Source organism: Vulpes lagopus, chromosome 7 (genome assembly GCF_018345385.1).
Source record: "Vulpes lagopus strain Blue_001 chromosome 7, ASM1834538v1, whole genome shotgun sequence".
NCBI lineage: Eukaryota > Metazoa > Chordata > Mammalia > Carnivora > Canidae > Vulpes > Vulpes lagopus.
In genome coordinates this window covers 4,388,574-4,522,017 of record NC_054830.1, presented here as the reverse complement: position 1 = coordinate 4,522,017, position 133,444 = coordinate 4,388,574, and the positions used below count along the sequence as shown (strand labels likewise).

General features: G+C 54.6%; 11 protein-coding genes and 1 long non-coding RNA gene across 20 annotated transcripts; 7 read left to right on the top strand and 5 right to left on the bottom strand.

Moving 5' to 3' along the window:
- Positions 1-11,782: 11,782 nt before the first annotated feature.
- On the top strand, positions 11,783-16,862 carry TUBB4A (tubulin beta 4A class IVa). The gene is made up of 4 exons (XM_041763560.1): positions 11,783-11,965; positions 12,454-12,562; positions 12,675-12,785; positions 15,339-16,862. The coding sequence occupies exons 1-4, from the start codon at positions 11,909-11,911 to the stop codon at positions 16,394-16,396; spliced, it is 1,335 nt and encodes a 444-aa protein (XP_041619494.1). The 5' UTR covers positions 11,783-11,908; the 3' UTR covers positions 16,397-16,862.
- A 5,738-nt stretch (positions 16,863-22,600) lies between these two features.
- On the top strand, positions 22,601-31,458 carry DENND1C (DENN domain containing 1C). 2 transcript variants are annotated; one of them, XM_041760733.1, is made up of 23 exons: positions 22,601-22,720; positions 23,993-24,057; positions 24,138-24,181; positions 24,305-24,354; positions 24,562-24,681; positions 24,766-24,835; positions 25,012-25,086; positions 25,177-25,242; positions 25,351-25,404; positions 25,518-25,628; positions 26,302-26,402; positions 26,491-26,536; positions 26,649-26,750; positions 26,845-26,970; positions 27,832-27,936; positions 28,708-28,798; positions 28,897-28,937; positions 29,162-29,233; positions 29,904-29,948; positions 30,017-30,124; positions 30,332-30,399; positions 30,543-30,750; positions 30,841-31,458. In XM_041760733.1, the coding sequence occupies exons 1-23, from the start codon at positions 22,704-22,706 to the stop codon at positions 31,456-31,458; spliced, it is 2,403 nt and encodes an 800-aa protein (XP_041616667.1). In that variant the 5' UTR covers positions 22,601-22,703. The 2 variants fall into 2 exon arrangements, with proteins under 2 accessions (XP_041616667.1, XP_041616668.1); XM_041760734.1 differs by lacking the exons at positions 30,332-30,399; positions 30,543-30,750; positions 30,841-31,458 and having other exon boundaries at positions 29,166-29,233.
- CRB3 (crumbs cell polarity complex component 3) lies at positions 29,377-35,894 on the bottom strand. 3 transcript variants are annotated; one of them, XM_041760741.1, is made up of 6 exons: positions 35,507-35,894; positions 34,155-34,243; positions 33,614-33,789; positions 32,827-32,900; positions 32,388-32,531; positions 29,377-32,039 (listed from the first exon to the last, which is right to left on the bottom strand). In XM_041760741.1, exons 3-6 carry the CDS (start codon positions 33,693-33,695, stop codon positions 31,968-31,970), a joined length of 372 nt encoding a protein of 123 aa, XP_041616675.1. In that variant the 5' UTR covers positions 33,696-33,789; positions 34,155-34,243; positions 35,507-35,894; the 3' UTR covers positions 29,377-31,967. The 3 variants fall into 3 exon arrangements, with proteins under 3 accessions (XP_041616675.1, XP_041616676.1, XP_041616677.1); XM_041760742.1 differs by lacking the exon at positions 35,507-35,894 and having other exon boundaries at positions 34,022-34,160; XM_041760743.1 differs by lacking the exons at positions 34,155-34,243; positions 35,507-35,894 and adding an exon at positions 34,014-34,143.
- A 558-nt stretch (positions 35,895-36,452) lies between these two features.
- Positions 36,453-48,182, top strand: SLC25A23 (solute carrier family 25 member 23). Its single transcript, XM_041760740.1, has 11 exons — positions 36,453-36,802; positions 37,908-38,034; positions 38,618-38,705; positions 39,019-39,130; positions 40,192-40,350; positions 40,436-40,588; positions 40,764-40,871; positions 41,930-42,097; positions 45,110-45,260; positions 46,290-46,470; positions 46,855-48,182. Exons 1-11 carry the CDS (start codon positions 36,647-36,649, stop codon positions 46,991-46,993), a joined length of 1,542 nt encoding a protein of 513 aa, XP_041616674.1. The 5' UTR covers positions 36,453-36,646; the 3' UTR covers positions 46,994-48,182.
- A 2,125-nt stretch (positions 48,183-50,307) lies between these two features.
- On the top strand, positions 50,308-57,760 carry SLC25A41 (solute carrier family 25 member 41). The gene is made up of 9 exons (XM_041760744.1): positions 50,308-51,063; positions 51,598-51,662; positions 51,911-52,116; positions 52,343-52,498; positions 53,014-53,166; positions 53,360-53,467; positions 56,122-56,289; positions 56,372-56,519; positions 57,312-57,760. The coding sequence occupies exons 1-9, from the start codon at positions 50,858-50,860 to the stop codon at positions 57,482-57,484; spliced, it is 1,383 nt and encodes a 460-aa protein (XP_041616678.1). The 5' UTR covers positions 50,308-50,857; the 3' UTR covers positions 57,485-57,760.
- On the bottom strand, positions 56,324-58,961 carry LOC121494380. Its single transcript, XR_005988799.1, has 3 exons — positions 58,753-58,961; positions 57,409-57,732; positions 56,324-56,460 (listed from the first exon to the last, which is right to left on the bottom strand). It is a non-coding gene; the product is annotated as an uncharacterized LOC121494380 (long non-coding RNA).
- A 154-nt stretch (positions 58,962-59,115) lies between these two features.
- LOC121494376 (KH-type splicing regulatory protein) lies at positions 59,116-70,456 on the top strand. 4 transcript variants are annotated; one of them, XM_041760736.1, is made up of 20 exons: positions 59,116-59,271; positions 59,413-59,513; positions 61,068-61,164; positions 61,800-61,838; positions 62,173-62,212; positions 63,038-63,087; positions 63,332-63,403; positions 64,132-64,189; positions 64,503-64,677; positions 64,875-64,973; positions 65,315-65,413; positions 65,544-65,646; positions 66,325-66,425; positions 66,554-66,698; positions 66,779-66,939; positions 67,030-67,139; positions 67,539-67,627; positions 67,734-67,931; positions 68,236-68,313; positions 68,398-70,456. In XM_041760736.1, exons 1-20 carry the CDS (start codon positions 59,256-59,258, stop codon positions 68,673-68,675), a joined length of 2,109 nt encoding a protein of 702 aa, XP_041616670.1. In that variant the 5' UTR covers positions 59,116-59,255; the 3' UTR covers positions 68,676-70,456. The 4 variants fall into 4 exon arrangements, with proteins under 4 accessions (XP_041616670.1, XP_041616673.1, XP_041616672.1 ...); XM_041760739.1 differs by having other exon boundaries at positions 59,116-59,272; positions 59,420-59,513; XM_041760738.1 differs by having other exon boundaries at positions 59,241-59,268; positions 59,410-59,513.
- A 1,093-nt stretch (positions 70,457-71,549) lies between these two features.
- On the bottom strand, positions 71,550-84,437 carry LOC121494330 (adenylate kinase isoenzyme 1). The gene is made up of 3 exons (XM_041760617.1): positions 82,748-84,437; positions 72,453-72,647; positions 71,550-71,674 (listed from the first exon to the last, which is right to left on the bottom strand). The coding sequence occupies exons 1-3, from the start codon at positions 82,913-82,915 to the stop codon at positions 71,606-71,608; spliced, it is 432 nt and encodes a 143-aa protein (XP_041616551.1). The 5' UTR covers positions 82,916-84,437; the 3' UTR covers positions 71,550-71,605.
- A 124-nt stretch (positions 84,438-84,561) lies between these two features.
- GTF2F1 (general transcription factor IIF subunit 1) lies at positions 84,562-94,128 on the top strand. Of its 3 annotated transcripts, none has more exons than XM_041764316.1 (12): positions 84,562-84,907; positions 84,996-85,042; positions 85,554-85,626; positions 89,105-89,298; positions 90,520-90,690; positions 91,971-92,155; positions 92,673-92,826; positions 92,910-93,088; positions 93,200-93,276; positions 93,355-93,493; positions 93,665-93,782; positions 93,876-94,128. In XM_041764316.1, exons 1-12 carry the CDS (start codon positions 84,896-84,898, stop codon positions 94,078-94,080), a joined length of 1,554 nt encoding a protein of 517 aa, XP_041620250.1. In that variant the 5' UTR covers positions 84,562-84,895; the 3' UTR covers positions 94,081-94,128. The 3 variants fall into 3 exon arrangements, with proteins under 3 accessions (XP_041620250.1, XP_041620248.1, XP_041620249.1); XM_041764314.1 differs by having other exon boundaries at positions 84,563-84,907; positions 92,907-93,088; XM_041764315.1 differs by having other exon boundaries at positions 84,565-84,907; positions 92,907-93,088; positions 93,203-93,276.
- A 1,141-nt stretch (positions 94,129-95,269) lies between these two features.
- Positions 95,270-97,330, top strand: PSPN (persephin). The gene is made up of 2 exons (XM_041764319.1): positions 95,270-96,802; positions 96,891-97,330. Exons 1-2 carry the CDS (start codon positions 96,670-96,672, stop codon positions 97,193-97,195), a joined length of 438 nt encoding a protein of 145 aa, XP_041620253.1. The 5' UTR covers positions 95,270-96,669; the 3' UTR covers positions 97,196-97,330.
- A 119-nt stretch (positions 97,331-97,449) lies between these two features.
- On the bottom strand, positions 97,450-99,073 carry ALKBH7 (alkB homolog 7). Its single transcript, XM_041764318.1, has 4 exons — positions 98,832-99,073; positions 98,085-98,258; positions 97,861-97,985; positions 97,450-97,679 (listed from the first exon to the last, which is right to left on the bottom strand). The coding sequence occupies exons 1-4, from the start codon at positions 99,033-99,035 to the stop codon at positions 97,517-97,519; spliced, it is 666 nt and encodes a 221-aa protein (XP_041620252.1). The 5' UTR covers positions 99,036-99,073; the 3' UTR covers positions 97,450-97,516.
- Positions 99,074-101,614: 2,541 nt separating this feature from the next.
- LOC121496297 (caseinolytic mitochondrial matrix peptidase proteolytic subunit) lies at positions 101,615-107,933 on the bottom strand. The gene is made up of 6 exons (XM_041764736.1): positions 107,703-107,933; positions 107,547-107,618; positions 106,943-107,039; positions 105,866-106,053; positions 104,769-104,874; positions 101,615-101,978 (listed from the first exon to the last, which is right to left on the bottom strand). Exons 1-6 carry the CDS (start codon positions 107,886-107,888, stop codon positions 101,806-101,808), a joined length of 822 nt encoding a protein of 273 aa, XP_041620670.1. The 5' UTR covers positions 107,889-107,933; the 3' UTR covers positions 101,615-101,805.
- Positions 107,934-133,444: the final 25,511 nt, after the last annotated feature.

Here is a 133,444-nt window from a genome sequence, read left to right as displayed (position 1 = left end):
CAAACTCTTTACACCAAGGAGCTTGGCAGACTTCTCTAAACTCCCCCTCAGGGACGGGAAACAAGGCCTGGCAGCTCGGGGAAGGCTCAGGCCACAGCCAGGGAGTGCCATGACGTGCTGCTGTGGTCGGGACATCTGAGCCAGGCAGCCCTGTGCATCACGAGGCTCTCAGCATCACCCTGCTAGCACCCCGCGTTCAGTGGAGTTGCACCTCTATGTTCAGCCGTCTCCCCAGAGGTGGGCGTGGGCCGCTTTCCTCACCTCTAGGGGTAGGACCCGAATCCTCACCCTTACCAGCTGTAGGGACTGGGCAGGAAGTAGTTAGAGGGAGGGGCACCTTCTCTTCCCCCTTGTGAGGCCCAGTGAAGGTACCTCCTTCCAGGAGGTGTGCTTTGATTTTTCCTAGCAAAATCCATCTCCTTTTCCCTGGGTCCCACATTGCTCCGGAGCCCTGGCCTCCCCCCCAGGGTGAACTTCTGGCTGGCCTCCATCCTCTATCTTCCCCAGGGCAGAGGCAAAGCCTAACAGAAAACCTTAGTGATGTTTGCTGAGTAAGTACACAAGCGAGAGAACAAGCAAGTGAGCGAGGGACCCAACGGGGGTGTATAAATGAGAAAAGAAGAAAAAAAAAGGAAGGAAAGACGGAAATCGAATAGAGGTGGTCTTGAGCCACAACAATGTTAACATGTGTCGAAGGGGGAAAGAGACACAGAAGGGGGAACCGTATTGTACAAGTTAGCCAAGTCTCTGGAAAAGCTGGGTTCCAGTCTCCTCAGCCCTGGGTGAGCCAGGAAAACATAGGGCCCGGCACGTTGTGTGGACCTGTGGTGTTGTGTAAGCACTGCGGGGCCTGGTCGTCCAAAACAATTAAGCTTTGTGGAGTTGGGGTACACAACCAGCTAGTCTGGAATTGTGTGTTTCCAATGCAATGTCACATGTTCAGGAATGAGGAAGGGTGTGTGTGTTGGGGGAGTCCCATGTCATTGAGAAACAGCACTAGCACAAGATCCTAACTGTCCAGCTTCAAACCCCAGCTCTGCCTCTTGCTAGCTGTAGGATCTTGAGCAAATTCTCTCCCTTATCTGTGCCTTGGTTTTCCCAACTAAGAAGTGTGGTTAGCAGCAGTGACCACCTCGGAGGATTATTGTCCAGGATAGGGAGCCAGAACAGCACCTGGCATGCAGTAGGTGCTCTATAGCGTTAGCCATCATTGCCGACAGTCTGGTTCTCCTTGGGAGTCTATGCAGGAGTTGACCGTGTGAACACGCCACCAGGATCCAAAAACTCCGGCAGAGATCTGGACGGAAAGACAGACAGGCAGGAATGTCTGTTGCAAAAGTGTGCAGAATGCAAATAGCCAAAGCAGTCATTGAAAAAGAAATGGCCAGAATAAGTCTGGTAACCAAACTGTGAAGGTTGAGTCATCTCCTTGGGACTCGATAAAGATCTCTAAGGGTTAAGTAAGCTGCAGGATGCTATGTACTGAATACGTGTTTTGTTTTACAGCAGAGATGTATGTGCACAGCAAATTTCTAGAAGGTATATATAAAAAAAAAAACAACAGAGGATTCAGAGGTGAGCAATGTGGCTCTCTCACTGTACATGCTTTTGCCCACTTGCATTTTCCATGTGCTACTGTTTTGCTTTGTTTTGGTTTTTTTATGTTAAGTACGGAATTGTGGTCAGGTGTGCACACACATAGAAAGAAACCAGCAGCCTGAGCTGAAGAAGGGAAAATTTAGTACTAATGACATCAAAGGCAGGAAATGGTGTTTCCCTGCAAAGGGCAGTAGAAGGACACAGGGATGGGGAAGACCCGGGCAGACCAGGGCCAACCCCTAGGACCCCTCAGAGGCGCCTGGCAGAAGAAGCCAGATCATTCTGCTGGGAAGCAAGGCCTCCTGCCCCAGGAAGGAAGTCCCAGCAGGGCCACCACCTGGAGGGACTCTCCAGCTCGCCCAGGAAGGCAGCCTGCCACAAGGCGGATAGACATTCGGGGACAAGAGACACCTCCATTCAAGCCATACACAATCATACAAACCAAGACACACAAATCGAGACACGCCATATGGACATACACACACATACCCACACTGAGACACAATACCTGGACACGTAATCACAGACACCCAAGAGCAGCCACCAAAGTGAGACCACAGGCACACACAAGGACACACCCGTGGCTGTGGTCACACCTACCCACTAACACATAAACAGCCTCAAAGACACTCAAACTCTCTGCGATATGCCAGAGAAGGGAACATAACCAAAGGAACCCACGTCCCATCCTTCAAACCGCCCCAATCCCCCCTCTAGCGGGGACGTGTCCTTCACTTCCTCTAGGTCCCGGCTCTTGGCAGCGGCACCCAGTGCAGGGAGCGGGCGACCCCTGGTGGACCAGGAGCATCAACCCGGGCTGCAAGGAGGGGGCGTGGGCTGGGGTCTAGACTCGAGAAGAACCCGCTTCTAGGTCTTTGGCCTCAAATGCAAAGGCCGGTGAGGAAAGAGCGTGGCGACGACCGAGCGGGGAGACGGGCGGCCGGGGGCGCGGCAGGCAGGCCTTGAACGCGGGCCCGGAGCCGGGAAGCCGGAGCGGGACGGAGGACCCACCCCCCGCCCCCTCCACGCGGCCTGCTCCGCGGTACCGAGGGACACCCGGAGGGGCGCCCGCCCGCCCCGCGGGGCTCTCAGCCCGAAAGCCACCGCGTTCCGGGATGCCCAGGGCGGAGACCGCGGGCGCACGAGGATTGCCAACCAACTCGGACGGGACTCTGACCCTAAGGGCCGTGAGCCCGCCCCTTCCAGGTCCGAGCCCTCCCCCAAGCCCCGTCCCACCTACTGTCCGTCATCTCCCAGGCCCCGCCCACTTCCCAGCCTTCAGCCCTCCAGGCCTTGCCCCCCCAGTCCCACCTACTGTCCGTCATCTCCCCAGGCCCCGCCCACTTCCCAGCTGTCAGCCTTCCAGGCATCACCCACTCAGCAAGTCCCGCCCACTTCCTCGGCCGGCTTTGCCCCCTCCCCAAGCCCCGCCTACTATTCCTGTCATTTCCCTAGGCCCCGCCCACTTCGCTGTCATTCTCAGGCCCCGCCCACTTCCCTAACTCTCAGGCTCCCGGGTCCCGCCCACCTCCCTGTCACTTTCCCAGGATGGGCCGCCTTCCCGCCACCGGCCTCCCCGGCCCTGCCCACTGTCCTGCCTCCCCTATTTACCTCTCTCAGTCCAGCACCACCCTCTTCCTAGGCCCCGCCCTTCTATTTCCTATCTAAAATCCTCTCCCATTTCCTGAGAACCCTGCGCCCCCTTCCCAGGCTAAGCCTTCGAACCATCCCCATCCCTAGTCTAACTTCCCTGGGGACCCGGCGGCCTGCGGGGTCTCTGACCATTTTGTCAAATTCCATCCTGCCTGAGATCTTGCGGGCCCCACACACACTATCAAGACCCCACCCTAAAGCTGCCTAGTGTGGGATGGGCGGTGCTCCTCCCTACCGGAGCAAGAAGGCTCTCAGTTTCCCCAGCCCTGCCCTTGCTCTGGAAGGCCCTACCCCCCTGGCCATCTAAGTACCTCCCTGCAGTGGGACCCCACCCCTGCCCACAGTGCTGTTCACTGTCCAGGCCCAGTCCAGCTCAAGAACTCTAATTCCAGTCCCCATGGGTGCGCCCAACTTGTCACTCCACAGTCGATCAGTTTACCGCATCCGATCTTGGCCTTGCCCCAGACATCCGTGTGTTCACTGGTGTATTTCTGGAATGTCTGGGGAGAATCAGGCTCCCTGCTCCAATGGGGGACTCAATCCCAGGCCCCTGGGACCACGACCTGAGCCAAAGGCAGACACTTAGCCACTGAGGCACCCAGGCGCCCCTGTGTGTGTGTTGTAGGTGAGTCTCTGGGGCTGTTTCTCTAAGATTGGTCTGTGTTGTGCTTATATCCATGTGAGTGTATGATCCCATGTATGTGTGCTCAGACGTGCAGATCTCTCGCACATGTACATCTGCTCCATTTCTACATCTGGCTCTGACTGCACTGAGGTCTGGGTGTAGAGCTTATCTGTGTGTACCTGCCTCTGTGCTATGTATGTGTGTGCCTTTGGGTCCCCGTGTTGTGTGTTATGTTATTGTGTGGTTGTGCTTTGTGTTGTATTAGCTTAGAGAGGCGTGTTGAATGTGGGTGACTCCTATGACTGCACTTGGTTTATGGGAGCCAGTGACTTATGCAACTGGGCTGGGGGGGATCTGATGGCATTTGTATAGCCTGGTGTGTGTCTGGGTCTATATGGGCCTATGCGTATTGTGGATATATTGTTGCATTGTGTGTCTGCGTGTGTATATCTGAATCTGTGTGTCTGGGTCAGACTGTGTGGTTGTGTAATTCTGCATGTCAGACTCTGTGTGTGGATGTATGTCTATGGCCTGGGCTTGCCTGGGGTCTAGGTGTATGGCTGGCATATGCTAGCCCTCCTCCCCCAACTCCCCAGTGGGTAGAGCTGGTGACCAAAGCCCCCTCACCAGAAAGGAGAAGGCAGCTGGGACACTAGCTTTGTGTCCTCTCAGCCCAGGAAGGGAGCTGGGGCTGTGGGAGGCCGCGTTCCAACTACCTAGTCCCACCAGACTTCGGGGGGCATCAGGAGAGCAGGGTGGCAGGCCTGGGGGTAGGCCACCACCTGGGGGTAAGTGGATGGGCCTGACAGAGAGTCAGAGACAGGACCCCCAGCCCTGCCAGACTTCAGGATGTGGTGTCAGGTGAGGGACCCCAGACCCCGCTCACATACAACATTCACACCAGTATCTCCCAGCTCAGCTACAGAGCCGTAGATATAGGCTCGACCATACACACACACTTCCATGAACACACACAGATCACAGACAAGAGCGTGCACACACCCAGACATACCCATGTGCACCACAAACACCTAATTCACACAACACATATGCACGGTGCATGATATGTGCACACACCAAGATCCATAGATCCACATTCATCGACATCCCCAAGCACACAGGCGCACACACCAAAACACACCGCATCCACACAAACACACCTCCAAAACACAGGGCCCCGTACAGGCCAAGACAGAGAATCGCATGCACCAAGAAAGACACACAAGAGGATTCACAGCCAGACCAACAGCTACACAGAAATACACATACACCAGGAAACATACATCCGCAGAGACGTAGTCATGTAGCAGGTGACACAGATGTCCATGAGCGCACACGCATCTTCACAGATGCAAAGACACACAATACACATACGCACGTAGATCCGTACGTCAGGATGCAAACGCATACAGCAAGTGAGCCCTCCCAGCCTCGTGCCCTCATTATTCAAAACCCTAACCCACGTCCCGCACAGGACCCCACCCACGCATGGGTCCCTGGGGCTCTGTCCTCCTCCGGCCTAGTGTCCAGACCGTCTTCTGTACACAGCCGTCCCCGTCCTCCCACCACATCCAGGCTGTGGAGAAGCAGGGAGGACAGACCAGCCAGAAGGCCTCAGGAGAGTAGGCCTCAGGCCACCTGTCCATAAGTGGGGTCTTCTCCACCCCTGGGAGTCAGCGTCCCCAGTGGGCTGAGCGAGAGTGGTTTGTGAGTACCCAACATCCAGGGCTTCTCTTGCAGTGACACCCCTGTCAGATCCCCCCCGGGGTGGCCCACTGCGTCCTCGAGGACTCAGCATTCATCATCATGGGCTTCCTAATCTCCCTCTTCACGGTGAGGGGCTGGCCACTGTCCCCCCGTGCAGTGGTGACATGCCATGGGCGAACTGCACCCCTTTTTCTGGCAAAGCATCAGTCGAAGGCAGGAAGAGCTACCAACTCTTTTCCTAATGACATGGAAAGTCTCGCTGCTCCGTGGCATAGAACTTTCCTCGAGAAAGAGGCAAGGCTCCCCCTCTGTCGACACAGCAGGGACGCCTGCCTCTCTGCCTTACGCAGAGAAGGAAAGGAAGCACGGGGAGGCCCACCATGCTCAGGCATTCGGGAGAGAGTCTGTGCATTTCTCCTGATGCAGCAGCAGGTTCCGCTCCGTCTTGGATGCGGGACTCCTGCCCCTCTGACATAACGTAGAGGGGTGTCCCGCCGCTTGCCTTGGTGAAATAGGAAATCCTACCTGTTTCAGGCCCAGGGGTGGGTAAGGTGGCCCATTTTTGTGTGTGTGACGAAGTGAGAAGCCCTGCCCTTCTGCCTGAGTTCGTGGGAAACCAGCCCCTCCTTCCCACGTGAAGTGGGGAGACACAGGGTTGGGGAGTTCCCACTCCTGTTGCACCCCTGCCCTCCAGCCCCGGCGGTGAGCCTTCCCCCCCCCTCTAGTGTGGCTCACCGATCAGCCTGGGACAGATGCTCTGGGTCCAGGACCTGCAACTGAGCTCGCCAGCCTTCCTGAGCAGCACCCCTGTGGCCATGGTCTCCAGGCATCTGGGCACCTTCCTATTCGTTGGCATGGCCTGCGGATCTGACCACCATCCCCTAGATGACCCACTTAAGGGTCACTTAAGGCCCCACTTCCTGCCCAACACGGCTTCCTTCAGCTACAAGAGCAGCTACATCACCAACAACACCTGCATCAGGCACCCCGAAGATGTCCTCGGTGCCAGATAAGTGGGCGGGCAACAAGGGGAAGCCAGGAAGCACCCCCACTGCACCCCAGCCTCATCTGATGTCAACCCGTGTGTCTCCCTCCCCCGCCCACCTCCCAGAAAATCCTTGTATCCTGAGCAGGCCTCTGTCGGGATGGACTCCACGGTGTATCTGGTGGCGAGTGTTAGAGGGAGGCAGGCCACACACCGGGCGAGGCCAGAGAATGCTCTGTTGTCTCCCCACCCCCTCCCGCACGCTGGGTGCCAGCGGTGCCAGGCACAGAGCTTGTGTGGGCCCCTGGCGTTGGGAGGGCAAGAATGGGGGGAGGGCCTATCTCCTCTTAAGGCTCATTCAGCATCCCTGCTCTGGAACAGCAACTTCCAGAACTCTCTCTCTCTCCCACTCTGCAGCTGGAGAGGGCCCGTGCCAGGCTGGGTTCCTGCGGGCAGCTGGACTCTGCCAAGGGCAGGGGGAAGGGAAATCAGACCCAGCGGAGGTGGAGCTCTCAGGTCTGGGGGGTTGACGTGACAGGAGGGGCAGGGGAGGAGGGAGCTTCTGGAAAGGAGTCAAAGACCTACGGGCCCAGGGGACCAAGCAAGCCCTTGGGTGGTGGCATCAGATGGCACACATGGGTATCAGCCCAGAGCACTCGGGCAACATGGTAGGCAGACATAATGACACAAACAGAGGCCAGGCCAAGGAGCACGTCACAGTCACACGGCTCACACCGCAACATCTCGCTCCTGAAAGACAGCCATTCAACTGCCAGCCCTTATTTTTTTTTAATTTTTTTTTTTAAAGATCAAGTAGCAAACTAACTACCGCCTCCTGTAGCAATAAAAGATCAGGGGCTTTGGAACTGGATTCCCGGCCTCAACTGTGTGTGAGATACTGAACCTCCTGGGGCCTCTGTTTCCTCCCCTGTAAAATAGGCAGGCAAACCGCACCTGCCCCCCTAGGGTTACGTTTTCATGAGCTCATCAAACATAAAGGAGCTGACACGCTCGAAGCGCTTTGAACGGGGTCTGGGTTAAACTGCTCTCATTCATAGTAGGCAAGACAGACTCCACCCCCCCCCCCCCCCCCCGGGTGGACTGGGGGTTGGGGTGCATGTCGGCAATGCCTCGAGGATCACAGGTGGGGTGGCAGGGTGGGCCCCACACGGCACACAGGTCAACATGACTAGAAGGCAGGCCTTTCCCTGGTTTTGCAGACCTCAGAAAGGGTGGTCAGTTTAGTGCGCAGAATGTTCTGGGTCTCCACCAATTCTCCACCTCGCCCGAGTGCTGATGCCCAACGTCTCCCTGAAATCCCCACCAGCCACTTCCCTGTTGTTCCTGCTCCTTCCAAGGAAGTAAATTAACCTGGCGGCGTGGGTTTTTTCAAAATATTTTATTTATTTATTCGTGAGAGACACACAGAGAGAGGCAGAGACATAGACAGAAGGAGAAGCAGGGAGCCCGATATGGGACTCGATCCCAGGACCCGGGGGGATCACACCCTGAGCCAAAGGCAGATGCTCAACCACTGAGCCACCCCGGCGTCCCTAACCTGACATTTTAAAATAGGATTGTTAAAAAATAAATAAAATAAAATAAAATAAAATAAAATAAAATAAAATAAAATAAAATAAAATAAAATAAAATAAAATAAAAATAAAAATGGGATTGTTTTTGTTTTGTTTTCTGTTTTCCATTTCAAAACCAAGAGGCCTGTCTCTGCTCTTTGAGGGCTCCCTGACCAGGCCAACCTGGTTCAGTTGGTGATGTGATGTGAACAAGAGGGTGGGAGGACTGGGCCACAGCAGCAGGCTCCCCACAGGGTCACACCCGACTGTATGGGAAACCCTCTCTCCAGCGTCCTACATTTCTCCCAACACTAGCGTGCAGTTAATAGCAGAGCTCTCCTAGAGTGATGGTTTCGGGGGGCCAGAGGCGATCGCCTCTTTAGATGCAGAAATCCATGTCCGTACAAAACTGGCAAGATAGCCATGGTGTGAGGCTCCCAGGGGCAGACAGGCAGGTGGATGCAAAAATGCAGCCCCGGAGTGGAGTCCCTCTGCAGACCCACTCCTGGGGCTTCAAGATGCTGCCCAGCTCTGTGGGCAGGCTGGCACCTGGAGCCTGAAAACCTGGTTCTTAAAGGCCCACCATCCAGCCCCTTTTCTTGTCCCAGGCTCTATTCACTGGCTCTCTCCAGATCCTGGGACTCTTGGCATCACCCGGGTTGATCTGGCCTCCAGATGCCCACAGGGAGCCTTGAGGGCTTTCTGGGTGGTAGGTGATGCCATGCCACCTGCTTGGGAGGGTCTGCTGGCCTTGAAACCATGGTACACCAGGCACTTTTTACCTCCCGGGAAGGAAGCCTGAGAGACCAGAGTGGGGAGGGGCAGCCTTGGGGTACAGATGACATCAGCCCACCCTAGCTCCCTCATCCCTTCACCCTTGCAGGCTTTCTATATCTCTGCCCTCTTTACCTCTCTGGCATTGCCAGGTCCAGCAGTTCCGGGTGCTAAGAGGCCACCCCTGCTCTCCATACTCTCCCCACCTGCCCTCCTTCTGCTCTCCTGAAGACCTCTGGGAAACCCAAGGGATGCCCTGATGCAGAGGGAGGCAGAGGGCACAATAGGGCCTGTAGTCTCTAGAGATTGTCCCTTCCCAGGTGAGCTAATCCAGGAAGGCCTGCTCTCTGGGGCTCAGTCCATAACCTAGATCTTCCCTCCCCTGGTGGGGCGACATAGGAAACTGCATCTTTCTGGGGCTGAGCCCCACATCAGTCCCTCCCAACAAGGCCACTTCCATTTGTGTATATATTTATGACACTTGATATGTTAAGAAAAAATTAAGAAATGCCGACATGGAGTTTATGAATTTTGACACATATTAAAATGGGCCAGTGAACCTGCATGTCTCAGGGATCGTTTTGTTAACAACACATTGGATCATAACCTCAAAAGTCTAAAATAGGGTTTCTCTACTTTGGCCTTATTGACATTTGGGGTTTAGAGAAGTCTTTGTGTTGTATGGTGTTGAGCTGGGCTCCACCCACTAGGTGCCAGTGGCACCCCCAGGTTGTAACAAACAGAAATGTCTCCAGACATTGTGAAGCATCCCCTGGAGGGCACGTCACCCCCCTCCCAGCTGAGACCCCTGGGTTACAGGATCCCACTGACTCCCCAAGACACACTGTCCTCGTAACCATCTGACCTACTACAGTCCAAGGATGGTGCACATGTTTAAATACACATCTGGGGGGATCCCTGGGTGGCTCAGCGGTTTAGCGCCTGCCTTTGGCCCAGGGTGCAATCCTGGAGTCCCAGGATCGAGTCCCACTTCGGGCTCCCGGCATGGAGCTTGCTTCTCCCTCCTCCTGTGTCTCTGCCTCTCTCGCTCTCTATCATGAATAAATAAATTAATTAATTTAAAAAAAAGAAGAAAAATTATAAAAATAAATAAATAAATAAATAAATAAATAAATAAATAAATACACATCTGAGTGGGACAGATAAGAGGAAGTGACTCACAGACACTGGGGGCCACCCTGGTTTATACCATATAACAGCTGTCTAGGGCAACCTGGGTGGCTCAGCGGTTTAGCGCTGCTGTTGGCTCAGGGCGTGATCCTGGAGACCCGGGATCAAGTCCCACATCGGGCTCCCTGCATGGAGCCTGCTTCTCCCTCTGCCTGTGTCTCTGCCTCTCTCTCTCTCTCTCTCTCTCTGTCTCATGAATAAATAAATAAAATCTAAAAAAAAAAAAAATTCCCAACAAATAAATAACAGCTGTCTAACCCATCAGAAATCTATTAGTGTGGGCTAGAGAGTCTAATTATCTTTTTTTTCCCAATTCACAAGGTTTCCCAGACCTCAGCACTACTGCCATTTGGTGCCGTATCATTCTTGGGGCCGCGGAGGGATTGTCCTGTGGCCTGTAGAATGTTTGGCAACATTCACCCACTAGATGCCAGCAGCACACACACACCCTATCCGGGCATGACATTGCCAAGTGTCCCCTGGGAGGCCAGAATCACTCCCCGTTGAGAACCACCGGGTCAAAACCAGAAGCCAGGGGCCAGCCTGAGGTCCCAACCACACAGCCAACATGACTAAGCCCGCCCCCACCCTCCCAATAGCTGGAAACCACAGGAATGTGGAGGAGGCAGAGGAGGAGGCTTTCTGGGAGGGCCCCAGGAGGTCTGGCCTTCACTTGAGGGTCAGCAGGGAAGTCTCTCGTCCAGCCCCTGATAATGACTGTAATACCAATAGCTACAATTTACTGTTTACTCTGTGCAGAGAAATCTGGGGCCGGCTTGTTAACTGAGCCATCTCATCGGACCCTCCCAGTGGCCCTAGAGGGCGAGCATTCTTGACTGCTTCATCTTGCTGATAAGGAAATTCAGCCAAACACAAAGTGGCCTGGGCAAGGTCACAGAGCTAACAAGAAATGCAAAGGTAGGGCGAGGGCTTGAAATGGGTGACAATAGGGGAGCAGAGAGGCGCCTGTGGGTGGCGGGGAGGCAAGGCAGCCCCCAGGGGCTCACTGTCCACCCCAAGAGTAACCGAGCTAGGAAGGAGTCTTACTCCTTGATGTTCAACCGCAGGCAAGGCTGGAGCTGACCCCACCTGCCACGGAGGACCCAAGGCCCAAGGCAGGTGTCCAGGGCCAGCGCACCGTTGCTTACAACCCCCATCAGCTCCCACAAGCATCCGCAGCCAAACGTGCAAGAAAAATCTTGGCGTTATTTAAAATGCAGCTTCAAGACCAATCCTCCAGGGAGCGACCCCCGCCCTCCCCTGCAGACGGACCCAGCAGCTCGGGAGCTCCCCCGCCCCCAGCTCGCCCCGGGAGTCCTCTCGGTAGACGCAAGGGTTCTGGCAAACAAGACCTAAGCGGAACGGGCCGGCCGGCGACGGATGAGAAACTGAGGCAGGGCCGGCCGGGGCGGGAGGAGGGTGGGGGGGAGGCCGCTCTCCGCGCGGGGGGAGACGAGGTGCGGCGGGGCTTGGGGCCGCGGTGGGGGCGCACGGGGCCGGCGCGCCCCAGCCGGTGCCCGCGGAGGCCTGGGGGCCGCGGGGGAGGGACATCCCTGCGTCCCGGGGCGGGACCAGGGGGCGGAGCGGCCCGGTGACCGGCCGTGACGCGGCCCCGCCCGCTCATATAGAGGCGCCCCGGGGGCGCAGGGCCCGAGCTCCGCCGCCGCCGCCGCCGCCGCAGCAGCAGCATCGCCCGCCGGGCGCCCCGCAGCTCCCAGCTCCCAGCTCCCAGCTCCCAGCTCCCAGCTCCCAGCTCCCATCCGCGCCGCCGCCGCCGCGTCCGCCCCCAGCGCCACCGCCATGCGGGAGATCGTGCACCTGCAGGCCGGCCAGTGCGGCAACCAGATCGGAGCCAAGGTGCGCGGGGGCCGGGCCACGAGCCCCGCAGAGCCCCCCACCGGGGGCCTCCCGCAGGGCTGGGGTCCCCGGGGCCGGCACCCCCGGGGCCGGGGGGGGGGCGGGGGCAGGGCCAGGCTGGGAACAAAGAGGGCGGTGGGGGTGGGGCCCAGCCTTCTGTGCGCTGGCCACAGCTGGCTTCACAGCTGGCCCGCTGTCCGCCCCACGCGCACAAAGAGACCCTGCCCCTCCCCGCGGCCGCAGCCTGGGCGAGCTGACACCAGCAGGCTGGGCTGAGGTGGTGACTCTGCTCCTCCCCGCCCCCACCTCTCCCTTCTTGCTGCCTCATCCCTGCCTCCCCACCAGGCCTCTGGGTCCCCTCTTCACCTTGCCAGGGGGGACAGGTGGCAGCTAGGGAGGTGGTTGGAGGTTCGTGGGCCCAGAGAGGCAGGGACAGGCCCGGCCGCCTGCTTCCCCTCGCTCTGTCCTCACCACCACCATCCCTCTAGTTTTGGGAGGTGATCAGTGATGAACATGGCATCGACCCCACGGGCACATACCACGGGGACAGTGATCTGCAGCTGGAGAGAATCAACGTGTACTACAACGAGGCCACAGGTAGGGCTCAGGGGGCACCTGCGGGGGTGGCGGGTGGGGAGGCTGGGAGGGGACAGGATGCTGGTGCCCGGCGCTCCGCCACCCCAGCTGCCCTCCATCTGCTTCCCTGCAGGAGGAAATTATGTTCCCAGAGCCGTGCTGGTGGACCTGGAGCCTGGCACCATGGACTCTGTTCGCTCCGGGCCCTTCGGCCAGATCTTCCGGCCTGACAACTTTGTGTTTGGTGAGTTCTAGGCATGGGAAGCCCCCCTGTTCCTTTCACTTCCAAATGCTTAGTGGAAATTCTTCACATAGCATGGGAGACGTCGGTGCTAATCGCAGGGCCCCACGGCCCAGTGGGGCAGGCCGACAGGGCAGTCAGGGCTGTGACGCGTGACACACAGGTCACTGCGGGAGCCCAGGACAGGCATCTGATATGGGGGAGGGTGTAGAGAAGGCTTCCTGGAGGAGGTGGCATTTTAATTTAACAGTATGGACTGGAGCCAGGCTGCCTGGGTGAAAATGCCAGCTCTGCCATTTCATGCATCCAACAAATAACTTATTGAGCACCTACAGCATACCAGGTCCTGCGGTGATCCCCAGATGAACAAAGCAGACAAAACTCTCTACCCTACCGGAGCCAACTTCCCAGTGGAGGGAGATGGGCAAGAGAGGAGATAAATAAATAAAATTCAGCCACCGATTGAGCCAGCTGGGTGACTTAAGAGGGGCTCTTGAATCTCTCTGTGCCCCAGTCTCCACATCTTTAAAACAAAAAGACCTACCTGTCAGGATGGGAGGCTGAAAGCCGTTAATATGCACAGAGCACTTAGAACAATGCTGAGTGGAGAGCAAAAGGTAAATAAGCATTTGAGGTTTTCACTGCCATCATTAATACCTCCAGCCTAAAATAAGAGCGGGACACAGGCTGACCCAGACACTGAAGGGAGGAAAGATGTGCAAGAGAGAGGGAACAGCACATGAAGAAGACCACAGACACATTTGTGGCCCTCAGATTCGAGGCGCACGCACACTCTGTGAAGATCCTTCTCTGAAACCTTCCCTGGTGCCTCCCAGGTCAGGCTGGCTGCACACCCCGACTTGGCCTCAGGTCCCAGGCCCCACCCTCTCCCCCAGCACCCCCGGCACCTCTCTTCCTCAGAGCAGGGTGGTTTGTCGAGGCTGAAGTCTAGACATTGACAAGACAAGCTGTGTGACCTTGGACAAGCGACTCCCCCTCTCTGGTCTGTGGGATGATTCAGCAAGATAATGATCCTCCTGTGTGGATCCGGCTGTGGTGGGACTAAATAATGTTGGCCACAGGGTGCGAGGGGTTCCCATGGAGGGCTGCATCGGGACCACGGGATTCTATGGGTTCCAGGAGAGAGGGGAGGGGAGGCAGTAGTAAAAGTGTGGAGTCGGGAGCCAGATTGCCTGGCCATCCTGTTTTCTCTGAGGCTGTGACCTGGCACAGAGACCTGAAGGAAGAGTCAACCATGTGACTATCTGGGGGAAAGGGCATCCCAGGCAGAATGAAGAGCAGGTGTAAAGATCCTGGGGCGGCATCAGGCCTGGTGTGCTGGAGGAACAACAAGGAGGCCTGTGTGGCTAGAGCAGGGTGAGCAAGCTGGAGAGAGGGAGGAGGCAAGTGCAGGTAGGTGACAGGCTGGGAGCAGGTCGCTCAGGGCCCTGTGGGCTGCGGGGGGGGACTTGGGCTTGTACCTTGAGGGAGGTGGGAGCCCCGGAGCGTTGCCGGTAGACACGGGCAGGGCCTGACTCATGGGCGCCCTCTGGTGGCTTGGAGAACAGACTTTGGGGGTGTAGGGTGGAGATGAAGGTGGGAACCAGTCCAGCGCAGGCTTGATGAGGTCAGACCAGGGTGGAGTCAGAGGAGGGGATGAGAAGAAATGTTACCTTTTCATGAAAATACCAGCCCATACCACTAATCCTTGTCCTCCCGGAGCTCACACTTCCCTGTGACATTACAGGCAATAAACATGATTAATAGGACAGCACAGGTTTGTCAGTACTTTGAGGGAAAAAAAAATAAAACAGGGAAGAGGACTAAAAAATGGGAGGGGTTGCAGTTGTATATAGGGTGGTAAGGGAGACCCTCACTGAGGGTGACAGAGCGCTGGAGGAGGAGAGAGAGCGGCGTGGGTATCTGCAGGGAAGAGCATTTCAGCCAGAGGGAATGTGTGTGCAAAGGCCCTGGGGCAGGACTGTGGGTGGTGTGTTGGAGGAACGGCAAGGAGGACCCTGTGGCTGGAGCAGAGTGAGCAAGAAGGGAGAGAGAGAGAGAGAGAGAGGAGGCGACGACGGCAGGGAGGGGAAGTGGCAGGTCCTGCAGGGCCTTGCCGGCTGAGGGACGGACGTGGGCTCTTGTTATAGACAGAGCTGGGTTTTGAGCCAACGTGGGATGGTTTTGAGCCAAAGTGGGGCAGGAATCCATTCGGGTTCTAACAGAATCCCCCTGGCTACTGGCTGAAGAGAGGCAGGCGTGGAAGCAGAGGGAAGGATTAACCATGAGACTAATAAACACAGGGGCAGCCCCGGTGGTGCAGCGGTTTAGCACCGCCTGCAGCCTGGGGTGTGATCCTGGAGTCCCACGTCGGGCTCCCTGCATGGGGCCTGCTTCTCCCTCTGCCTGCGTCTCTGCCTCTCTCTCGCTCTCTCTGAATGAATAAATAAATAAATCTTTAAAAACAAAAAAAAATGTCCTTATTCAAGTGCTAGGAAGGCCTGGGTGGCGTTGAGGTCGAGCTCTCCTCCCCTCTCCCCTCTCCCCCCTCCGCAGGCCAGTCGGGAGCCGGCAACAACTGGGCCAAGGGCCACTACACGGAGGGCGCCGAGCTGGTGGACGCGGTCCTGGACGTGGTGCGGAAGGAGGCCGAGAGCTGTGACTGCCTGCAGGGCTTCCAGCTGACGCACTCGCTGGGCGGCGGCACGGGCTCGGGCATGGGCACGCTGCTCATCAGCAAGATCCGCGAGGAGTTCCCGGACAGGATCATGAACACCTTCAGCGTGGTGCCGTCGCCCAAGGTGTCGGACACGGTGGTGGAGCCCTACAACGCCACCCTGTCGGTGCACCAGCTGGTGGAGAACACGGACGAGACCTACTGCATCGACAACGAGGCCCTGTACGACATCTGCTTCCGCACCCTGAAGCTGACCACCCCCACCTACGGCGACCTCAACCACCTGGTGTCGGCCACCATGAGCGGGGTCACCACCTGCCTGCGCTTCCCGGGCCAGCTCAACGCCGACCTGCGCAAGCTGGCCGTGAACATGGTGCCCTTCCCGCGCCTGCACTTCTTCATGCCCGGCTTCGCCCCGCTCACCAGCCGCGGCAGCCAGCAGTACCGGGCGCTCACGGTGCCCGAGCTCACCCAGCAGATGTTCGACGCCAAGAACATGATGGCCGCGTGCGACCCGCGCCACGGCCGCTACCTGACGGTGGCCGCCGTCTTCCGCGGCCGCATGTCCATGAAGGAGGTGGACGAGCAGATGCTGAGCGTGCAGAGCAAGAACAGCAGCTACTTCGTCGAGTGGATCCCCAACAACGTCAAGACGGCCGTGTGCGACATCCCGCCGCGCGGCCTGAAGATGGCCGCCACCTTCATCGGCAACAGCACGGCCATCCAGGAGCTGTTCAAGCGCATCTCGGAGCAGTTCACGGCCATGTTCCGGCGCAAGGCCTTCCTGCACTGGTACACGGGCGAGGGCATGGACGAGATGGAGTTCACCGAGGCCGAGAGCAACATGAACGACCTGGTGTCCGAGTACCAGCAGTACCAGGACGCCACGGCCGAGGAGGGCGAGTTCGAGGAGGAGGCCGAGGAGGAGGTGGCCTAGGGCTGTGAGCCCAGGAGCCTGGCTTCCCACTCACGCTGGGGGTGGCGGTCGGGGAGCTAGCTGACCTTTGACCCGTGAGCCCCGCTTCACCAGGGACCCGGCAAGCCCCACCTGTAACTCACTCCGACCTCTCCTCCACCGTTGGCCTCCCCCACGAGCCCCACTGCGCCCCCAGACCTCGGGTCCCAGCTTGCCGCCGAGCCTCCACCTCCTGGCCTCACCCTTGACACTGGCAGCCCCACCTCCCCTCCCCTGAGCGCCCTCCCCGCCTTCCTCTTTCCTCCCACCCCCCCCAACTCCCTCCCCTCTGCTCTCCCAACCTCGGTTCCCGCCCACTCCCCCCCCCAGTGGTGGAGGGCTGCGAGCTGCCACGGAGAGAGCAGGCCCTGAGCATGTGAGCCAAAGGCCTCCCCACCCCCTCCCCTCTGCTTCACCTGCAATAAATAAACTATTGTCCTGCCCTGTTTCTGCCCGGAGCCTTTTTCATCTCCCTGTGGGAGGGTCAGGAAGTGAGTCTTATGGGATGCAACAGGGTGGGGAAGAAGGAGCCTCTGATCTGGGGGCGGTGGGGAGCCAGGCAGAGATTTCGGAGTCCCACAGAGCGGGCTAGACCACTAAGGATCTGTGTGGGGTTAAGTAAGCCACTTGCCATCTCTGAGCCTGGATTTGTTCAGAAGGGGCAGGAAGTAGGAGGGCATCGGTTCTCCCCCAAGGTCTGCTGGGGCATCCTCGCAGCAGGGTGCCCGGTTCCCCGTGAGCCACCATCCCAGGAAAGCGAGGCCTTTTTCTGCCCTAGCTTCAGAAGTGACGGCGTGAGTGTCCTCTGGACTCCTAGTCGGCAGGGTCACAAAGGTCTACTACCCAGGTTCAAGGGGATGGGATGTACACCCCACCTCTTAAGGGTACAGGTGAGATTCCAGAAGGGCATGTGGGATGGGAGCTATCGCCGGGACCGGCTTTGGAAATCGCAGCCTGCCACACGGAGGCTGTTGCCCAAAGTCCACTGGCTATTACGTGGTGAGCTGGGGCTCAAGCCCTGACATGATAAGTCTAGAACACTGACTCCCCTTTATCAGCCAGAGCTCAGCGTAAGGGCCGTGGTAGGCATATTCAGCAGAGAAGGATTTAATAGGAGGATTTAGGGGCTTATAGCATTGTTGGAGGGACTGACGAGTGGGCTTATTTCTTAAACTTTAGCATGCAAAAGGCTCACCAAGAAGCGGCACCTGGCTGGCTCAGGGTTGTCAGGGTCGTCACCTCGAGCCCCAGGTTAAATGTAGGGCTTACATTAAAAAAAAATAATAAGTAAAAAAAAAAAAATCTCCAGGAAAACTTGGCTACAGCACAGCTTCCTGGGTTCTACCATAGAGTTCCTGGTTTAGTAGGTTTGGGCGGGGGGTGAGGCCCAAGTCTTCACATTTTTAAAAATATTTTATTTGGGGGGCACCTGGGTGGCTCAGTGGTTGAGCGTCTTGCCTTTGGGTCAGGTCATGACCCCAGGGTCCTGGGATCGAGTCCCACATCGGGCTCCCCACAGGCAGCCTGCTTCTCCCTCTGCCTGTGTCTCTCCCCCTCTCTCGGGGTCTCTCATGAATAAATAAATAAAATCTAAAGAAAGAAGAAGGAGAAGAAGGAGAAGGAGGAGGAGGAGGAGAAGAAGAAGAAGAAGAAGAAGAAGAAGAAGAAGAAGAAGAAGAATTATTATTTTTAAGTTTTTAAGTTATCTCTATACCCAACTCAGGGCTCACACCCACCACCCCAGGATCAAGAGTTGTGTGCTCCCCCCACTCAGCCACCCGAGCACCCCCAGACTTTGCATTTTTAACAAGCTCCCAGGTGATGGTGGTGATGCTGCCTATGAGACCACATTCTGAGCAGCCCTCGAACAGGCCGGAACATCACAGAGCTGAGCCACCAGGGAACTGCTTCCTCTGCTCCGTGAGAAAGGTGGAGAATCGAGAGGCTGCCACCAGATTTACAGAATCCAAGCACACCTCCCGACACCCACAAAACCTGGAAATAGGTACAGGCACACACGCACACACACTCACTCTGCCTTCCAAATCTTGCGAGCTTTTCTAAGTTGGTAGAACCTCATCTGCATCCAGAACCAGAGCTGGAAAGAAGTCTGGGAAATTTTTTTTTTTTTTCATATTTTTCACTTCTGCAATCCCACAGGAAGGCGAACCAGCAGGAGGAGAAGGCAGGAGGAGAGAGGTTGAGAGCCACTCAGCTATCTCCACCACACTCTGCTGGGCCACCAGACCCAGGCCGGCCTTGTGGACCCCTGACTGGGTCCCCTCTCCACAGCCAGGAGGAAGAAGTATAGGGAAGACAGCGTGGATCCCCAGACCCCAGCACCCCCCGGCTGGGCAGGCACAGCACAGTGCTGAGTGGTGGGGCAGAAAGTTGGGATGACCGGGCAGTGAACTCGGCTCCTTTATCATCACAAACCTTAGGTGGCAGCAAAAGAACTCCTACTCCCCAAACATCCCCTTCTCCAGTAATGGGCACCATCCAGTTGCTCAGACCCCAAAGCGAGGAGTCAGCCTTGATTCTTTGTTTCCCATGCCCAGCACCCTACCCTCTTCCTATCTTTTGCTGAGTCTAGTTGTCTCTGTGCCCCAAATTTGACCCCTTCTCCCCACTTGTCTATACCCTGGCCTAAGCCACCACTGTTCCACATCCCGAAACCTCCTCCCACCCATCGCTGCCCTGGCCCCCCCTGCCACCACCCCAGCCACCCTGAAGTCAGTCCCCCTTCCACATCAGCCAGAGAGGAGCCTGTATATGCAAATAAGAGCCTGTCCCTCCCCGGCTCAAACCTGCCCACAGCTCTCCCTACACTCAGACTGAAACCCCAACTCTCACCTTGGTCTCCACCCACTACTGACTACATCCCTATCACCCTCCCCCGTCGCTCATTAAGCTGAGACTGCAGTGACCTTTTTGGTGCTCAATCAAATCAAGCTTGAGCCAACACTGTACCTGCCATTCCGCTCCTTTTTTTTCCCAGAGGTGCTCACTCACGACCGGCCACTTCTGGTCTGCGGGCTTCAGTTCCTTCAAATGTCACTTCCTCGGAGCAACCCGCCCTGGCAAATACGAATTAGCACCCAGCCCCTCCCCGTCCACTCTCTTGTTTCATTTCTCTGATGGCACCTCTTGCTAACTCCAATGATCTTGTCTATCTGTACAAGTGTTTCTTTTGTCTGTCCTCTTGCGTCCCCACTGGCGCGTACGCTTCGCGAGGACAGGAATCTTGTCTACCTGGGCCACCACGTGCCCCGGAACAGCCGATTCAACACAGGCCTTCCGTAATTCTTTGTTGCACAAATGAGCACGTGCACCATAGATGTTCTGATTTCCTCATTTTACAGTGAGAAAAATGAAAGCCCAGAAAGTACAGAAGGCGGCTTTTCAGATGGCCTCCCGAGAGGCCCATCTCCCCTTCCCATGCCCTTGTGTGATCCCCTCTCACTGACTGGGGGCTGGACCTGGTGATGGCTTCTGACCCACGGGGTAGGTCAGAGGTGTTGACAAAACACCTCTGTCATTGGAAGTGACAAAAGACCATCACTTCCAACGCGATGGGCTCTCTGGCCTTCTTAGCCCTCTTGCTGTGGTGAAGCAAGCACATGACAGTAAGGTCCACGTGGCAAAGAACGGAGCCCAGCCAGCAGCCAGCAGGGACCTGAGAGCCTCGGTTCAACAATCCCCAACGAACCCAGTCCTGCCAACAGCCATATGGTGAGCTTCAGAGCAGACCCCTCCTCCGGTTGGTCCTACAGATGAGACCACAGCCTGATGGACACCTCACTACAGCTAAGCGACCTTGCCGTCGAGGACCCCAATAAGCTGTGCCCGGAGTCCTGGCCCCCACAGAAACTGTCAGATGACAAATGTGTGTTCTCTTATGCCACTAACTCTAGGGCCATTTGTTACACAGCGATAGATAATTAATACTGAGAGGTCAGATGACTTGCCTGAGGCCACACAGATGTTAAAGAAGGAAGTCAGTAACTTCATCAGAAGAGAGAGTTCTAGGCTTAGGCCAGGGTATAGACAAGTGGGGAGAAGGGGTCAACTTGCCTGAGGCCACACAGATGTTAAGAACGAAGTCCGAAGTCCGTAACCAGATACCAGTATTTGGTACTTGCTTCCACAATACCAGATAGAACATATCACAAGTTCGATTCAGGCCTCATACTAAACATTTTACATGAACTCTCTCGTGGAGGTCACGGGATCTGCGAGACAGGCACCGTATCCACCTACGGTACAGATGCAGAAACCAGGCAGTACAGAGAATCGTGCCCTGAGATCACACATCAGAGACATCGATTCTTTTTTTTCTTAGCCCCACCTCCTCGGTATGCCATTGGGTATTTGTTCTGAATTGGAGTGGATTTCAGAAACGAAGAAGGACTCAGGACATCTCTGCGGACTCCAGGCCTCAGTCCGTCAGGGCCGCTACACCAGAACGCCACAGGCTGGGTGGCTTACAAACAACACACGTTTACTTCTCACAGTTCTCAAGACCGCAAGACCAAGATCAAGGCACCAACAGATCCCATGTCTGGTGAGGACCCACTCCCTGGTTCACAGAGACAGCCGTCTTCTCACTGTGTCCTCATGTGCCAGAAGGGGCGGGGAGCTTTCTGGGGTCTTATAAGGGCACTCATCCCATGGGTGAGGGCTCTACCCTCATGGCCTAGTGAATTGGCCCCACCTCCTAATACCATCACCTTGGGAGGTGGGACTCAATCTGTGAATTTGGGGAAGGACACAAATTCATTCAGTGTCTAGCAAGGTCTAAGAGTGTGAGAAGAGAGAGGGGGAAGGCCAATGTGCCATCATCCCCAGGCCTGGCTGTGGTCCAGCCTCCCTGGAGAAAAAAAAGGGACACCGGGCTCTCTCAGCCTCATCCACCTGTGTCTTGGCTGGAGGCTTTAGAGGGATGTGTGTGTGTGTCTGTTCACATGTTTGTGCACCTGCTCACCGCCCTCCCCCCCCCCACTCCTTGGCGTGGAAATACCTTGCACCCATGGTCACAACAGACACGTGCAGAATGAGAATCCCCAGTCACCTGCATCTCTACATGATCCGATGGACTAGACACAAATCCCACAGCCACACAGACACACCCACATTCACCTCCAGATACCCTGGGACAAGCCAGACATGAGGATTCTGGCACATGCACATCTACATCCACACAGACGCTCTCAGCATCTTTCAGGAGGCCAAGAAGCCTTGCAGACTCTGTCAAATTTTGACTCCTAAGCGCGTCTGTGGGATTTTGTGTGTAGGTGCGTGACCATGGGGACCTGTACTGTGCTCTGCCTCTGTGCCTGCACGTGCGTCCCTGTGCTTCACAGGGACAGTGTGCCCCTCTGTCCACTTGCATTCTGTCTCTTCCTGAGACTGCAACTCTGCTCTGGTGTGTCTGGACAAGTCCCTCTCCATGTGTGCAATGGCGTTCTGACTCTGGCCTGTGGCCGGGTCCTGACCATGTCCGCCTCTTTGTCACTGCTCTACCTACATCCGTGCCCTAGGCGCTCCTGTCTCTCGCCCAGATCTGATCTCTGTGGTGCACAGCTGTGGTCTGTTGTCTCTGTCTGGAGCTGCCCGCTGGCTGCACCGGCGTGTGACCTCTGTGTCTATCACACAGAGGCTGGGCGACGACCGCTCCCTCCGCATGTGTGCTGTCCCTCTGCATTCATCGCGTCGGGTCCAGACAGACTCTGCTCTGTGTGCTGTGACTATGCAGGCCTGTTTGTCTGTGTCAGTCACTTCCTGGCTCTGTATGTGTCTGTCTGTCTGTCTGTTCCTGTGTACGGACTGCTATCTGCCCACCTCCCTGGCTCCCCCGTGTCCACTGTCCAGCCTGGCTCCCTCTGGTGGCCCTACAGGGAATGGCCCCTACAGAGGGACCAAAGGAAGGACGAGTCGTGCAGAGGAGGCATTTTAGGCAAATTCTGAATCTTTGGCTGCCCCAGAGACAAGGGGGCTTGGGTGTGATGACAGGGCCCCAGAGGTGCCCTGGCCTGGCAGGACGGTGCCGGGGGTCTAGCCTCTGAGCCCGCCGCCCATCCCACCCATCCTCAGAAGGCTAGGAGGCAGGACGCCTGGGTCTCTCACAGGGGTGGGGGCGGGGGCCTCCCTCCTGGGACGTCACCCGTCAAACTTCCTCTCTCGGCCACACAGGAAGCCGAGCGGGCTCGGGGCCCAGCCCTGCGCAAGCACAGGCCCCGGGGACCCCTGGGGCAAGGGCCCCACCGCCAGCGGCGGCCCTGCAGGGACCATGGGATCCAAAGCCGAGTAAGAGCTGCGCCCTCCCCCGCTCTCTGGACCAGGATTCCCAGGGCAGGCCTGGGCTGGGGCCGAGGGGTGCTGGGCTGGGGCAGGCCCCGGGGGGGACAGGTGGCCGGGACTGGGGCCGGCCTCTCAGCAGGCCCGCGGTGTGAACTGGACTCTCAGGCACACTCTGGCCACTCGCAGCTCCTCTTCCCTCTTTCTCTTTCTCCTTCCGGCTCTGTGTGACTAAGTTTGTAACTCTGAGTGGGCACCCCTTGGTGTGCCAGAGAGATGGGGAACATGGCTTGGGGGGGATCAGCGGGGGACGGGGTGGTGAGACAGGTTGTGTGGGTCCGTGTGCCCGGTACTCGTGTGGGACCATGTGAGCATGAGGGTGAAGTGCCGGGGGTTCCCGCATCGGGGACTGTAAATGTCTGCAGCCAGTCCCCATCCTGCCCTGTGTCTCTCTTCAGGTCTCATTGTCCCTCTCCCTGAGTCCACGTCCCAGCATCCTCTGGCGGGGGGGGGTGGGGGGTGGGGGGTGGGCGGGGACAAGGGAGGATGGCTGAGAATCCAGGGGTCCCAGAAGTACCAGGGCATGCCGCCCTCCTTCCTCTGATGAGAAATCTGGGGTCAGCCCCTGGGGCACCATGAAGTCCCACACACAGACACACAGGCAGGGGCTCTTGCTCTCACGACCACAGGAATCCACACACATTTACCCAGCCACGCTCACGGCCACGCAGGAGACTGTGGATGTCGTTCATCCTCACACAGGCTTGGTCGCACACAGTCACACTCCCCCCCTGACACCTACAGTGGACAGTCAGGCAGACTCAGGGTAGAGTCACACACACACACACACACACACACACCTCTGCATGGTCACATAAGTCCTGCTCACACATACACATCTGCATGCTCACACAAGTCATGCACACATGCACACACACACATGCTGCACATTCACCTAAGTCCTGCTCACACAAGTCATGCAACACATAAATACAAGTCACACGCTCGTAATCAGGTACACATGCATATCTGTGTGTACACACAAGTCACCCGCATACACACGGTCGCATTCTCACTCTGCTCCATACCTCTGTCATGCACATACAGTCAACACTAGTGTTCGCACAGCATCACACGACCTATGCACTGCTACAAATCATTGAGGTCACACACACACAGTTGCACCTGTCACACACACATACAGAGCAGCAGACACGACCACATACACAGAAGCAAGCCCCTGGACCCACTAAGCCATGTCCCACATGTCCTGTCCCACAGAGGGGGTCCACCTGCCATGTTTGATTGGTTCTTTGAAGCAGCCTGCCCTGCCTCCCTGCAGGAAGGTGAGTTGGGGGTATCAGGTGGGAACGGGGACACGAGGATGGATCTGGGACCCTGGACTTAGAAGCCTGCTCTCCCGCAGATCCCCCCATCCTGCGGCAGTTCCCCCCAGACTTCAGGGACCAGGTATGCAGGCTGGCTCTTTGCTCCCCTGGAGCCAGGGTCAGTCCCCCCAGGGGAAGAGACAGTCGGCCAGGGTTGTGGCCCAGCCTGGGTGGTCAAGCAGCGTGTGCTTCTCTCCATCTCCAGGAAGCTATGCAGATGGTGCCTAAATTCTGCTTCCCTTTTGATGTGGAAAGGTACGGAGGGAAACAGACACTCAAGGCCCCAAGGACTCAGACCTCTCAGGAACCCCCAGGATTCAAACACCCAGGGACCCTGACAACTGAGAACCTAAACACCCAGAACCACAGACTGGTGGACACAATACTAGGAGTGCTGGGGGGGGGGGGCATGGATCAGAAAGCTGGGACCCTCAGGTCTCTAAGAGCCTTTCCCAACTGCAGGGAGCCTCCCAGCCCGGCTGTCCAGCATTTCACCTTCGCCCTCACTGACCTGAGCGGCACCCGCAGATTTGGTTTCTGCCACCTACGGGCTGGTGCCCACAGTTGCCTCTGCATCCTCAGGTGTGGGGTATGGGGCTCTGGGGTGGGGCTGGGAAGGGCCTCGGCCTAGGGGTACTTTGTAGAACCTATGTCTTCTCTCCACAGCCACCTGCCTTGGTTTGAGGTGTTCTACAAGCTGCTGAACACAGTGGGCGACCTCCTGGCCCAGGATCAAGTGAGACCAGCCCCCCTTCCTATTCCTGTGGGAGCCCCAGCCTTACCCTCCCAAGCCCCCAGCCAGGCTCAGAACCTAAGACCCTCAGCTCCTCCCAGACCACTCAGCACCACCACCTCCCCCGGCCCCAAGGCCCCCAGAATCCCTTCTGGCTCAGACACCCCACTCCTACCCAGGTCTCTGAGGTGGAGGAACTTCTTCTAAACCTGCTGCAGCAGCCCCTGCCTGGGACTCAGGCCTCCATAGAGCTGGTGAGTAGCCCTCAACCCCTGGGTGTCCCCCCTTGGGTGGACAGAGAGGCTGCACCCCAGCCCTGACCACACAGCTACACTCTCTCCCAGGGCAGCAGAGTGACACTCTCCAGCGCACAAAGCATCCCGCCCCCTGCCCCTGGGAACAGCAGGCCGGTGAGCAGAACTGGGGACCCGGTTAGATTGGGCACCCAGGGGAGGCCGACCCCCCGCCCCCCCCGGCTGATCGATGTCCCCACCCATCGCTCCCCCCCACCCCTCCAGCTTTCCTGCTTCGTAGCTCCCGACTCGGGCCGCCTGCCATCCATTCCTGAGAACGTGAGTGGACGCGTGGGAGGGGGTCCTGGGGGGCGGGGAGAGATTTCCAAACCCAGAGGGGGGCTGTCGAATCCTGCGGTCCCTCGCGCCCAGCGCTTCTCTCCGGTGCTCAGAGGAACCTGACGGAGCTGGTGGTGGCGGTGACCGACGAGAACATCGTGGGGCTGTTCGCCGCGCTCCTGGCGGAGAGAAGGGTCCTCCTCGTCTCCAGCAAGCTGAGCACCGTGAGGCGGGGGCCAGCCGTCCCGGGGCGGGGCGACGGGGCGGATCCCGAGCTCTAATTCCCCTGGGCGGGACTTGGGGCAAAGTCCTGGCTGGGTCCCTAACCCTGGCTGGGCCCTTCTGGGGGGGCTCAGAGTGGGCGGGGCTGTAGGCCCCTCTCCTGCAGGGCTCCGTCCAGACCCCGCCCACTAGGGGCCGAAACGAGACTGGCTCCGCCCCTCTGGGGGCTGCGAGCCTGGGGAGCAAATCCTAGTTGCATCGCTAGGAGGAGGCCTGGGGTCTGGGGGGTCGGGAGTGCGGGACCTACGCCGGCTCCATCCCCAGGGGCGGGACCCAGGGCGCCGAGTCCTGGCCCCGCCTCCTGGGGAGCGCTCTGGGGGCTGCATATTAGCTCCGCCCCCTAAGGGCCTCTGCCCTGCGGAGTACTGGCTCCACCAGCTCCAAACACTGTCATTTGCCGAATTCTTGGTGTCCACAGGATTCCTAACGGGATTTGGATTTTCGCCTCTTACCCAGCAGTGCGTGGGGAAGGGGCGAGGAGGGGGAAATGGGGACAGGAGATTGGGGACGTGGGAAATGGAGCCGGGAGAGCCACCATCCGAAAGAGGGTCCTTGAAACTGGAGATGGGGGGAGGGTCCAGGCCTTGACCCCACGGCCCCCCCGCGTATCCGCAGCTGACATCGTGCGTCCACGCGTCCTGCGCCCTCCTGTACCCTATGCACTGGGAGCACGTGCTGATCCCCACGCTGCCGCCGCACCTGCTGGACTACTGCTGGTGAGGGACGGGGACTGGGGAAGGGACCTGGGATTCTGGGGACGCTGGGGTGGTGCCTGCATGACCCTGTGCCCTCGGTCGTCCGCAGTGCGCCCATGCCCTACCTCATCGGAGTGCACTCCAGTCTCGCCGAGGTGAGTGGTTGCAGCGCCGGCCGGGATCCCCCTCCTGCACCCCTAAATAAGCGCCCCCGCCAGAGATCCTCGGGCTCTGAGCGGCCGCCCCCACCCCCGCTCCCCAACGCAGAGAGTGCGAGAGAAAGCCCTGGAGGAAGTCGTGGTGATGAACGTGGACTCCAATATCCTGGAGACGCCCTTCGACGACGTGCAAGCGTTGCCCCCAGACGTGGTCAGTGTCACCCCTTCTGGGTTCCCGCCGCGTCGCGGCCGCTGAGGCCCCACACCCCCTGGCTCAGGGCTCACAGCCTCCGCTGGTTCCCCAGGTGTCCCTGCTCAGACTGCGACTACGGAAGGTTGCGCTGGCGCCGGGGGAAGGGGTGTCCCGTCTCTTCCTCAAAGCCCAGGCCCTGCTCTTCGGGGGGTACCGCGATGCGCTCGTCTGCAGCCCGGTGAGCAGCGGGGAGGCCAGGGGAGAGGCCTCGTGGGCCACTGAAGGATTCATAATAGTAACAATAAATGATGATGATGACGGTGATGGTGACCATACCTAGCCTTTATGGAGCGCTTACTCCGTGCCTCTGTTTGCTCATCTGTAAAATGGGATCCCCCTAGTACTCGCACAAAAGGGTCACATGCAAAATGTTTGGGGAGTGCCTAGCACATCGTGAGCGCTTGACAAATACTAGGTTTTACTGTCACTATTATGTCACGTAATGCTCACAACACTATTATGAAATAGATACCATTATGGTCTCATTTTACATATGAGGAACCAAGGCTTGGAGAAGTCCCACAGCGGGGTGAGTGTTGAAGCCAGAACGTCAGGATCTGCCCATTCTCAAGCCTTCCCACCACCGTTTTCACAACTATTTTATAAAAACTTGGGAGCAGGGGTCTACAATTCGAGCATTGGACATTTCTGTTGGCTCTGCCTTTACAACACATTCCGAATCTGCCAATATCTCCCCTTTCCCGTCTCCTCCCGGGGCTGGGCCCCATTACTGCTTGCCTGGATTAGCGCCTTCATCTCCTTCAGTCGTCTCTCAAGCACTCCCACTCTCGCCCACTACAATCTGTCCTCCCCACAGCGGCCAGAAGTCACCTGTGAGCACCAGAATCAGGTCCCGCCCTCCTCCTCCTCAAAGGGTTAAAAGCCAAGACCTCTCTGTGGCCCCCCGAGACCCTGCACAAGATCAGACACACAGTAGGCACTCAGTCAACGTCTGCTACATAGACATATGGGTAAAATGATGGAGACAGGTGGGCTCCAGGAGAGCCACGTAAGATCAGATCGCGAGTCTTTCTTCTAGGGCCAGCCTGTGACCTTCAGTGAAGAAGCCTTCTTGGCCCAGAAGCCCGGAGCGCCCCTCCAGGCCTTCCACAGGCGGGCTGTGCACCTGCAGCTTTTTAAACAGGTGCGCCAGAGCCCTGGGGGCGGAGCCGGGGCTGGGAGGCGCGGCTAGGGCGGAAAATTCTGGGTCCTTGGAGGCGAGCCAGAGCTAGACAGGCAGCCGCCTGGGTCCCATTGGGCGAGACTAGAGTGGGCCCCTCGGGGTCCCACCCTTCAAGGTCCCGGGTGGAGGCAGCATGACTGAACGCCTGTGTCCCTAAAGATGAGAGCCCCTGACTCCTGGGGGGGATGAGATCTACCCCCCCCCCAGGTCCCTGGGGAGATTGGGGTGGGATCAAATCTCTGGGTCCCTAAGGGTGGCGCGTCGGGGCGGGGGTGGGGGCGCGTTCCGAGCGCTCACTCCTCTTGCTGGGGAGGGGGGCGGGGGCTCTTGGGTCACAGGGACGCGTGGGGAGAGGTGCAGCCGGACTCCTGGGTTCTCGGGAGGTGGGCTGGACTCTAGGGCCCATCTGTGCGGGGATGGGTTCTCGGGTCCCTGAAGGTGAGGTCGACTCCTTCCAGGATCACTGAAACGAGAGGGGCCGGTCCAGGAGTGTCAGTCCGACTTCCGGGTCCTTCTGAGGGGCGGAGTCTGGTCCTCGCCAGGTCCTGACCGGGGAGGCGGGGAGAGGGTTGGACTTCTGGCTGCCTCAGGTGGCTCCAGACTCCTGGGTCCCAGGGGTGAGCCCCCGGAGGGGCCAGGGATGGCTTCTGAGTCTGTAGGGCCAGCAGAACCCTGAGTCCTCAATTCAGATGTGTAGGTGGCAGCCCTTTCTGACCCTTACCGCGCCCCCAGTTCATCGAAGGGCGACTGGAGAAGCTGAACACAGGAGAGGGCTTCACAGATCTCTTTGAGCAGGAGATCACCTGCAGTGAGGCGTCCTCAGGTGAGCTCTGTGCCTAGCCCGGAGCCCCCCCCCCCCCCCCCGCCCCACCAGCACCGCAGCCTGAGCCCACCAGCCATGACCACCTCTCCTCCTTGCAGGTGCTCTTCGCTCCTACCAGCTCTGGGCAGACAACCTAAAGGTAGGAACACCGAACACTTGCTTAGTGTTTATTATTGGATTAACTTAGCCTCCTAACGGTCCCCAGGAAGCGTCATCATTATGCTCACTTAGAGACAGAAGTCAAGAAATCGAGACCTGGCGAGGGAGGGGGCCTTGTCCTGCACCACACAGCTGAGGGGGGGAGATGGAGTCTGGGGGAACCCCAAGGGACCAAGTCTCTCTCCTCCCATTCTCTCTCCCCAGAAAGGCGGCGGTGCCCTCCTGCATTCAGTCAAGGCCAAGACCCAACCAGCCGTCAAAAACATGTACCGCTCGGTGAGGCTACACTAGACAGGCCACTTACTGGGGTGACAAAGACAAGGGGACAAGGCACCTTTCAACCCCTCATGGGGACATGACATGTTAACCCCACATTTAAAGTGCACTTTTTTTTTTTTTAATCAGAACTGGACCAGCAGTTAAACTGTTAACAAGTCTTCCTGCTTTTATTCTCCCGCGTACCTACTCATTTTTGTCAGGATCATTGGTTCCCTATTTAAAATTGACAACCTAGATTCATTGGTGAACATCCTTTGTCCTCAGACACGACGACAGTCCCAGCCTCTGCCCTTGTTTCTCTTCTCTCAAGCCCAGAAGTTTCCTGTGGCCAACTTCTGCAGCTTCGAGGTGTCCCTTAGGATTTACTCGAGTTGTCCCTTAGGATTTATTCCTTGCTTGGCTTTTGAATGCTGATACATTTTTACAACATTCCATTTTTGCCCCTCCCCATTTCATTCAGCGGTTACGTCCCCTAGGAATACTCCCTCTGTATTAGGCAAGCGGTGAGTTTGCATGGACTTCTCAGGTGGCAAGTGGAGAATTGTGACTTTCTGTGAGGCCCAAACGTGAACAGATGGCAAGACAGTTGTCCTATGATGGAGAGCTGAGCTCTCAAATGCTCAGGGTCAAGTCACTGTGGAGTCTAATTCTTTTGGCTCCTCCGCAGGCCAAGAGCAGCTTGAAGGGTATGCAGAGCCTTCTGATGTACAAGGTAAGGCCAGTGGCCAGTGGCCGGGGCAGTGGAAGAAGGGGCTCCTGGCTCACTCACCCTCCTCCTAGGATGGGGACTCTGGCCTGCAAAGGGGGGGTTCCTTGAGAGCCCCGTCCTTCACCAGCCGCTCAGATCGCCTGCAGCAGCGCCTGCCTATCACCCAGCACTTTGGAAAGGTAGGTCTGCCTGCCTGCCCGACCACCACCACAAATGCTCTCACCTGGAATTACCACCTAGGCCTCCTCCCATTCTGTCTTCATTCAGACACCTCACTCACAGTTCACCTACCCCAATATCCGGTGCCCACTTAACACTCACCCTCCCCCAGAAACCCGATTGGGTATTTCCTGAGGCCCTGCCCTCCGAGAATCTGTCTTTTGCAGAACCGGCCCATTCGCCCCAGCAGGAGGCTGCGGCTGGAGGAGAGACCTCTCCAATCCCTGGGGGAGAGGTAAGGCTCAATGGCTGGGGAGGGAGCCTTATTGGGAGTGGGAGGCCAAGACTGATGGGGAGGGTGGTCTCTAAACTCAAGAACCGTCCAGTCAAAACTGGGGAGTCTTGAGCAGACATGTGAGGCGGCCCATCCTTACCCAGGGCACCTGCTCTGAGCCCTGAGGATGCCCAGGACCCATGGGCAGAGGAGGCTCTGGACAGCAGTTTCCTGGGGTCTGGAGAAGAACTGGATTTGCTGAGCGAGATTCTGGACAGTCTGAGCACGGGAGCCAGCAGGACGAGCAGCCTACGGCCCAGTCAGAGCTTGGACTGCTGCCACAGAGGGGACTCGGACAGCTGCTTCAGCCTGGTGAGAGCCTCCTAGTCCTCCCCCACTAGCCCATCCAGCCCCTCCAGCATCGAAGGCCAGCAACTTGCCCATCTCCCTACCCCTACCCAGCCTGACATACCAGGAGGACCAAGATGGCAACCAGAGGATGAGAAACCACCAGAGCCTCAGCCCCTGTCCCTGTCTGCTGACCTGCCATCTCTGCACACCCTCCAGCCTTTAGATGCCATGATCTCCTCAGAGGACCCTACTTCCCAGCCACCCTTGGAGGCCAGCCAAGAAATCATACTTCCATCCCAGTCCTCATCAGGTCCTGTGGACACATGCAGCCAAGGAGACCCTGAGTCCCATCTCCTAATCCTACATCTCTCCCCTTCCCCCAAGGAAGTCGAAGATCCCAGAGCCCAGGACAGCCCCTGCTCCCAGCTCTCCACAGAACCCACCGAGTCCAGCCCTCCAGAAAGCCCCCAACTTCTGGTCCCCACAAAGCCCAACGTGGATATTACCCGGACCTTCCAACCCCTTGATTCTTCCTCAGATACCGGTTCCCCAGAGAATCCCAGATCCCAGCCTTCTGAGGTCCTGCTGGCAGAACCCGTTCACCCCCAGCTCCCGGAGGGGGCGCCGGGAGCCCTCAGATCCCCTGCTGCACCTGCCAACGACTGGCAGGGGCCCCAGGCTAGGAGCGGGCCCAGAGTTGCTGAGCTTAAAAAGTGTTTTGAAGGTTAAGAATCAGGGTCCTGGAGGAGACCCCCGTCCTTCCTTCAATAAAGCCACAAGAACCCAAAACTGGTTTTCCTGGTGAGTTTATCCGGGGGCCCTCTCTCTGCTCAGAAACACAGCCCATCCACTACCTTCCTCCTGGAGCAGCCTCCAGTTGGCTCAAAGGTGCAGCTGAAAGCCCCTCCCTTCCAGGAAGCCCTCCCAGCCCTCGGATCCTTGCAACCTTACAATTCATAACTCAACAGCCTATGAGTCCTGAGTGTGTTCCTCCCATCTAGACTAATTCCTGCCCCCATCAGCTCAAAAAACAACAACAACAAGTTTTAATATCTCTCACTACTGAATATATGTAAATATATAAAATATGAGCAGCACACTCTCCCTAGCCCTCAGGGACTGTCTTTAAAGCACCTTCTTCCCTTCTACTCTTAAGCACTGGGTAAGTTTGGTTGCCCAGAGAGGGCTCAGCCTTCCCCTAAGGTCACACAGCAAGGGAGATGGATAGAAAAGGGGACCTAGATGGGCAGGCAGCCCCGCACTGTCTCCTTGGAGTCCTGGGGAGCCCGGGCCTCGGCTGCATGGTTGAACTGAAAGGAAAGGAGAGGATTTGTCGGGCCTGTGCGGCAGCAGGACAAACAGCCGAGCGAAGACGGTGCAGCAAGCGCGGAGGCGGGCCCCCAGCCCCGGCACCCCTAACTGCAGGCAGAGTCAAGCAGAGGTGGCATGCTTCACCGAGCCCGCCAGGCAGGTGCCCCATGGCCCCCCAAGTCCTCCTGAACCATCAGAGGCTGTTGTCTCGGTGGCGGCTGCTGTGTGTGAGCGAGCACCGGGCGGTCCTGGGCAGTGGTGGCGGCTACAGCAGGCCCCAGCATTCAGATGAGCCGCTCCTCGGGCGGCAGCTTGAGGTTGGGGGGCGGCGGCACACGGGCACCCACCTGCTCCTCGCTGCTGGGCCGGTAGGTGCCCTGTGTCTGCCGCTTCTCACGCAGTTTTCGCAGCAGCAGCACCAGCCCCACGGCCAGAAGCACGGCGGCCAGGAGGGAGAAGACCACAATGATGGCAGTGATGGCCTCCTGAGACTGCAGGAGAGGGGACAGGTTGTCCACCCTCACCTGAGAAGCATCCAGGGCTCCTAATCTCTCCACCCACCCACCCCCCTGCCAAAGCCCCCCACTTTTGGTGATGTGGATCCTCCACCCAGGACCCCCGATTCCCATCAATCACATCTGGGGCTCCCAGGCTCCCCCCTGCCATGCCTGGGATCTCCCTCCCAAGCACCTGCCACCTCTGGGAGTCTGGGCCCTTTCACCTGCTACATGTGGGACACCTGAATAAATCCCTGTGACCCTCCTCCTACATATAACCCCAACTCACCAGGGCCCCATTGGAGCCAGAGCCGGGGGCAGAGGGTGTAATGGTGCTGTTCTCATTTACCTGGGGGTCCAGCGCTGTGGGGAAGGGGTGGGTAGGGAGGATAAGTTAATCCTTATCTAGCCTTCCCATCTTGGCACGACTGCACCTCCCTTGGGCATCCCTCAGTTAGGACCCTGCCTTTCTCTGTCTTCGGTTCTGGTAGAGACTGTGGGTACCCTGCATGCAGGGGCCGGCCTGGTTGTTTCTGCTCCTCTAGCCACCCCCAAACTCGGCAAAGCCTAGCAGTGAGTAATCAGCCACCAGTAGTTTGCAGTTTGTGCTGAGTTGGGGTCTGCTGTAATGGACGGTGTCTGACCGTCAGACCCTGCCCTCCCCCCCACCCCACCCCTCCAGCCCTCCCTCGGCCCTTAAGGATCTGGGTGGATCCTGCGTTTCCCTGGAGTGTCTGACTCACATCTCCCCCCCGGCTCCCGAAACTGAAATAGGACTGAAAGGCTGGGTCCACACCTATGGCCAGTCTGGTCAACCCAGGCAGGCCTCCTCCTGGCTCCCAGTCCGCCAAAAACACCTCCAGCACAGGGAGACTCGGGTACACGGGCTCCTGTCCCCGGCTCACAATTCCACCTTCCCCGGGAACTCAGGAATTCTACACCAACTCCAATCGTGCAAGGAAATCCCTACCCCTGCCCGACCCTGTAGCCTCCTCTCAAGGTATCTGGTGACCGCTCCGCGTTCTTGACCTCTCCAGGGCCCAGGTAACCCCCGCGCGCCCCCCGCCGGTACCTACTTTGCCCCCAGGCCCGGCCCCAGCGGGCCGGCAGCAGCGGCAGGCCGAGCGCCAGGAGCAGCCCCAGGCCGGGGCTCGCCATGGGCCGGGCGACGGGCTGGTGGCACCGGGGACCGGGCTTCGCGGGCGCGCTGCTTCTACCGCATCTCGGGCCGGGGGTCCCCGCGACCCGGCACCTGGGGCGGCAGAAAGAGAAAGGCCGGGGCGTGGGGGACGGGCCCGGACCCTGGCGCAGGCCGAGGGGAGGGATGACCCGCCCCGGGCACCCAGGAGTCCCGCCCCGCCCCCGCCGCCAGAGGTCAGAGATTAAAGATTAACTCGAGGCGGCGCGTTCCTGGGCTGGGGAAAGGGAAGGGGGCCGGAGGGGGGAGGGGGAGGCAGGCCAAGCCGCGCGTCCTACCTCCCTACCTGGCCCAGGCGTCTCCGACCTGGCTCAGGTTCCAGGTCCGGGTCCCTGGCTCGAACCCTCGGTGCGTCCGTCGGTAGCTCGGGCTCCTCCAGCCCCGCCCGCTCACGTGACCCGGAAAGTTTAGTCACTCACCTGGGAGGGGAGCGCACTTCCGGCTTGTGCACCTGAGCCTCGATGGGAGGGCGGAGCCAAGCGGAGGTGGGACCGCGCCAGGGACGCACCTGTAACGGGAACCCAATTCTATAATACGGAAGAGTAAAAAGGCGCGGAAGCGCGCAGGTGTACGACGGCCCTTCCACCTATATTGCGGGCATATCTGTAGGATCGCGTTAGTGTGGAAGCATTACCGGGCGTGGAGACACTGGTGCATGAGGCACTCCTGTCTGGGGCAGGCCTGAATGGGTGGGCCCTAATAAAAACACACCTGTGTGGGACACACCTGCCTAGGAGCCAACCTGTAGGGAAGACATTTGCGTGGATATATGAGAAGAACCCCTATGGGAGACATCTGCATTGAATCACACCTATTTGGAGTACAGCTGAACGGAAACATACCTGTGTAGAAAACAGCCGTTTAGAGCACACCTGCATTATAGCAAACCCCTAACCGAGACACGCTGATGTAGGATACGTTTGTCTCGGAAACGCATCTGCATGGCTCGCCCATGAGACGAGCAACACTAGTATGAGGAATCCCTGTGGGGAAATGTATTGGAAAGCCCCGTACAAGACACAACTGCATTTCAGTACACCTCATAGGACCCAGGTATATGCAGATGTGCCCATACAGGTGTGTACTTAACTACAACATACCTATGGGGGGAGGCCGGGGGGAGCTATATAATGCATTCCTGGGTGGGTTTCTGTTGAGAAACACACCTGTGAAATGAAGGCAAAAGCCTGGTATGAGGAACATCTGCATAGAATTGAGATCAAATGAAAAAAAAAAAAAAAAAGACCTGAGAACATCTGCATGAGGCACACTCATATTGAAGCGCACTGGAGCTTCAGGGGGGTGGGGGGGGCAGCAGGACAGAGGCTCGTGTGTATTGAGGCCCACCTGTCAGGGATGTATCTGAGGCATTCCCAGGCATTTCTCTGGGAAAACATCTGTATTCCCCATGTTGTAGGGCACCCGCAAGGACCCCCCTGTGAAGAAAACACCTGTGAGGGGACCCTCCTCCAAAGGGGCCCTTTGGTCTGGGACCCACAGGTGCGTTTGAGCACACCTGTCTGGGCAGAGCTAAATGTGCCCCTAGGGCCGTCCCTTCCGATAAAGGACGGTGGTAATAAGACCACCCCCCTCCCCGGAAACTCTGGGGTGAAGAGGAAGGGTTAAGGGGAAATTATCACTTTTAGAGGATAGAGCGGTGGGTCAGAATTCCAGGTCTGGTTAAATCCCCGCTTTGCCCCTTTCTGGGCATGTGGCCTCGGGGGAGCAGTTTAACCTTCGTGTGTGAAGTGGGAAAGCCAGTCCCACCTACCTTATAGGGTTTCGGCGAGGACGACGCGAGGGGGGAGTAAAAGGCCTGGGTTGTGCAACGCCGTGAATCAATGTTAGCTATTGTTAGTACTTTTCGCCCAGTGGTCTGGCCGCCCCTCCCCCTAACGGTGACTCCAGAAACTGCGCCCGAAAGGAGTGGGCGGGACTTTCGGCAGGTGCAGCGAGCGCGACAGGCGGGTGCCCCGCCTCCAGCGCTCGGCTCCCCGCTCTTCCTCCGCACTCGTGCCTGGGACACTGAGGTCCATCCCCAGGTTGGTCTGGAGAGAGCAGTTCGCACGGCGACTGGATCCGGCTGCGGCCTCTTTAAGGCGGCCGGGCCGGCCCGAGGCTGCGGGGGCTCCAGGCAGCACCCGGTGGACGCGGAAGCCCCGCCCAGGTGGGGCGGGGGGGCGGCGCTCCGGCAGCTCCGGCCAATAGGAAGCCGACCTTGCAGCCGCGCCGCAGGTTGATCTTCCGTTTCGCAGTCTGAGTGGGACCGAAACGCAAGGCTCGCGGGCGGGATGTCGGGTTCCAGCGAGAAAGCACCGCTGCTCGATCTTCGGTTTCTGTGACCGAGCGGGGAATGTGAAGTGAGCGGGCGGGCAGATGGAGGGCTGGAAGGCGCAGGGTTGGCTCTTCCGCAAGTCTGGGGAAAACGAGGACTTTATTGCCTAAAGAGGGGAGGGAGGTCAAGTGGAAAGGGATTACGAAACCAAATCCCTGATATCTCTCTGCCGGGCCCGCTCGGGAAGAGGGTAAACTGAGGCACACAAGGCGGAACTCTGAAAGCAGGATTGACCCCATTGATCTCTCCAGCCCCTCTCCCCAGAATGGACCCCCGTGCTTCCCGGGCTGGGCAACACCAGAGCATCCCCGGCGTCTCGCCCCGCACCCCGCAGCTCCGCCTCCGGCCCCCTCCCCCCCGAAGCGGGTCGGGGGAGGAGACGCAAGTTCTGGAGCGCGCGGCGACGGCCAGCAGTCACCGCCTCCTGCAAGTGCCGGAGCCAGGCGGGCAGCGCCGAGGCTGCGGTGGCGGTGGCCGCGGAGCTGGCCCCGCGGGGCCCCGGGGGGGAGGGGGAGCCGCGAAGCCCCCGCCGAGGCCGCCGCCGCCGGGCCTCCCCTCCCCCCCCGGGCGGGCGCCATGCGGGGGGGCCCGGGCGACGCGGAGCGGCGGCAGCGCTGGGGTCGCCTCTTCGAGGAGCTGGACAGTAACAAGGATGGCCGCGTGGACGTGCGCGAGTTGCGCCAGGGACTGGCCCGGCTGGGCGGGGGCGACCCGGACCGCGACACCCAACAGGTACCCCCGCGGGGACCCCAGCCTGGCCCAGCGGGCGCCGGGCAACCCGATCCCCTGGATGGAGCGCGCCGCCGCCAGCCTCTGCGGGTGGCTGCGCTCCAGTGCGGTGCCCAGCCTGGGCGCCCCGGGCCCCTTCCCTCTGCCCAGCGTGTCCGGGCCTAACGGGTTCGCCCAAGACAGAGCCGCCGAGGCCCCAGGCCTGCGGTTCAGCTGCCAGCACCCGGTCCCCACCCCCCTCGCCGGTGCCTCGAGGGCGGGGGACGCCTGCCCGCCTCCCTGCCCACTGCCCCGGACACACCCTCCTCTGAACTCTTTGCCCATCCCAAGACGTGCCCTGCGCCCGCCTCAGGAGACACACCCTTCCCATCCTCTCTGCCCTGCTCTGGGCACCCACCGCCCTCCCAGGGAGCTGCCCCCGCCTCTCGCCTCTGGAGGTTTACATTCCCCAGGCCTCCCCTTTGCTGGCTTAATGCCCCAGGCTGCCCCAGCAGGGACTGTCCTGCCCAGGCCACCCCCGGCTGGGGATGTAGCAAAGCAGGAACCTGCCCCTAGGCCTGTGCAGGTGTCCCCTACACCTGTAGCCCCAGATGCCACTGGAGTGTCTCTCCACAGCACCCTGAGACCTCCAGTACAACCTCCCACACTCCAGGTGGGAAAACGGAGGCTGGGTGGGTGCTTAGCTTGGACCGCTCATTGCCCCACATTGCCCAGAGCTGTGTCTCCCCGGAGCTCCCAAAACTGCCATATGGACAGGGTTTTTTTTAAGAGATAGCTGGGAGGATAGGCTTTCGGAGACAAGAGCCCGAGGCTACCCACCACTTCCCAGTTCTGTAACCTTGAAAAAGTCACTCGACCTTGGAGAGCCTCAGTCTGCTTGCCAGGAAAACTGGGCAACTGCTTTCCACCCTGCAGACCTATTGTGGCCTTGGGCATGTTGCTGAGAAGTGAGCTGGAGGACCGAGGGGTAACATCCCCGGCTCCTGTCTTTTTAAAGGGGCTGGTGGGGCGGGGGGAGCACTGAGTTCCTGGGCCATAAGTTTGTTGTGCCCCCCTGCGGATGGGGAGCAGCCTCCTGGAGCACTCTCATCCCTTCCCCTCCTGCCAGGGCATCTCCTCTGAGGGCGACGCTGACCCAGGTGGTGGGCTCGACCTGGAGGAGTTTAGCCGCTACCTGCAGGAGCGGGAACAGCGCCTGCTGCTTCTGTTCCACAGTCTGGACCGGAATCAGGATGGTAAGGCCCGGGGATGGGCTGCGGGGGCCCTGGAGGCACCAGCGGGGTTAGAACTGCCAGCGCTGGGAAGAGGGGGGAGGGCCACTTCTCCCTGATGACTCACAGGCTATTTTGGGAGTTCTTCTCACCCCCCAGCTAGGTGGTTGGGCTCATGGGCCCATCCCACCTCCTTTCCCTTCTGGGATGTGACCCCTATCATTACCTTTAAGTTTCTAAGGGCCAGAGATGCCCCATATTGCATCTGGATTCCCTATGAGTCATAGACACCCCCTCCATAACCTCTTCTGGGTCCCTAATATTGCCCCTCAGTCTCCTATGGAATAAGGACCCCTATAATTATCCCTAGATTCATTTTTTCATTCATTCATGGAGCAGAGAACCCCCCCCCCACAACATGGCCCAGTTCCATCTCTCTGATCCCAGTGGGTCAGTGACACCCCCCCCCAACCCTGCTGCATATCTCACCCTGGGTTCCTGGGTTCCTGGGTCCCCCAGTCTTTCTAGACCAGTCCCACTCTGAGGTATACTGCACCTGGGTTCCAGGGTCCCCCCCACGCACACTCTTTTCTGGCCCCCTCCCCAGGTCATATCGATGTGTCTGAGATCCAGCAGAGTTTCCGAGCTCTAGGCATTTCCATCTCGCTGGAGCAAGCAGAGAAAATTCTGCACAGGTGAATAGCTTGGGGGGTCTAGAATCCCAGGTAACTTGGGTCCCCGGGACCCCCTTGGTCACCTTGAGCCTCTAGGCCCCAGACCCAATCCCAGGACAGGTAGAGCCAAGAGGTGGGCTTGGGAGTCAGGGAAATCCTGGGCCGGATGCTTCACTTCTCTGAGCCTCAGTTTTCCCCTTTGTGAAATGACAAGCTCTCAGCACACAGGAAATCAGTGCCCCCCCCCCCCCCGGCAACCAGCTGAACCTCACTCCAGCAACCCCCCTTCCAGTCCCAGCACTGATTCTGTCCCCATCTTGCCCTGCACCCCCAGCATGGACCGTGACGGCACGATGACCATAGACTGGCAGGAATGGCGTGACCACTTCCTGTTGCATTCACTGGAGAATGTGGAGGATGTAGTCTATTTCTGGAAGCATTCTACGGTGAGGTGGGGGCAGCTTTCCTAGCTTGGTGGCTGGGCCTTGCTCTGGTTTCCCCGGCATGGAGGGGCTGGGTCAGAACTCCTGAGAAGGAAGAGCCGCTGGGAACAGCCAAGGGATGAGACTGTTGTCCACTCTTCCTCTGATCGGGGATCAGGGGACTGGGGACCCATTGGGGGAGGTCTGTGATCTGGTTGGAGCCCTCAGACCTGACTTTGGGGTGCTGGGCACAGACAGTGGGAGGTGGGAGCACAGGGGAGGGGGAGCTCACTAGATGGGGCACCCAGCCTCCAGCCTCCACTCACAGTTCCCCTTCTGCTGACTTCTTTTTGCCTCAGTAAATGGTCTGCTGCTGAAGGAACTCATAAAAGCCATGTTCTTTGGAAGATCCACTGAGATCCACTGGAAGTTGGGGGAGGAGGTGCTCTAGATCCCCAGCTTCTGGGTGGGAATCTCTGAGTGATGCTTCCAGTAGCATCTGATGGCATCTGGAGGGAAATCTACCTGTGGGATCTGTTGAGATCCTCTTGGGAGATTCAAAGATTCCTGCCCTGGGGATCCATGAAGGGCTTGGTTGAGAAGTCTATAGATGAATTCTAGAGGAGGGATGATCCCTGGGAGCAGATTCCTGTGGGATCTGCTGAGGCCCAGAGGAAAGGATCCACCGATATCTTTATATGGCAGATCCCTGATTAGATCTTGTGTGGCCCTGGATGGATCTTCTAGAATCCTTATGTGGGAGGCCCTTGGGTGGGATCCCTCAAAGGGATCTGATTGGCTCTGGAAGGAATCTTTATATGGTAGATGCTCAGGCAGGCTCCTCTGGTGGGATTTGGTGGAGGTGCCCAGGAGGGATATTGGGATCTTATGTGGGAGTCAGGTTGCATGTTTTTCTGGGATCTGGTAGGAGTCCAAGAGGGATCTCCTGGGCTCTCCAAGTGAGAGCCATCATTTGTGGATGCCCTGGGTATCCTGGGATTCCTGAGGGAGATAGTCCCATTTAGGGCTGAGGTGCATCTCTCTGCCCCTATCATTATGTGACACCCCAGTCCCTGCATCCTTAGGTCTTGGACATTGGTGAGTGCCTCACTGTCCCTGATGAGTTTTCGGAGCAGGAGAAGCTAACTGGCATGTGGTGGAAGCAGCTGGTGGCGGGCGCAGTGGCAGGTGCTGTGTCGCGGACGGGCACAGCCCCTCTGGACCGCCTCAAGGTCTTCATGCAGGTGAGGGGCCCGGGAAAGACCCACCCCCTCTCCCAGGCCTGGGCCCCAGAAGGGGACCCTAAAACCACCTTATCTCCCCATGCAGGTCCATGCATCCAAGACCAACAAGCTAAACATCCTGGGAGGCCTAAAGAGCATGATCCGAGAGGGGGGCATGCGCTCCCTGTGGCGTGGCAATGGGATTAACGTGCTCAAGATTGCACCTGAGTCGGCTATCAAGTTCATGGCCTATGAGCAGGTGGGAGTAGGTGGGGGCAGGTGGGGGAGAGGTTAGCTAGCCGTGAGGGCTGGTGGGATGGCCTTGGAGGCAGGGGATGTCTGCAGGACTCTGGGAGTGGGCATCTGCTTCCCTGTGTGGTGCTCACGGCAGGAGGACCTGAGGTCCTGCCCACCTCTGTGTCTCCCACTTTCAGATCAAACGGGCCATTCGGGGGCAGCAGGAGACCCTGCACGTGCAGGAGCGCTTTGTGGCTGGCTCCCTAGCTGGTGCCACGGCCCAAACCATCATTTACCCCATGGAGGTGAGAAGGAGGGACTCTGGACAAGGCCCCATGGCAGAGTGGGGGGTTTGCAATAACCACATCACTCCATGGTGTGACAGACATTGGGATCATAACTGTCTCTCCCCGATTTGGACTGTGGCTTATTAGAGAAATGCTGTTTCACGTGTAGTCGGAGTGCACATGCACATTTGAGAGGTGACTTCTAGGGATGATGGTGTTGGTCATAACTATTTAGGCATCAACTGTGGGGGGCAAACCATTTATGGACATGCCTCTTCTAAGGATACTGATTTCCAGGCTGTTTGTTCCCAGGGAAATCATTTCAGGTTTCAGGTTGTGCAGTGTGTCAGGATTCTGAGTGATGGAAAACTCAAATCACACAAAGGAAGTCTGAGGTAAGCAGTTCAGGGCAGGTAGGGTGGCTTCAAAGTGTTAGGGACCAAGGTTCCTTCCCTCTATCTTATTCCAGCACTTCAGAATGTAGCATCCACCTCATGGACCAGAACGGCTGCGTGTGCTCCAGTCATCACGTCCATGGTCCAGTCAATAAGGAAGAATAGACAAAAAATAAAATAAAATAAAATAAAATAAAATAAAATAAAATAAAATAAAATAAAATAAAATAAAATAAAATAAAATAAAATAAAATAAAAAACAAGGAAGAATAGACAAAGGAAGGAACACCTCAAAGATACTTTCTGAGAGTCACACGTGCCTGTTCTCCTGTTTCATTAGCTAAGACTTAGTCACGTGGCCGTATATCTAGAGAGAATGAGAAATGTAGCCTTTATTTCTAGTGGCCATGTGCTTGCTGAAAATGATAGTTTCTATTTATAGGGGGAGAAGGGAACCAGATATTGGGAGACAGCAGTGGCCACCATATGCGACTCTGAGAGGTGTAACCATTTCAAGATATGGAGATTCGGGGTAGCAGAAGAATCTAGAGTTAAGTGGTTTGTTAAATTCAGTTATTGCCAGGGTAGAGCCTTCTCGGAGTAGCTATTTCTAGGTGTCTTCACTCCTGGACGTGGTGTTTCTGGAAGCAGTTTTCCCAGGGATAACCGGGTCCTCCCCAGGTGCTGAAGACGCGGCTGACCCTGCGCCGGACCGGCCAGTACAAGGGGCTGCTGGACTGTGCGTGGCAGATCCTGGAGCGGGAGGGGCCCCGCGCCTTCTACCGAGGCTACCTGCCCAACGTGCTGGGCATCATCCCCTACGCAGGCATCGACCTGGCCGTCTATGAGGTCGGTGGGCAGCCCGCCCCTCCCTCCTTTTTCCCGCCCTCTGGGATTGGCCTGCGGGACACCCCTTCCCCATAGGGCTGACTTAGTCGACCTCGCAGCTAGGGGTGGAGAAGCACCATGAGATCCTGGGGAACCCCTTCATCCATCGAACCCCCCGATTTCCACATTTACCACCGCGAGAATTCTTCCCATTTCCATGTGCAGTTCACGCTTCCTGGGCCTCAAAACCCGAGAAGGTCAGGGACCACTGTGGCTTACAGAATCATGGGAGACAGTGAATGTGAGCTTCAAAGATGCCCGTGTCCCCAAACCAGCCAATGTCTTCATCAGGGCCTGCCCATTTCATAGAGACAGCAGCGTTTCTATGGCCAGCATCTCAGGGCCTTTGTGGAGAGAGGCAGGAACGAGGAGGGGTTGCTCTTTCTCTTCCAGGGGTCATGACTTTTATCTTTTCCTGGTAGGATCGCCAGGCTCTTCCAAGCAGCACAGCCCCAGATGTCCCCAGGCTGCCCCCAAAGTCTCTGTGTCCAGCATAGGGCCAGCTTCACGGACAGGTAGCCAGTGCAGTCACCAAGGGCCCCATGCTCAGAGGGGCCCGCCTCTTGGTTTAATTCCCTTGCTGTTGCTGTCTTGAAATTCTGATCATCTTCAGACAAGAGATCTCACGTTATTTTTATTTTGTGCTGGGCCTTGCCAAGTTCTGGAGCCGGTCCTCATCCACAACACTCCACACCCGCCATCCGTACCTGACTTTCCCAGCAGCCAGCACCACTGCGGCCACCTGAGACAAGGCCACCACTCATTCACTCACTTGTTCATTCCTTCATGCGCTCACTCAGCAACTATTTCCTGAGCACCCTAGTGGACCGGGTGCTGTGCTGGTTGCTGCAGAGATGGCATTAAGTAAGAACAACACAACCCTTGCTTTCCTGGGGCATCCACTCCAAGAGCCAGGAAGTCAGTCTAGGAGCCAACAAGTAGTTTCAGATCCTGCTAAGTTCTCAGAAGATGAGAAAACAGGATGTGTAATTGAAAGTCACAGTTGGCTGGAGGGGGTCTAGGCAGGCCTCTGAGAGGCGGTGAGCAAGGGGATGTGACCCAGGCGGAGAACGCAGGTCTGGAAGCAGGACTGGCTTTGACCTGTTGGAGGAGTGGAAGTCTTGAGTTGGCTGGAAGGAACTGAAGAGTCCCCAAGAGCTCAGTGACGCGGCTGGTTTTTCCGGAGTGCAATACAAAGCCACTGGGGACTGTGTACAGAAATAAGACATAGCTGTATTTGATCCATTCTTCACCAGAAAAGGGAGCTGGGAGGCCTGGGTCATTTGAGAAACCCTGTGCCCTCTTGAGTTTCAAAATCTATGTTATTCCCATAAAGGCTCGGAGAAGTCTGCAGAAAAGTGATCTCACTGGGTTTTTTTTTTAGCCTGGTGTTGGCCATACTTATACAGTCATCAGAACGTCTTTTCAACAGAACAGCTCTTAAAAACTCATTAAACACCTATTTGGCAAATGCCTGCTGCAGCCCCAAAAGAGGGCTGTTAGAATTGCAAAGGCAGGAGGGGTGAACTCTTGCTTCCATCGCGCCCGCTCCTTGCCCAGAGCAGACATCATGAATCTATCCCAGCCCGGAGTCCCGGCCCACACAGTTCCCGGCAGCTGTTACCAAGGGGGTTAGAACTGACTTAGGAAATGGAACCTAGGAGCCATCCCAGTCCCAGAGCAAGCAGAGAGGCTTCGTAAGGGGTTGGTCTCCTCTGCTGTGTGTCTCTATCCCTGTGTCCCCTCTCCTTATGAGGATCTCAGTCATATCTGATTACTCCAGGATGGCCTCATCCTAACTCACGCACCTGCAAAGACTATTTGCAAATAAGGTCACGATCTGAGATCCTGGGGGGTGAGGACTCCAGCACATCGTTTTTTTTTGGGGGGGGGGATGCCACTGAACCCAGAAGGGCGTGTTATCAAGCAGGGTATCATGGTGGGCAGGTGGGGTTCAATCCTGGTGTCGGGAGGGGCCTCTGGAGGCAGCGTAGAACATGCCCCACCAGCTCGGCGGCGAGGGAGCTGGGGTATTGATACACCACGTCAGTTGTCTGAAGCGAGCTTTGCTGGGGGTGCTGCTTCGCCAGCACTTCCTGACGAGGCCTGGGTGCCCAGAGCAGCCTTCCCCGGGTCCAGCAGGAGTCCTCAGGCAGAACTGTGTTTGCTGGCCTTTGGGAGTCCGCAGATCTTTTATTTTATTTTATTTTTTTGATTGATTGAGGAGTCCTCAGATCTGAGGTGAAATGGCAAGGGGTAAGGAAGGGCGTCCACGTTGGAGAGTGTGTCAGTCTCCTACGGCTGCTGTAACAAATGACCGCAAACTTAGTGCTTTTAGAACAGCACAGAATCATTATCTCACAGTTTTGAAAGTCGAAAGTCCGCGATCAGTCTCATGGGGCTAAAATCAAGCCGATGGCAGGCCTGCATTTCTTCTGGAGGCTTCAGGGGAGAATCTGTCTCCTTGCCTTTCCCCTTCTCTAGCAGCTGCCTGTATTGCTTGGCTGGTAGACCCTTCATCCATCTTCAGAGCCAGCAGCATAGATCTTCCAACCTGCCCACTCCACCTCTGCTTCTCTCCTCTGACTCTTAGAAACCTCGTGGTGACATTGGATTTACCTGGATATCTAGGATCATGCCCCAGCTCAAGGTCCTTAACTTAATCTCCTCCGCAAAGTCCCTTTTGCCACATGAGGTACCATATTCCCAGGTTCCAGGGACCAGGGCATGGACAGTGGGGCAGGAGGTGGTCTTTCCACATCCATAGAGGGTCGAGGTAAGGACCGAGTGACAGGACGCAGGTACAGTGTTTGTGCGTGGGCACCTAGGAGGTACCACACTCAGCTAGTACCAGCCGTCAGGGGACGCCAAGCTGTCAGGGGACCCCAGCCAGCAGGGCCTCTGAAGCCAGGCTCGTAGTGTGTTACCTGGTTCCAGTCCAACCCACTCTACTCCCTTCTTCATCCCTGCCAGACCCTGAAGAACCGGTGGCTCCAGCAGTATAGCCGCGACTCGGCCGACCCAGGCATCCTCGTGCTCCTGGCCTGTGGCACCATCTCCAGCACCTGTGGCCAGATAGCCAGTTACCCCCTGGCCCTGGTCCGGACCCGCATGCAGGCCCAAGGTGAGGCCTGGGCGGGAGGATGGGGCAGGGAGAGAGAGCATCACGACTTGGGCCCCAGGTCCCCATCCCCAGCTCCTCCTCCTGGGTAGGCGGTGTCCCAAACTGGGACCCTCCTGGATCTGGATGGCCTTCGCTAAAGTCCCTGCCTTTCTCTGGGTATCAGTGTACCCATTTGTGACACTGGGACGGGAGCCCTTTATCTGAACGAGGAGAGCAGATGCAGGGAATATTGCGAGGGTGCCCTGGCCCCCCTAGCTGGGAGAGGTGCTAAGTTGAGCTCCGATTTGCAAGGGTTACAGTGAGGGAAGGTGAAGATCTGGCCAAGGGGGGGTGGGGCCAGGCTGGTGAGGGTTTTTTTTATTTTCCCCTGTAGGTTTCTCTTATGGGTCCTCCCCCCACCCCCACCCCATACACACACACACACACACACACACACACACACACACACACACACATTCCTGAATCTGTTTTGGGAATTTCCTTGGGAATTTTAGCATTTGTGTTCTGTGATTTTCTCTGGGGGCCTATCAGTGCATAAACCTGGGTTCTCACCCGCAAAGAGCTTACAGGCTGGAGAGAAGCAGGATGCTGAATAAACCATTCCACAATTAAGGATGCATTTAGGGTTGAATAAAGGAGAAGACAAAGAGCCAGACTTAGACCTGGGTACAAGGAGGGCTCCCCCGAGGAGCCTGGTTGGAAGGTTGGAAGGCAGAGGAAGTGTTAGCTGGGAGAAAAGGCAGGGAAATGAGTTCCAGGCAGAGGAAATGCCTGTGCCCTCTCCCACCACACACATACATATACCTTCTCTGTTTCTCACCGTCCCCAAACTTGGGCCCTCAAGATTGGGGTGAAAAGGTGAGCAGTCATTTCCAGAGCCACTAGAAGTCCCGACTCTGAGTGGTAGGTCCCGCTAGTAACCTCACCTTCCTTCCCTCCTGCTGCAATGGCCACAGGCCCAGCCCTCGGGAGTGGGAGGGGAAGTGAGAGGGGCCCTTTGGCCTTACCTGGCCTCCCCACCCCTCCCAGCCTCCATCGAGGGCGCCCCCCAGCTCTCCATGCTGGGTCTGCTCCGTCACATCCTGTCCCAGGAGGGCGTGTGGGGCCTCTACCGGGGCATTGCCCCCAACTTCATGAAAGTTATCCCGGCTGTGAGCATCTCCTATGTGGTCTACGAGAACATGAAGCAGGCCTTGGGGGTCACGTCCAGGTGAGGGACCCAGAGCCTGACCCACCCCAGTTCCCTCACCCCAATCATGACATCCCCTACACCTTGGCCACTGGAGACTGATGGCCCAGCCAATGGACCCCAGGGCCCCCGCACACCAAATCACAGGATCCCCACACTTTATTCACTGGGTCCTGCACCCCCACATCACAACGGCTGGCCCCCCACATGCGGGGTCCTGGACCTCCGTGACTTAACCACGGGATCCCCCACAACCCAACTAATGGATCCTGATAACCCAACCACAGGAGTACCCATCACCGTGAGTACCCATCACCATGCCTAAACACTCAGGCCCCAGATCCAGCACTGGGTCCTAGATCCCCAAAACCACTGGCGGATCCCAGATCCTCATGCTTCCTCCAGCCCTGGATCTCTAAGCTCGGCCACTGGATTCTGGATATCAAGAAGCCTCAGCTACCGGATCCTGACAATGCAATGCCTAGATCCCGGGGCCCCAGCCACTGGATCCCAGCTCCCCTCACCCCAACCACTGGATTCCTGAATTCCTTTACCTTGACACTGAGTCCTGGATCCCTCTGCTTTGACTACTGGATTCCCTACATTTCAACCACTACACCCTCAACCCCCAACCACCGGATCTCGGATTCCCAAGCCCTGACCAGCCGGACCCTGGCTCCTAAAATCACAATACGAGAGCCCAACAAAGGAGTGAGTGGGTCCTGGCGACTGTGGCTGTTGGACCCCAGATCCTTCCACCGCAGGCACTGGATGCTGAAACCTCACCCATAGGAGGTAGACCCCCACCCTTCCAAGCACTGGATCCCAGCCCCTTAACCCCTGGATTCTGACCGGAATCCTCCCAGGCACTGGATCCTGAATGCCTCAGACTCCAAGTCTAGATAGATCCCAATAGGCCAATCACAGCATCCTGGGTCCCCTGTGCCCCTGGCCCAGATGCACCCTAGAGCCCAGGGCCCAAGGAGCCTGTGGGAAGGAAGCCTAGGTCCTGGCCTCCTGCTTCCAGAAAACCCGTGGGACTTGTCCAAAGTCCTGACGCAGCTAGAAGCCGACAGCCGGGGAAGGAGATGCCCCTCCCATGCCCTAGACAGAAGCTGGACACCCCTGCCACCTGCCCAGTGTGGACACGCCTCTGGCCCTATGGGCAAACTGCCCCTCCCCCCCACAATGCTCTGTGGTATCTTCCATTCCCTTCCCACCTTCAGGCTGATGATAACCTCCAGTCGTGCTTTTTGGGGGGCTGGCAGGGGGCAGCCTGAAGCCGGGGGCACATTAAGGGGACTCCCCCAAACACACCCCAGCCAGAAGCAAGTCTACACAGACAATTCTTCCCTGGAGCCCAGCATCCAATTATGCAAAACAAACAAACCAAATCCCCCGGACTCACTCCAGGTCTATTTTTCTACCAGAGCATCAGACATTCCTCCCCGCAGATAACCCAAGCCCCCCAGCCCCCCCTACTCCCCTGTACATTCTGCACTTTATAGTTGGATTCTGAGCTTAGCATCATTGGGGGACCCCTCCCTTTACTCCTCCCAAGTCCTTGGGGAACCCCATTAAAGAACTGCAAAAGAGGAACTGGGTTGTTTGGGGGGGCTGGAGGACCCCCCCCATGGCTTCCACCTCCCCTCACCGCCCTCCCCCCCTGCTCCACCGTGTCCCATCTCCCGCCTGCGTGTGTTATTTCAAAGGAAAAGAACAAAAGATATACACTTTCTAAGCTCTTTCATTGTGGTTTTTACTGAAGGGACGGGTTGATGTGGGACCACCTCAAATGCCACACAGGGGAGGGACATGGACCATCCTCCGTTGCACTGAGTCCCAGGAGACCAGGAAGTGAAGCAGGCCCAGGGGAAAGCCCACATCCATAGGCCCTTTTTATTTTTTCCTGTATTCTATTGACATAAGGGTATTTGCTTCCCAGGGCTGCTGTAATGAATGACCACAACCCGGAAGCTTAAAATGATACCGTTTTTGGATTGATATACTTTTTTATTGTGGTAAACTATACACCACATAAAATTCACCATCTTATCCATTTCTAAATGCACAGTCCAGCAGCACAAAGCACACACTGTCCTGCACCCACCCACCATCCGTCTCCAGAACCTTCCATCTCCCCATATGGAGACCCGTCCCCAAGAAGCACTGACCCCCTGCCCCCTGCCCCCTGCCCAACCCCTGGCTCCCACCACCTCCTCTTTGTCTCTGTGCACGGGCCTCCTCTGGGGACCTCCTGGGAGGGGGGTCATGCAGGAGGTGTCCTTCTGGGTCTGGGTCCCCTCCCTGAGCCCGTGTCTTCGGGGTCCGTCCACATGGGGGCAGGTGGCAGGATGTCCTTCCTTTCTAAGGCTGAATAATATCCCAGTGTGTCGATGGACCAAATTTTGTTCATTTATTCATCCGTCGATGGACACTTGGGTTGCTTCCATCTTTGGCTATGGTAAATACAAAACAACAGGAATTTATTGTCTGTCACTTCCGAAGTCTAGAAGTCTGAAGTCAAAGTGTCATCAGGGACATGGTCCCTCCAAAGATTCTAGGGGAGGATCCTTCCTGCCTCTTCCAGCTTTTGGCAGTCGCTGGCACTCGGCACTCCTCAGCTTGTAGACCCACTCAGTCTTCAGATGATTTCTGAATCAGACCCAATTTCTGCTTGTCTTCAGATGACCAAACTTTTTCCTGCGTGGACCATGACAGTCACCCTCCAAGATGTTCCCCGAGGGTCTCTCCCTCCCAGTATTCACATTCTCTCATTGTACCAGCGTGGGTCTGACTGACCAAGAGTATCCGCCAGAAGTGACTGTATGACTCCCAAGATGAGAGCACAAAAGACCCTGCAGTTACCATCTTGTTTATGTCTTAAGATCCTACCGTTGGGGTAATTTGTTGTGCGGCATTAGCTAACTGGTACATACACGCATACATAGATACGATTTTCCGCCCACTCACATGTGGCACGCTAAATATTTTGTATTTTTACTTCCTGTAAATTATGTCCTGAGGATCAATTGCCAGAAGTGGGATTGCTGAGTCAAAAGATGTGACTATTTCAGGGTCATGCCACCAGGGAAATCGTGTGCGATATACGCAGCGACCAACAAGGAATCCGCATTACTAATTTTACTTCAGTCATACCAGCATCGAGTGTTACCAGGTTGATTTGATTTAATCGGGCCAGTTAACAACTATTTTCTTGTCCACGTTCTTAGATCCCTTTACACCGTTGGGGCCTGAGGAGGCCCTGCTAACTGACATGTGATATCACACAGACTGCTTTTCTCTTTCTGAGTCTCTCCACCCACAAAATAAGGGATGTTATCACTGACATCTTTAAAGGGAAAAGGACTCACGTTTATGGAGTAAGTAGTCCACACGCTGGCTCTGGGCTAAGCCTTTTGTTGTGTTATCGCCTTCACTTACTCATCTTCTATTTACCGGACACTTAGTTTGTGCCAGACCCGGTTTTGGACATGGGATTCAGAAGGGAGTGCAACACCCCACCGTCTTTGCTCTCATAAACCCCACATTCCAGCGGGGAGCGACAAACAATAAATAACACACGTGAGTGAATGTGTAGCTGGATAGAAAGCAAAGGCGCTATGGATAAAAATAAAGTGGTGAGGAAGGAGGCTATGAGATACTGCAGAGCAGAATTTACATTTTATTTATTTGATTTTATTTTTAAGATTGTATGGATTCATTTGAGACAAGAGAGAGAGAGAGAGAGAATGAGTGGGACGGAGGGGCGGAGGGAGAGGGAGAAGCAGACTCCCCGCTGAGCCGGGAGCCCGATGTGGGGCTCCATCCCAGGACCTGGAGATCACGACCTGAGCCTAAAGCACATGCTTAAGCATCTGAGCCACCCAGGCCCCTGCAGCCCCCACCCAGAGTTTATTTTTTATTTTTTATTTTTTTTAGTTTATGTTTTAAATCCAGTGGATGGAGGAAGCATCAGGGAGAGGATGATATTTGCATAACGATGTAAAGACAGTGAGGGAGGGAGCCATGGCGATGTCTAGGAAAGCAGCATTCTAGACAGAGGGAACAGCCAGTGCAAGGGTGCTGGGGCAGCACTGTGCCTGGTGCATTGGAGGTACAGGGAGGAGGCCCGTGTGGCTGGAGCAGAATGGGCAAGGGGGAAAAAGGCAGGAGGGGAGGGCAGGAAGGGAACTGGGTAGGTCGTGCAGGGCCTTGGGGGTGATGGGGAGGACTTGGGCTTCCACCCCAGGGAAATAGGGGCCCTGGAGGACTGTGGGTAGAGGAGGGCGGGGTCTGACTGAGGTGCTCACGGGGGCCCTCTGGTGGTCACTCTGGGGAGCACAGACGGGGGCAAGAGTGGGAGGGCCCAGAGTGGAGGCTACTGCACCGGTCCGGGTAATCCATCATGGGGCTGGACCAGGCTGGAGGCCCCGGACATGGTAAGCAGCCGCCAGATTCTGCGATATGTTCAAGGTTAAGCCAGGATGTGATGACAGAGCGTGGGCATGAGAGCAAGAGAAGAATCATGGATGGCATCAACATTTTGGAACCAAACCGCATGGGAGGATGGAAGTGCTCTCAATACTCACTGCAACCTATTGACCCTTCGTGGTAAGAGTTTATCGCCACTTCCAATTTACACGTGGGGGAAACCGAAGCTCAGAGAGGTAAAGCGAGTACCCCCAGGCCACACAGCAAGAGTTGTCCTAGATGGGATTCAAACCCAGGCTGCCTCCAAACCCAGGCCTCTCTCACTTCGGGGACCCACTGTGTCTCTCCTTCCCAGAGCTCCAGAACCTTCCCATTCTCCCTCACTTCTATCTCCTGTTGCCATGATAACGAAACACAGCGCATTAGTTTCCTCCGGCTGCTGTAACAAACGACCACGAACGTGGTGGTTTAAAACAACACAAATGTATTATTCCAGCGGTCAGAAGCCTGACACGAATCCCCCTGGGTTAAAATCAAGCTCCTTCTGGAGGCTCCAGGGAAGAATCTGCCTCCTGGCCTTTTGCAGCTTTGAGGGTCAGCCTGCACCCCATGGCTGGCGGTTCCTTCCTCATCTGCAAAGCCTGCAATGGTCAGTCGGGTCTTTCTCAAGTTGATCCTTTTAACCCTGTTCTGCTCCCCTCCTCACTGTTTAAGGACTTACGAGGTTAGACCGGGCCCACAATTAGTCCAGAATAATCTCTCCATCTCCCCAACGGCTGGTGAGTGACCTTAATTCCTTCGGCAAATTTGCTTTTCCCTTTGCCACTTGACATAAGCGAGTTCATGAGTTTAGAGGAATTTGGATATGGACAGGCTTAATCTGTGCACCATATCCAGTGAGGTCACAAGGGCCTCTGTGACCTCATCATGGCCTGGTTCCCAAATTTACAAGGTGACCCCTCCCCATGGTTGCTGGATGGGCAAACCTGTCGCCAGGGATTTGAAACTAGGTGTCCTAACCCTCCAGCTGCCATGGGAGCCCAGCCTGAGGAAGCTCAGAAGCCTTGCTCCAGTGTCCAGACCCTGTTTAAGAGGGTCAAGGCCTTACTCACCGAAGCCCCACCTCCGACCCCACCCCCAGCCCCCTCCCGGAACTTGGGCTGTACACACGTGTATGGGTACGTGTTTGGGCACGTGCGTGAAAACGACCTGGAGCATCTGCCATCACAGCAGGTGAGTTTGAGAACTGCAGGTCTTCGGCACCTGCAGCCTGACTGCCGGGGTAGAAGGCCACGCTGCCTGCCTCTGCCTGCCCCACTCCCCTCCAAGAGGACCCGGAATTCCATCTGGAAGCAGTGGGGACCAGGGTGGGCCTTTCACACTAGGAGGGGCTTCTGGGGTTGCAGGGAAGGAGCTGCAGCCTGGCTCAGTATGGGTGGGAGCTGGGTCTGCCCTGCAGGTGCTGGACACAGGAGAGCAGCTGATGGTCCCCGTGGACGTCCTAGAAGTGGACAACGAGGGGGCCTTGTGGAAGTTTCTGCTCTCAGGAGCCATGGCTGGGGCGGTGTCCCGCACTGGGACGGCCCCTCTAGATCGAGCCAAGGTGTATATGCAGGTGCGCAGCGGGGGGGGGGGGGGGGGGACCAAGGCCCTGGAGCCTTTAGGGTGGGGCTGGCCGGATGGAGGTGGAGCTGATTGGGGGACAGGATAGGGGTGAGGGTGCAATTGGAAACAGGTTTGAAGGTGGGGCTGGGGCATGGGTTGGAGTCAGGAGGAGGCCGAATGGAGGTAAATGTGGGAGTTGAAGCTGGGGCTGGCGCTGGAGCCAATGAGGATGGAGCATGAACTTGAGTTGCCGGAGCTGAGAGAACAGTAGCAGGGACAGGGTGGGGTCAGGGATAAGGGAACTGAGGATGGGGTCTTTGGGTGGCTTTGAAGGCAACTAGAACAGCCAAGGAGAGGAAGATGAGGGAGGAGGCGGGCATGTGGGTCTGAATTGGGTTACAGCACTAGCTGGGGAGGAATGGGGTTGGGTGGCTGGGGACAGGATGGGGTTGGACTCGGGGCTGGGTTGGAGGTGGGGATCGGGTGGGAGGCTCCTCACAGGGCCGGTGGCCTCCCTACCCCCAGGTCTACTCCTCCAAGACGAACTTCATGAACCTGCTGGGAGGGCTCCGAAGCATGGTCCAGGAGGGGGGCTTCCACTCCCTGTGGCGGGGCAATGGCATCAACGTCCTCAAGATTGCCCCCGAGTATGCCATCAAGTTCTCCGTCTTTGAACAGGTCGGGGAGAGGGGGGCGCAATGAAGTGTGTGTGTGTGTGGGGGGAAGGCCCGCTTTGCCCAGCCCTGCCCTTTAACCCCAAACCCTCTCCTACACCCCTGCTTGCAAGCCCAGATCCTTACCCAAGACTCAGGGTGGGTTTCAGCGAGGGAGGGGGTTAGCGGCTCTCTCCTGCTCCTCTCTCCTGCGGCAGTGTAAGAATTACTTCTGCGGAGTGCATGGGTCCCCACCCTTCCAGGAACGTCTCCTAGCTGGCTCCCTAGCCGTGGCCACCTCCCAGACGCTCATCAACCCCATGGAGGTAAGAGAACCTCTGCTCTCCCCCCAAGGATGAAACAAGGTGAAAGTTAGCTACCACCTGCTACTACTTCCCCCTCCTTCCTGTCTTCTTCCCTCCTCCCCCTCGTCTTCCCCTTCATGTGAGAGGTGTGTGGCAAACTCGTATATTCCAGATGGCTCCCCAGTCAGCTCAACCATCCTTTCCCCCTCAAGGATCCAGAAGACCCTGTGTAATTTATAATTTACTAAACTCCCATGTACAGTTGGGCTTTCTCTCTTTGCTCTGATGTGTCTGTCCATGCACGAATGTCTCTTTTTCCTTGTTTTTTTTTTGGGGGGGGGAGGAGGGAGGGAGGGAGGTAACAGATTTTATTGTGCACAGCAGTTTTAGATTTACAGAAATACGGAGCAGGAGGTACAGAGTTCCCATACACCTCTTCCCACATATACAAAGTCTCTGCTATTAAAGTCTTGCATGGGGTGGTCCATTTGTTGCAACGGATGAGCCAATATATATATCAATACATTATTATTAAAGCCCAGAGTTGCCCTCAGGGGCACTCTTTGGGTTGTACAATCTGCGGTTTGTACAGATGTGCACGGACAGGTGTCCGCCATCTGGGTGTCAGACAGGGTAGTTTCACTGCCCTAAAAATCCGTGCTCCACCTCTTCACCCCTTCTCGCTTCCCCCCTGAATCCCTGGCCACCCCTGATCCTTTTACTGCCTACAGTTTTATCTTTTTTATTTTATTTTAATTTTTTTATTTTACCTTTTTTTTTATTTATTTGTTTATTTTTTTTATTTTTATTTATTTATGATAGTCACACAGAGAGAGAGAGAGAGAGAGGCAGAGACACAGGCAGAGGGAGAAGCAGGCTCCATGCACCGGGAACCCGATGTGGGATTCGATCCCGGGTCTCCAGGATCGCGCCCTGGGCCAAAGGCAGGCGCCAAACCGCTGCGCCACCCAGGGATCCCCCCAGTTTTATCTTTTTTAAAAAATTGTATCGATTTATAGTGATCTCTATACCCAATGTGGGGCTCGAACTCATGACCTCTAGATCAAGAGTCGCACGCTCTTCGGACTCAGCCAGCGGGTGCCACTGTAGTTTTACTCTGTCTTTAATTTTTGAGGCTTGATCTTAGGCTTTCTCATCTCCCTCTTCCCCCCATCTTCTTTATTGGCTTTCCAGGTTATCCCCCTGGTGGTTTCCCATATAAACTTGAAAAGCAACTTATCTAACTCAGAAAACAAGGTCACCTATTGGTTTTGTTTAACTGGGATGGTATTCAACTTATAAATAAGCTTAGAGAGTCCTGCCGTCTATTTTCTTTTTTTTTTTTTTTTAAGATTTCATTTATTTATACATGAGAGACACAGAGAGAGAGAGGCAGAGACAGAGGCAGAGGAAGAAGCAGGCTCCATGCAGGGAGCCTGACGCGGGACTCGATCCTGGGTCTCCAGGATCACGCCCTGGGCTGAAGGCGGCGCTTAGCCGCTGAGCCACCCGGGCTGCCCAGAACATTTCCATTTATTCAAGTCTCCCCTTTTGTACTTCAATATTTAAAGTTTTTCTCATAGAACGCTTGCCCTTGACCAGTTAAATTTCTTCCTAAGTATATCTGTGTTCTACTGCTGCGTAACAAATTGCCAGAGACTCAGCAGCTTTAAAATGATAGATTTATTATCTCATTTGTGGGTCACGTCTGGGCGCTGGCTGGTCGGGTCCTCTGGTCAGGGTTTCATCAGGCCGAAATCAAGGTGTTGGCTGGGCTACAGTGAGCCCACCTGAGGCCTGGGTTGTTCCTTGGTTGTTCACAGGATTCAGTTTCTTGTGAAACCTCCTACAACGGATGGAGGTCCTCAGCACCAAGAAGCCATCAGTACCAAGAAGGCTATCCACTGTCCCTACCACGTGGTCTTCTCCCCAACAGTCTGCTTGTTTAAGAGCAAATGAAAAATGTCCTGGACATTCCCAATCGCTCTGATTTCTCTGGTCTCTGGCAAGAGACTCTTTTAAAGGGCTCACCTGATTTGGTCAGGCCCACCAGGGATGAGTGGTCTTGCTTCACTTAAAATCAGCTGCTTCAAGACCTCCATTACATCTGCAAATGCCCTTCACCATCATGTCATGTAACTCAATGAGGGGAGTGACACCCAATCACATTCACTCATTCATTCATTCACAGCACACTCTCAAGGTCGGGCAGGCATTTTATGGAGCATATATATCAGATGTGGTAATCTTAGGGACCACCTTAGAATTTTGCCTACTGCACTTGGGGTTTGGTCTTTTGGGCAACTGTAGAGTTGCCAATATTTTGATTTTGGAGCATTTCATACAAATCACGTTGTCTGGCTTCTCTTGGAAGATTGGCAAATCTGGCCACCTGGGGTCTGCACTCCCACGGCATTGTGTCTGGCTGCTGTTAGATATAAGCTGTGACTCCAGTCAGTCCATGTCATTTCCCTTATCCTCTTGGCCTCTGCTGCTGAACCCTGGGTTGGGAGCACAGACAGGCCAAGGGATCGGACGGCTCTGGGTTTGGAACTCAGCTCTGTGTACTCTCTTGAGCTTCAGTTTCCTCAGTGGTAGGATGGAGACGATGGTTGCTGCTGAAGGTCGATGAGAGCATTGGATCAGATGAGCCACTCCCTCCTCATCCTCCACAGGTGCTGAAGACGCGGCTGACCCTTCGCCGGACAGGCCAGTACAAGGGGCTGCTGGACTGTGCCAGGCAGATCCTGGAGCGGGAGGGCACCCGCGCCCTATACCGCGGCTACCTACCCAACATGCTTGGCATCATCCCCTATGCCTGCACTGACCTGGCCGTCTATGAGGTGTGGGGCCCATGGAGGGGTGCCAGAAGTGCTGTGAACACAGGCCCACAGTGCACTTCCTCCTGACCCCCTTGTCTTGCAGATGCTCAGGTGCTTCTGGTTGAAATCAGGGAGGGACATGGAAGATCCCAGTGGCCTGGTCAGTCTGTCATCTGTGACGCTATCCACGACCTGTGGACAGATGGCCAGTTACCCACTGACCCTAGTGCGCACCAGGATGCAGGCCCAAGGTCAGGCTAGCCCCACTGGCCATCGTGTGTGCCCCTCTCCCTCAACTCTGACTCTGAACTTTCTCATCCCCCAAAACTCACTCCCAAATGTTCCACATCTGATCCTGGATGCTTCTGCTGCTCTCTAGACCCATCAAGAATCACCCCCAAATCTGACACCAGCCCCCAAATTAACCCTACAAACCACTGAAATGAATATCTCCTAACTGACCCCCATAAGCATCCCCAAATAGGACTTAGGGCCCCACACTGACCTTAGTGGTGATATAGATTCCCCAAATGTTCTCCCAGCTTCTCCAAATCAGACCCAGCCCATATTTGACTCCAAAAGTCAAAATTCCTAAAATTCCTAAATCTGACCCTTAGATGTCTTAACATCATAACCACTTCCCCCACTACCCTGGGTACTCCCCAAATGGACTCTCACCCCCTACAGCAATCCACAAACATCCAAACAAGTCCTTGGTCCACTACCCTAATCTTGAAAATATCCCCAACTCCCCCCTCCCCCTTAGCACACTCCTCAAATCTCTAGCAGATCTTAGAAGGTCCCTCTCCATTATAAGCTTGTTTTCTAAGATGTCCCCAAAAACAAATCCTGAAAACTCCTGCCTGAGTTGATCTCACTCTCCCCAAACTGACCAATATCCTCTACAAGTCTCCAAACACCTTCCCAAATGACCCCCCAGACCCTGGCCCCGGGCTTCACCCAACCCCCAATATTCCAGCCCCCCTCCCCGGAGGCCCGATCATCCTCTGGCAGAAGCCCTGAGCTTGCCCCTGTTCCCACAGACACTGTGGAGGGTTCGAACCCCACCATGTGTGGAGTCTTCCGGGGGATCCTGGCCCAGCAAGGTTGGCCGGGGCTGTACCGAGGCATGACTCCCACCTTACTGAAGGTGTTACCAGCAGGTGGCATCAGCTACGTGGTGTACGAAGCCATGAAGAAAACCCTGGGCGTATAGGCCGTGGCTAGTCGACACACCCTGGGCAGAAATGGACAGGAGGATCCAGGGTCCCCTGGCCCAAAGAGCCCACCAGGCTTAGACCCAGGGGGCAGTTTTTGTCAGGAGAAGCAGTCTGGAGGCCTGGGTCAGAAGATCGCTGGGGATCCTTCCTGAGGGTGCAGCCAGAGACTAGTGTGGACTCCAGTTTGGCTCGCTGTGGCTTGTCACATCCAGCTTCAGGGTGAAATGGTGGATGTGGAGAGAACCTGAAATAAAGAGACAGTTTCTGCTGGATGTGTTTGGAATACCTGCATCCAAGCACGGAGCCCGGTATCTGGACTCTCTGGGTCTAGGAAGGCACCAGGAATCCCTGGTTTCAGGAGGTGAGTTGGGGACCTGGAACACCCAGGGCCTAAGACCCAGCAGGGCGCCTCAGATACCTGGGTCCCAAAAATGGAAGTGGGGTACCTGGGAATCCCTGGGTCCCGGAAAGGGGGACCCTTGAGCCCCTCGGACCTGAATAGGAACTGTAAACCCGTAAGACGCCTGGGTTCAGGAGAGAAACTGAGGGCCTAGGATCGGAGCTTGAGGCTCTGAACCCCCCCCTCCCCCATCCCCGGCCTTATGTGAAACGGGTGTGGGGTGTGGAATTAGGGTCCTAGGCGAGAACCGACGGCCCTAGACCCTTGCATTCTGGAGAGGAACTGGTCCCGTGAGTCCTGGAAGGGAAGTGGCGGCTCTAGAATCCTGGGTGGAGAAGAGCGCGGGTGCAGGGGATCCGTGGGTCCCCCCCTGCTCCTGGGCCACCCCACCCCCGGGAGCATCCGACCTCCAAGGCCTCGAGCAGGCCATGTGCTCGGCCTACCCCGCCAGGCTCCTGGGGCGCTAACCCAGACGTCAGGCCCGAATTCCGGGCAGCCGGTCGGCGCTGCCCACGTCGACTGCCACTCACTCCCACGACGGCTAATCCCCTCTCGTCGTCCGGCGGCCGGCTCCGCCCCAATGCAGCTCCGCTTCCACTGGCTCCCACCAAAACAGGGCCCCTAGACTTCCTCCACCGCCATTTGTCCGGCGCGCTGTCCGTCACCTTGCACCCGCCCCCACCGCCCGGCCATTGGCCTGGAGATCAAGGCTGGAAAAGGATTCTGGTTAACAGGGGAAGCAATCCCGTCCAAACCTGAGCGCGTCACCCAGGGCTCGTCAGGGATTGGGCTAAGCCGACTGCCAATCTTCACAAGAACCGCCCCCCGCGCGGACTCATTGGCTCGCGTGCACGATTATCTCACCTGGCGCCCGCCCAGCCTGTTCAAAGGAGCCTTTCGCCAGGCCCCTCCTTCCTGTCCACTTGACTCCCTGGAGCCGTCAATCCGGTCCTGAAGTCGCCCCGTAGCTCTGGAACCCCCGCTCCATTGGGCCTCCTGCCCTCTCGGGTCGCCTCGATTTGCCCGCCCGGCACCGGCAGCGCGCAGCCCACTGCCTCCGAGAGCTGTCGGTCACGCGGCGCCTCCCGCCCACTGCCCCTCGCGGCCCTCCGATTGGCTGCCCGCGTCCGGAGCCCGCGATTGGTGTTCCCGGAGAGGCGGCCGCCTCCCATTGGCCTGGCTGCGCCGTCCGTCACGCCGGCGGCGGGAGGGGGCGTCCCTCTCCCCCCTCGTCGTCTTCCCAGCCGCTGGGTTCCCAGAGTGCTCCGCGGCCGTGTGGAGCGAGGCCTTGTTCCCGCGTTGAGCCGCCGCCGCCGCCGCCTCCTCCTCAGCTTCAGCCTCCGCGCCAGGCCCGGCCCCGCCGCGCCATGTCGGACTACAGCACGGGAGGACCCCCGCCCGGGCCGCCGCCGCCCGCCGGCGGCGGCGGGGGAGCCGGGGGAGCCGGGGGCGCCGGGGGAGGCCCTCCGCCGGGCCCGCCGGGCGCGGGGGACCGGGGCGGCGGCGGCCCCGGCGGCGGCGGCCCGGGCGGGGGGTCGGCCGGGGGTCCCTCCCAGCCGCCCGGCGGGGGAGGCCCGGGGATCCGCAAGGACGCCTTCGCCGACGCCGTGCAGCGGGCCCGCCAGGTGAGGAGGCCGCGGGCCTGAGGGGCGCGCGCGGGCGGGGGAGGGGGCGGGGTCACGCGCGCGCGCGCGGGGTCGCGGGGGGGGGGCCGAGGCCGCGGCGGGGTCACGTGGGGGCGGTGGGCGGGGGCTCGGGCCTTCCAGGGTGTCCCCGGTGGGCCCCCGGCGGGTGACCCCCTGCAGGGGGAAGGGGCGTGCGAGGGGGCCCCGGAGGGCTGGGACTCACTTTGGGGGCCCCACTTAGGACGCCCGAGGGCACGCTTTCCTGTCCTGGACGCGGAGTGCCCGGCTTCGGCGGGGAGGGTCTTGCTTGGCGCTCGCCTCCCCAGCGGGGCAGAGAGCTGTTTGCCTCCGGCCCAGCCGCGTCTTCGCCCGTTCCCCGGGAAGAAAGGACTTGGGGATGAAACAGCCCTTCCTCCCGAGCCTGGGAAGGGGGCCCCTTGCCACCAGAGTGGCCGAGCACTTGGGCGAAACGGGGAGGCTGGGCACCGGGTCTGGCTCCTTTCTGATGCTTCCGGTGGCTTGGAAGCGTGGTCTGTCTGTCTGGGAAGGAGGGGAGGGTCCCACTACTGTGTTTTGAGGCGTGATGGTAACATGGAGGTGTCACATGCTGCTGTGACTGACCTCCCCAGCTCCATCTGCGGCCTCCGCACGCCCTGGAGGGGAGGAGGCCTGGAGAACCGGAGAACTTTGCTGTCCTCCCGGGCAGCGGACCGGCCGGGAGCCGACTGAGTGCGTTCCCGTCGGAGGCTTTCCCGGGGTGGTTCCAGTGCCTCCGGGGCAGAGTGGGAGGTCCCGTTAGGTGAACGCCCTAGTCCCCGCCCAGTGTGGTCTATGGCTTTCTCACCTGGGGCGCGCGCGGGATCAGCCTCTGCTGTGCACTTGGTCCTGTTGCCCACCAAACTGCCTTGAGGGAGAAGCGGTCGTCACTAGGCGAGCTGATGCTCTTTGTTGGGCTGGGGAAAAGCCTCATCCTGAGAGCTTTGGCCCAAAGTGTTAAAAAAAAAAAAAAAGAAAAGAAAAGAAAAAAAATTAAGAGAGGTGGGAAGATAAGATCCTTAACTTCTGGTTTGTGTTTCTTTGGAAAACCACAGTGTGATAGTTTCACACGTGGACTCTGGTCTTAAATTTTGTTGCATTGGGATTATTTGAAGTCGTTCCTCACGTGTCTGGCGTGTAATGTGTGTTTTCAGAAAGGGTCTTTGGATTTGGTGGAATGAAGATTTTAAATGCCTTTAAGCAGACGCTTCTCTAAAAGCCGTTCAACGAACGCAAAGATTTTGAGGGGGAGACAGATCAAGGAAAGTTGTGGTCTCCACCATCCCAGGAGAGCTGGGCCACAGTCACACTTCTGCTTCCCTCGTGGAGGCAACCTGAGGGTCCTCCCGAGAGCAGAGCAGTTGCACACGACGAGGGCACGAATCCCATCTAGAAAGGGAATTTTGAAATTCCTGGATGACTCTTGTATGCTGAGGCCCTCGGGTAGGTTCTGAGAAGTTCGTCTGAGCACTAGTTCGTTGTGGTGGTAACCTTCTGTGCTTACGATTTTGTTTCTAGATCGCAGCCAAAATTGGAGGCGACGCTGCTACCACAGTGAACAACAGCACTCCTGATTTTGGTTTTGGGGGCCAGAAGAGGCAGTTAGAAGATGGAGGTAACTACCTACCTGCTGGGAGGAAGGCCGGGGGTAGAGCGAGGTGCCTTTGTCTGAACGTGATGCAGAGTCGGGGGAAGCCCACTGCCATTTGGTCTTTTAAAACCTCAGCAGCCCCAGCTTTGTTCATTCTTCTTGTTCGGGCTGCCATCCTGGGGTATCAGGTGGCTGAGAGGAGCAGATTGATTGTGACCGGGTCCAAGTTGTAAGTTGTCAAGATTGTTCCTCCCCTTCTGGTTGGCTTGGGAAATGCTCATGGTTTTATCCAAGCCCCACATTAGTGCAGCTTGGCTGGCCCTAGGGCGTGCAGCGCTACCCACAGTAGCCAAAATGATCAGCGTGGGGGATCAGCCAAAACCGGACTTTCCCCCCCGCCATCCCTCCCTGCCCGTGGACTTGAGTGCTGCCATCATTGTTCCTGTTATAAAGGACTTTTTTTTTTACTCTAAGTGCTGATGGTAGGACTGGTGGAAGTCTGGCCTCCGTCCTGGTTGGTCCCTGCTACTCTCCTGTCTTGGCTTTGGTGTGGGGGGTGGGGGAGGGAGGCTGTTTGCCAGGCCATGTGGCACCAGCATCAGATTTGAGGCAGCTGTGGGTGGGTGGGTGTAGCATCTGACATCCTCTCTCTTTCACAGACCAACCGGAGAGCAAGAAACTGGCTTCCCAGGGAGACTGTAAGTCCATTGGATGATGCAGGCAGAGGGCAGCTTCAGGGTCTTAAAAGGTTTTTAGGATTTGGGAGCTAGAAACTCTGAGGAGGTGGCACCTGTCCATGGAGGCTCTAGGTGCTTATCATCTGGGGTCTGTGAGCTCTAGGGGTCTCAGAGCCCCTGGAGATTGAGGCAGAGATGGTTGGTGCGTGTGCTGATGTGAGATGTGCTCAGGAAGGCTCAGCCTGTAGTAAGTGCTAGCCACTCCTCGTGCGGACAGGAGTACTTGGGGGCCAGTAATGTTCAGGGGCCCAAACAGGAGCCAGGCCAATCATTGCTTTGAATTTTCTCTCTGCAGCCATCAGTTCTCAACTTGGACCCATCCATCCTCCCCCCAGGTAAGCTGTGATTTGGAGAGCGCATGTTTCCTTGTCTGTCAGCTATCGCTGGCCTTTCTTGCTGACTTAGGAGAGCTGTGTCTGTGGCTGCTTCCTTGGCCCCAGAGAAGCCCAGGAAGTATAGGGGCAGTCTTTGTGCCCTATTGCTGCCTGTGCTGTGGTGGGACACTTAGCAGGAGGGCTGAGGACCAGCTATGGGTTTCTCCTCTGCCTTCTGCAAATGCTTGTTCCCCAAGAGCTGGTGGGGCCTGTGGTTTTTTCCTATTTGCGCACCACCCCCACCCCCTCCACCCCACCCCACCCCCCGTGACTTCAGTGAATCTGATGTAGAATGTTTCCTGAAGGACCGTGTTGTTTCTTTTTCTGTGTATATGAAATATGATGAAATTGATTTTTTAGGGAGAGGATAGGGAAAAGATACCAACCCTTTTATTTTATTTTATTTTATTTTATTTTTTCTTAAGAGACCTGAAACGACTGTCAGAATTCTGTCTAAGCGTCCAAGCATTTGCTCTTGCCCTGAGTCAGTGGGGCAGCACTAGTTTGGGGGCACAGTGACCCCAGCCAAGTGTCCTGTGGCCTAAATGGGGAAATGGGCCTTGAGAGGTTGAGTGGCTTGCCTTGGGGACAGGAAGCTGTGTGCTCTTGTCAGACTCTGCTTAGTCCTGTGGGGTCTTGGTCCAGATGTGGTGGGAAGTAGGAGCAGAGGCCAGTAGCGCCAAAGACCCCACAGGTGAGGAGCAGTGGCTTCAAGGGGTCTTTTCTAGAGACCCTTCTGTCTCTTTCTTCTCACCTGAGACTGGCTTTTGTTGTTTTTTCTTATAGGACTTCAATGACAGAAGAGTATAGGGTCCCAGACGGCATGGTGGGACTAAGTGAGTATGGGTCACTGTGGGGTGCCCATTTTCCTGCCTCTCAGGGACAGTGTCTTGGGAGCCCCTGCTGGCCCAGAAGCTTTTGGTGTGAGAGGGCCTCCTGTACTTTCCTCTCACCTGTCGTCTTTGGGCTGGGGGCCTGGTGGAGCTCTCAGCAGAGCCAGGAACCCCTGCCTGCTACATAGTCTTTTTAGTGCTGGGGTGCCCTCATCAATCTCTGCTTTTTCCCTTTTTCTCCATCTAGTCATTGGCAGAGGAGGTGAACAGATTAACAAAATCCAGCAGGATTCAGGCTGCAAAGTCCAGATCTCTCCAGGTATGAGAGCCAGATTTGTGTCAAAATGGTCACAGGGCCGGGCTGGGTTCCTTGCACTTTTTTAAAACAATCACCTGACTGGATAGAAGTGAGATAGATTGGTGTTTATGGAGTGCTTTCTACGTGCCAGGCTCAGGGCAGGATCTTAACTAGTACAGCGTGGTGCCCTGCAGTGTAGCACTTTACAGTTGGCGGGGAGGCCAAGGTGGAAGATTGAAGGTTGAGTATCCAAAATTTTGTTCTAGATCTTGCTCTAAACTGTTGAGTCCCTATCTGAGGTAAACACCTACTGGGAAACCAGTGGGAATGTGTGAGGCAGGGAGATGCATTCAAAGGAGTGGCTTTGAGACCAGGTCCAGGTTTGAGTCCGAGTCTGGCTACTCAGCTGCACGTGTCTGTCATCCAGGGGTTTCTGGGGACTTGTTCTAACACAGTGGGGTCTGTAGACCATGGAGAGGATGTGTGTGATCGTCGGTGATGGCAGGAATGGACTAGGTTTGGGAACTTACCTTCCAGCTCCTCTTTTTGCCCAAAAGTTCTACCTCCTTGACTGGCCTTTAGGCTTCCCAGCCTTGGTCTCGCAGCTTCCCAGGTGTTAGCCGTGATTTGTCGGGCTGCTAATGGTGGCAGATATAGCCGTTGTTGTGCAAGTTTCCCCGTCTCCATGGAAAGCCTTTCTCCAGTGTCCACGGACCTGGGGAGGCATCGACCCTCTCTCTCCTCTACAGACAGTGGTGGCCTGCCCGAGCGCAGCGTGTCCTTGACGGGAGCCCCAGAATCTGTCCAGTAAGTCCCTGGTGGAGCCTGTCATTGTGATGAGGGGAGCCAGCAGAAGCTCTTTCCATCCTTTGGAAAGTTGGGGGCAACTCCCCCATGTCCCTCAACCCTTGCCCTCTCCAGGGGGCTGTACCGATGCTTTGATTGCCCTGACTCCGAAGATCTGGGAAAACCACCTGAATAGCCCCATCCCTAGGGACGGACCCTCTTCCTCGTCATCTGTCACACGCGCATGTTGGAGTCACCTTCTTTCCTCTGAGCTGGATGGGGCTGTCAGACCTGTACTCTTTCAAGTGTTTGAACTCGCTCTTCCCCTTCCCAGGAAAGCAAAGATGATGCTGGATGACATTGTCTCTCGGGGTCGTGGGGGCCCCCCAGGACAGTTCCACGACAATGCCAATGGGGGCCAGAATGGCACTGTGCAGGAGATCATGATCCCCGCAGGGAAGGCCGGCCTGGTCATCGGCAAAGGCGGGGAGACAATTAAACAGCTGCAGGTGAGGGGTGGGATGGAGGACAGAAGCTCCTCCGGTCCCCAGAAAGTCTCCTTCGTGCATCTGTGTGTGTGCACACCCCACCGACTGCTATGCCAGAGCCTCTTACCCTTTGTGATCACACCTGCCCCCCCCCGCGTGCACTAGCCCCAGAAAGTTCTTTGAAAGCCCGACACTGACTGTCCGCATTGATTGTAAAGGAGCGAGCTGGAGTGAAGATGATTTTAATTCAGGATGGCTCCCAGAATACAAATGTGGACAAGCCTCTCCGCATCATCGGGGATCCTTACAAAGTGCAGGTGAGAACGCTGGGGGTGACGGGGTATCTAGGGGAAGTGAGCAGCGGACAGGGCTGGACATTTGAGGGAAAGGGGAGAGGTTTTCAAGAGCACTGATTTGAAGTCTGTGCAGGACTCTCACTCTCATTCTGAGCTCTCCCAGCACTGGACATGGGAAAGAGACCTAAGTTTTGATCTTTCGTTTTTTTATCTGGAAAATGGGGATGCTGGCCATCCCTCCCTCTTGGGACGGCAGGTCAAAATTTTAGCAGGCCCTGGGTGGGCTCAGCATGGTCCATGAGGCCTTGGGTCATGGGAGGCTAGGGGGATGGTGTTGGAGGGCGTGCCCTGTGTGTTTGCAGCAAGCCTGTGAGATGGTGATGGACATCCTGCGGGAGCGTGACCAGGGTGGCTTTGGGGACCGGAACGAGTATGGATCCCGGATTGGCGGGGGCATTGATGTGAGTGTGGGCCTCCCGCAGTAGTGGAGTGCCATGGACTGGGCGTGACTCCCGCTCTGGTGGGCAGAGGGCACCAGAGCCACAGGGACAGGACTCGGCTGACCACCCCCCACATCCGTCCCTCCGTCAGGTGCCAGTGCCCAGGCATTCTGTCGGGGTGGTCATTGGCCGGAGCGGAGAGATGATCAAGAAGATCCAGAATGACGCTGGTGTGCGGATACAGTTTAAGCAAGGTCAGGGGCCTGGCCGAAAAGACTAGCTGGGGCGGGGGGGTGGCTGTGTCTACACTTCTGTCCTCAGGATGACTGAGGGTCCACTGCAGATAGCCTGGCACCGTGGTGAGCCCGTTGAACCTCTTTGTGGTGCCATCGTTACTCCTAGCCAGCAGAATGGGCCTTGTTTCCCTCCCCGAGGGGAAAGCCAAATGTGAGAGGTGGTGGAGGGCAGACTTCCTAACTTTAAAGGAAAGCTCTTCCTGTCATCAAATCTGTTCTGTTTCCCCCACCAAATGGCCCGTCCTGATGGGGCACCCTGGACTGGATCAAATCACTCTGTCCCAACTCTGGGCTACTGCCAGGCCTCAGTGAGGGTCTCGGAAGTGGCAGGCCCATGGGGAAGAAGGACCTTTCTGAGGTTTATTGTCGTCCTTAGTTTCATAAAATGCATCTGTTCCGGGGGTGCTACCCTACCCTAGCTGGTCGAGTTTTCTTCTCTGGAAACACGGGCCTCCCCGCCCCCCCCCCCCCCCCCCCTCAATACATGGAGTGTGATGATGAGCGGCACTTTGAGCCGGAGATATTTCTGACACCTGGCTTGGCATGGTGTCTACCTCGCAGAGGCGGTGTTATGGGGGTTTGGTGTTGTGCTTTTCTTTAAAACTCCTCTTTCTGTTCTCTGGTTGCTGGCTTCAGATGATGGGACAGGTCCTGAGAAGATAGCTCACATAATGGGGCCCCCAGATCGGTGTGAGCATGCTGCTCGGATCATCAATGATCTCCTCCAGAGCCTCAGGGTAGGTGGCTTCGGGGTATGCTGCGAGCTGCCGGTGAGGACAGAGGGGACTGGCACTTCCCTATTAGAGAAGTCCAGGAGCCAGGCTAGCTTTCTGTGTTCACACTCCATTTCCTCCCTGTCTTGCAGAGTGGTCCTCCAGGCCCTCCAGGGGGTCCTGGCATGCCCCCGGGGGGTCGGGGACGAGGAAGGGGCCAGGGCAACTGGGGCCCTCCTGGGGGAGAGATGACCTTCTCCATCCCCACCCACAAGTGTGGGCTGGTCATCGGCCGAGGTGAGTAGGCCCTGCGTGCGTACTGCTCCTCACCCGCCCACTCCTCCTGCCTTCCCTTCACTGCTTGTGGCTTCCCATAGGTGGTGAGAATGTGAAAGCCATAAACCAGCAGACAGGCGCCTTCGTGGAGATCTCCCGGCAGCTGCCGCCCAACGGGGACCCCAACTTCAAATTATTCATCATCCGGGGCTCACCCCAGCAGATTGACCACGCCAAGCAGCTCATTGAGGAAAAGATTGAGGTGGGCTCAGGGAAGGGTTTTAGGAGCCTAGACCCATCTCCTGTCTCCTCCCACTCCTGAACTAAATTTGTCTGCTTCTGCTTCCTCCAGGGTCCCCTCTGCCCGGTTGGACCAGGCCCAGGGGGACCAGGCCCTGCAGGCCCCATGGGGCCATTTAACCCCGGGCCTTTCAATCAGGGGCCACCTGGGGCTCCCCCACAGTGAGTATTCCTCTCAGCTTCCTGGGATTTGGGACATGGGGATTGCCGTGCTGGCAAGAAGAGCAGCGGGTCCCATTTTCATTCACCACCAAGAAGTGCTGATTGCACTGGTCCAAGAGGCAATCCAGCCCAGCCTCCTGTTTCATGCATATTTGTAAAAGATGTCACACGTGTTGACTCTAGTCTCCCCACCTGATAAGCAAACTCATGTATGTTGAATTTGGGGGGACTCTCACATCCTTAAGCCAATGGAGTTTGTGTTCTTCTCACTTTTTTCTGGGCAAAGGGCCTGTGGCTGAGTACAAGCAGGGGGCTGGCCTGGGCCCCTTCCTACTAGCCTTCCCTGCCCCTGTGAAGGGGCAGCCCCGGCTCACTTGTCCTCCCTTTCTTGTCCTGCAGTGCGGGGGGCCCCCCTCCTCACCAGTACCCACCCCAGGGCTGGGGCAATACCTATCCCCAGTGGCAACCACCTGCTCCTCATGACCCAAGTAAGTAAGGCTGCCTGGCTGAGGGTCAGGACAGGGCTTGGGTGCCCCCGTGGGGAGGGCAGGGCGGGCTCCCTGTTCTGTCCTTCAGCCCCCTGCCCTCCTACAGATAAAGCTGCAGCCGCTGCAGACCCCAACGCTGCCTGGGCCGCCTACTACTCACACTACTACCAGCAGCCCCCAGGCCCCGTGCCGGGCCCTGCACCAGCCCCTGCGGCACCCCCTGCCCAGGGCGAGCCCCCTCAGCCCCCACCTGCCGGCCAATCAGACTACACGAAGGCTTGGGAAGAGTATTACAAAAAGATCGGTGAGTGTGGGGCACCTGGGTGGCTCAGTCAGTTAAGCGTCTGAAGTTTGGGTTGTGATCCCAGGGTCCTGGTATCAAAGCTACACATCGGGGAGCCTGCTTCTCCCTCTGCCTGCCGCTCCCCCTACTTGCGTGTGTGTGTGAGCTCTCTTTCTTTTTCTATATGTCAAATAAAATCTTTTAAAAAAGAAAAAAGATCCAGTGAGTGGGTGCGGGCCAGTGCCGGGGCTCTGGTCTGCCAGAGGCTGCTGAGAGGCAGCCGCCTCCCTGTGCCGTCCTCTGACCTGATGCCTCCCCCCTTCAGGCCAGCAGCCCCAGCAGCCCGGAGCACCCCCACAGCAGGACTACACGAAGGCCTGGGAGGAGTACTACAAGAAGCAGGGTGAGCCGCTGGGGTCACGCGGTAGGGGCAGGGCTGGGCCCTCGAGCCCCCAGCTGCACTCGCTCACCCTCTGCCCCTCTGCAGCTCAAGTGGCCACCGGAGGGGGTCCGGGAGCACCCCCAGGCTCGCAGCCAGACTACAGTGCCGCCTGGGCCGAGTATTACAGACAGCAGGCCGCTTACTACGGCCAGACTCCAGGTCCCGGCGGCCCGCAGCCTCCTCCCACACAGCAGGGACAGCAGCAGGCAAGTGGAAATTGCCACCCCCCTCCTCCTCCTTTCTCCTTCCAACCCCCGGCCACCGTCCATCCTGCCTTAGTGGGGAGCGCCGGAAATCCCTTCCCCTGCGGGGTGTGTCCTTGATGCCTGCAGCGGGGGCCGTGTGGCCAGAGGTCTCCGGGAGTCCCCGCGAGCTGGGGAAGTGTGCGCTGGGTCCAGAGGTTAAACGAAGAGGCCTCCCCGCGCCAGCCCGCTTGTTCCTGTGTCACGCTGTCGCGATGCTGGGGGAAAGCGCGAAACAAATACAAGGTGGAACTGTTGAACTGGTGGGTAGTCCTGGGGGTGGGGGGCAGGCCGGCAGCACAGACGGTTGGTCGCCATCCTGGCCGCTAACTCGCTCACTCAAAATCTGGCCACTTGGGAAGAAAACGGATGTGTTTTCCCCTCTCTGCATTACTTTTTTGGGTTTTGTTCTTTGCATTCTTTTATTTTTAACCCCACAATCTTTTCCCCGTGTCCGAGTGACTATGTGTTGCAGGCGGCCCCAGCGTGGGTCGGCCCTGGCTCTGGTGGGCCTTGGGGGAGCTCGCCAAGGGGACCCGCCCCAGGGCCCCTCCCTCCCCTCCTGGGCTCCGCCTCCTCCGCTATCGCGCCTGCCTCTGTGTCCCGGTTTTGTCTGTGAAGTGGGCATGACGATCGCCGCCACCTTCCAACCTACCTCACAGGGGTGTTGTGGGGACACCGTGATCTCTGAGATTGTCATGTTGTGATGCGCCGGAGCACCTGCCTTCCTGAAGACAGAGGGCACCCCTCCTCCCTCCCTGACCCTGAGCGCGCTTCTCTCCCTCTCTTCCGCTCTGCCTCTGTGGCCCTGCTTCTCTCCTCCTGGTCTTCACGTCACTCTTTCTCCTCCTCCTCCATCAAGGAGCCAGTCTGACTTCAGCCGAGGTCCCCGGAGCATTTGACTAGACAGTTACAAACACATGGTTGCAGCCTGAGCTCGCCACAGGCTCAGGAGAGGGGCTTCCTGGCCCCCTCCTTGCCGCCGTCCCCCGTCTCCCGCCCCCTCCTCCCCTCCCCGTAGTGACCGATTCCTATCTCTTCCCTCTCCGCAGGCTCAATGAATCGAATGAATGTGAACTTCTTCATCTGTGAAAATCTTTTATTTTTTTTTTTTTTCCATTTTGTTCTGTTTGGGGGCTTTTTTTTTTGTTTTATTTGTTTTTTTTTTTTTTCCTCGTTTGTTTGGCGAGAGAGCGATAGCTGCTGTGGGAGGTGCTGGGGAAGCCCTTGCTGAGTGGCTTGGAGGTCACGGCCTGGGCGATGCTGGGCTCTCACTCTCTGGCTCATTCTGTGTGTCTCATGCTTTTTTCTTTCAAAATTGGGATCCTTCATGTTGAGCCAGCCATAGAAGATAGAATTAAATCTCTGCCAAAAAAGAAAAAAAATTTAAAATATAAAAAACACAAAAAGCAGACAAAACCTATAAAATTATATATATATATATAAAAATCTCTATCCCTTCCTGAAACTGCCTCTTTCAGGGGAAAGCAATTCATTTTCTTCCTACCACCCTTGGCCCTCTTCATGTTTTTAAAATAAACTTTTAAAAAGGAAAAAAAGTCACTCTTGCTATTTCTTTTTTTTTTTTTTTAGTTAGAGTTGGAACATTCCTTGGACCAGGTGTTGCTATTGCAGGCCCCCCTCCCCCCCAGTCGAGCCCCTCGGCCTCTGCTCCTCCTCTCTCCTCCTCCCCCCTGCCTCGCTCGGCTCCCCTGCAGCCCCTCCTGCCCCCCACTCCCGGGACTGGTCTTGGGTTTCAACTGTTCAAGAGGACAAATTGAGAACAAAACAACAAATTGTATGGCAGTTTTTACTTTTTATCGCTCGTTTTTAACTTCACAAATAAATGATAACAAAACCTCCCCGTGTCTGCTGGGTGCCGTCTCTTTCTCTCTCTTTCTCTCAGTCTCTCCTCCTCTTCCCCCCCTCCCTCCTCTCTCCTCTCCCCTGCCCCCTGTAGAGTTTTGAAGCAGATGTTTGTTTGTTCTTTATAGATGTTGTAAAAGCCTGATAATGGTGATTGGAAATTACAAGCTTTGTGTTGTGTTTTTTCTTTCCTTCCTTCCTTTTTTTTTTTTTTTTAAGAAAAAGAATTATAAGAAAAAATAGTTTTCTGCAGGCGCATTGTGCTTTCCTAACCCCCCCCCCCTTTTTTTTTGGTTAAATAAAGTGCTTTTTGTCTAAAAACTGCATGCTGGCCGCAGTTGTGTTCGTAAAGGAAACAAGCTGAAGAGGAACAGGGGTTGGCCAATAAGAATGGGGGGTATGGGCCCCCCAAAGACTGTTCTGGTGTTGCCTCGCAGAAAGGGGAATAGCAGGTTGAGCCCAGGGGGAGTAGTCTTAACCCCATCCCATGTTTCTCCTCTGGGAACATGGGGAGCAAGACACCCAGGAGAGTCCCTGGGGACAGGTGTTTCCATGGACGCAGCCTGCCACCACAGCAAACGCTTGGCTCTGTGTGCCTCACGGGAGTCAGACTGCTCTTGGTACGCACCTGGCTGGGGCCTGTTCTGTCCGTGTGCCCCAAGGTGGAAACCAGGCCTGGTAAGAAATGGCACCAGATCCGTGCTTGGTGGGAGGCCACGGCCTCTCAGGGGTGAGGACAGGAGACAGTGAACCCAGGGGCTGATCTCGAGGCCTACTGTATGGCTGGAGTGTTCTTTTGGGGTTTATAGTTGAATACTAATGCAGATCAGGTTTCAACTTGAGAATCCTGGGCTCTCAGATTTGAAGCAGCACCAAGCAGGAGCCCAGAACAGCTCAGAGCCCCCTGCCCCACCAGGCTTTCTCTAGCCTTGTAGGAACCTGCTCCTGTGGGTGGTGGCCCCCACTCAGCCCACCCCTGTTGTGCCATGGCCCAGAAAGGGGCTCGGTTTGGGGTCTCCTGGAGAGTCAGCTCAGATTAATGCCTGGCCTGCCATCCTACATACCTTACCTCACAAGCCTGTCCCCCTTCTGAGCCCTATGTGTGTTCTGGGATGGGGGGGAGACGGAGCCCCCAGCCCCTCCCGTCACTGCAGGCTTTCAACGACAGAGCAGCACTTGGCAAAAATGTTTTCTGGAGCTTCTTCTGCCAAGATCTAGAGGAGGGGGAGCAGAAGGTCAGTTCTGAGTCACAGCCCGGACACTGTCCAGCCCTCCAACGCGGGGGAAGCAGGTTTGCGGGCCTCTTCTTACTAAGTGCGGACAAAGATTTGGGAAGTGCGGTGGCAGGGTCACACAAGGTGAGGGAAGAGGGAAGTGGGTCAGGAAGGCTGCAGCACAGTGTTACAGGTCACTAAGGGCTGGCCACTCAGCCACACCAGCTGTGCAGATACTGTCCCTTGGAGCGGGCCACAGGGGGGCGGGAGGTGTGGGGGATTGCCTCCCAACCCCTGTGGCCCCTGCCCTCCTATCCCAAACTCATTGATCGGTTAAAGCTTGTTCCATAGGACACCCTCATTTTAGCTTCATTTCACACTCCTGCCTTCAGGCAGAGATGGGGACAAGCCCGAGGTTTTCATAGATGGGTCACTTTAAGAATTAGGATACCCCTGCTTTCCCCCTGGAGGATGTATATCCCTGCACTTGAGCTGAGCCATGCTTAACCAGTTGTCCTAATCTTAGGTTTTGTAGATGTAGTCAAATGTTTTTAATGTTGCAGTTTGGGAGACAGTCCTTCTGTTTAGACCTTAAATGTCCTAGCGGGAAGGCCACAGCCTGTGCCTATACTGCCCAGTGGAAGAAATGCAATTTCCCAGTGTACACAGTAGGGAAACAGGCCCAGAGAGGTCCAGGATGTGGCCCAAGCCATCACCCTTGTCTTGTTCCCATGGGGAGTTGGTGGCAGGTGATGAGGGGCAAGCAGGAAGTACCTACATTACAGAGCAGGTTCTTCTGCTGATAGAAGGTCAGGACTGGCTCACACAGCATGTAGTAGGTCTCTAGGCGCTGGCGGATGGCCGACTCACAGTCATCTGCCCTGTGCTCCACCCGGCCCCGGTGCAGCACTCTCCGGACCATTGTATCCATGGAGCAATCAAACACCATGACGATGTCTGGGGCCCGGCCCACCTAGGCATCCGCCAAGGAGGCTGGGTGAGGAAGAGGCTAGAGGGTGGCTCCCTGCCACCCCCCCACCCCACGCTGAGATCAGGAGTCTAGGAGGATTGTGCGGCCCCCTGGGTTCATCTTATTTTTTAGCTCTGAGTTGGTGTTTTAACGTGTTTATTTTCGGGGATAGGTAGGACCTTGGCAGAGCTCGTAAGTAAACACCACTAACAGGGAAGAGTGAAGACTCCCTCACCATCCCCAGCCACCCAGTTTTACAGTCCCTGGAAGCCACTCCTCCTTGGAGTTAGCCTGCTATTTTAGGCATATACTATAGAAGTGAATTGACTCCAATGTCCTTTTTCCTGCTTTTTTTTTTTTTTTTTTTACAAGTGGTGAAGATACTGATTTGCCTTCGACTTCATTCACTTGGTATAATTGGAGGTGGTTCCATATCGGCACGTAAGGAGGTTCCTGAGTATTCAGCTGTATGGATGTACCGAACTTAGTTCTAGATTGATGGATATTTGGATTGAAATATTCCCTCTAAGATGGATTTAAGCAGTCTTCACTTGCCTTCCTGTTGCCCAGATACTTCACTCGCACTGGGTAAGATACAAGAGTTTCTAGCTCACCTGTACCATTGCTCTGCCCTCCCTGACTGGTCTCAGGAGATCCCTAGAACTCCATGGCTGCCCACTGTGAGCTCTACCTCCTACTAGTTCCTCCAGAATTTCCTCCTGAAATAGACAACAATGGTGCATTAAAAACAACCACTACCACCACCAAGTGAGTTTCATTCCAGGAAAGCAAGGATGGTTCAATACAATTTATTGTATTAACATCTGAGGAAAAAGGCATACGGTATCCTCACAAACACAGAAAGGGCAATTAGAATGTAGCATGCATTCTAGATTTTTAAAAGATGCTAAGAATTGATAATTATCTTCAGCCAACATCTTAATGGAAATTTGCTTTCCCACTGAAGTTGGGGACAAGACAAAATTGCCCCACTCCTGCTCCTGTGACATAGTAAGGTATAAGAAGATTAGCTAAGGCAATGAGATGAATCACTTTGAGAAACCTGAATTTGAAAGAAGGAAGGTAAAACCATGTCTGTTTGCAGATATGTGGTTATATTTCTGGGAAACTCAAGAAAACCAATAGATAAACCAGTGTAGACTTAAGAGAATTTGGTAAAATAACGGGATATAGCATTAACACACAGGTCAGTAGCCTACATCCAGACAAAAGTCACCAGTTAGAAAAGAAGGCCCCACTTACAGCAATAAAATGAAACATAATATGCTCAAGTAAAACTGTTTCCAAAAATGTGAAAAGTCTTAAGGACAATCTTTAAGGAACACTTGAGTAAAAGTACTCCTAAATTATTCAAAGGAGACTTGAACAAAAGGAAGATATAAACGTGCCTGGATAGGAAGACCACATCACATCAGAAAGGGAGAGTTCTTAAATCAGTTTATTATTTCAACATGATAACTTACTTAGTGGAACTGGTTGACTCTAACATTCGTGTGCAAAATCAAACGAGTGGGAATGTCCAGGAGAACCTAGGCAAAGAGAGTGGATGGTGGGGGTGGGAGAGGAGGTGTTGAACCCTAACATACTAAAACCTAATAAGAATGGGACGCCGGGGTGGCTCAGTGCTTGAGTGCCTGCCTTCAGCCCAGGGCGTGATACTGGAGACCTGGGATCGAGTCCCACATCGGGCTCCCTGCATGGAGCCTGCTTGTCCCTCTGCCTGTGTCTCTGCCTGTGTGTGTGTGTGTGTCTCATGAATAAACAAAATCTTTTAAAAAAATAAAAAATAAAACCTAAGAAGGCTGCCATATCAAAAACAGCAATGCGCAAGGGAACAAACATATCCCTGGAACAGAGTAGAGTCCAGAAATTGACCCAAGCAAATGTGGAAACTTGTTACATGGCGAGGGTGGCATCCCAAATCAGTGGAGAAAGGATAAACTTTCAACTAAATGATCCTGGAATAACTGGATCACAATTTGGAAAAAGGTCAAACTGAACACTTACTTCATTCTAAAAACTAGGATAAGTCCCAAATGGATCCGAGATCTACATGCAAGAAATAAGGTCCTACAAGTACTAAATAAACCATGAATGGTTTCCCTGATAAGCCTAGGATTGGGGGGAGGGGGGTTAGAAATGGTCTTAAAATCCAGAAAAAAATAACAAAATATTGATAAATTTGATTAAAAATTTAAAAATGACTTTTGCATGACCAAAAAGATACCATAAAGCAAAGTCAAGAGATAAACTGACAAAGTGGGGGGGGGGGGAAATATTTGCAACCCATACCACAAAGGGCTAATAGCCCTAATATATCAAAAGTTCCTAGAAATCAAGAAGAGACCAACAATCTGTCAGAAAAATAAACCTAAAACTATAAAGAGCACACAAAAGACATAAAAATGGCCCTCAACCTCACTCATAGCAAGACAAATGCCCATTTCAAACTACCCCAAAACGCTATTTCACACCTGAGCAGGGTGGCAAACATCCAAAACTTTGGCAACATCTTCTGCTGGTGTGGGTGTGAGGAAAGAACACTCTCATCTATCGCTGGTGGCGATGCAAAAAAAGAGTGGGGACGGCCAGCAAAATGATCGACAGGTTTCTTTCTTTCTTTCTTTCTTTCTTTTTTTTTTTTTTTTGATCGACAGGTTTCTGTTTAATCTCGCAATCCCACTCGGAGGAACCTATCGTAAAGATACTGGCAAAAATCTGAACTGAATGCAGAGGTTATTCAGTGCGGCATTGCTCGTAGCGCCACACGACCGCACACAGCTTATTGCCTGTCAACACGTTGTCCAGCAAGTTATTGTCAACGGGGTATCAGCTGGATAGACGACGGCAGTGCCACGCAATGGAACAGTAGTCGTGAAAGGAAACAAGGAAATCCTCGATGCCCATAGGAGATCTGCGGGATATGTTGTAAAGCTCAAAAAAGCGAAGACACGTATACACAGAATGCCGGCTTTTGTGTGAGGAAAATCTCTCTCACACACACGTACACACACATACACACACACTTTATATCTGCAAAAAGAAACACCAGAAGGACAAACCAAAAACTAATGAAAATAGTTGCCTATGGGGAAAGGAGGACACGATTGGGGATTAGGGGCGGACAGGAGTGGTTGGAAACAAGCTCTTACTCCGGCACACTTTTTGATGTGGCTCTGACTTTGGGATCATCAAATAACATGCAAATTCAAAAGTTAAACGTAACAAGGCAATCCCTAAATATCCAAAACCAAACCGAAACAAATGTACCTGAGTTATTGTCACGCATAACTACAAAGAGAAAATAATTATTTCAGGCAACTCGGTGTTTTTTTTTTTTTTCCCCAAGTACGTCCACAGTGAGGAATAATGTAAGGAAAGTCAGAGCCACAGAGAAATCTTAAACTTACTTCAAGTCGTTTTATTTTTACTAGTTAGTAGTGGTATATTCCCTGGAAACAATTTTGCATCTAATGGAATAACGCAAATGACTACGTTAATGGTTTTAGGAGTCTGATGTTTTAGGGAAAGAGGAGGTGGCATTGTCCTGCTAAGTGTGAACTGGAAACATCAGGATGAACTTGGGATTTTTTTTTTCTTTAAAGATTTTATTTATTTATTCATGAGAGACGCAGAGAGAGGCAGAGACACAGCAGGGGAGCCCGACGTGGGACTCGATCCCAGGATCCCGGGGTCACACCCTGAGCCGGAGGCAGATGCTCACCCACTGAGCCCCCCAGGTGCCCCAATCTTGGGATTCTGCCCCCTGCACAAGTGCGTGTTTTACAGCTCTGACCACTGGAAAGGTTTGGAAATGGTGACAACCCAGTGACAATGAATTCCCCTGGCCCCCAGGCCGGACGCCCCTGTAAAGGGCTCCTACGAGGGAGCGCCAATTCGAGGGCTCAGCAGGAAATGTGGAAGGTAGGGGTGGGAAGTGGGAAGTCGGGCCAGAAACTGAGAGCGTAGGGGTCATGGGGGGGCGTGGCCGTGTCAGAGGACACACGTGTCAGTGAGAAAGGTGCCACCCTGGCCACTGATGGGACAGCTGGCAGGACCACAACAAAGACCACGGAGTTCTGATGAGAGAGAACCAGACGAATGAAGGCAAAAATGACCAACCTCATGGTCACCATTGGAAGGACCTAGGACACCAACGCCTTAGTCTGAAAAATGGCCCTCGAGGAAGGGAAGCTGCCTAGCCCACCTGTCTGGTAGGAAGTGTATTTCAGGACAACCCAACAGCCCTTGACGAGGAAAGACATTTCTTCTTTAGGGAAGAATTCCCACTAATCGGTGTGGGAAAAAATGCCCAGAAGAGAAAAATCGCAAACTGGCAATATCTATCAGCCTGAATATCAGCACGAATAAAACCAGGAGATGGGAGGTGGAGGGGGCACTTTGCGGCCCCCGCTGTCTGACCGGGTGTACTCAGTTGAGGCTCCCGCCACAAAACGCCACGTGCGCATGCCTCAAACAACAGAAACTGTACTTTCTTTTTTTTTTTTTTAATTTATGATAGTCACACAGGGAGAGAGAGAGAGAGGCAGAGACATAGGCAGAGGGAGAAGCAGGCTCCATGCGCCGGGAGCCCGATGTGGGATTCGATCCCGGGTCCCCAGGATCGCGCCCTGGGCCAAAGGCAGGCGCCAAACCGCTGCGCCACCCAGGGATCCCTCTACTTTCATTTTGTAAGAAAGATTTTATTTATTTGAAAGGGAGACAGAGCTAGCAGCAGAGATAGGGAGAGAGAGAGCATGAGCGAGAAGCAGGCCCCCCGCCGAGCAGGGAGCCCGATGCGGGGCTCGATCCCAGGACCCCGGGGTCACGACCCGAGCTGAAGGCTGATGCTCCACCGACTGAGCCTCCCAGGGGCCCCTACAAACTCCACTTTCTCACCATCCTGGAGGCCGGACACCAAGATCAGGGCGTCCACACGGCTAGTTCCTTCTGAGGCTTCTCTCCTCGGCTGGTCGATGCCGGCTCTGCCCCGTGTCCCCTCTGTATGTGCGTGTCCTAATCTCTTCTCGGAAGGACACCGGTCAGATTGGGTCAGGGGCCCCCTCCTCCCCCAAGGACCTCTTTTAACTTGCTCACCTCTTTAAAGACCCTGTCTCCACATACAGGCACATTCGGAGGCCCTGGAGGTGAGGGCTTCCACGTACACATCTTGGGGGAGTTCCGCCCATTACAGACCCCTCGCTGAGAGGGTGCCAGTCGGGCATGTGGGAGCCTCCTGGGAAATTATGCAAGACATAAAGTATTGAATCACAGTGCTCTACGCCCAATCCGCCCTGATTCATCTACCACCACGCGGGGGAGGAGCCAAAGCCTGAATGTCACAGGAGCGCAGAAATGTCACAGCCCCAGCATCCTCACAACTGGACGGAAGAAAGGACCCTGCATGCACAACACATACTCCGTTTTCCCACTTTCTCAAGTCCACCACCCGTGTCCCGGTGGATGGACGTTCGGGGGCCTGACTCCTCCTGAATAGCACACTCGGATACTTGTAAAAGATAATCCAGGGGATCCCTGGGTGGCTCAGCGGTTTAGCACCTGCCTTCAGCTCAGGGCATGATCACGGAGTCCCAGGATCGAGTCCCGCGTCGGGCTCCCTGCGTGGAGCCTGCTTCTCCCTCTGCCTGTGTCTCTGCCTCTCTCTCTGTGTGTGTCTCTCATGAATAAATAAATAAAATCTTAAAAAAAAAAAAAGATAATCCACCCACGGCGAGGAGACAGCAAGGCATCCCGTGCCACCCGACAGAAGTTCACGTCAACGCCTCCGGAGGACGCCGGACAAAGCGGCATCGGAGTCCCAAGCAAGCTCCAGACACACTAGCGGTGGCGACGACGTCTACTGGAGAGAGGAACGTGGTGACGAATGCTTTGCAGCCAGCGAGAGCCAGGCTGTGCCCACTCAGGAGACCCGAAGACGCGGCTTCTTGTTCGAGAAACACAGTGGCAAGGGAAACAGAAGCAGCCGAGACGGAAGGAGCACCTGGCTGACGACAGGGCAGGTGAGACGTAGGGCCAACTACACACTGTCACCCTTCCCTAAATCCTCATTACAACCACTTCCTCTTAAGAAGAAAAGGATGTTGAAGACGCTCACGGACACCTGACTATTGGCGAGTCGTTTGAGGACGCGGAAGATATTAACGTGTGATCGTGGCAGTGTTTTGACTTTACAAAAATCTTCATCTTTTGGAAAACATATACTGAAATATTTTGGGTGAAATACACACACACACACACACACACACAACGTACAGAACCCGAATCTGAGCACGTCGGTAGTTAACTCTGCGTGCGCAGAGCGAATGAGGGGTAGAGAGGCGAGGTAGGGACCCAGATTCTTCGGACAGTCCAAGGCAGGAGGGAAGCAGGCAGTGTGGACGCGCCGCCCTGGATTAGGAGACACCGAGCGAGGTGTGGGCCTCGTTTCAACTGGCAAATCTAACCACATGGAAATCAAAGGGACGCTCTTCAGACACTGGGGAAACTCAGAGGTGGCCTGGGCATCAGATGGTCTCGAGGCAGGAACGTTGGCCATGTCGGGAGTGGCCGGGTGAGGGAGCGCCCAGAATGGGCCCCGGAACCTGCTTCAAAGGACACCATCGACCGGCCACTGCGGCAAGACGTTCGGGCGCAGATAGAGCACGTGTGGCCAGACCTCGATGACAGTTTGATCTGGGCACACGGGGATCCCTTAGATCGTGCTGATTGTGTGCACAAGCACGTGCACACCTCTCCTTCCCGGCAGGGACAGTGAACGGGACGCGCGTGGGGGCCTTCGTCCCCTTGTGCTTCCGAGCACGAGGCTTTGTGGGGTCAGCTTGCACAGACTTTGCACATCCTGGGCCTGTACGCCACTGCCCGTGCTGTCACTTAAGACACCGCATTCCACCAAGTGCCTTTTTCTGCTTCCTGCGGGGCCGGGAGGGGGGCAATGGGAGCACTTTGGTAAAGGGAAAGAGAGCACCGCTTGCTCTGGAGGTAACTGTAAAATCAAAATACGCCGTGATGCCAACAGCCCGCTTGTGATCCTGGACGACCCGCGGAGTAAGATGTCACCGCGGGGGGATGGGGACCTGGGTGAAGGGTACAAGGCAATTTCCTGTGAGGCTATAATTAACAAGTTTTTAAAAATACATCATTATTTTAAAGTCTTCTTCCGTGAACAGGGGAGTTTCCCCGCAGGTGACACTTCTGGGAGAAACATCGACGCAGAGAAATGGGCGTTTCAGGGCCACTGGTCAGGGACGCTGCAACAAAGTCCGACCTGATTCTAATAATCGGAGCTGCACGTGGCTGTCTGGTTGTTCTCGGCGCCCCCGGCAGGGAGTCCCCGTGGGCTCGTTCGACATAGGCCACCCATCCCCGGGCCTCGGCTCCCGAGCTGTGTTCTCAGACAGGTGCAGGAGTGACAGGCCGCTGCCTTGGGAGTCAGCCTTCCTTCCCTGTGTCCCCACGTCGAGGAGACGCCTGTAGCTTTTCTGTCCACATTCACAGAGGAGGACACTGAGGCTAGGGAGGCCAAGCCTCGTGCGAGTCACAGACGGGGAGAAAGTGACCGAGTGTGACCTGCACGCCAGTCTCGCTGGCTCCAAAGCCAGTGTCTGCACTAGGCTGGCCCACCTCCAAGGGTAACCTTCCCTCTGTGGCTCCCGATTTCCCTGTCTGTAAAATGGGGGCGCTGATCTCCCTAGGAGTCCGAGACAGCATCCCAGGGCGGCTTCCTCTGAATTTCAGCACCTTGGCCCTCAAAAGGCCCCCGGGGGTGTCTTGAAGGTACACAGAGAGAAGAGCAGTGGCAAAGGACACGGTCCCCAGGCAGTGTGTCCTTGCAGGCAGAGACTTCTGGGGCGCCCGCTACAAGCCAGACCCGCTGCATCAACGCGACCCTCAAAACAGACGCTCAAGGCCAGCAGGGTCGGGGTGGGGGGACCTGAGCAGGGGCCTCCAGGGTCCTCAAAGGCTGACAGGGGCCTGGCAGCTCGCAGAGATCTAGAAAATTCTCCACAAAGAAAATCCACCGTCATCGCACAGAGCCCCATTTATTTCCTTTTTTCCACCTCTAGCAGCCGCACGGGCACAAGAGAAAAGCACCGGTTCTGTTCCCCTTAGCGTAAATCCACAACGCCAGCACGACCCTAGCTGGCAGATGGTGCTCGGCCTCCATGACGGCAGGCAACCCTCCACGGGTGAAGGGGGGACCACCGTGAGGCAGAGAGGGGCCCCCCACTGACGTGTCAGAATCTAGGCCTCGGAACTGACTGCTGGGGCCTAAGGAAGGCCTGTGCCCGCCACCTAACTTGTGTGACCCGGGGCAAGTTGCCCGATCCCTCTGTAAAAAAAGCAGGATGGTGACGGTGCAAGAAACGTTTCTCTGGAATGTTCCGAAAGATCAGAGCTCATCCGAGTAGGGTCGAGAACAGCGCTGGGCTCAGTAAAAAGCTCAAGATGCATTCATGCTGCTGTTGCCATGGGGACATGCAGGCCCTGCGCTGCCAAGCCAGGCGATTTTCAAGGGAAGCTGCGCCATCCAGCTGCCCTGCCCCAGCCCTGGGCCACCTCTGTTGGATCCCCACCTGGACTTCTCCGAAGGCATTTCAACCGATTCCAGCAAGTTCCAGAACAGTCTGGAGGCTGACAACCTGCCACAGGTTGCCTCTTCTCCCGCTTGGCCATTTCCAGACGTTCCAGTCTTCTGGCTCTCAAGGGGGCGGATGGGCCTTTTCACGAAGTCAGCGCTGCTGGCATGCAGAAGGAACCTGAAGAAACGCAGCTGGCTCCTCCCTGGCACAGCTCAGCTGTCCAGTGTCCTGGCTTCGGGGAGGCCACCTGGGCCCGACCCCGAACAGCCCACTTGTGTCCCTCCAGGATGTCGTTCTGTCTCCTCCTTACTGCATTCACCGCGACCTGAAATGTCTCTCTTTTGTCCAGTGAGTCACGTATAGGTCAGCGCCTGGCATCCTAAGAGCAGGGACTGAGTCGGTCTCATGAATCCTAAGGACAGAGCCTGTTCTCAAAAGATCTGGGGACAGGTGGTTGAATAAATAAATGAACGGATAACTAGACTCCATGTCAATGGCCCGGAGATGATACTAACCCCAGGTGCTCTTCAGTGGGCAAATAATTGATGTGCAGGAAGATATTAATAGGACTTTGTCCCGGCCAGCTCACCAGCTACCTACCCAGGTTCTAGAAGCTTCCAACCATCTCCCTCCCGACTGTCCCTTGAAAATATAAAACCCCATTTCCCCCCTTGCCATCTCCTCTCCCCCAAGTCTCACTCCTTCTGATCTCCATTCAAGGCAGGGAGGCGGGGAGTGGCTTCACGCCTCACCGCACGCTTGCACACCCTGGGGTCACTCACAAGGCGCTCAAACTCCTTGGCCTGCTTCAGCCCCCGCGGGAAGCCGTCAATGAGGAAGCCTCGGCTCTCTGGGTGAGACAGCATGGTGCTGCTGATCAGGTCTAGGATGATGCCCTGGGAAGGAAAGGGGTGGCAGGTTTGGTGCCCCGGGGGTCCCTCACCTACATGGCCACCTTGTCAAGTGCGCTTCCTGGGTCTGGACTTCAGGTGAGTCCAGGGGAGCACCTGCCCTGCCCAGCGCCCAGGATGCCGAGGCTGCTCTGCTGTGTGGAGCCGGTCTACCAGGCAGAGTGGCTACCGTGTGCCAGGCTTGCGAGGTCTCATTTACTCATCGCTACAGTCCTACAGGTAGATATGGGGGGGACCTTCCTTGTACAGGGGAGGAAACAGGTACAGAAGGGGCCAGTGACATATGCCCAAGGTCACGAGAGTAATAACTACTGACTTTACGGAGCGCTCGTTAAGTTGCAGGCACTTTGCCACGTGCTTTATGGCAATGAGGTCAGCCAACCCTCACTACGGACTCCTGCTGGGAGTCCAGCTGCTCTTCCACTTTGACAGGTGGGGACACGGAGGCTCAGGGCAGCAAAGCAGTGGGAGTGGCGGCCTTCTGGGCCTCTCTGCTTCCAGGGGGCTTCCAGGGAAGCCCATCCTGACGTACCCCCTTCTTCCCTCTGCCCCGGTGCCTGTGAGCTCTCACCGTGGGCACCAGGAGCCCCTGCAGCATGATGTCATAGATCTTCCGGCCCCGCTGGGTGCTGCGTCGGGCCTCCTGCCGCAGCAGCTGGCCCAGCCCCACGTGGCGGAAGCCGTATTTGGTTGCCATGTTCTTGCATTGTGTCCCTTTGCCACAACCTGGGCCGCCCATCACGAAGATGATCAGGGGAGACTTGAGGATGTCTGTGGGAGCCCAGGGAAGAGGTGGGGAGAGGGTTTGGTGCTGGCAGGGGCCAGCACGCACCGATGTGTCTGTGTCCACAGCCTAGTGTGTGTCCTCGGGTGAGTGACGCGGGACACGGGTCTCCTGGCATTACCCATTTTTGCCCTAGGGTGGCATCTGGGGGGTGCGCATCCATGCCCAGTGGTATATCCACACAGGGCACGGGTTAGCACTGCTACGGGGGCGGGTTTGGGGGGCTGCGAAGAGGATGCTGACCCCGAGCAGGCCACGCCCTCTGCACACAGCATCTCCTTGAAGAACCTCAATGACTCGACTGTCCCGTTTGACAGCTGAGGAAACAGGCTCAGGGCGGGGCAGAGACTTGCGCCCCCTCCGGGCCATCCCACAACGCCCTCCTCCTCCTTCCCTCTGGTCCAGCCCCCCTGGCCTCTTCTGTCCCTTGAACTTGCGAAACTCATCCCTCTCCCGCTGCTCCCCCTGCACGCCAGGTCCCTGCTCCGCTGCCTTCAGGACACAGCCCGCCCGCCCATCAGGCTTCCCCTCCGGACCTCCCCCCCATCATTCGGTCCCAGGGCCACATTTCCTCCACTGCAGCAGCCACCATCAGCTAGGATTTTGCCTGTTTCCTTGTTCTTGTCCGTCTCCCCAGCCACACTCTGTGCTCCGGGAGGGCAAGGACCAGTTCTGTCTTGCTGGTCCCCGGGTTTCTACCAGTTGCCACGGTCCCTGACGTGCGGCAGCGGGTGATGAGCAAACGAAGGTGCGTGGCTACCAGGCGTCTCTAAGGCGGTGCAGTTGTCGATAATGCAATTTCCGTGTCTCGCTTCCCTCCCGCTTGGCTTAGTGAATTCCCAGGCACCCCAGTGGGCCCAACGTAAACTTTAAACCTCCTCTCTCCCCGTGGCAGCCCTGCTCCCTCCTGCTCGCCGATACCATTTTTCTGAGACTGTCTCCTTCCCTGTCTACACTGTCATCTCCTGGAGGCCGGGCAGCTAGTGTGACATATTCGCCGCGGCGTGCCCGGAACCCCGCGCAGCAGGTGCCCAAGCGGATCAAAGCGCGGCTGATCCTCGAGCACGTGCAGCTGTGTGACTGCCGCGGGTGGGCGGGGGCGGGGCGTGTGCACACCGGCCTTGGGTGTGGGGTACCTGCACCTCCCTCGTGCCCTTCACGGCCTCCTTCCTCCCCCCGTGAGCCAGCCGCCCCTGCGACGTTACCCTTCTCCTGGGGTCGCAGGGGCCTGCCCACCTCGGGCAGCTTGGACTTGCACAGACCCATCCCACCAGCGGTCCTGGGGTGGTCGCGCCCCATCCCCACCCGGGCGCCCTGACTCCTCCTCCTGGCTCGGCTCTACGTCACAAGGGCCCGATCACTTGGCGAGACGATGAGGTCTCCCCGGGGCAGAAGGAGGAAATGAACCCAAAGGGGCGCAGCTGGCGGCGCCCCAACAGCTCGACGCGGACTCAGAGGCCCCGGTCGCTATGGTGACGCGGCCTCCTCCGACTCACTTCCGCAGTGCAGTGGCGCATGCGCGAGGCGCCCGAGAGCTCGCGAGGGAGGCTGGGTTCCTCCCTCCTCTCCCAGGACGCCCCGCGGCCCCCGGATGTGATGTCACGAGGAGGCGTGGCCACGGGGCTGATTAAATCAATCGCGCTATATAGAGAGGCGCGACGCGGCTCCCGCCGCAGATCGGGTGTTTTTCGCGTCGGGGTCGGTCTGGGCCGCCCCTCCGTGGGACTCGGGGAGCGAGGTGACGCGGAGGAGGTTGCCGTCGCGCCGCGGCCCGAGTGTCGCGTCCAGGTTAGGCGCAGGCGCAGACGCGGCCGGAGCGGTTCCCCGAGAAGACCGGCCCCCTCGATCCGGGCCAGAGACCCGACGGCGCGCGGGCGGCTTCCCCGGGACTGAGGGGCGCGGGCCGCAGCGGCCCCGAACCCCCGACCGTCACCCATGGCGGCCCTCGTGAGTACACCGGGGAGCTCGGGGGTCGCGGCGGCGCCGCCTCTGCAGCCCCCCCCCTCACCCACCGCCCCTTCTTCTCTGCCCGCAGGGCCCCAGCAGCCAGAACGTCACCGAGTATGTCGTCCGAGTTCCCAAGTAAGTCCCGCAGCCCTCTCCCCGCTTCCTGAGCTCCCAGCCAGCCTGGCGCCGCCTGTGATGCCGCCTCCCGAGGAGCGGGGACCTGGGCCCAGGGCTGGGGTTGAGCCGAGGTGCATCCCGTGTTTGCAACGGGAATGAATGAATGAGCCCATTAGTGGGCGGTACGTCGGATGCAGCCTCCTGGCCTAGCCTTCTCTCGGCAGGAAGGCCTTTGCCCCGGCGTTGTGACTCCTGTCGGTCCTATAAAACCCCGCCCCACGATCTTCCTCCTCTGGGAAACATGCCCTGCCTGCCCTCCCCCGCCCCCACCCCCGCCCCCAAGACAGAGGTCTCCATTATCCCCCGACCTTTGTGCCTCCCCTCCTGCTCTTCTTCAGCAGAGGGGTCCGGAGAGACCGGGAGACCGGGAACCCCTGAGGGCTTCTGTGGGTTCCCAACGTTGCTGAGCCAAGGGAGGGTTTGTTAAATGAACGGTGAACTGAGAACAGTCTCTTCTTGCCCACCCCAGAAACACAACGAAAAAATACAACATCATGGCCTTCAATGCTGCTGACAAAGTCAACTTTGCTACCTGGAATCAGGTAAGTCCCCGTTGGGAGTGAGCGTAAGAACCTGATCCTGCAATAGGCGCTTAGTTACGGTGGTAAAACTAAGGCTTGGCTTCGACCCCGCTCCCCGAGTGGGGATAAGACGATGTACTGAGGCCCAGGCTGAGCTGCTAGGGATCCCTGTGAGGAAGATTGGGCAGGCCCCACAGGAGGCCTCATGAAAGGACGGCATTTAGAAGTTGTGCCCCCTGACGGGCATTTCCAGCCTAGAGTCATCTGGGCAAGGCCGAGGGGGCTGCAGCCTGCAGATGGTTTTTGGAAGCTGTCTCTGTCCATGGGTGTTGCTACAGCAGAATACTCCAGACCGGGTGGCTTATAAACAACACACATTTATTTCTCACGGTTCTGAAGGCTGGGAGGTCTGAGAGCAAGGCGCCAGCAGATGTTTGGTCTGGTGAAGGCCTGCCTCCTGGTTCGTAGATGGCTGTCTTTTTACTGTGTCCTCACGTGGCAGAGGGGGTGAGAGAGCTCTTAAGAGGGCACTCATCTCATTCACCAGGACCCCACCCTTCGGACCTGATCCCCTTCTCAAGGCCCCACCTCCCCATACCATCACACTGGGGGTTAGGTTACATCGTATGCATTTTGGGATAAAACACAAACATTCAGTCTATAGCAGAAACCTTTAAAGGGTTCTAAACAGGGAAGTTATAAACTGGTCCGGGTGCTATAGGATCAGGGGCAGACAAAGGGTGTTGCAGGGTGGGGGTGGAGGCGTCGGCGGTGGTCCAGGTGAGTGACGACTGGGCATGGAGCAAACAGCGGTTATGAGAAGTCAGTGGATTCTAGTATGTTTTAAAGTGGAGCCAACATGATTTGTTAATGATTGGTTGTTGAGGGATGACAGGGCCGGATGGACAGAGTATTGGGAGTTCAGTTCTCAACATCTTATATCGGACATCCAGGAGGAGACCGTAGATAAACAGTGGAGCATATGAGTTGGGAGACTGGGAGGGAGCATCTGGGCATTGGGAGCAGCATTTGAAGCCACAGAGACTGGACCAGCCCAGCACAGGAGTTGGCCCAGGTCTAAAGTTGGCAGCTTCAGGCCTTCCTTCAGTTGAGCAGCTCCTGCTGCTCATCCTGTTTTTAGCACCGGTCTGTCTTTTGACTGTTTTTAAACATCCCTTCATCTAGTTGAGCAAGTGAGGCTATTTGAGAGAGACGTTAGTCCCTCTGGATATTGGGCAGGTGGATGCTTGCTCAGGGCACCCTCTTCCCTTGTAGGCTGCCTGCCCCCCCAGCATCTCCAGCCGTATGCACATTCATATACAAACTAACATGCTCCCCCAACCTCTGGTCTCACCTAAATTACCCAGAGAGGGTGCAGTGTTTCCAAATCCCTGATCACTCTGGGGGTGGAGGGGTGGGGCATTCTTTATCACTGATCATCCAAGAGGGAGATACCCACCCATCAGGGGGTCCCAGCTTTAAACACTCCTCACTAAGAGGAATAACTTGGTAAATGCCTTGGGAACATACTACCGCCATCCCTCATTGAGTGGGAGAGCCCCTTTTCCCTCATCCACAAGAAACCAGAGGAGCCTGCGCCTCGTCACCCATCACCTTGACATGCAGCACCTGAGTGGTTATCACCTTTTGAGATGTGTGACCTCCCAGCCACTAGTAACTTGAGGGTGACACCCCGTTCCCTGATCATCACGGGGGCGGGGGGGGACATCACTCATCACTCCTTGTTTTTACCACCCAGAGGTCATGCTCTCTATAACCTAGTCACAGAGAGATACAGCCCCCAGAATTCTCCTTGCCTAAGTGGCACACTTAGGAGGGGATTGCATTGGGATCCCTGGGTGGCGCAGCGGTTTGGCGCCTGCCTTTGGCCCAGGGCGCGATCCTGGAAACCCGGGATCGAATCCCACATTGGGCTCCCGGTGCATGGAGCCTGCTTCTCCCTCCGCCTGTGTCTCTGACTCTCTCTCTCTCTCTGTGACTATCATTAAATAAATAAAAAATTAAAAAAAAAAAATTAAAAAAAAAAAAAAAAAAAAGGGAGGCGATTGCATTCTCTGGGGAAGAGATGAACCTGCTGGGTTGTCACCATTACCCGAAGGAGGGGGCAGGTCTAGTACCTAAGTACTTACAACCATAAGGGACATCGCTTCCCCCAGTAGCTGCTCCTCACCCATGAACAACATGTGGGCAGAAACCCCTTCAAAATGCGTTCTTTCCAGCAGCTGTCCCTGGAGAGCACCCCCTGGGCTAATGGTGAACAAGCCAGGCAGGGGCCCTGCCCTTTGGGGTGCCCACCTTCAGGGAATCAGGCCTGTTTACTCCCTTTTTGTAATGAGGTACCCCCTGGGCTGGCTCCCTGAAGAGGAGCTGTGGGAAGTACACTGATTTCTTCCATCCCAGGGGTGCCTTTCTTCTAGCCTCAGGCTGGGGAGCATGACCAGGGAGCCCAGGCTAGCTTGGTAGCCACTTTCTCCTATTTCGAAGGTTTGTTCTGTTGGCCTCTAGCTTCTGGTTTCCACCATTCTCATTCTTGTCTTTTGTACCAGGGGTCAGCAGACTATTTCTTCAAAGACCAGCTAATTATTATGCTTTGCTCTGTTGGCCAGTGTCCAGAGCAGCCCTCCGACCCCGCCCCTACACAGTAAAGGCATTGCAATCTGTAAATGGTTGGGCATGTGCATGCCAATAAAATTTTGCTTTCCCCCCCACTTCTGGATGCTTGGAGGATCTTTTTGTTCCCAGCCATCAGAAATCTCTTGATAATGGGGAGTGACCTCAGTCATCTGGCCTTTTTTGATTAATATGTCTTGGCAGTTGTTACATACTTTTGCCTGTGTTTGGTCTTCCGTTATGTGGAGGCGGCCCCCTGTATTAAGCCAGTCCCCTGCTGCTGTGTATTAGGTTCACTTCCAGTCTTGCTGCAACAGACAGTGGCGCAGTAAACAGCCCTGTGTGTGTGTGTGTGTGTGTGTGTGTGTGTGTGGCACGTGTGTGTATGGCACTTCACCTCCACTGTCTGGAGGAGGAAGCTCTAGGGTAAGAACTTTGTGCATCTTAAAATATCTTAACTGCTGCTGAATTGCCTGGAGATCCGGATTGGAAAACAGCCTTTAATGGTGTCTAAATGCAGAGACAGAGGAGGAGTGACCAGTTCCAAGCAGGTTATTTTCATGGTTTTTGCTTTTGTCCTGTCGCCAAAATGATCTATTTCTTTCTTTAACTATTGATTTAGAAGTAATTTCAAACTTTGAAAGGCTGCAAAATAGAGCTAGTACAAAGCTTACCCACATCCCTTCCCCCAGATGCACAGAAAGCCAGTGTCCTGTCCCTTTTTTGTTCAGGAGGTTGGCTCTGAAGGTCTGCAGCTCAGCCTGGGTCAGGGGTCAGGGGTGTTCTTGGGGGTCAGGCATAGCTTGAGCAAAGGCGGGCACCCTGCTGAAAGTGTCTGTTTCCTGCCCACCCTGCCCTGTTGCCCCAGGCCCGGCTGGAGCGAGACCTGAGCAACAAGAAGATTTACCAAGAGGAGGAGATGCCTGAGTCTGGTGCGGGCAGCGAGTTCAACCGCAAGCTTCGTGAGGAGGCTCGGAGGAAGAAGTATGGCATCGTCCTCAAGGAGTTCCGGCCAGAGGACCAGCCCTGGCTGCTCCGCGTCAATGGCAAATCGGGCAGAAAGTAAGTAGTGGCAGCGGTGAGTGCCTCCCGCATCCTCCTCCTGTCCTAATTCCACTGGGTGTCCAGTTGTAACCCCCATGTCTCTCATGGGGTTTTATTTCTGAAGATCCAAGCTGCTGCTCATACGGGAGCTCTAGGGACCAGGGTTTGGGAAGCCTGAGAGCCTGCCCTGATCACACACAGCAAGGGGCCACCTAGAGACTGGGGGTTGTGAGAATTGGGAAGGCAGGTGGATGGAGGGCACTCTAGGCAGGCAGAACCACATGCACAGAAGCATGAGATGGCCCGCAGACTGCTAGGGACTGTCACAGGCATGACAGTGACAGAAGGCAGGTGGGTAGTGCCAGACAGTGGATGCCAGGATGCAGCTGGACCGTGGGGGGCCAGGGCCCAGGGGAGCCTTGAAGGTAGTAGGCAGGAAAGAGCATTCTGTAAGATTATCCAGACTTTTAGGGCAGAGAAGGGTGAGGGGAGAGGTCAGGAGGAGGCTAGCAGGAGGAACCTGGAGGCAAATCCGCGGGGGTCTGACTGCAGGGCCCTTGCTTCACAGCTGATGTACCGTGGTCCTTTCGGAAAGGACCATGATACTTACAATGAAGGGAGCCCTGAGTGGGCTCTCAGAGTGATCAGAGGGGTGGGGAGCGCTGGCCCTGCTTTCCGGATATGGAAATTGAGGCTCACACAGCTGAAGGGCCAGCCCAGGGTCTCCTGACTTTTGATTTTTTTTTTTAATTTTTTTTTATTATTATTATTTATTTATGATAGTCATACAGAGAGAGAGAGAGAGAGGCAGAGACACAGGCAGAGGGAGAAGCAGGCTCCATGCACCGGGAGCCCGACGTGGGACTTGATCCTGGGTCTCCAGGATCGCGCCCTGGGCCAAAGACAGGCGCCAAACCGCTGCGCCACCCAGGGATCCCTGATTTTTTTTTTTTTTAAGGATTTTATTTATTTGAGAGAGAGCATGTGTGGGGGAGGGGCAGAGGGAGAAGGACAAGCAGACTCCTTGCTGAGGGCAGAGCCCAATGACTCAGGGTTGGAACCCAGGACTCCGACATCATGACCTGAGCTAAAGTCAGACACTTAGCCAACTGAGCCACCCAGGTGCCCCTGGATTTTGCTCAGAGAACCCAGATAGTTCTGGAGAGGGGGCAGGCCAGGGGGCACAGGCAGGCAGAGGGCTGGTCCTGAGGGCCAGGCTGTGACCATGATTCTTTGCAGGTTCAAGGGAATAAAGAAGGGAGGCGTGACAGAGAACACGTCCTACTACATCTTCACTCAGTGCCCTGACGGGGCCTTTGAGGCCTTCCCAGTGCATAACTGGTATAACTTCACGCCGCTGGCCCGACATCGCACACTCACTGCTGAAGAGGCCGAGGAGGAGTGGGAGAGGTGAGTGAGCCCAGGCAGGCCTGGAGGGAGGCAGGACCCTCTGGAGGGAGACATTGCCCTCTCCCAGCTTCCCAGAAGGGGGCTGAAACACTTGGAAGTGCGGTGTATCATCATAGCTTTCTGCCTGGCAGGGAGCTGGGTACTCAGTGGTGACCAAACCAGACTCCACCAGGCCGTGGGGGAGCTCCCAGTTCAGTGGGGGAGACAGACACAGAAGCATCAGGGACTACAGGGCCCTGAGAGAGCTGGGGAGGGGTAGGTGAGCAGAGTCATGGAGCCGGAATCGGCAGAGCAGGGGCCTCTCCCAGGCCCACTTGGCATCCCCCAGGCAGGAGGGCTATGGCTGGATCAACTACAGGCAAAATGTATGTAATGTAAAGCTTGCCATTTCGTCCTAAGTATCCAGTTCAGTGGCATTAAGTACATTCACATTGTTGTACGACCTTCACCACCATTCATCTCCAGAACTTTCATATCTTCCCAAACTGAAACTCTGTCCTCATGAAAGTTATTCTTTGCCCCCTTTCTCCAACCCTGGCTTCCACCATTCCACTTTCCTTCTCTGAGTTGACCCATCAAGGGACCTCATACGAGTGGGATCATGCAGTATTGGTCCTTTTGTGACTGGCATGTCATTCAGCATGTTTTCAAGGTTCATCTGTGTTGTAGCATGTATCAGTATTTCATTCCATGTTTTAATTAAAAATAATTAAAAATAACTAAAAAACACATAATAAAATTTGCCAACTTTAAGTGTACTAATCAGTAGTGTTAAGTCCACTCACATTCTTGTACCAAAGACCTTTACTCCTTCCCATGCCACTGATGAACTTTGCTTGTGCTATTAGATACAATCCTAAGACTCTCTTTAGATAGTCATATTTTTAAAAACTTTTACCATCACGGTAAATGGAAACAGCAGTATTATTTGTCAAAAAACAAAGGCACCCATAAACTACCATAAAAACACATGGATGTAAATACATTGTGGCCAGATTCTGTTGTTGCCTGGGAAAGGCCTTGAGCTTGAGGGATGCTGGGATACCAAACCACTGAGAGCTTCTCCTTGAGGGACATAGGACTGAAAGGAGTCAAAGAAATCCAGCTCTCTGCATGTAATTTCAGGGTGTTACTTGCCAGGGTTGTGATCCCTCATATCAACTGAAGTTGTGTCTATGGTTCCCCTTTGGGGAGCACCTTGTGTAGATGCAGTTAGGAGGCCCAGTTTCTGGAATTAGCCCCTTGTCACCTCCCACTGCATCCCATTCCCCTGCCCACAGGAGAAACAAAGTCCTGAACCACTTCAGCATCATGCAGCAGCGACGGCTCAAGGATCAGGATCAGGAGGAGGAAGACGAGGAAAAGGAGAAGCGCAGCCGAAAGAAAGCCAGTGAGCTGCGCATCCACGACCTGGAGGATGACCTGGAGATGTCGTCTGATGACAGCGAGGCCAGTGGTGAGGAAGGTGAGGCCGGTGGAGCCCCCGGGGTGACTGGGTGATCCGCACAGCCTGGTGATCTGTGCTTGCGTCGTACTTTGTCAAGGTTTCTGAGTGATGGCCCAGGGAGGTTAGTGCCACTGAAGCTTAGTCACAGCCCCCTGGGAATGAGAGCAGGGCTCAGCAGGCTACACAGGCCACTGGGCAAGCACCTGAGTTGGTAGGAGGCAGAAAGCTACAGGGAGGTCTCAGCTGTGGCCTTTATTGGGGCTCCCACGGGATGTGCAATGCAGGGGGACAGAGGGTGCAACAGCTTCAGGTTGGCCAATTCAAATAATTCTGGCCACCAGCTGGTTTCTGATTATTGGTACCCGGTCCTGGGGGGTGCAGGGAAGGAGGTGGCGTTCCTGAGTGTGAGAACCGGAGAGGGAGAGTCAGGGGTGTAGACTTGCATTGGTCGGGTTTGCTCGGGAGAGGTAGGCGGACCTCCTCGGATACACCAAATAGGATGAGCACCAGCCTGAGTCCCCCTCTGCTTCTGCAGGGGGCAGAGCCCCCAAGGCCAAGAAGAAGGCCCCACCCACCAAGGGGACCAAGAAGAAGAAAAAGAAGAAGGGCTCCGACGATGAGGCCTTCGAGGACAGCGACGATGGGGATTTCGAGGGCCAGGAGGTGGACTACATGTCGGACGGCTCGAGGTAAGGTGGGCGGGAGGCGGCCGAGGGGTCGGGGCCAGGATGGCCCAGGCCGGCCCTCACCCTCTGGTTCTGTCTTCTAGCAGCTCCCAGGAGGAGCTGGAGGGCAAGCCCAAGGTCGTCCAGCAGGAGGAGGGCCCCAAGGGCGTAGACGAGCAGAGCGAGAGCAGCGAGGAGAGCGAGGAGGAGAAGCCGCCCGAGGAGGACAAGGAGGAGGAGGAGGAGAAGAAGGCGCCCACGCCCCAGGAAAAGAAGCGTAGGAAAGGTGGGTCCCCTCCCTGCATCCCAGCCCACCCCCCACCCCCTAGCCCCTTACCCGAGGTGGGGCTGGCACGGTCGGGCACCCCGGCAGCCACACCTCTCCTCTGGCCCCCAGCAGACAGCAGCGACGAGTCGGACAGCTCGGAGGAGAGCGACATTGACAGCGAGGCGTCCTCGGCCCTCTTCATGGCGGTAAGGCCCGGCCCGGGGGCGGGAGGGGGCAGGTGGCGGGCTGTCTGTAGACTCACGTCCCGGACCCCATTTCCACAGAAGAAGAAGACACCCCCCAAGCGGGAGCGGAGGCCGTCGGGAGGCAGCTCTCGGGGCAACAGCCGGCCGGGCAGCCCGAGCGCGGAGAGTGGCAGCACGTCCTCCACCCTGCGGGCCGCCGCCAGCAAGCTGGAGCAAGGTGAGCGGGACCCGGCCTCACGCCTCCTCTTCTCCCATCCTTGGCCCGCATTCTGCTTTGGGAGCCGAGGCCTGTGTGCCCCCTTGGCCCCCTGCACTGGGATCCTGGCACCCCTCCACCTGGGCTCCCCCACCTCGAGCACAGGACTCAGCCCTGTTCCTGCTCCCCCAGGGAAGCGGACCAATGAGACGCCGGTGGCCAAGCGTCTGCGGCTGGACCCGGGGCCCCAGAGCCTGTCGGGGAAGTCAACCCCTCAGCCCCAGTCGGGGAAGTCGACCCCCAGCAGCGGGTACGTTGTGGGGGGAATGGCAGGGGCGGGGCGGGGGTGTGGGGAGGCCGCCTGCGGACGCCCGCCCACGCCGCCCTCTGCTCGGCCCCACAGAGACGTGCAGGTGACCGAGGACGCGGTGCGCCGCTACCTGACGCGGAAGCCCATGACCACCAAGGACCTGCTGAAGAAGTTCCAGACCAAGAAGACGGGGCTGAGCAGTGAGCAGACCGTGAACGTGCTCGCGCAGATCCTCAAGCGGCTCAACCCCGAGCGCAAGATGATCAGCGACAAGATGCACTTCTCCCTCAAGGAGTGACGGGCGGCGCCCGCCCACCTGCCCAATAAACAGGCTCCGTCACCAGAACCTCCTGGGTGCTCGCATTGTCTGTCACCTGCTCCCTGAGTCCCAGAGCCCCCCTCGTCAGTGTGGGATCACCCTGGGCCGTGCTGTGGTCTCCCAGGTCCCTCCCTCCAGGAACCTTCCCCTGCCCCTTGGAGCTGGCTCCTTAGTCCTCAGCCCATGGTGCTCTCTGCCTGTCTGCATGGGCGGCCGTCCCTCCAGCTCGCTTCCGGTTCTGCCTTCAGCTCTGCCCCCCCCCCCCCCCAACCCATGAAGTGCTCGGCTCCCAGGCCCGGGCTCTCCATTCGGCTCCTCTCTGCTTCCTCTTCAGATCAGCGGATCTGCTTGTGGTTTGACCCCTTCTTTCACATTTTAAGCGTCTGGTTTTACCACGGTCTGTGCCAGGCACCTGGTTCCTGACGCTTGCGGGCCTCCTGACTCCTCTCCACGATTGATTCTTGTGTTTTACGACTTGGGTTGGGGACCTGAGGCTGGCGCAGGGGTTCTGGGGGGGCCTCCCGGGGGCAGTCGGCTTTACAGGCAAATCTTGCAGGTGCATTTGGCCTCAGCTCCACCCTCCCCCCCCCCCCCCCCCCCCCAGGAGCCCCTCACCAGGCCCAGATTAGGTGGTTCTCAGCGGGTGGGCTCTGTCCTAGTGGCCACAGAATCCTGAACCCTTTTGTTGCCAGTGTCAGCACCTGGGCCCTATTTTTCAGCTTTCCAGCGATGTTTCTAGGGCTTCCCTTATTTCCAGCGACTTCGTTAGGCATTTATTTTTATCTCGCGTTGCTGGCGCGCTGCCGTGGGAAGGCTCTTTGAGTTCACGGACAGTTTCATTGCTGGAAATGGAATTTGGCAGCTGGCGCTACTTTTGAATCCTGTACTGAGGGATCCGGCTGGGGGGCAGGCTGCGGCGCTTCCGTCCTGCCTGAGGCTGCACACGAGGCCAACAACCTCCCCACCCCGTTCCGAGGGCCCTGGGCCGCCCAGCAGGGATGCCAGAGACGTCAGGCTAATTCCTAGGAATGTCCCAGGTCTGTCCAGCTCCCTCCCCAGCGTTCGGCCAGGCCTCTTGGGGCCGCAGGAAGGCAGTGTTGCCCCTGCCCTCCCCACGCAGGCCGGAGCCACGTGCCCCGGTGGTTAGGAGCAAGGCCCTGGGGTTCAGCAGGATGTGGCTTCCAATCCTGGCTACTGTCCAATCCCGGTGACTCTGGTCCGGTGACTTTCTGTCTGAAGCTGGTCTCCGCAAGCACCGCAGTAGCCACCACACCAGAATGACCGAAGCCTCTGTCACAGTGGAGTTCCCGTCACTCCCGGTCTCTGCTGATGTACAGCGGGCAGCGGTCCTGAGCTTGTGCCACTGCTCACCCGCGTGGCATGAGATCCTGGCGCCAGATTTGTCCAGGGGCAGCGGGGCGTGATTGGCGGCTTCCGGAGCGAATGCTCAACGGCTGCCGGTTTGCACCCCTGCCCACAGCGTGGGCACACGTGCCCGCACCACACACACACACCCCCAGCGGGGGGTGAGCGCACTTGCTGGGTTTTGCCACCGGGGCTGCAGGGTCCCACCTATGTTTCCGCCCCCCTGACCTACATGGGACCCAGCCCCTCTTTAAATGTACCCAAGTCATTCGAGCTTCCTTTGCCTCAAAGGAGGGCTTATTCTCGAAAGCTCACCGTCAGGCAGCGTGTTAAACCCTAAATGCACCATCTGTCCTCAGAACCTCGCGTGGGAAGGACTCTGATTAGCCCCCTCTCACAGGTGAGGGGTGAGGGGTGGCCTCGTTTCCCAGGGCTCATGGGGCCGGGTATGGAAATCACTGGAAAATGCTGCTGCCTCTCCGACCTGGTGGGCTTAACCTCCCCTCCCGCCCTAACGTGGGGTTGGGGCTGAGGTCCCAGGGACCTCAGCTCGGCCTTCTAGAGACCGGCGTCCCTGCAGGGTGAGCTTCCTCCGTTCCTGTCCCAGTTCTTGGCTGTCCCCAGGGCCTCTCCCTTTTCCTGTTTTGACGGTGGCTCAGCCAGGCCCGGAGACAGGGGCATGATGTCTTAATCCTCCAGGTGGCGGCTGTGATGGAGGGTTCCCCATCAGCCCGGCCACCTGCTGGCCCGTCTCTCCCCCCTACCCACTCTACCTGGTGCACGACGTGGGGACCCCTGAGCCCTGGCACCCTGAGTGGGGAGAGGGCCCGCTGGCGGGTCCTCGTGCCCCCGCCCCCTGCACCTCTTTCCAGAAAGCAGGTGGGGTGGGGGACTCAGTGGCCCGCCCTGGGTTCGGCTCTGGCTGCCGCAACACTCATAAATCAGGGGTGAAGGGGGTGTCGGAAATGGGTCTGCGGAATGTCTGGCCGGGGCGGGGCGGGGGTGAGCACTTAACTCTTAAAGCACAGGGGTGGGCAGAGGCGCTGGCCCCAGGGTGCCGGAGAGCAGCTGGCGTGGGACATGGGGGGCTCCACGCCCGCGAGGCAGCGGCAACGAAGAGGTTACGTCCCCAGCCCTGGTGGGGGGATAAATTGAGGGTGCGACGCTCCCCACCGTCCCCACCGTCCGGACCTGCCTGTCACGATGGCCCCAGGAAGAGTCCTCCTCTGCTCCCTGCTGCTCCTGTCACTGCAGTTGGGCCTCGGCTGGGGCCCTGGTGCTCGGGGGGCCCCGGTGGTGGAGGGAGAGCTCCGAGGGACCCAGAGGCCACAGCTGGGTAAGGCCGCGCCCCCGGGCCCCGCGTGACCCCCAGCTCCTTCCCACCCAGATGCCACCTGCCATCAGTGGCCCCTTGTCCCCTGCAGGTGGCCGCCCACGCCGAGCCCTGGCCAGCCCGTGCCAGCTGTGGAGCCTGTCCCTGCCCGTGGCTGAGCTGGGTCTGGGCTACACGTCCGAGGAGACGGTCACCTTCCGCTACTGTGCGGGCAGCTGCCCCCGCGGCGCGCGCACCCAGCACGGCCTGACGCTGGCCTGGCTGTGGGGCCAGGGCCGAGCCCTCGGCGGGCCGTGCTGCCGGCCCACCCGCTACGCCGACGTGGCCTTCCTCGACGACCGCCACCGCTGGCAGCGGCTGCCCCAGCTCTCGGCGGCTGCCTGCAGCTGCGGCTGAGGACGCCTGGCCTGGGGCCCCGCGGCCTCTCGAGGGGCTCTGCTGACTTATTTATTGGAGACCAGAGGGGAGGTGGGCCGGGGCCGCCCGCAAGGAGCCTAATAAAGGAACTGCCGCCGCATGACTGTGTTCAGCCCGAGGGTGCCTTGACCCTGCCACCTTGGCTCCCGGTGCGGGTTGGGGGCCGGGAGGCGGGTTCCGGGCTTCCCCTGCACCGCCTAGCCCCAGCCAATAGCCAGCGCAAGCAAGGCCAGTTTGTCCACTCCCCCACTTTAATTACAAACACGGTGGCTTCGAGAAGCTGCGGGAAGGGTCTGGGGTTCAGCAGGCTGGGGGCGGCTGTCCGGGCTCCCCTGATCCCATCCCCTCCGGGAGGGAGCGGCAGATCACAGAGATGCGTCGGCCCCGGGGTACCCGACGCTCTCCAAAAAAGGACTCTTCATCCCGAAGAATCTCATGGGAGAAGTCATAACGGGCCGAGCCCCTGCAAGAGAAAACAGGCTGTGGCTGGGTGGGGTGACGGCAGCCCCCGAGCCAGGTGGACGGCCTGCCACGGGGGAACGATCGTGTCTGCCGGGAGGGCTGAAAAAGAGAAGGTGCTCAACATGCTGGGTGGGCATCTGATGAGTTACTGGTGGGGAGGGGGCTCCCCGGCCAGGCAGTACCTAAGGATGTAGAGGGAGCCTGGCTCCAGCAAGAGTTCCAGCCACTCCCCCGGCTCCTGGGTGTGCACCAGCCGCATGACGCTGGGAGATAGCAGGGACAGGCCAGCGATGGTGGCTCCACAGAACTGCAAGAGGGGGCATGGGGGGGCATGGCGGCCGGTCACTCTCTGGCCTAGGCCAGCCCACCCCCAGCTGGGAGCTGCAAGGCTCTGGCCTCTGCCCACCTTGATGCTGTCCACGTGTGGCTTGATGTAGCCCCGAGGTTCCAGGTCCAGCACATGCACGGAGGACAGCAGGGTCTGGCCGGGGCTAAAGGCGGCAGCTTGCACGCGCTGCAGGATGGCCCGGCTTGCCTCTGACCAGCGTGACTTTTCTGTCTCTCGGAAACCGTGGATGGCCTGCACAGAGAGCTTCAGTCAAGCCTGTAAACTCTCAGAGGGAGCAGGGAAACTGAGGCATGGGGGGGGCAGTGCAAAGGACTGGTTTTCCCAACATGCCCCTTTGACACCACCTGCAACGCAACACCTCGATCCTATCTACCCTAAGATCCTGGGTCTCAAACCCCAACCCCTGCCCTCCCAGGCCCAGCCTTACTCCTTGGTACCCGCCTGCAGGGTCCAATTCAGTCCCAGATCCTGTCCCCAGTGCTGGCCCCACTCCAATATTCGTCTGTCTGCCTCCGCCCACAACTAGTGACCCTCCCTCATCTCGCTCCACCCCTGCGTCGGCCCCTGACCTTGCTCCTACCCCCCAAACACCCTAAGGTTCCAGGTCCGGCCTCCGGCTGTGGCCACGCCCTCATCTCAGAAGGGCTTTCAAGGCCCGCGCAGCCCCTCTAGGGCATCAAGACTCCGCCCCCACGCAGCAGGCCCCGCCCCTAACGCCGCAGGCCCCGCCCATTCGTAGCCCCGCCCCGAGCGTCATCCGGCCCCGCCCCCGCGCAGGCCCGCCCCCCGCGCTGCCGGCCTCACCGCGTCCCAGTGATCGTATTCGTAGCGGCGGCGGCGCAGCTCGGGCTCCAGCTCGCGGCTCAGCGTCTCCTCCTCGGCCGCGCTCAGGAAGCCTGGCCGCACCACAGCCGCGTCCCGAAGGCGGCTCAGGACGGCCGGGCCCGAGCCCCGCACCCAGCCGGGCCAAGGCAGCGTCCCCAGCGCCAGCCGCCCACTCCCGGCCATAGCCCCGGAGCCGGGTCGTGGAAGCGGTCGGAGTCAGGGCCACGCCCCCGCCCCGTGGCCATTGGCTGTGCAGCACCGAGCCCCTTCAGTGATTGGCCTTCCCTGGGGTCCCGCCCCCCGGCCGAGGCTACTGGCTGCTGCTCGGCTCGCCCTCTCAGGCTATTGGCTCCCCGTAGAGCCCGCCTCCTCTCCTGCGCGATTGGACGCCGGCTCGAGGGCAGGAGTCGGCCTCGCCCGGGCTCTGGGGTCGGGAGCTGCCCGAGCGTTTGGGCCAATGCCCGGGCAAGATTGAGGGGAAGGGACGCTCAGGCCGAGAGGAAGGGGTCAAGGGCACAGGGGTCAGGGGGCGACGTCAAGGCCATGGTCATGGGGTCAGGCCAAGTAGCAGGTTGAGGTCAAAGGTTAAGCCAAGCATCACCCACTCCCCCTCCACTGGGTCATTCCTGCCCCTGTACCAACAGGTACCTCCTATCTTATAAATAAAAAACAACAAAATAAAAACCCTCCTCTTCCTTTAGGGCTAGAATTGGCACAGCACCATTTGCAGCCCTTACTGGAATATTTAGTGGATCCAGACACGGATTGTCATCGGCCCCTAACATTGCAAAATGAGGGGCCACGAGCACTTTGGGTGCCTCTGGATGGGTGCACACACCTCCACTAAGGGGTCATTTCCCAAGCAGTGGAGCCTGAATCCCATCAGACTGCTCTGGGTTTATAGCTCAAGTCACAGGAAATAATCAAGGACAGAGATCCCAGCCCGTGCTGATCCAGTCACCAAAATTCAGATGGAAAGTCCACAAGGCAAACGGCCTTGTATCTCCAACAAGTGAACTTCAAAGAAAGAGAAGAAAAAGGGAGGTGGGGGGGAGATTGTGAGAGAGATTAAGGGGAAAACCCACAGTTGCACGAGGCTTGGGGAGACACCCACCAGTTGCAAGGTATGTGCCTTATCTGGATGCAGATTGGAACAAAGTGAAAACGCAGAGGTAACTGCAGAGATTTGGACACTGGGCGAATATGTGACCATGGTAATAAGCATTGTTATTATTCTTTTAGGCTTGTGAGTGGTACTGCGGTTGTCTTTTTTTTTTTTTTTTTTAAGATTTATTTATTTATTCATGAGAGACACAGAGAGAGGCGGAGACACAGGCAGAGGGAGAAGCAGGTCTCTGCAGGGAGTCCGATGCGGGACTCAATCCCAGGACCCTGGGCTCATGCCCTGAGCCGCAGGCAGATGCTCAACCACTAAGCCACCCAGTCGTCCGTGTGGTTGTCTTTTTAAGGATTCATCTTTTTAGAAATTTGTGTTGAGATATTGACCCCACGACCCCTCCAGTGACGGCCACATGTTGTCTGCTCTTCTTATACAGTGAAATTCCTTGAAAACCTTGTGCAGCTCCCGTGTCTTCCCGCCCCTTCTCTCTGCGGTGCTCCAGGGTGGCTTTTGGCACCCAGAGCACTGACCGTGCTCCTACTCATGCGGCCCGTGACTTCCACTGTGCCAGGTCCAGCAGCCGGTTCTTAGCCTGGCTAACTTATCGACATCCTGATGATGTCTTTTCCATTTTTATTCCCAATCCTACCCCAGATTTATCCATCCCCTGGGATGTCTGAAGCACATCAAACACCAGAAGTAAAGCGTCCGAACTCAGCTCCTGATCCCCTGCCCCACCTGGGCCTCCCCACAGCCTTTCCACCTGTCAGCTCTGCCTCTGACCTCTCCTGGCCACCCAGCTGGGGCCGCCAGCCTTCATCTGATTATTCCAAGTCTCCTAACTGGTCCCAGCATTTCCACACTGGCTGCATTCCTCCCCCTACTCTGTGGGAGCCACAGTCCTCCTGCTTTTCATTCTTTTCAAAACCCTCCAGGGCTCATCTCCCTCCTTGCTCAGATCTACCAGGCCTTCCTTTCCATTCTCATTTCTCCACTGTCCCTGCGGCCACTCCACTTCTGCCATGAGCCTCCTTGGGGCCCCTCCCACGTGGCAGCCACAGTCCTGCCACCCGGCCTTTGCACTTGCCATGCCCACTGCCCAGACTGCTCTGCCCCTCTCTCACCCTAAACATCTTCTGTTCAAGCATCGCCTTCTCAGCGAGGCCTTTGCCATCTACAGCTGTCACACACAAACACACTGCATACCTCTTTTCCTGCTTTTTAACAAATTGTCTAGGGGTGCTGGGTGGCTCAGTTGGTTAAGTGTCTGCCTTGGGCTTGGGTCATGATCCTGGGGTCCTGGGGTTGGGTTCCCTGCTCAGCAGAGAGTCTGTTTTTCCCTCTCCCTCTGCCGCAACTTATGCTCATGCATGCTTTTTTCAAATAAGCAAATCTTAAAAAAAAAAAGAGAGAGAGAGAGAGAGATTAAGTTCTTGGAGGGGAGGGATTTTTGTTTTCTTCAAGGTATGAGGTGGCCTCTAGAACAGTGCCTGAAATGTTGTATTTGCTCAGTAGAGTTTGCTGAAGTTAGGACACTGGAGGTGAGAGCCTCGGGGTCAGGCTGAGGGCCGGAGAGGCCTCGCGAAGGGCACGCGCGTGCGGGCCGTGGTGGAGCAGCGAGGGGAGGCGACAGAGATGGGGATCAAAGACTAGAAAGATTTAATTGAAAATCACAGTGTCTACTTCAAGATGCCCGCCCTGAGGGGCACCCCCAAACCCAGAGTTCCTCACGGGGCCCTTCCAGGCTCAGCCGAGGGGCGGGCAGGGCTGCAGCTCCAGTGTCTGGCCGGTGCCTGGTGTCCCCCGACTCCTCCGGAGGGTGAGGTCCCGCACTCAGATGCTCGCAGGGGCTGGCTCTGTGGCGGCCACCACGGCCACAGGCTCCTTCTGCACCAGCTCAGGCTCGTCCTCCCCGTCCTGGGGCGGGTGCACCAGAACCTTGTCTAAGATGCCAAACTCCTGGGCCTCCATGGGGCTCATGTAGCGGTCCCTCTCCATGGCCGACTCTGCCGGGGGAAGCAAGAGGCAGGACGCACGTGCGTGAGGGCGGACACCTGAGGCCGGGTTTGGGTCCCTGTCCTGCCACTTCTGGGGTAACCCGTTCTGCCACCGTGGCCTTCCCCCTTTGGTGCCTCAGTTTCCCCAATCGGTGAAACACCCGTTTCCATTTCTCCTTTTTTACTTGTTACTCATGAATAACATACACGCAGGAAAGGCCCCAGATGGTAAGTGGACAGTGTGAGCTCCACACGGAATATGCCCACGTGGCCAGCACCCAGATCAAGACACCGGCCGTCCCCACACCCACTCCCGACCCCCACAGCACTGCCGCAGCCTACGTCCAGTCACTGCCTCCTCTGGCCCAAGAGCAACCATTAGCCTAAAGGTGGCCTAATGGCATAGAGCAGTACACTTCTTTTTGTTTTTATTTAATTTTATTTTTTAATTTTTTTTTTGGGGGGGGGGAGGTTTTATTTATTTATTTATTTATTTATTTTTATTTAAAAAATAAATTTATTTTTTTATTGGTGTTCAATTTGCCAGCATATAGAATAACAACCAGTGCTCATCCTCTTTTTGTTCTTAAATATGTGGAATCCGGACACCTGGGTAGCTCAGTCGGTTAAGTATCTGCCTTTGGGTCAGGGTGTGATCCCAGGGTCCTGGGATCGAGCCCCACATCAGGCTCCCTGCTCAGTGGAAAGTCTGCTTCTCCCTCTGCCCCTGCCTGCCGCTCTGCCTACTTGTGCTTTCTCTCTCTCTCTGTCAAATAAAGAAATAAATCTTTAAATAAATAAATATGTGGAATCACAGAATATTTATTTACTCCTTTCTCCCACTCAGTAGCATTTCTGAGCTTCAGCCAGGCTGCCGTGTGCCACTGTGGGTGAGTCTCTGGCGCTGCCATGGACATTCCACAGCAGGATTAAAGCACGAATGCCCCCGTCCTGCTGCTGCCAGGCACCAGGGTGCTTGCCACGGTGGGGCTCTACAGACAGGCCGGCCGTCAGCGTCGCTGTCCGCATCTTTGTTCTTTTTTTTTTTTTAAGACTTCATTTATTTATTTATTTATTTATTTATTACTTATTTATTTATTTATTTTTTAAAGATTTATTTATTTATTTTTATTTATGATAGACACAGAGAGAGAGAGAAAGACGCAGAGACACAGGAGGAGGGAGAAGCAGGCTCCACGTTGGGAGCCCGACGTGGGACTCGATCCCGTGACTCCAGGATCACACCCTGGGCCAAAGGCAGGCGCCAAACCGCTGAGCCACCCAGGGATCCTAAGACTTTATTTATTTATTCATAGAGACACAGAGAGAGAGAGAGAGGCAGAGACACAGGCAGAGGGAGAAGCAGGCTCCATGCAGAGAGCCCGACGTGGGGCTCCAGGGTCTCCAGTATCACACCCTGGGCTGCAGGCGGTGCTAAACCGCTGCACCACCAGGGCTGCCCTATCTTTTGTGGACAGAAGCCCTCACTTCTCTTGGCTACACGCTGAGCAGGGTAACGGTGGCAGTTTTGGTCACTTGGAGCTGAGCTGGTAGGTGGTGAGCAGCTTTCTCGGGCGGTTGTACCGTGTTCACTCCCGCCTGCAGTGGGTGAGCGTTCCAGGGACCGCACACTCTCACTGGCATGCGGCGTTGTGTTCTAGATTTTAGCTGTTCTAGTGATTGAAATGGTTCTCACCGAGGCCTTTATTGGCCTTTTCCTAAAAACCAATGACATTATTAAAAAAAAAAAAAAGATGGGATATCTGGGTGGCTCAGCGGTTGAGCGTCTGCCTTCAGCAGCTCAGGTCCTGATCCCGGAATCTGGGATCGAGTCCCACATCGGGCTCCCTGCATGGAGCCTGCTTCTCCCTCTGCCTGTGTTTCTGCCTCTTTCTCTGTGTGTGTCTCTCTTGAATAAATAAATACAATTTTGAAATAAATTAAATAAATAAGTAAATAAATAAAAGATACATGGGCGAGGGGTGCTTGGGTAGTACAGTTGGTTAAACGTCTGACTCTTGTTTTCTGCCCCGGTTGTGATCTCAGGGTCATGAGATGGAGCCCTGGGTCAGGCTCCACGGTGAGCATGGAGCTTGGGTTTCTCTCTGCCCTTCCCCCAGTGTGCTCTCTAAAATAAGTAAGTCTTAAAAATACATATATATATATATTTATAATATATATACGCAAATTTTATCTATCTATCTATCTATCTATCTATCTATCTATCTATCTATCTTTGAGCAGTCTTCATGCCCAACGTGGGGCTTGAACTCCGGACCCTGAAATTGAGAGTCACGTGCTCTATTGGCTGAGCTGGCCAGGTGCCCCCCTAATGATGTTATTTTTAAATATTATTGCTAAAGATCATGAGCATCTTTTCCTCTATTTCTTTGCCACTTGGAATATTCTTTATTGAGACCCCGTTCAAACCTTTAACCTATTTCGGTGAAGTTTTCATGATTCTGCAAATTGGTCTTTTTAAAGCGCTGAGGACAGGGGTTCTCCACTGGGGATGATTTTTGATAATTCAGTGGGGACACTGGGTGATGCCTGGAGGCATTTTGGGGAGGAGGCAGTCACAGATGGAAGGTGCTACTGGCATCCAGTGGGCAGTGGCCAGCGATGCTGCCCCACGTCCCACACTGGCCAGGACCAAGGATGATCTAGCCCTGAGTGTCAACAGTGCCAAGGTCGAGAGGCCCTGGCTCAGCACGAGGCCTGTCACATATGTGTGTGTTGGTTAAAATAGCAGAGCGCAGCCGGGGCTCTGCCTGGGGCGGGGGGGGGGGGGGCACTCACCAATCACCTGCAGGCTCTGTTTGGTGTGCTTGGCGTAGATGCCGTAGAGCTGCTTCTTGAGTTTCATGATCTCCTCTGCCTGGATGGCGATGTCTGTGGCTTGGCCCTGGGGGGCAGCCGAAGATGGGTAAGAGGGAGAAGGTCAGAATGAGCCTCAGCCACTCACAGGGAGGCTGGAGGGGGTGCAGACAGGTGGGGCAGGGCTTCGCAAGTCCCTGCACGTCCTGCTGCATCTTTGCCCCACCCCGAAGACTTCCTGTAATTTTTTAAAAAATATTTTATTTATTCATTTTAGAGAGAGAGCATGCACGCAGAGGGGAGGGACAGAGGGAGAGGGAGAAGCAGACTCCCCACTGAGCTGGGAGCCCAATGTGGAGCTCGATCCCAGGGCCCTAAGACCATGACCTGAGCCAAAATCAAGAGTCAGATGCTTAACCTACTGAGCCACCCAAATGCCCGAAGGCTTCCTTGTATGAACTGTATTTTCTGCATGTGGAGCTTTGCCCTTCCCAGGACAAGCGGATTCCTGGAGAGAGTGAATAGCTCCAGCTCAGGCGTGAGTTTTCACAGGCAAAGTAGCCAAATCCAGAAGGATCCAGGGCACACACCCTCACCACCTCCTCTGTGGGGCTCTCATACTCAGGGCCATTGTCCCCTGCCCCCCACCAGGGTCAGGGGCCCGATAACTAGGTCAGCTCCCAGACCCGAGCCCCCCGAGATTACTGACACTAGCCAGTCCTGAGCCTGCTGGCCGTGCCTCACTGTTCCTTCCTGCAGAAACCACAGCAAAATCCTTGTCCATTGCCCCCACTCCATGCCTCCCAAGTGACCCTGGTGCTTCCCATGTGGCCGTGCCTGGAATGGCATGCCCCCCTACCCCCGCCCCCATCCTGCCCCTTGGGAACTGTAACAAACTGTCTTTCCCATGGGAGTCCTTTCCTGACCTGCTGGCCTTGCTGTACATGCATCATTGTAAAACCTACATTTTCAAACACTGACACTCCTGCATGACTTCCACCCAGTCGGTCCCTCTGTCTAGACACCGTTCCCCCACCCACCCACCCAAAGCAGCCTGCACAGCCGGTGGGGGCACTCACCCGAGCGCCCCCCGAGGGCTGGTGGATCATGATGCGGGAGTTGGGAAGCGAGTGGCGCATGCCCGGGGTGCCAGCGGCCAGGAGCAGGGAGCCCATGCTGGCGGCCTGGCCCACGCACCATGTGCAGATGGGGTTCAGGATGTACTGCATCGTGTCGTAGATGGCCAGGCCCGAGGTCACCATGCCGCCTGCAGTGGGGGTGTGTGTGTGTGTGAGGAGCTGTGCGGGCTCCAACCCCCATCCTTTCCCTAGTGCAGCGCAGGGGCCCTAGGGAGGGCTTGTGTAAAGGCAGCCCTTTTTGGGGGGGGGGCGGTGAGAGGCAGCCCTTTAAAGCAGGTGTCACCAACACAAATATTTCCAAGGGTAGGGAGGTGGCAGAAACAGGTGGCACGAACTAAATGGAGGCAGAAAGGGAGACCACTTGCTCCAGAGTGAGCTGTTACAACCTGTGCACATGGGCCCAGGGAGACCAGATCTGTCAAAGTTTCAAGAGAAAGTGGAAATCGGGGAGCATGTGGTGGCCCTAGAGGGAAGCCCTGGAGCCAGCCTGCCCTGGCAGTTTCGTCTGCGTGACCTTGGGCAAGTTACCCAGCCTCTCAGCCACAGTGGCTCCTGGCAGACCGGGGATCGCTGAGCAGTACCTACCACGTGCAGCTGCCATGAGGACAAGATGAGTTCAGTGCCTATAAAATGCTTCAAATCTGGGGCACAGTAAGCACCGTCACGGTGAACTACCCTCTTTTGGGAGAGGGTGGTACAGGTGGTGGCAGCTGCCAATTTTAAAAAGCTGACCGCAGGGTCAGGTTGGTTGGTAAAATGTTACGTGTGGGGTCTAAGAGGCAGGCTGGGCTGCCAGTTTGTGAACCTAGATCTAAAAGCAAGGAACAGGCAACTTGTGGAGGTTTCAGGACAGTTTTGGGATTCTGAAGGCAGCTCAGCATCCTTCCTTTCTCCAGAGGGAGAATGTTCCTGATCCGTGTGTGTGTGTGTTGCGGGGGGGGGGGGGGGTCTCTGTCCCCTGAGTCACCTGGAGTGTCCCAGGAAGTGGCCCTGGCACCCGGGGAAGGCTCTGCTCACCCGGGCTGTTGATGTACATGTGGATGGGCTTCTTGTTGCTCTCAGACTGCAGGAACAGCAGCTGGGCGATAACCAGGCTGGCCACGCTGTCATCAATCTGCAAGTAAGCGGGGAGGGTGGGCTGCCCAGCTGGGGGGTGCGGAGCGGGCTAACGGAAGCAATTACGAGGTGGCTGGGGATGAGTCAGGAACACGGATGGGTGTCAGAGCCCAAGTGAGATGGCAGGGGAGAATTCAGGAGCAAGGAGGGGAGGTGCTGAGGTTGGGGCACAGGAAGGGGGGAGTCAGTGGGCTCAGGGCAAGGAAGGGAAGGAGTCAGGAGGGTTGGGGAGAGGGATTAGAGCCAGGAATGGGGAGGATCACTGGTGAGGGAGGGAGTCAGAAGTCAGGAAGGGTAAAGCAGAGGGTCTGAGGAAGGGGTGGGGGTGGGGGGCTGGGGCCAGAAGAGGGGGCTGAAGGCTTCGGTGCCCAGGAAGTGGGATGTCAGCCTGGGCCCGGAGCAGGCAGGAAAGTCCAGGGGGAGGGGTCAGGAGGTCAAGAGGGCTCGAGGAGGAGGGGCTCGTGGGGTCGGGCAGGCGCAGGGGAGGACCCCGCGGGGCGCTCACCGGACCCATGACACACACGATGCGCTCCCGCAGCAGCCGCGAGTAGATGTCATAGGCGCGCTCGCCGCGACCCTGGGGCAGAAGGACGGCGGCGAGGGTCAGGGCAGCCCGGAGACCCCGACTCCCACCCGGGCCGAGGTCCCGCGGCCGCCGTACCGTCTGCTCCACCACGATGGGAATGAGCGGGAGAGCCCGGGCCGCCGTCACGTGCAGGCTCCGCTGCAGCGCCAGGCCGGTCCTGGGCGTCCGCCGCGGGGGGACGCGGGCGGCAAGGCGAGGCCCCAGCGCGGGGGACCTACCTGCCGCCACCCGGGCCCCCCCGACCAATATTCCGGGCCACATCCCGCCGCAGTCCGTCCCGGCTTCCGTCCGATGGCGGAACTACAACTCCCGGCGTGCTTTGCGCCCGTGGCGCATGCTCACTGCCCGCCCACGTCCTGGGAGCTGGGCCGGCGTGCTGAGGGGCGGGGGCGGGGGCGGGGGCGGGGGCGGGGGCGGGGCGGAGCCCGAAGGGGGCGGAGCCGGAGGCCCTTCAATGCGGCCGGTTGTAGTTCCCTTCCCAAAGAGCTTGGCAGCTCCCGGGGCGCCTGGCTGGCTCAGTCGGTGGAGCGACTGCATCTGGGGGTCATGAGTTCAAGCCCTACGTGGGCTAAAACTTACTTAAAAAAAATAATAATAATAAAATAATAAAATAAAATAAAATAAAATAATAAAATAAAATAAAATAAAATAATAAAATAAATTATTGACAGCTCCATTGTACCCACTGGGCTTTCCAGCTCGGTGAGACTAACTACTGAGACCTTTCCATTCAGCCATGGACCCCAGGTTGTGGGAGTCCAAGGATGGGTGTTGCCGACTCCGGCTGGGAGATGGGTGTGGAAAGGTTTCCTAGGAAGAGTGAATATTGGGACTGGATTTTTAAGGATGGATAGGAGTTCGTTAGCTGGAGATAGACGTTCCTGGGAGGAGAAAGAATGGGCAAAGGGATGGACATAGGAAGGTTCCTGGTAACGTTTGGGACCTCTCTTTTCCTCCAGATCAGCTCAAATGCTGCCTTCCTACAGTGTCCCCAGAGCCGAGAACGGTGCCTGGCACGCAAATAGGTGCTTATCAATGATGCTTTGAACCAAGAGGTGATCAGGGAGGAAGGTTAAGAGCTGAGAGCTTTAGAGGCAGCTGCCCCACCTGCCAAGCTGGCTCAACCCATGACGTGCTGTGTGATCTTAGGTGCGCTGTTTAACCTCTCTGAGCCCAAAGTTTCTCATCTGGAAGATGGCACTGATCAAACCAATCTCACAGGGAAGGATTTAAAGAGACCTGCTGAAGCAGCATACTGAAGTCACCCGAGTTCAGATTTGCGCTCCATTACTTACTAGCTGTGTGTCGCTGAGCCTCAGTTTTCCATCTGTAAAAAGGGATAATGATAACATGCATCTGAGGGCTGCTGTCAGGGCCTCAGAATGGGGCCTGGCACACAGTAAGGGCTCAGTTTGTATTAGCTGCTGATGGGTTTTAATTATTTGATTGTGTTAGCCAGGAACCACAGGGGGCCAAGAAGTCCTCCCTTCGACCTTTTGAGGTGGGCTTTGACGGATAGATAGGAGTTCACCAGGCAGACAGAGCCTAAATGCTGGACCCTAACAATGATGCTGGGCTCCCTAGATAAGGGTAGTTTTTGTATCCCCTGGGATCGCAGGGGACTCCAGTCTGATGGCGGGAGAGAGCAGGACACAGACACTCCCGCCTTATGGAATCAGGGCGGGATGGAGAGAAAGACCTGGAAGCAGAAGAGCTTGGAGGAGGCCTTGGAGGCACCCCTGAAAGAAAGCCTAGACCTAGGCCTCAATGACAGGGGCTGGGGGTGAGGGGAGCCTGTGTGGGGGAACAGGGAGTGGCATTGCCCCAGCAGGGGGGGGGGCTATGGAGGTAGGTGGGCAGCGTGGGCTGTCCCAGTTTCTGCTGTGAGTCAGGTGGGTGGCCCTGCCCAGCCGGTTCCCCTATTGCCCAAGCTCCCTGCCCTGCCCCAGGGGGAGAAGGGTGGGCCTGCCAGGTGCCACAGCCCCTGCAGTCCCTCCCCCGACACTCCCCCGCTCCCTCTGACCTCACCGCCTCCCTTTGTTTCACCTGCTTTACTGTCCATAGTTCAACTACTTCTCCCCTCCCCTGGTGTGTTCCAGCTTCACCCTGGTGGCCCGCAGTTACTGCTTCATACAGCAGCCTGAGGAAGCTCATCACATCGCAGCCCTCCCTTGCCTAACGCCCTCCCCTTGGCTCCCGGTCACCCACACTGACCTCTTCCCTCACCTCCTTCCACCCACTTTCCCCACTTGGCTCCAGCGGTGACACTGGCCAGCTGGCTGTTCCTCAAAGGTGCCAAGCCCCATCCAGGCACCTGGGCTCCGCTTGCGTCCTCTTCCTGCATCTATTCCCTTCCCGACACAGACACCACCCCTCGAATGTCAGCTCTTTAGAGAAGGCTTCCCTGATTCCCCTTTTTAGTGTCCCAGGCACATTCTGGAACCTTCGCCTTGTTTAAATTGGCTGTCCAAAACAGTGGCGTCAAGTCACTTGTTTTCTCCTTTATCATCTGTGGAACGTGAGCTCCTGGAAGCCAGGGGTCTTATTCAGCCCTGTGGTCCTCGGGATGGCATTTGTCAAGCCTTTTGGACTGGGACTCACAAGGAGACGTATAGCTGACGTAGTGTCTGAGTTCACAAAAATACACACGCTTCGTGAAATGATGTTTGTCTTTACTCTGAGCAGTGCCTTCCAGTGTTTTCTATTCTGTTTTCTCTTCTTCTATTCTGTTTCATCTACGTTGGGGTTCCTCAGCCTTGGGACCACCGACATTCGACGTTGGATGATTCTTTGTGTGGGGAAGGCCACCCTTGTATTGTGCCCTGTTGAGCAGCATCCCTGGGCTCGACCCACTAGATGCCGGTAGCGCTCCCACATCGTAGCAGTCAGAAATGTCTCAGACGTTGCCAAGTGTCCTCTGGGGGGAAGGGTTGCTCATAGATGAAAAATCACTGATTTAAATTAAAGTGGTGGGGCCCCCCCGGCTGGCTCAGTCGAAGAAGCTTCGACTCTTGGTTTGGCGTCAGGTCATGACCTCAGGGTTGTGAGACTGGAGCCTGGAGGGGGCTCCTTGCTCACCAGCAAGTCAGCTTCCCTTCTCCAAGCCCCTCTCCTCCACTTCTGCATGTGTGTGCTCTCTCTCTCTCTCAAATAAATAAATAAATAAATAAATAAATAAATAAATAAACAAACAAACAAATAAATAAATAAATAAATTTTAAAAATAGAGAGTGACCTGAAATGGAAAATTAAAAGCAACTTTTGAGTAGTATCTGGCACCTTGTAGGCACTCGGATACTTAATGGGTACCTTCTTCCTCCAACTTTGTTGGGCAGTATGATCTCAGTGAACAAATCCATGTAAGTAGGTGGCAGGGAGAGGGAATATTTTGACCCTTGGCGATAAAATCAGTCCATCTTAGGCGATTAATCTGTTGTCAGAGAGAAGCTCTGATCATTGTCACCGGTTCTCAGACGTCTGCAGAACAGTCCTGTTGACATGGATAGAAATCGAAAATTAAGAGAAGAAATGGAAAACCAAGGACTGAAGAGGCTGTGGGTAGATGGACACTCTTGTCAACAGCTCACAGACGTCGCTACAGCTTCTCTGGAAATGAAGTCGACCCCACATTTCAGATTCACACAGTCTACTTCTAGTTACTCCCATTTAGGAAATGATCGAAGGTGAGTACCAAGAGTTGGCCATAAGGCCGTTCGTGGCAGAGCTGTTTCTAGGCTGTTATAACTGTTGTTTCAGGTAGCGAGTGCTGCGTAACAAATCATCCCACACACCCAGGGGGTTCAAACAGCCACAGCGTATTATGTCTCACACTTGGGGAATCTGGCCTGGGCTCCTGTGGTTCTTCTGCACGTGGAGTTTGCTGGGGCTGGAAAATCCACCGTGAACATTCTGTGGTCACATGTTAGGAGCCTCACCTCAGCTGTGTGGGCATCTCTCTCCCTCCACGTGGCTGCTTGGGCTTCCTCAGAGTATGGTGGTCTTCACGTCTCCCATGACAACTGGCTCCCAAGAGAGAGGAGGCAGACTTGTCTTTTTCTTTCTTTCTTTCTTTCTTTCTTTCTTTCTTTCTTTCTTTCTTTCTTTCTTCTTTCTTTCTTTCTTTCTCTCTCTCTCTTTCTTTCTTTCTTTCTTTCTTTCTTTCTTTCTTTCTTTCTTTCTTTCTGATTTTATTGATTTATTCATGAGAGACACAGAGAGAGAGGCAGAGACACCGGCGGAGGGAGAAGCAGGCTCCATGCTGGGGGATGTGGGACACGATCCCAGGACCCCAGCGTCCCACTACATGCCTTCTTAAAAGCTTGGCCTGCAAGTCGCACAGCGGCTCCTTGTCACATTCTGTCAGTCAAAGCAAGCCACGTGGCCCGACCAAGATTCACGGGGAGGAAAAGGGTGTGGGGTGTGGCAGGGGCACCCAGGATGGAAAGAATGAATGGTGGTCGTCTGCCACACTTATGCCAGCAAAGAATTGGAAATAAGTGTCCAAAAAAGAGGGAACTGATGAAATCATTAACAATTTTAAATTGCAAAAAATCAAAAATTCTAAATGAAAAAAAATATGATCAAGTATTGATATTGTGGAATATTACTGGTATTTACTGATTGCCTACGCGGACGCAGGGTTTATTCGTTAGGTCTGACTGCGGTGGAGGGTAACCCCAAAGTGCCAGTGACTTAGACAAGATAGGCATGTCTTTCTCTCCAAGTAACAGCCTGGAGGTTGGCACCCAAGGTGGGCAGGGCGGGTCTGTACCATGACGTCTCCAGAGGCCTTCTCCTGCTGACCCACACCTTAGCCATTTCTAGGGTCTTCAGAATCCAAAATGAAGCTTCCGCTGGCACATTTCCATCCCAAGAAGCTGGATGGAGGCAGAGAAAGAAGAAGAGGCAAAGGGTGTGTGCCAGCCAGTCTTGAAAGATGGCTACTGCCAACCTCTCTGCTTTTTTTGGCTAATAGCATTCCATCCCGTGTGTGTGTGTGTGTGTGTGTGTGTGTTAAATATATATATTTAACCATTTCCTTGTTGGTGAATGTCTTCATTGTGATGAAATATTTTTTTTTCTCTTATCAGATTTATCTTTTGAAGAGACTCCCTGCGTTGGAGAGCCCTTGGCCTCAGTCATCTACGCTTGTCTTTATCTATCTACACCCCCTAATAATCTCCTTTGGTCTCTTGGCCTTAAGTACCTGCATATCTGATGCTTCCCAGGTTGGTGTCTCCCACTCAGATATCTCTCCCCAGCTCCAGACTTCCCTCCCTCCCATCTCCCCAGGGACTTAGGCACCAAAATGAACGTGTTTTGAGAGGAATCGCTGATCTTCTTTCCCACACCAAAGTATTGGTCTTTGCACCCTTCCATTTGCTTGTACTAAAGAAAAAAAAAATTGGAGTCATGTTTCCTTTCTCCCTCTTCATGGCACTGAAATGAGTTGGCTAATCCAGCAGGCTGAGCCCTGCAGGTTCCCCCAGAGCTCAGCATCTACCACCCACCAGTGCAGGCTGCCTCCCTGACTTGAGGCGCCACCACCTCTTGCCTTGACACTTGGAGTCACCTCCTCCCATTTATCCCAGCTTCCAGCCCCGCTCCCTTGTTAACTAGTCTCCCTTCAGTGACCCGAGGAATGCTTTTTTTTTTTTTTTTTTAATTTTATTTATTTATGATAGGCACACAGTGAGAGAGAGAGAGAGAGGCAGAGACACAGGCAGAGGGAGAAGCAGGCTCCATGCACCCGGAGCCTGACGTGGGATTCGATCCTGAGTCTCCAGGATCGCGCCCTGGGCCAAAGGCAGGCGCCAAACCGCTGCGCCACCCAGGGATCCCTTTTTTTTTTTTTTTTTTAATTTTATTCCGAGGAATGCTTTTAAAGCTTAAGTGAGCTCATGTCATCCTTCTTAGAACCCTCCTGTGAGTCCCTGATCCACTCAGCTCAAAGGCCTAATAATAGTCCACGGCGCTCTACGCAGTCTGATAGATGCCCTCTCCTGCCCCGTGCCCATCTGGCTTCACCTCCTCCTTCTCTCCTCCTTGCTCACTCCACTGCAGCCACACTAGTCCCCCCACTGTTCCTCTAACTCATCAGACACACGCTGGCCTCAGGGCCTTTGCACTGGCTGTGCCCTCTGCCTGGAATGCTCTTCTGTCACACATCCTCATGGCTCCCTCCCCGTCTCCATTAAGCCCATGCTCATTGTCATCTCCTGACACCCCTATTTATTGTTTTAAAAGATTTTATTTATTTATTCATGAGACACACACACACACAGAGAGAGAGAGAGAGAGAGAGAGAGGGAGAGGCAGAGACACAGGCAGAGGGAGAAGCAGGCTCCATGTGGGGAGCCCGATGTGGGACTCAATCCTGGGATTCCGGGATCACGCCCTGAGCCAAAGGCAGACCTTAACCACTGAGCCACCAGGCATCTCTGACTTTAAAACTGAAGCTCACCCTCAACTCTCAGTGTACCTTACCCCTTTTCTATGCTTTGTTTTCTTGGTATGCAATTTATTAGCATAGCATTTCCCTACTCAAAGTATGCTTTATGGACCAGCAGTAGCAGCAGCATCACCTGGATCTTATTAAAAATGCAGACTCTTGGGGCACCTGGCTGGATCAGTCGGTAGAGCATGCAACTCTTTTTTTTTTTTTTTAAGATTTTATTTATTTATTCATGAGAGACACACAGAGAGAGGCAGAGACACAGGCAGAGGGAGAATCAGGCTCCTTCCAGGGAACCCCGATGCGGGACCCGATCCCAAGACTCCATGATCATGCCCCGAGCCAAAGGCAGACGCTCAACTGCTGCACCACCCAGGCATCCAATAGAGCATGAGAACTCTTGATCTCAGGATTGTGAGTCTGAACAGTGTCTGGTACATAGTAAGTTCCTGGTAAACATTTATTGAATCAATGAAGGAATGGCTAATGGGTAGAGAATAGGTTTTATGAGACAATGATGCAGGCAGACGTGCCAGTCAGCGTTGTTGGTTGAAAGCAACAGAAATTGTCTAAAGCAGAGAGAAAATCTTATAGATACTAGAGATTTCCAGTATGCGGGGCAGTCCTGAATATCCACTTGGAAAAAATAGGCAGAAGGTTTCAGGGACGCCTGGGTGGCTCAGCAGTTGAGCGTCTGCCTTCGGCTCAGGGCATGATCCCGGGGTCCTGGGATCAAGTCCCACATCAGGCTCCCTGTGAGGAGCCTGCTTCTCCCTCTGCCTGTGTCTCTGCCTCTCTCTCTGTATCTTTTTTTTTTTTTTTTGAAAGAAGGTTTCAGAAACTGAGCATTAGGGAAAACTTATCTCGGAGGTCACAGTTGCCTCTGGACACCACTGCCACCATGATGGGCACTGCTACAGGCAATGAAGTTCCCACTCCCAAAGAAATGATTGGATGTTGAAAAGCAAAAGAAAGAAGCAAACAAAGCAATAAAATAAAAAAGACGTGACAGTCGTCTTCTAAAAACGGAGACCAGGGATCCCTGGGTGGCGCAGCGGTTTGGCGCCTGCCTTTGGCCCAGGGCGCGATCCTGGAGTCCCAGGATCGAATCCCACGTCGGGCTCCCGGTGCATGGAGCCTGCTTCTCCCTCTGCCTGTGTCTCTGCCTCTCTCTCTCTCCCTCTATGACTATCATAAATAAATAATAAAAATATATATATTAAAAAATAAAAAATAAAAACGGAGACCAGTGATGGGGTAGATGTAGCCATTCAGAAGAGAGATGTGGAGGCAGCCTGTGGGAGGTAGAGTCTAGAGGAGGAGATGGACTTGTGAAGTGTTTAGGAGATAGCACAGAGCTTGCAGACTGCAGGATAAATTGTTTTCTAAAGCTCATGCTTCTCCTTTGTAGCAGTTACATAATAAATTACCCCATAATTTAGTGGCTTATAACAATAGCAATAGCACTGAACATTATTGATAACAATACACATTATTTCATGCAATTTCTGTGGGTCAGGAATCTAGGGGAGCTTGGCTTGGGGTCTTTCATAAACGTGATGTTAAAAATGTCCGAGTTGTAGTCCTACCCAAAGGCTCAACTAGAGCGGAAGGATCCACTTGTAAGATTGCTCACTCATGGGGCTACCAAGTTGGATGCTGGACAAATTGGATGTCTAGCCATCACCAGCAGGCCTCAGTTCTTCCCCGTGTGGACCTCTTGATTAATTGAGTGTCCTTGCAACGTGGCGGCTGGCTTCCTTCTAGAGCAAATGATCTAAGAGAGCAAAGTGGAAGCTATAATAGCTTAGACAACCTGGCTTTGGCAGTCACACATTGTCACTTCCACGTTATTCTTTTTTTAAAAAATTTATTCATGATAGACAGAGAGAGAAAGAGAGGCAGAGACACAGGTAGAGGGAGAAGTAGGCTCCATGCAGGGAACCCAACGTGGGACTCCATCCCGGGACTCCAGGATCGCGCCCTGGGCCAAAGGCAGGCGCTAGACCGCTGAGCCACTCAGGGATCCCCCCTATCACTTCCACTTTATTCTAATGGTCACTCATGGTTCAGTGTGGGCAGGGGACTCTGCAAAGGGATGATATCAAGAGGTGAGCATCAGGGACGCCTGGGTGGCTCAGCGGTTGAGCATTTGCCTTCAGCTCAGGGTGTGATCCCAGAGTTCTGAGATCAAGTCCCACATTGGGATCCCTGTGGGGAGCCTGCTTCTCTGTCTCCCCATGTCTCTGTCTCTCTCTGTGTGTCTCTCATAAAGAAATAAATAAAATCTTTGTTTTTAAGAGGTGAGCATTATTGGAGGGTGGTCATTGCACCCCTCTACCCAGGGATTACATTTCCCAGCATCCCTTGCATCTGAGGAGCCATATGATGAGTTTTCATTAATGGATCCTGAAAAGAAATGATGTGTGACACTTCTAAGCCAAGGAGCTTAAGTAGCAGGTGTGACTTCACTCTTATTCCCCTCCCACCAGCCCTCTCAGCTGAGTGCAGTGGCCTGATAAAGTTGGTGGAACCGTAGAAGGAGCCTAGGAAGGGAGCCACCTGCCAGTTAGGATGATTCCTTTTGGATTTGGATGAGTGAACAACACATTCCATCATATTTGAGTCATTAAACATTTTAAGATTTGTTCATTGCAGCAGCTAACATTACCCAACTGATTCAGGAATGGATTGCATATGAATACCTGAATTCATTTATATTGTTGAATAAGGTTCACAGATTTCTGGCTAGAGCCATTGGGTGCATAAAGGTGCCTTTTACTGAGATAGAGATAGAATTTTGGGAGAAGATAATGAGCCAGTTTGGAGCAGGTTTCCCTACTTTGGTAGTATTTTTTTTTCTATTTCTTTTATTTTTATTCATTAATTAATTTATTTTTTACTTTGGCAGTATTGACATTTGGGATTGGATAGTTCTATTTTGTCTGGGGCCATCCTGTGCATTGTAGCCCAGTAGTTCAGTAGCATCCCTGACCTCTATCCACTAGATGCCAGTAGTATCTCCCAATCATGTCAACTAAGAACGTCTCTAGACATTGCCCAGTGTCCCCAGTTGAGAGCCAGGGGGTTATGATCTAGGGAGTTGGGACCCAAGTGGAGATTTCCAGGAAACTGATGATTCTGTCATTCTGGCACCCAGGGAGCAGGGAGCAGGTGAGGCCTTCCCTCCGTAACCCTGCCCCAGGAGTGGGTTGTAGTGAAAGGAGGCCAAGGAGGCCCTGCCAGCCAGAGAAGTAGGAGAGGAGCCCGGGGGAAGCAGTCACAGGTTCAGGGAAGACAATGCATCAAGCAGAAGAGCAAGTCTGGCAGGGGTGTAGGCTGTTGAGATCTGCCGTCAGTGTCAGAAGCATCAAATGCTTTTGGGAGCCATTTTAGTGGAGAAGGGAGTCATTTAAATGGGATTTCACCAATAAATATGATGTTGTACATTCATTTTCATTGACATGAAAAGAGTTCCATGGTGTCATTTTTTTAAAAGGATTTTATTTATTTATTCATGAGAGACACACAAAGAAAGGCAGAGACACAGGCAGAGGAAGGGAGCTTGATGCAGTACTCGATCCTGGGACCCCATGATCACACCCTGAGCTAAAGGCACATGCTCAACCACTGAGCCACCCAGGCATCCCTGTGGTGTGACTTTTTAAAAATTATTGGAGTAACTGTGTCCAGTCAACCGAGACACTTGTAAAAAATAATGTTTTTGCTTTAAATTGCTCAGTTTGAATGGATTTTATAGTAATGGATAATTAAACAGTAGGTGACACATTGCTTCTAATATTGACCTAAAATTCCATTTTGTGTAATTGAAATTTGCTAAAAGAATCGAACGTAAATGTTCTCACTAAAAAAAAAATAAATGAAAATAAATATGTGAGGTGATGGATGTGTTAATTAGCGAGGTGGGAGGAATCCTTTGACAATGTATATGTATATGAAATCATCATGATACTTACTTTAAATATCTTACAAGTTCGTTTGTCAATTTTACTTCAGTAAAGCTGAGAAAAAAAGAAAGCTAATAAATAATTCTATTAATGTACTGTAAAAAAAATTATTGGAGTATAACATACACCCAGTAAAGTTCATACATTTTAACTCAATGATTTTTTTTATATGAGTGTGCAGCTGTGTAACCAACACCCTGTTCAAGATCTAGAAAGTTCCTTCATGCCCATTCTCAATCAGAATAGCCTGGATACTCTAAATTACCACCATTTTTATTCCCTTCATATAATATCTAAGAGGGAAAATAAGCAGGTAATTAGATAATGTAGACTCCGTAATTCAAAGGCCCTGTAGAGTGCTAGTCCCCTCCCTTCTCTTTCTGTATCCATCTTGTTTTATTTTTTTATTTTTATTTTTTTTCCAACTTGTTTTAAAGTCCACTCTATTGAAGTAAAATGTTTGTGTAATAAAATATGTACATTTTTATTGTACGGTTTGATGAATTTTGACCCAACCGTGTGACAACTACCACAGTCAAGACAGAGAACATTTCCGTGACCCCCCCCAAAGATCCCCTGGGTCCTTTTGCAATCAATCCCCCTGCCATCTCATCCCCAGTCATTGGTCCAATTTTCCATCAGTCTAGTTTAGGTTTCCCTTAACTAGAATTTCATATAAATGGAATCATGTAGTATATAATCTTTGGTGATGGGCTTCTTTCACTCACCATAATGTTGTTTTTTATTTAATTATTTTATTGTTTTTGCTTTAAAGATTTTACCTATTTATTCATGAGAGACACACAGAGAGAGGCAGAGAAATAGGCAGAGGGAGAAGCAGGCTCCCTGCGGGGAGCCCAATGTGGGACTTGATCCCAGGACTCCAGGATCATGACCTGAGCCAAAGGCAGATGCTCAACCACTGAGCCATCCAGGTGCCCCACCATATTGTTTTGAAATTCACTGCGCTGCTGCGTATATGCAGTCATTTGTTCGTTTCCACTACCGAGTAATATTCCATTGTATGGATGTGCTAGAATTTATCCATTCACCAGATGATGAGCATTTGGGTTGTTTCCGGTTTGGGGCTATTATAAGTGAAGTTGCTCTGAACATTTGTGTACAAGGCTTTGTACGAGCATACACTTTTGCTTCTCTTGGGTGAATATCAGGTGGAATGGCTGGGTCCGTTTTTGAAAAAAACTGCCAATCATTTCCCAAAGTGGTTCAACCATTTTACACACTCCCACCAGTGATGTATGAGAGTTCTAGTTACTCCACGTCCTCAGCGTCACTTTCTTTTTTTTTTTTAATTTTTATTTATTTATGATAGTCACAGAGGGAGAGAGAGAGAGGCGCAGAGACACAGGCAGAGGGAGAAGCAGGCTCCATGCACCGGGAGCCCGACGTGGGATTCGATCCCGGGTCTCCAGGATCGCGCCCTGGGCCAAAGGCAGGCGCCAAACCGCTGCGCCACCCAGGGATCCCGAATTAACTAAGATTTTAAAACAAAAACCTGTCTGCAGAAAGTGACACTGAGGGATCCCCGGGTGGCGCAGCGGTTTGGCGCCTGCCTTTGGCCCAGGGCGCGATCCTGGAGACCCGGGATCGAATCCCACGTCGGGCTCCCGGTGCATGGAGCCTGCTTCTCCCTCTGCCTGTGTCTCTGCGCCTCTCTCTCTCTCTGACTATCATAAAAATTAAAAAATAAAAATAAAATAAAAAAAATAAAATCTTAGTTAATTCAACAGGTGTGTAGTGGTATATCCTTGTGGTTTTTTTTTTTTAATTTATTTTATTTTTTATTATTATTATTTTTTGTCCCTGTGGTTTTCATGCTCGCTTCCCTGATGACTAATGATGTTAGGCATCTTTTCACGTGCCCTTTGGCCATCTCTGTATCTTCTTTTGTGAAGTGTCTTTTCCGAACCCTTCCTCATTTGTCTTCTTATTACCGAGTTGCAAGAATTCCTTGTGTATTCTGGCAATAAGCCCTTCGTGAGATGTAAGTATTCTAAATATCTTCTTCTAGTTAATGGTATGCCTTTTCATTTTTTTAGTAGTCCTCCTCCTCTTTTAGTAGTCCTTCAAGAAACCTTGAAATGTTTCAATTGTGCCCTCAGAAAATCACGATCCTTCCTAAGCAAGATCCCCCGTATTCTCAACCTCTTGACAAAGCATCCTCTTTACCTTCTCCCCCCAGCAGAAGTTTGGCTCTCCCCCAAGACTGCGCGCCTTTGGGCCATGGCTGTTTTCTCTTCCAGCTCCTTGCACTCTGGTGCCCCTTGAGATGAGGTAGGCATCCTTCTTCCATCGCGGCTTCTAACTCTTCTCTGAAACTCTGCAGCTTTGAATCTCAGGTCATCAAACAATACCCACAGCTTGTTTATCTTGCTTGTTTATCTGTCGGCCTCAGGTCGTGTCCTCTCATCCTTTCACTATTTTATGTCCTATTTTATGTTCCTTTCTTGAACACTTCTCTGGGCATAATTCTTAGTGACTTTGGTATCCACATAGACCATGGTTTCCCAACCTCGGCAATACTGACACTTGGGGCCAGGCCATTCTTGGTTGTGGGGTCTCCCCTGTGTACTGTAGGATGTTGAGCAGCATCTCTGGCCTCCCTCCACCCACTTGATGCTAGTAGAACCACTCCCCAACACCATCACCAAGTTGTGACAACCAAAAATGTCTCCAGACATGGCCAGGCATGGTCTCCAGTCCACTGGAGGCAGAATTGCTCTTGGTTGAGAACCACTGAGCTTGATGATCCTTCTGGGTATGTGACTTTCAATTCCCTCTACTCTTCTCTCCTTGTCACCTTGTCCTCCACTCTATCCCAGCCCACCTCTCCTGTTCTTATTTTAGATCTTGTCATTTCCAAAAACTGCATCACTTTCCATGTTCTCATGCACCCTACTCACCAACCCACACTTCTTTTTTTCTTTCTAGCTCATTCTATTTGGTATTTCTTCCTGAACAATCCTTTAGCTCTGCCAGAATCCATAATCTATGAACAACCCTCCCTTTCCCTGTCCCCTCACTCAGTTGAGAGCCATGGGCTGTCATTACAATCACTCCTTGACATATATCCTCAACTCCCTCACCTGCCTCTTCCTTCATCACATTTACATGGTCAGACAGCCCGATTAAAGCCAGCCCTCATCTACTCCTCACTCGAACCTGGGAAGCCTCATACACCTCCATGATGACTGGCCTCCCTTGAGATTTTTGACCACCAATCTGCTGCCCAGTGACCCTACAACATGCCCTTGTCCATTCACTCATCTACTCTCTCGTATGGTAATGCCCCGCCTTTCCTTCTCCCCTCATGCTTCCCCTTCCTCCCAGCTTTCAGTTCTTGGCCTTGCCTTCTATCTTCACAAAAACAAAGCCATAAAAGGTGACTTCCAGGGCAGCCCGAGTGGCCCAGTGGTTTAGCACCACCTTCAGCCCAGGGCGTTATCCTGGAGACCCGGGATCGAGTCCCACATCAGGCTCCCTCTGTCGAGCCTGTTTCTCCCTCTGCCTGTGTCTCTGCCTCTCTATCTCTCTGTCTGTGTGTTTCTCATGAATAAATAAATAAAATCATTAAAAAAAAATAGAAGAAGAAGGTGACTTCCATGGCACTTAGCCCATCAATATTGCCTTCTTTCTTGTTATGATGACAGAGCTGTCCTGGCTCCCAGCCAAGGCCAACTCTCTACCTTCATCCTGGATTCCATTCCACTCAAGGTCATCACTCTAAATAAGTCTCTACTGTCTCTTACTACACCAGATGTTCCCTTTCTTCTTGATTATTCCTATTAGCTTATAAACATGATAGCTCCCATCATTGTTATCCCACAATGTCCTCTAGTTATTACCCATTTCTTTATTCTCCTTTATAGAAAAAAAGTTGAATCTTCTAAGAGTTGAATTTTTTCTTGGTTTCCATTCCTTCGCTTTTCATTGTCTCTTGAACCCACTCAAATTGGGCTCCCCCCTCATGGCTCCACTGAAACACCAAATGTCGGGGTCATTAGTGGCTTCCAGATGGCCACATTCGATGACCAATTTCAAAAGCCAACCCCAAAGGTCACACAAGGGAAATTAGAAAATACTTTGAGAAGAGCAAAAATGAAGACATAACATCAAAAAAGTATGGAATGCAATTAAAGCAGTGCTTAGAGGGACATTTATAGCCATAAATGCCTATATTAAAAAAGAAGAAAGATCTCAAATCAGTGACCTAAAGTTACAACAAATTCAATGGTCAATCATCAGTTCATTGTGTTGTTAATCCTGTTAGCAGCTTTTGACACATCTTTCTCTCTCTCTCTCTCTCTCTCTCTTTTTTAAATTACAGTAATATATCATATAACATGAAAGTTGCCATTTTAACCATTTTGAAGTGTATGGGTCTATGGCATTAAACACACTGACATCGTTGCACCATCATCCCCACCAGATTTTGCCTGTTCATCTATTGATGGACACTGGGCTTGCTTCCACCTCTTGGATTTTGTGAGTAATACTGCTGTGAACGTGGGTGTGTAAGGATCTTTCAGACTCTGTTTTCAGTTCTTCTGGATAAGTCACTAGGAGTGAACTTGCTGCATCATGTCGTAATTCTATTTTTAGCTTTTGGAGGCCCTGCCATGTTGTTTCCCCTGCCCCAGTCTTTGAACCTCATCTTTTTAAAAAGGGAAATTAGCAAGTGTCAGGTGTTAAAGATTTGTATCACCCAACTGAGCCTTTCTCCTGAGCATGATCGGAAGAATCAAACAATTGAAAAAAGAACAGTGTTCTCACAAAGGTGAGTCAAGGTTGTTTGAGGCCATGTCCAGACACCATCTCAAGTCATTTAAGGCATTAGGGATGAGCAATCCTCCCAGCCTTCCTGCGATTTTTTTCAACACATAGGATTTTTACTGCCAGGACTGCGAAAGCCCTGAGCAGACTGGGAATGAGTTGGCCACCCTACCGGGAGCATTTTCCCTGCTCTGTGCTCTGGGCAGCACAATCCCTACTCACCAAGTCAGTTTCCAGATGGAAAGACAAAATCTTCAGATTTGGGGGCTTAAACAACAGAACTTTATGGTTTCAGAGTTTTGGAGGCTGGAAGTCTGAGATCAGACTGTTGACAGGGCCCCACTCCTTCCGGAACCTGTAGGGGAGCAATTCTTCCTTGCTTGTCCCAGCTTCTGGTGGTTTTCTGGCCATCTTTGGTCTTGCTTGCCTTGTCGACCCATCACTTTAAAACCGTGTCTCAAAAAAAAAAACAAAAAAAACAAACCGTGTCTCCACCTGACATGCTCCCTGTGTCCCTTCACACATCTTCCCTGTGTGTGTTTCTGTCCAAATTTCCTCTTTTCAAAGGCGCCCAGTCATAGGGGAGCCCATATGGATTACAGCCCATCCTGATGACTCAATCTTAACTTAATCACCTCTGTAAAAACTTTGTCTTCAAGTAAGTTCACATTCCTAAGTCCAGGGGAGTTATGACTCCAACATACCCTTTTTTGGGGGGAGAGAGGGGAACACAATTCAATCCATAACTTAGCCTTTGAGAGGATGGCTCTCCTCTCTCCCTTTGAAAGGGAAGGGACAGGCAAAGTTGTTTCCTTTGGACCAGTGATCTTGGCTGTGATGTTGGAGAGAAAAGTTGAATTTCAGGGCTAGATTTACAAGCCTAAATCCTTTGAACCTTAAAATCTGGCAGATATCCTAGTTAGCAATATGTTGGGCAAACTGTCACTAATTCCCCTGCAGGTGAATAATAGGAGTACAGCAAAAGGTTAGCCTCAGAAAAACCATTGGGTGTTTTTGGATCTCAGAAATGGAGGCGATGAAAGACAACTTCGGTGAAACTCTCTTATTGGAGAGAGGAATGGGGTAGGGGTTTGGTTAAGGAAACACTCCCAAAACAGTGCTGTTAAATTGAGCAAATAAAAATACAGGATGCCCATTTAAATTTGAAATTCAGATGCGCAAGGAATACTTTTTCAGTGGTTCAGTCAATTCCCATGCCGTATTTAGGACAGACTTATGCTAAAAATTGTTCATTGTTTATCTTAATCTGAAATTCAGATTTAACTGGGTGTCCTGTAGTTTACCTGACCATGCTTCTGTACATAGGTAATGGAGTCAAGCCACATGAGAAAGCAATTCCGATGGATTTCTTGAAATTCTGAGGCCACTGGAGGTTGTGGCTGAAGCAGAAGCAGTTGACATGGCTCTGAGAACGGCTCCTAATGGGGTGTGATGACATTTTCCTTTTGTTGTCCTGGAGTATTGGGAGGTAGACAGGAAGGGAGCACACTGAGTCTAGTACAAACTCCCCTGATCCTCCCACTGAGATGACCTCTATTCTGGAGCTGATGTTTACCATTCCTTTACTTATTTTTTTTTAAGTATTTTTAAATCACATATGCATGTCCCCCTAAACTTAAGGTAAGATTAAAAATAGTTACTAGATCTTAACCCTTTAGCTTCTGGATGGTGAAGACGTCTACAGGGTCATGAGGACAAAGTCATGGTGGTCGGGGATGCACTGGGGTGAGGGGGCTTAAAGCAGCAGCATCTAGGTACCAACCAATATTGCCGTATTTTAACAAATGATACATTCATATATGTGTGTGACTGCTGATTAGCAGCCCCACCCTAAATATTATTTGCTCAATGTAGCCTGAATTTTGGTCATTTTATAAATAGTGGTACTGTTTTGTGACTTTTTTTCCTTTTTTATTCTTCTTTTTAAATATTATATTTATTTATTTATGAGAGACACAGAGAGAGAGAGAGAGAGGCTGAGACATAGGAAGACAGAGAAGCAGGGTCCCCATAGGGAAGCCCGACGTGGGACTCGATCCGGGGACTCCAGGATCACGCCTGAGCCAAAGGCAGACGCTCAACCGCTGAGCCACCCAGGCATCCCGTGACTTTTTTTTCTTGTCTAGCATTATCTTGTTGAGAGTTGTTCATGTTGATGCACGTCCCTGCTGTTCATTTATTTATGTGTATTCCGTTGAGTGAAAATACCATCATTTATTTCTCGAGTCTGCAATGCAGGAGTATTCAGGATAATTCCTGGGTTTTGCTATGGCTAGTAAGGCTGCTTTCAGTAGTCTTGTGCATGGCTCCTGAGTCCATGTATGACGGTTTCTCAGGAGGACATAAATCCAGGAGGGAAATTCCCAATTGCAGGATATGTTCATTTGTGGCTCTGCTGGTTATGGTGGAGTCTCTGCTGGATGTGGCCCAGGCAGCCTGCTCTGACACAAAGGTTCAGGCTCCCTTTCCCTGGGGTAGAGTTGTAACAGAGGAGCACCTGCCCTGTGAGAGACTACATTTCCCAGTTCCCCTTGCACCTGGTTGAGGTCAAGTGGACTCCTTTTGATCAATAGAAAGTATGGCCAAAGTAACGCAAGTCCTTCTGGACTGAGGGGGTTAAGAATCCAGTGTGTCTTCCATATGCTTTCCTTTCCTACTGGGGTCACCCTGAAAACTTCATGTTGGGAGTGGAGGCCACATGTGGAGAACGGAAGCATCACAAGATGGAAGGAGTCCGGGCCACCTGACAGACAGCCTTCCAGGGTAGATGCACACACTCAGTGGACTTTGCTTATGTGAGAAATTAACTTTTAAGACATTTTCTTATTGTAGCAATTGACCTATCCTGCTCAGTACTACACTGGACAATGTCAAATCGTTTTCAAAGTGGTTGACCATCACACATTTTCACCAGTCAAGGACGAGACTTTCCTTGCTTCCCATCCTCACCAATACTTTTGATTAGCCAACTTAAAAATAATTTTTTAAAAGATTTATTTATTTATTTGAGGGAGAGAGAGAGCACAAGCAAGGGGGAGCAGCAGGTAGAGAGAGAGGGAGAAGCAGGTTCCCAGGACCCTGGGATCATGACCTGACCCGAAGGCAGATGCTTAACCGGCTGAGCCACCCAGGTGTCCCTAAAAAAATATTTCTATTGCAACAGAAAAGCCACAAGAATACAATGAGCTGCTATGTATCGTTCACTCAAATGCACCAATCACTTACATTTTGCCATATTTTCTCCCTCTCTCCATCTTTCCCTCACCGATTGACCCTCCCCACCAGCCCCTCGTTTTTGTAGAACTTTTTCAAGGCAAGCTATGAACATCATGTCCTGTCATCCCTAAATATTTAAGGATGTATCTCCTAACAACTAGGACACTCTCTTACATAACCACAAGTCATTTATCAAATTAAAACATGTTACTCTGATACAACATTATTAGAGTATACAGTCCATATTCAAATTTCACCAGTTGCTCAACCATGTCACTTCATAACCTGGGGCATTTTCAGATTTTTAAACTTTGTCCGGCTGTATCTGTAACCATTTTTTACTTAAACATTGTTTTGAAATGAACTGACTTTTAAAAAATGTGAATCCAGGGGATCCCTGGGTGGTGCAGCAGTTTAGCGCCTGCCTTTGTGCCATGGCGCGATCCTGGAGACCCAGGATCGAGTCCCACGTCGGGCTCCCGGTGCATGGAGCCTGCTTCTCCCTCTGCCTATGTCTCTGCCTCTCTCTCTGTGTCACTATCATAAATAAATTTTTAAAAAATGTGAATCCACATGTTTCTTTCCAAAAGGCAATTCTACAGTGCTCCCCTAAATGGCAAGCTAGAAAAATAGATAAATAGAAAGTAATTATAGAAACCTATACTCAGGTGGGTCTGTTCATTAGCTGGATTGTGGTGGGGTTTCAAAGGTGTGTGCGTATGTCAAGATGTGTTGAATTATATATTTTAAACATCTGTAGCTTATTGTGTGTCAACTATACCTCAATAAAGCTGTCTAAAAAATCAATACAGAGAAACCAAAAGGTGAAATTCTAGCCCAGAAGGGGAGCCCAGGAATAGAGAGGCTCTGAAGGCACAGTAGCACCCAGTGGAGCCTTTCTCATTGACCAAAACAGTTGGAAAGAGAAATCAAGAGACTGAGTTTCTCGCAATGGGATCCAGTGTTACTTAAGGCCATGAAAAGTGTCCCATGCTTTGGGAAACAGTGTGTCCCCCCCACACCCTCGTGTGTGACTGTGGGGCAGATCACTTGAAGCTCTGTGAGCCTCTACTTTCTCCTCTGTAAGGTCACCCTGTGAGGCAGGGTGTAGGGTGGCGTCTTGGTGATTAAGGGTACTATATTGAAGAAGCAGCTTTAGTTCCACACCCTGGAGCTCCTGCAGTATCTGGAACAATGAAATGAGATAGTGTTAGCACAGTTTGGTGCTGTCCATAAGCATTATTAGCCCAAGTACCATCCAGTGGAAATCTTACATGAGCTACTTATATAACTTAACATTTTCTAGTAGCCACAGTTTGGAAAGTAAACAGGAACAACTGATACAAATTCTAATATTATCCTGTATTTAACCCAATATCCAAAATACTGTTGTTTCGATACATAGCACCGGCCCCATTTCAAGTGCTTAGTAGCCACATGTGGGCAGAGGCTACCATATTGGATAAAGAAGCATTAGATTTTATCAGTATTTGTTGCCTGAAGATTAAGCCTTCTGAGACACTCAGCATTTTTTTAAGATTTTTTAATTTTAATTTTTTTTTAATATTTTATTTATTTATTCATGAGAACACAGAGAGAGAGATTGAGAGGCAGAGACACAGGCAGAGGGAAAAGCAGGCTCCATGCAGGGAGCCCAATGTGGGATTTGATCCCGCGTCTCCAGGATCATGCCCTGGGCCGAAGGTGGCGCTAAACCACTGAGCCACTCGGACTGCCCTTTAAGATTGTTTTAATCCATTTTAGAGAGAGAGAGAGAGAGCGCACAAAAGCAGGGGAGGGGCAGAAGAAGAGAATCCCAAGCAGGCTCCAACTCTTCACTGAGCACAGAGCCCAATGTGGGACTTGACCCCACCACTCCAAGATCATGACCTGAGCCAAAACCAAGAGTCAGACACTTAACCAGTTGAGCCACCCCAGTGTCCCTCACCAAAGCATTATTTATAAAAGAAAAATAAAAGAGAACAACTTTCCAACAACTTTCCAGGAGGTTATCTCAGTATATGATGGTGCATCCATCCACGTAATGGAACGTTATACAGCTGTTAAATGATAGTGTAACACCCACTGAGATGCTTCATTTTATGTGCCAATTTGACGGATGCCCATGTAGCTGGTAAAACATTTCTTCTGGGTGTGTCTGTGAGAGTGTTTCTGGAGGAGATTAGCATTTGAGTCAGGGGACTGAGTAAAGAAGATTGCCCTCACTAATGCGGAAGGGTATCATCTAATCCATTGAGGACCCAAATAGAACAAAAAAGTGAAGGAGGAATTTGCTCTCTGTTTGAAGAGCTACTTTTCCTGCCCTTAGACATTGGTGCCCCTGGTTCTCTGGCCTCCGGACTCAGACCGGCACTTCTACCATCAGGCCCTGGTTCTCAAGCCATCTGACTTGCCCTGAATGTTATCCCTGGATTATATTATCTTTTCTGGTTCTCCAGTTTGTAGATGGTAATCATGGGACTTCTTGGCCTCCCTAATCTGGTGGACCAACTTCTATAATAAATATGATGATAGAGGGGATCCCTGGGTGGCTCAGCGGTTTAGTGCCTGCCTTTGGCCCAGGGTGCGATCCTGGAGTCCCGGGATCGTGTCCCACATCGGGCTCCTGGCATAGAGCCTGCTTCTCCCTCCTCCTGTGTCTCTGCCTCTGTCTCTCTCTTTGTGTCTATCATAAATAAATAAATAAATAAATAAATAAATAAATAAATAAATCTTAAAAAATATGATGATAGGTGAGTAGATAGAGAAGTATATAGATAGATGATAGATACATAGATCATAGATAGACAATAGATAGGTTCTGTTTCTCTAGAGAACCCTGACTAATGCACCCATGTTCACAGTAGCCCTATTCATAATAGCCAAAAGGTAAAAACAAACCCAATGTTCATTGTAAACAGAATATGGTCTATTCATACGATGGAATATTATTCAGCCTTAAAAAGGAAGGACATCCTGACACCTGTTACAGTATGAATGAACCTTGAGAGCATTATGCTCCCTAGAGTTGTCCAAAAGAACAGATAGTAGATGGTGGGCGTCAGGGGTGGGAGGAGGAGATGGGGAGTTAGTGTCCAATGGGGACAGAGGCTCAGTTTGGAAAGATGGAAAAGTTCTAGAGATGGGTGGTCGGGATGGTTGCACAGCAATGTGAATGTGCCTCATGCCACTCAACTGTACACTTAAACATGGTCAGGATGGTAAGTTTTGTGTTATATGTGTTTTACGACAATAAAAATAAAAAATAAAATTTAAAAGAATTATGGTGAAGAATGCTTTGAAGTATGGAAGGATATTAATGGCATTTTAAGTGAAAAGAAATAGGTAACAAACATGCACCCAAATGTTTGTGAAAAATAATGTAAATGATTTTTTAAGCTGAAGATGTCTCAATAGTAACAGCAGTTATGCCTGGATCATAAGATTACCAGTGAGTTTAATTTTCTCTTTGCTAACTTGTGTCTTCTGTGATGCACATGTATTATTTGATCCTTTATGAAAACACAAATAAAGACAAAAACCGGTCCCTCTCCCACTGAGGCTCATGGCAGGGGTGAGTGGCGTTCATACTGGTCCTGCAGCCGAGCATCATGGTGGGGCTGGGATGTCTAATGGTCTTTGTGACTGGTTACCTGGACCAGGTGGTCACTGGCCGCTGACAGAAACCAAGGACAGATCCCAGCTTCAAACCTGAGAGGGCGTTGAGAGGAGAGAGAAGGATAGGAAGGAGCCCCCATAAGAAGAGCACATGAGACCTTTGCCCGGGTGAGTAGAGTAGCGGAAGAGTCAGAGCATTGACAGCCTCTTGGCCACCGCCATTGGTGTCTGCCTCCCCCTACAAGCCCATCGGAGCTCCTTCTGGGTCCTGACCCAGGGTGGGATGTCCATGTCCACCAGAGATGGTGTCCCATCCCTAGCTCCACTTCTGATGGGATCATCCCCGCCCCACCATCCCATACCGTCCCTGTCCCCACGCCCATTTCCATCCCCAGCTCTTCCATCTCCAATTCTGCCACAAGATCCATCTTCAGTCCCGCTCCTAACCTCATTCCCAATTCTCACCCAGTCTCCAGCCCCTTCCCAACCCCCTCTTCACCCCATTTCCCTCTCCATTCCCGGCCCCCAACTCCACTATCCCCAGGCCTTCCTCCTTCCCCCCGTGGTGAGTAGATTAATGATTCCCCCCAAATGTCCACGTCCTTGTTACTAATCTAGGGAGTATGTTACCTGCAAAAAGACTTTGCAGCTATGATTGACTTGAGGATCTGGAGAAGGGGAGATGATCCTGGATTGTCCTGGTGGGACCCAGTTCTCTGAGAGTCTTTAGAAGAGGGTCAATCAGAGAGAGGGAGGCGTGATGATGGAATCCAAAGGGCAGCCATGTGCATTGAAATAGAGGAAGGAGCCCAAGCCAAGGAATGCAGGAAGCTTCTTGAAGCTGGAGAAGGCAAGGAATGGATTCTCCTCTAGAGCCTGCAGGAGGAACTAGCCCTGTGGACACCTTGATTTTAGCCCCATAAGACTCATTTTGAACTCCTGATCTCTGGAACTGTAGGATAATATATGTTTGTCGTTTTAAGCTACTATTTATCTTAATTTGTAAGCGGCCCTGGGAACTCACACACCCCTCTGCCCAGGCTCTGGCCCTTTGCACACCCTCCCTTTCCTCCCAGCAGAGAGAGGGGCTACACACTTATCTCACTGTCCTGTTTCCCTAGTTGGTTCTGGGGAGGGTGATTTCCCAAACTCTTCAGACTGGGCTGGGCGTGGACATCTGTCACCATCTTGTTCCTGATGCTAAATAAGCCTTTCACTGAAGTCCTGGAGAGCCAGATCCCCACAGCTGGGCCCTGCCCTGGATTTGAGCAAGGTGGGAGGTCAGAGGCCATGTGCTCCACCCCTCATGGACTTAGGCTCCCTGCTTTCAGCTGGGCTGGCATAGGATAGCTCACCTGGCCCACCTGGGGAGGGGGATTTGGGGACCAGGGCCATGGCTAAATGGTGGGGTTTCAGCTATTGTGGGGGAGTAGAGAGCCACTCAGGCACAGCCTTTAATTCAGGCTCTGGGAACCTCTCACCTCCAAATCTGGCATCTTTCCCATCTCCCCAGAGGATCTCGAAGTCAGCTTTCTGGCAGGGTGTGAGCATGGAAGCTTTGATATCATGTGGGTTATAATAATAACCATAATAATAGTAGCAATGACGGTATTAGGCTCCGGGCTACGCCTTGAGCATGCACCAGCTCAATAGTCCCCAAATGTTTGACCTTCACAGACCACCCTCAAGATTTTCGTATTATCTACCTTCTGTCCGAACTCTTATTTATTTATATTTGGTCAAATAAAACCCTTCTAATGTGATCCTGGAGACCCGGGATCAAGTCCCACGTCAGGCTCTCTGCATGGAGTCTGCTTCTCCCTCTGCCTATGTCTCTGCCTCTGTCTCTCTCTCTCCTCTCTGTGTATTCTCATGAATAAATAAATAAATAAATCTTTAAAAAATTTTTTAAAAATAAAACTCTTCTAAAAAACCTAAATTACTTTTAAAAACAGTATTAAAATGTGCGTAACATAAAACTGATCATCTTAACCATTTTTAAACGTATAGCTGTGAGATAAAGCACATTCATATAATCGTGCGACCACCCCCAGTACCCATCTCCAGAACCTTCCATCTCCCCACATGGAGACCCGGTCCCCAGGAAGCCCTGACCTCCTGCCCCCTGCCCCACCCCTGGCTCCCACCACTTCCTCTCTGTCTCTGTGGATATGCCTCCTCTGGGGACCTCCTGGGAGTGGGGTCCTGCAGGAGGTGTCCTTCTGGGTCTGGGTCCCCTCCCCGAGCCCGGTGTCCTCGGGGTCCGTCCACGTGGGGGCAGGTGGCAGGCTGTCCTTCCATCTCGAGGCTGAATCATATTACGTTGTACTGATATACCACGTTCTGTCGATCTATTCATCCACCAATTAAAAGCCTAAATCAATTACTTAAAAAGAATCACAACTCTTTATTTTGGAATAACTATACACTCACAAGAAATTGCAAGAATAAAAAAATCAAGAAAAAAAGAAATTGCAAGAATTTCACAGAGATGTCTCCTGTACACTTTCCTCAGTTTCTCCGAAAGCACATTTTGTATAGCTATACAGTAGGAAAAACAGGGCATTTACCTGGGTGCTGTCTACGGATCTTATTTAGATTTCAACAGCTGTTATGTTCATTTGTGCACATGTGTGTATGCAGTTTCTTCGCATGTATAGATTTACGCAACCACCCCCAGGATTATAAATCAATATGTTTAAAAAAAGAAATTGAGGGGATTCCTGGGTGGCGCAATGGTTTAGTGCCTGCCTTTGGCCCAGGGCGCGATCCTGGAAACCCAGGATCGAGTCTCACGTCGGGCTCCCGGTGCATGGAGCCTGCTTCTCCCTCTGCCTGTGTCTCTGCCCCTCTCTCTCTCTCTCTCTCTCTCTCTCTCTCTCTCTGTGTGACTATCATAAATAAATAAAAATTAAAAAAAAAAAGAAATTGAGTAACCCTGCCATGAATGAAAAGTGGGTATCACCAGCAATAAGACAAGCTTATTTAAAAATAAATACAATATAAACAGTGTCACTACATTCTGGCAGGATACTGTTACCTGCTGAAGGACTTTTTAGCAAACAAAGGGATTAAGTGTTAAGGGTCATAAACATGTATTAGCACCAACTGAGCCCCTCTCCTTGAACTATTTGGCATTGAAAAGGGAGGGCGTCTGGGTGGCTCAGCAGTTGAGTATCTGTCTTGGACTTGGGTTGTGATCCTGGGGTCCGGGGATCGAGTCCCTCCCTCATCAGACTCCCCACAGGGATCCTGCTTCTCCCGCTGCCTAAGTCTCTGCCTCTCTCTGTGGGTCCCTCATGAGTAAATTAAAAATCCTTAAAAAAATCTTAATAAAAAAAACCCAAAACCATTGGGTCTATCCCTCGTCCTCCCCATAGTACAGATAAGCAAACAGGTGGATTCACTTGCCCAGGTCATACAATTTAGGAAGGGGGGCAACTCAGAATTCAAATCCAGGCCTTGCTGATTCTAAAACCAGAGCTTTCCATAGCCCTCGGAAGCCAGGACTAGGGACCCAAGGCCTGGGAGTCTGCAGATTTTCTCCCTTCATGGGGATCTTGAAGGTGGCCCAAGGTAGAAGTCAGGACACTCTGGGTTTTGACCAGGCAAGAGACCTGGCTGCAATTCAGCCCAATCTCCCATAACACAGACAGGAAGACCTAGGCCCCCAAAGGTGAAATGAGCGGGCCAGGTCACATAGCCAAGGACTCCGAGGCGGCTGAGCCAGGCCCATTGGGGTGGGC

Excerpts from the sequence above, each read along its gene's own strand:
- SLC25A23 (XM_041760740.1), top strand. The coding sequence starts at position 36,647 with ATGCGGGGGGGCCCGGGCGACGCGGAGCGGCGGCAGCGCTGGGGTCGC. Across the intron at positions 38,706-39,018 it reads GCAGAGAAAATTCTGCACAG|CATGGACCGTGACGGCACGA; the intron begins GTGAATAGCTTG and ends CTGCACCCCCAG. Across the intron at positions 42,098-45,109 it reads TCGACCTGGCCGTCTATGAG|ACCCTGAAGAACCGGTGGCT; the intron begins GTCGGTGGGCAG and ends CATCCCTGCCAG.
- LOC121496297 (XM_041764736.1), bottom strand. The coding sequence starts at position 107,888 with ATGTGGCCCGGAATATTGGTCGGGGGGGCCCGGGTGGCGGCAGGTAGG. Across the intron at positions 106,054-106,942 it reads CATGTACATCAACAGCCCGG|GCGGCATGGTGACCTCGGGC; the intron begins GTGAGCAGAGCC and ends CCCCCACTGCAG. Across the intron at positions 101,979-104,768 it reads ACAGAGCCTGCAGGTGATTG|AGTCGGCCATGGAGAGGGAC; the intron begins GTGAGTGCCCCC and ends TTCCCCCGGCAG.
- LOC121494330 (XM_041760617.1), bottom strand. The coding sequence starts at position 82,915 with ATGGGCGGCCCAGGTTGTGGCAAAGGGACACAATGCAAGAACATGGCA. Across the intron at positions 72,648-82,747 it reads AGGGGCTCCTGGTGCCCACG|GTGGGCCGGGCCCCAGACAT; the intron begins GTGAGAGCTCAC and ends GCGGATGCCTAG. Across the intron at positions 71,675-72,452 it reads AGAAGAACCTGCTCTGTAAT|ATCTTGGCAGAAGAAGCTCC; the intron begins GTAGGTACTTCC and ends CCCCTCCTCTAG.
- PSPN (XM_041764319.1), top strand. The coding sequence starts at position 96,670 with ATGGCCCCAGGAAGAGTCCTCCTCTGCTCCCTGCTGCTCCTGTCACTG. Across the intron at positions 96,803-96,890 it reads GACCCAGAGGCCACAGCTGG|GTGGCCGCCCACGCCGAGCC; the intron begins GTAAGGCCGCGC and ends TGTCCCCTGCAG.
- GTF2F1 (XM_041764314.1), top strand. Across the intron at positions 92,156-92,672 it reads CGAGGCCAGTGGTGAGGAAG|GGGGCAGAGCCCCCAAGGCC; the intron begins GTGAGGCCGGTG and ends CTGCTTCTGCAG. Across the intron at positions 92,827-92,906 it reads TACATGTCGGACGGCTCGAG|CAGCTCCCAGGAGGAGCTGG; the intron begins GTAAGGTGGGCG and ends TCTGTCTTCTAG.
- ALKBH7 (XM_041764318.1), bottom strand. The coding sequence starts at position 99,035 with ATGGCCGGGAGTGGGCGGCTGGCGCTGGGGACGCTGCCTTGGCCCGGC. Across the intron at positions 97,986-98,084 it reads CACACGTGGACAGCATCAAG|TTCTGTGGAGCCACCATCGC; the intron begins GTGGGCAGAGGC and ends CCCCTCTTGCAG. Across the intron at positions 97,680-97,860 it reads GGCTCCCTCTACATCCTTAG|GGGCTCGGCCCGTTATGACT; the intron begins GTACTGCCTGGC and ends TTTCTCTTGCAG.
- TUBB4A (XM_041763560.1), top strand. The coding sequence starts at position 11,909 with ATGCGGGAGATCGTGCACCTGCAGGCCGGCCAGTGCGGCAACCAGATC. Across the intron at positions 11,966-12,453 it reads GCAACCAGATCGGAGCCAAG|TTTTGGGAGGTGATCAGTGA; the intron begins GTGCGCGGGGGC and ends CCATCCCTCTAG. Across the intron at positions 12,563-12,674 it reads GTACTACAACGAGGCCACAG|GAGGAAATTATGTTCCCAGA; the intron begins GTAGGGCTCAGG and ends GCTTCCCTGCAG.
- DENND1C (XM_041760733.1), top strand. Across the intron at positions 28,799-28,896 it reads CTGCAGTGAGGCGTCCTCAG|GTGCTCTTCGCTCCTACCAG; the intron begins GTGAGCTCTGTG and ends TCCTCCTTGCAG. Across the intron at positions 30,751-30,840 it reads CGGACAGCTGCTTCAGCCTG|CCTGACATACCAGGAGGACC; the intron begins GTGAGAGCCTCC and ends ACCCCTACCCAG.
- SLC25A41 (XM_041760744.1), top strand. The coding sequence starts at position 50,858 with ATGGGGCTGGACCAGGCTGGAGGCCCCGGACATGGTAAGCAGCCGCCA. Across the intron at positions 51,064-51,597 it reads CAACCTATTGACCCTTCGTG|GACTTACGAGGTTAGACCGG; the intron begins GTAAGAGTTTAT and ends TCACTGTTTAAG. Across the intron at positions 53,468-56,121 it reads CGCTCATCAACCCCATGGAG|GTGCTGAAGACGCGGCTGAC; the intron begins GTAAGAGAACCT and ends CATCCTCCACAG.
- LOC121494376 (XM_041760735.1), top strand. The coding sequence starts at position 59,256 with ATGTCGGACTACAGCACGGGAGGACCCCCGCCCGGGCCGCCGCCGCCC. Across the intron at positions 63,088-63,331 it reads AGACGGCATGGTGGGACTAA|TCATTGGCAGAGGAGGTGAA; the intron begins GTGAGTATGGGT and ends TTCTCCATCTAG. Across the intron at positions 64,974-65,314 it reads GGGATCCTTACAAAGTGCAG|CAAGCCTGTGAGATGGTGAT; the intron begins GTGAGAACGCTG and ends GTGTGTTTGCAG.
- CRB3 (XM_041760741.1), bottom strand. The coding sequence starts at position 33,695 with ATGGCGAGCCCCGGCCTGGGGCTGCTCCTGGCGCTCGGCCTGCCGCTG. Across the intron at positions 32,532-32,826 it reads CTGGCTCCAATGGGGCCCTG|TCTCAGGAGGCCATCACTGC; the intron begins GTGAGTTGGGGT and ends CCTCTCCTGCAG. Across the intron at positions 32,040-32,387 it reads GGCCCAGCAGCGAGGAGCAG|TTCAACCATGCAGCCGAGGC; the intron begins GTGGGTGCCCGT and ends CTTTCCTTTCAG.